This window comes from Melanostigma gelatinosum (genome assembly GCF_949748355.1).
Source record: "Melanostigma gelatinosum genome assembly, chromosome: 24".
Classification (NCBI taxonomy): domain Eukaryota; kingdom Metazoa; phylum Chordata; class Actinopteri; order Perciformes; family Zoarcidae; genus Melanostigma; species Melanostigma gelatinosum.
Genome location: NC_136657.1, coordinates 1,547,501 through 1,682,500, shown reverse-complemented (window position 1 = coordinate 1,682,500; position 135,000 = coordinate 1,547,501). Strand labels below are relative to the sequence as shown.

General features: G+C 43.9%; 3 protein-coding genes across 3 annotated transcripts in view; 1 reads left to right on the top strand and 2 right to left on the bottom strand.

Moving 5' to 3' along the window:
* The window catches only part of LOC306797113 (muscarinic acetylcholine receptor M4-like), a gene marked incomplete at both ends in the record, with an annotated part of 44,540 nt that extends 10,774 nt beyond the window's left edge, over positions 1-33,766 (top strand). Inside the window, 6 exons of the mRNA XM_079296295.1 lie at positions 15,428-16,026; positions 17,847-18,001; positions 25,292-25,475; positions 25,620-25,709; positions 26,165-26,434; positions 33,521-33,766. Coding sequence (XP_079152421.1) covers positions 15,428-16,026; positions 17,847-18,001; positions 25,292-25,475; positions 25,620-25,709; positions 26,165-26,434; positions 33,521-33,766 — 1,544 coding nt within the window. The remainder of the gene's footprint in view (positions 1-15,427; positions 16,027-17,846; positions 18,002-25,291; positions 25,476-25,619; positions 25,710-26,164; positions 26,435-33,520) is intronic.
* A 23,946-nt stretch (positions 33,767-57,712) lies between these two features.
* On the bottom strand, positions 57,713-72,666 carry LOC306797231 (midkine-A-like). The gene is made up of 6 exons (XM_079296479.1): positions 72,647-72,666; positions 66,778-66,878; positions 61,411-61,493; positions 60,082-60,249; positions 58,948-59,109; positions 57,713-58,294 (listed from the first exon to the last, which is right to left on the bottom strand). Exons 3-6 carry the CDS (start codon positions 61,490-61,492, stop codon positions 58,266-58,268), a joined length of 441 nt encoding a protein of 146 aa, XP_079152605.1. The 5' UTR covers position 61,493; positions 66,778-66,878; positions 72,647-72,666; the 3' UTR covers positions 57,713-58,265.
* Positions 72,667-77,120: 4,454 nt separating this feature from the next.
* LOC306797317 (diacylglycerol kinase zeta-like) lies at positions 77,121-124,819 on the bottom strand (the record flags this gene model as incomplete). Its single annotated transcript, XM_079296627.1, has 36 exons — positions 77,121-78,672; positions 80,348-80,447; positions 80,798-80,834; positions 81,741-81,861; positions 82,176-82,216; positions 85,252-85,301; positions 88,115-88,171; positions 88,728-88,817; positions 97,752-97,894; positions 98,540-98,580; positions 99,689-99,755; positions 104,689-104,733; positions 105,029-105,108; positions 110,764-110,864; positions 110,945-111,057; positions 111,169-111,255; positions 111,679-111,790; positions 112,381-112,454; positions 112,598-112,660; positions 113,301-113,356; positions 113,490-113,568; positions 113,811-113,948; positions 114,087-114,200; positions 114,647-114,707; positions 114,788-114,870; positions 115,257-115,355; positions 115,527-115,598; positions 118,598-118,714; positions 118,796-118,867; positions 118,957-119,025; positions 119,161-119,217; positions 120,519-120,581; positions 120,929-121,006; positions 121,444-121,539; positions 121,758-121,866; positions 123,933-124,819. The coding sequence occupies 36 exons, from the start codon at positions 124,817-124,819 to the stop codon at positions 78,556-78,558; spliced, it is 3,789 nt and encodes a 1,262-aa protein (XP_079152753.1). The 3' UTR covers positions 77,121-78,555.
* Positions 124,820-135,000: the final 10,181 nt, after the last annotated feature.

Genomic DNA, 135,000 nt, shown 5'->3' with positions numbered 1-135,000 from the left:
TCAAAGGAGTCAGTGTTGCTGTCAAAGTCGTCCGCATAGTCAGTAATAGGAAACAGGTCAAGTTGTTGGTCGTTAGTTGCCACACGACAATACATAGTCAGCTGTTTGGCGAAGAGCTGAGAGATCATGTTTCAAGTTTTTTTTTTTTTTACTGCGGTGCGTCTGGTACAGTTATGCGTCGTTGAGTTGTCATTGTCTGAGTCAAAAGTCGTGTTGTTGCGCTGGTCGTGGTTGCTCTTCATCTTTGTTGTGCGTTCTCCTTTTCTTGTGTTTGTTGGCATAAACACGTGTCGAGAGGGGCTCTTCTAGCCGTCTTTCTTGCGTGGCATCCACGTCCAGTTGTAGACAGTAAACACAGAACACGCACGTGTCTGTCGGCTAACTGCTCGTCGTGATCCCGTCCGTGAATCACTGCATCTCCTCTGTCGATGGCACCGTCGTCCGTCTCTCGTCCCTCGGTGGTGCCGGTTGGCTGACACTTGGTGTAGGCGCTCGCTCACCTGAAGCTTCTCCTGGGTCTGGAACCTTTTTGCAGTGTGACGCGTGAACCCAGGTTGCCCTCTCAGCTACTTTGACAGCCGTTTGAGTGACGAGGAGGACCTGGAATGGACTTCCTTCTGAAGTCTTTCACCACCACGAAATCACCAGGCTGCAGCTTATGGAGAGGTCCTTCAGCTGGTCTCTGGAGGGCAGCTGCTACCTGTTGTCTTATGTGAGATAGAGCAAACGACAATTGTGCACAATATGTTTACATTTTATGTTCGCATAAGGCGGTTTGAGGGAAATGGTGCTCTCGGTGCTTCCGTGCCCACATGGGGAGGAAAACCAAAAGCTTTTGTCCAAGACAGACCTGTGTGTGTCAGCACAACATTTTGCTAACTTGGTCTTAAGTGTTTCATTTAATGCTTAACATTTAACATCCCCCCTTTTGACACATGGTCTAACCCATGAGTCAACTCAGTGAGAAATAATGTTTAGGCAAACAAGGTTTACCGTCAGATTTTAGAAAACTGTCTGTGTTTCCATAATGCACCAAAATCATATCTGCAGTCAGTGTGAATAGTCACAGTGTTACCCTCTGCGAGTTTGCAGGCTTCCATGAGTACGATAAGCTCTGCTGTAACCTAATTTAGCGTAATAATGGAAGAGACCACATAGCAATCTATCTAAGCTAAGCCATACATAATTTTACAACAATCGAATATCCTAAGTGAGAAATATTTCCGTAGACACACCGAACCTAAAACAAAAACAAAAAAAAAATCGCCTTCACAACATCAGCTTCAGCATTTCCTGTAGAAATGGGATCAAAAGCGTTAGTGGGAGTGTCGGTGAGGTCAGGTCTCTGTATGCAGACCTGTTGAAGAGAAACTACATAGTTAATCAGCCTTCCATCTGCTGGAGGAGGAAAAAGAGTGTTAGGATTAAGGGTAGTATCGTTTCAAAGTAGTGTTAGGCAAATCTATTGTATTCATTTGCTCTAATCTGTAAAAAAAAAAAAAAAAGCATAAGGAAACGTGTCGCAATATCACGTGCAACAACATGCAGACAGAAGAGGTCCTGGTGCTGTGAGGTCTAACCTAGTAATGTAACCGTCTCTCAGGTCAACGTATTGTATGAACAGTGTGTCAAATTCAGATAGTCCAAGTGTCGGAGCTGATAGTAATGCGTCCTCTATGTCATTAAAAACAGCAGTCAAGTAATCAGTCTGGGTCAGTTCGTCTTGCGCATAAAGATATTACCATGAATCATGGAAGAGAGGAGTACCTCTCTTTCTGACTAGTTTGGGATCCACTTTCTATAATATGACGTCATTCCTAAGAAGCTCATCATTCGTTTCTTCGTTCATAATTTAGGCACAGTTTGAATTGCCTGTATTATTTTGGGAGGGAGGGTTTTTGTCCTCTGCTGTGATCACATGTCCCAGATATGAAACTTTATCGAGAGCAAATTGCAATTTGGACGGTTAGGCTTGAGCCAAAACCTAAATAGGACAACTGTAAGTCTAAATTATTCTAATTTACATGCTTCTTCTTCGGCCTGCAAATCATGATATCATCAACATATCGTAAAAAGGCTGAACCATTTGGTAAGTGTAAATCAACCAGATTGTTTCACAAGGCTTTGTTAAACACATCAGGGCTTTTGGGTGGCAAAAGTTTTTCCCCACTGGGGATTAATAAAGTTGTCCTAATCTAATCTAATCCTATCTTTCTGAATAACCCTAAGGACACCTGGGTCCAGGTAGAGACTCTTCCTTTATGAGAAAGCAAAAAATTGACTGTCCTTGTGCACAGGTACAGGAAAAATAAAAAAAATAAAATAAAATAAAATATGCATTGGCCAAGTCGACGACGAAATAAGTCTGGAGGGATGAGTGACATAATGGTGTGTGGATTAGAAATTTGAGGTGCTCGCGGCTGCACCAAACCTGCTTACAAATGTTCGCCAAATCGTCACTCAATTGGTTCCCTCAGACCATGAATTTTCTTTACCGGTAAATTTTAGTGCGCACACTGGTGAATCATCACACTCCATTATTATACAGCCTTCAATAAAAACTCAAAAACAGGTGTAATACTTTCAATAGCCTCTCATTTGAGACAGCTCAGCCATGTTGACAGATGTGTGTGTGTGTTTTATCAAACATAAGTTGAATGACTCTTTTTACTGATAAAATTGATTTGTGTAAGTCACCTTTGTTACTGTACATTACCAGGATCCTCTATATTGCTGAAGTCAGTGAATTGAGTCTGACTTGCTGCCAGTCAGACATGTCCTTCACACCAGTCCTGGGCTTGTACCATGTGGAAACATGTGGAAACATGTGGAAACATGTGGAAACATGTGGAATCCTCCCCCTTTACAAACTCAGATTGTGTGGGACACAGAGAAACAGACAGCAGCAGTACTTTTTGTCCAACAAACTCTTACTTCCTCTAACCTTGCATCTCGTTCACGTAACCCATGTGCTGTGCAGTGAAGTGAATCAGCCTGCATGTGACAGTCTAAACATTTTCTCTTTTTTTTTTCTTAACAGTTAACGTGACTTGCTGTGACTTTCTAAATCCTTCAATCTCATTCGAATACATATGTGGGTGTGAGTGGTGTTTGTCTAGTTCCTAATGTGTGTATTAAATGTACAAGTTTGTCATCTAAAGAATCTAAAGTTAACTCACCCTCTGTGTTGTATTTGTGTGCGCGTCGTTGGTCCAGCTCTGGTCTCACTCCGGTCCCTGCTGCACCCCCCCTGATGGCTGATTGTCGAGCCCTCCCACCACTCCTTGTTCATGGAGCGTGAGCATCTGTTCCTCAATGTTCAAGCTGCCACATTTATGGCACACAAAGTCTTCAGTTGGTGTGTGTCAAAAGTCTCTTTCAGCTTCCTCTCATGCCCTGATCAGCTGGGCATGCTTGCATCTGTGCTGACGAAACTTCTCTGTTGTCCGTTGTTGAACTGATCCTCATGTTCAGCATGCTGCATGTCACACAACTCTCTTGTGTGATGTTCTCCAGGCTTATGGATGGCGGAAAGCCTTCTTACAAAGTTCAGTCAGGGCTGTCACCGCATGTTGATACGCTACGGCCAGTTTTCACCATTGTCGTATGCACCCACTGCAGGTTTGAATGCCGCAGATATTTTCTGTAGTTGTGAGCATTGACATGGTACCTGTAGATTTTGACGAGTCTCGTTCGTCTTCTTTATCCTCGACGTGTTGAGTGGTGGGTGTCGTTCAAGTTGTTTGTGGCTGGGGAGCATACAGCAGGAAGCGGAATCCCCAGACCAGGACCAAGGACTAAAAATCAACAAAACAAACAAAACAAAACAGCTGCCGAAAGTTCAGCAGCAAATGTTAGACAACGTTGTCTCATGTAGAGATACAATGCTTAGATCTCTGTGTTTCTGTGTGTGCGTGCTTCTGTGTGTGTGTGTGTGTGTGTGTGTGTGTGTGTGTGTGTGTGTGTGTGTGTGTGTGTGTGTCTCACCCCTGCATTCCTCTCTCTCTCTGCTCATATGCCTCTCTGTCTATTTTAAACAGTTACACCTATTTTTGTTTCCTCTTGGACATCAACTTATTTGTATCTGCTTCACCTCTTTCTCTGCTCCAAGCACGTTTTGAGTTAATCAAATTTTAATCATAGGCTAAAAACTGCCTCTTTCAGGGAATCCCAATTTAGTTCATTTTTCCAATTGTTTGGCAGTCTGATTGTCCTTGTCCCACATTAATTTATTATCGGAGGTAAGACCTTGGCATCGGGCTGCTCAGACTCATTCTATGACTTTTATCATTCCCAAATGTTTCACTTTTATTTCTAAGTCTTTGACTCGGTCTTTCTTCATACATTTAATCTGTTTCAATTTACCTTCTAAATCCCCTCTTAACATTTTGAGCTTCGCGGCGCTCAATCAGCCGTTTTCAGGAAAACCAAACTCCTTTAACCAGTACGTGAGGCATTCTAAACACCAGTTTCCATCTTTCTGTCTCATCACATCCACTATCGGACCCGAGGGCTCCGCGCTCTTACTATCTTTACCACCCATCTTTCAGGCGTGGATACGTTAACGTTACCGTTACAATACGACCGTCGTCGTAAGGCTTAATTTCTTTACCAAGGAAAAATTTTGCAAAAACCTTATTTGAAGTTCACGTTTAATTATTTGTCACGGTCTTATTCTATCAGTATAGAATTCACGTATTGGCGCACGAATCTTATTCTATCAATTACTTTAGTAGAATTCACGTATTTAGCGCATAACAACGGTCTTACAACAAACCTATATCTGTAGTCAAGCGATCTGTGTTACGATCTCAAAATGTTTTTATTCTGAGTTAAATCATCACCGTATAACACAATCCTGTCTTCTACGTAAAAGCGTGCAAATAGTGATATGCCAGAAAATGAAAAAGGGAGTTTACATGAACCATATTCGTAAAACGAAAACACGAACGTCAAAAACAATTGTTTTACCCAAATAATAAAAATTAAAAAATGACTACTTGACCATTCATCTGTGTCTGTTAAATCATATGACCTTAGTCTAATTTTACCATTACTTTTACAATTGGAATTTTAACTTTCTTACCCGTTTGTAGAAATTAATTCTTTTTCGTTGGATTCGCGTGCCGTCAATCAGAAACTCCCTCGGGTCTGCCGGCTCTCTCTCTCTCTGCTAATGAGGTATGAGACAGGAACTTCAGTTGTGGATTCCTGGAGAGGCCTTCTCCTCCGGTCAGTCCCTCTGGAGCTCTGATAGACAGACAGCGAATCCTGCCGACAACGCCAAATTGTTGTGGAATATTTCTATGAAAAGTCGGGAGAAGAGTGTTAAAGTGTTAACAAATCAATGTCAAATGAAACAGAGTCTGGATGAACGATCAAAGTTGTAATAGTCAATTTATTTGCTTGCAAGCAAAGAGAACACGTCACACAGACACATCGCCGTCATCTGTGTAAGGTGCTCTGACAACATAGTCAGATACATGGACATTTATACTGCTTCCCTTGATTGGGTCAGTGACCCAATCAAAAGAGTTCAGATACAAGAAATACAGAGTCCGAATAAGCCTGTTTTACCATCAGACATCACATATACATACAGAGGGTCATGCTCTTCAGCTGATGCTGATCAGGAAGTACCGTAATCTAGACCTGTGTGTTGCCGTCTTTGAAGACAGAAACAATGCACAGGAAAACAGATAACAAGATAACAGATAACAAAAAACAAGACACCTGGATGCAAAACTGATAGAATCATCTACTCAAATAGGTTTTGTGCCTTCACTTTTAAAGACTTACATTCTTCAATCCTAAAGCATAAGACCATGACATATTTTCCCATCACAACACATACACATATACATACATATACACACACACACATATATATACATATACATACATATACATATATATACATACATATACATTTGTTTTGACATGTTGGGAACACTTATGTGTATATACATACATACAGACATACATACATACATACATACATACATACATACATACATACATACATACATACATACATACATATATACATACACATAAGTGTTCCCAACATGTCAAAACAAATCCGATCCAAGACCAAACTACATCTCCAACAATAACATGCAGTTAATCAGCCTGGCTGTTACGATGACAAGGTGGCACAGTGTTTATCACAGGATAAACACTGTGTTTATCCTGTGATAAACAGGATAAACACTGTGTCACCTTGTCATCGTAACAGCCAGGCTGTTTAATGTGGTCTTTGAATGCGTCACAGTGCTAATGGATTTCCATTTGAAACGTTCAGTTTGAGAGCAGGTCATTGTGTGTTAGTCAGCATACATTCAGACTTCTTAAGGTCTAAAGCTGCAGAAGGTAAATGAGGAATAAAACCGCTGAACGTCTGCAGTTGTAGAATTTAATATAATGTCTATTTTCGATGAATATTTCAGTAGAGGGCAGGCTGCTGGTTGTCTGTATGCCCATGTTAGAGAGGTATAAATGTTGCAACAGTGTGATGGCAAAGGCCTTGTTGCTGGCTCGCTGCTCATGTTCTGTATATATGCATATATGCATGTGCAAGATGCTGCTGATGAAATCAATAGTAATGTGCCTCTCGTCGGCCTGTGTTGTATATTTCATACAGACTCTAAGCCAAGTCTTCTGTGTGGATGAGTCTGTCCTTAGCTGTTAGCTGTTCAGCATCAGTTGCCATGGGGATCTACCCCTCTAAGAAGTGAAGACCCAGAGTTACCTCGCTAAGCCCAAATCCTGCTTCAAAGTACAGGGCCCTGATCTCATTGTGTCACAATTCTTTGTAGTGTTTGAAGTCTGAAAGCACTCTTCCATTGTTTGCCATTGTTCTTTTACTTTCATAAGGAGTTGTTTACCGTAACTTGTTGTTTAACTTGAACTACTGGGAGTCCTGCCCTGTCTTTGTTTTTAAAGGCTTTCTTTTTTTCTCTTTTGTAATTTAGGGTTCATTGTTAGGATAGATGATGACATGGTCGAGTTGGAAAGAGGCGGCTGTGACATATATATATATATATACATATATATACATACATACATATATATACATATATATACATACATATACATATATATACATATATATAGTAACATTGTATTCTGTAATGATACATTCATACATTACTTACCCTATATTAAATCTTACTTCCTTTATTTCTGATTTTATAACTATAACTGTGACTCGTGGTATGTGTCCTTCATGCTATCATGATAATATTTAAAGACAACCACAGTTGGCTAAATATACAGTATCATTGTTCAAGAGCGATGTGGCGTCATAGAGAGGCAGGTTATGCATACATGATCCAAACACTGCAGATATGTTACATTCATGTTTAAATACCTCATAGCTTGGTATTTCTGAACTAATACCAGGAGAGTGTCTGTGTATAAAACACGTGTCTCATGGTTATGTGCTGGTCAGCTACATACTGTATGTACGATGGAAATATGTATGTATTGATGTCACAGCATTTTGAATATGTATGTGAAGCATGCATGTATTCAAGCTGACATTAAAGAAAACTACTTCCATGCAGAATCTGTAATAATTCAAACATAATGTTGCATGTTAATTGTGTTAACTTCTTTCATATTTTACTGGATTAGTTTCCCCTCAAACATATTTGCAGCCATGACAAACATAAAATGGCAGTAGGCATTGATAGCTAAGCACGAATACTTTGAAATTGAGCTCACAGGTGCACATAGAATCCTTCCACTAAGCCATGTATTCATGGCCAGGATTTAGCTTTTCTCTCTTCACTTTACGTTGTTAAAATATATGATGTACATTTACTCAAGTACTGTACAAATGTGAGGCATCCACTTTACTTGCATGCAAGGTTATTGTTAAGCTCCTCTAATCAGACCCCTCTCTGGTTATTAGTGTTTCATTAACCACTGAGTAGCATCACAATCACAGCAGTCTGTTCTCTCCTTTTTGTACACTGGAATTGAATCAGCACATTATAACATGTGGTGAATTAGTGTCCATGACTGATTATCCAGATAATCATGCAGGACTTCTGAAAGCAATGGAGTAATTATTACAATGTGGTATTGGTACTTTGAGCTCGTCCAACGGCAGCGCTTGGTCAGTGGAACTCGGCGTCTGATACTGAAGCAGCGAAGCACCCTTTCGCGTCTGTATGAGGCGCACTGGGCATTCAACTAACTCAATGTAAAGCCATCCTCCTTAGTAGTAGACGTCTGAGCAGGGAGTGAGAACGTGTTGAAAAACCTGTTGGTGTGGGTCAGAGTGGATTGTTGGCCTCTGACCACTGTCGGTCAATGTTCAATTTATTTGAACCATGACCACAATCTTTCCCTATTCTCAAACAAACAGATCAAACCTTGAGCTCAAGCTTGGAGAGATTCACTGGAAATGACCAGTTCCTCATCCTTGAAAGCCAGCAGAGGGAAGGGAATGGAGTTGGTAACAGGGGGAAGTCACTCTGCAGAGCATTGGAGTCAGAGGGGTTGGCCTGCAAGAAATGGGTTGCGGACATCATCAGGTGGGAGGAGAAAGATTCCAGAAAGCTCTGTGAGCAATGGTGCAACCAGACAGGCAGAGGAGAGGGGCCCAGAGAAAGTAGGGTAGTTCCTTTACTAGACAGTTCGTTGGCCACTTCAGGAAAACCAGCCAGGAAAACCAGCAGTCAGCCCAACGTGCTGCAACTGCAGATAATGACTGATGTGCTGAACACTTTATGATTTGCAGCTTGAAGGTCGAATGCACCAGTAATGTCTGGTAGCAAGGTGGCTGCATGCTGAGGGGTTCTTCATCTCTTTCATTTGTTTGTACAACAAGAATTCACTTGTAAGTTGGTCAAGTAGCTAAGTTACCCTAACCATTCTTGAGGTAGTAAAGTCAAGTAAGTGTAGTTTGATATTGTACTCAAATGCAGAGTGAATATACTCAAACATCTTAGCAGTAGTGGGTGCAAATAAATAAATAACTCATCTGCATAGAAATGAAAGGACATTCTGCCCATGACAATTTATGTATAGAGTAAATAATAAAGGGCCCAGAACCAAACCTTGTGGTACCCCCTTGAGGCCTGGCAACTTTCAAAGTAGCACCCTCTTGTCACGGGGTGTGGTAGAGAACTCAAACGCAGACCAGGCAGAGTAGCGTGAAGCAGGTGTTTATTAAACACAATCGTTACCATAACACAAGAGGGAGTCCAAGCACAAGACAAGAGGGGGATAACCCAGCAGGAACGAGACAAGGCAGGCAGCCGGGGAACCCGGGAACAGGACGAGCCAAACAGGCAGGTAGAACACAATGATCTGGCAGTGAGTGACTGAGAGGCAGAGGTTTAAATAGTGGCTAGAACAGGTGAGGAGAGTTGTGCTGATGAGGGAGTGCTTGATTCGTGATCAGGGGCAGGTGAAGGGAGTTAGACTGGTGCTGAGGGAGTGGCTGACAGGTAGAGTGAGGAGGGAGGAGCTACAGAAAGACACAGAACACAGAAGGCAATGCCTGATTGTGACACCTCTAACTAATACGCCTGGGTTCTGTGTTTGAGATAATTGGCAGATCCCCCATGCATGTTCAGAAAAACAACAGCTTGAAAACGTCCAATTAAGTATTGTGGTCAACAAAGGCCTTAGAGAGGTCTACGAACAGAGTAAGACAGCCCTGCTCATTGTCTAGGGCAGGGGTCTTCAACGTTTTTCAGGCCAAGGACCCCCAAACTGATAGAGAGATGGAGCAGGGACCCCCGACTATATATATTGTATAAAATGAAATGGGCCTAGTAGCTCTTTATTGTGCATTCAATACTAAGCTATTCAAATAATACACAGGTTCATATATTCATGTTTTTATTTTAAACATGTGCAAAGTACAGTGAGTAGGGAGGCCGTGCCACTGCCTTTTATAAACACACCTTGTCAGCTGATACCAATGCCAATATCAACATTGTCTGTCAATTGCATGATAATCATGCATACAAGCTATTCACATTTATGTTTTTATTTTAAACATAATTGTGGAAACAAAGAATGAGTGATGGCCTATTCGTGCCACTGCCATGCATAAACATACCTGTTATCTTTCATACAATACTGAACTCTTAAAATATGGACAAATTCATGTTTAAAGAAAAAATGTTGTCTTACCAACCAAACATTTCGCGGACCCCCTGTTGAAGACCTCTGGTCTAGGGCTTTAGTTATATTCTTTATGACCTACATTGTAGCAGTGACAGTGCTATGTTTTTTTGTGAAATATTTTGACGTTTCCTCATTTCCTCCTTTGAAACATCCTACACACTGTTTTATAAATGAGACACCTGGCTCTGTGCAATTTCCTTTTATAAATCCCAAATCAACCTGTAAATGTGCACAGCTGGTTTAGCTTCTCATCCTGCCCTCTACACGTCCACATTCAACCAATGCAAAGTTCCTCATCAGTCTGGAGGTAAAGTTTGCAGGTAGGTCTGCACACTGCAGAGAAATACTGAAGACAGACAAGTTGTCCTAAAACAACCAGCAGCCCCTCAACCCAACTGATCACTTGGAGTGGTTCCCTGTTTCCTGTAGGCGGGGCCATCTGTGTGAGAGTGTGTGTGAATACGCATTCAGATTAGATTGTGATGGGCATTTTTTATTTCTTAATTTTTGTTATTGTCTGTTAATGACTTGATCACATGCATGTCAATTCACAAGATCCTTTCTTTGTTGATATTTTTGACAGCCAAAAAAAACCTAATATACGAAGCTTTTTTTATTTACAAGGTTCTTTTTTTTTAAACTAGGCTACAATAACCAGTATACAATGACGGTGACTCGGACAAACACAAAAAGGGAAAAAAATGAAGTGAAGGAAAAAAGATTTTAAAGATCTAGAAACATTGAACAGCTGTACCTGAAATCCCTGAACATAATGACCAGATGGAAAACAATACAATGTTCAGTTCAAATCAATTACATTTCATTTTATTTTCTATGGCACAAAATCACAAATTCTCCTCAGAGGGCTTTACAATCTGTACACATACGACATCCTCTGTCTCGGAGCCTCACATTGGAACAGGAAACACTCCCCCAAAAAAACATTTAATGGGGAGAAAAAAAGGAAGAAACCTCAGGTTCGATCAACAGAGGATCAGGATGGACAGAAGTGTGATAGATGTCATGTGTACAGAATGAACACAACAGACTGGAGGAGCCGTCACTCTTCTGATTGAAGGATGACCCACTCTACTCTACTTCTGAGCCAGAGCCGCCCTTTAAGCCACATTGGCTTAAAAGTGCAAATGTGTAATACCTGGCCACATGTTCCAAACAAATAGAGGGCAGTCTTTCACGTCTGTTACTGGGTCTACGACAAAATTAAGATTCATTGTATTGTAATGTATTGTAAAGTCATCAGTTATATTAAAAAGCAGTTTCTGCTACTTTGGATTCAATCCAATAAACAAACTATCAAAATGCACACAGACCCTGTATCTTCAATGTGATTGACGAGCCCTCGGGACAGCTGTACTTATTTGTCCTCTGGACTGAAGACAGGACACTACGGTGACTCATTATCGCCTGTCGAGGCACAAGAGGTATCACAAGACAAGATGGGTAGAGGATATTTCTGCAACACAATACATAGACGACATTGACGTTACATAAGCACTGTAAAATCTTCAATTAATGTTGGGTCATTTTCAAGTTCAAATCTACTTTGATCTTGTACACAAGTTTTGAACATCTTTAGATTGAAATTAAAACGTATATTTTGATGGCATATACCATCTACTGGGAAAATGGTGGACACAATTGAAATCTTTGCAATAGTTCACTATAAAGGAGCTGTATTTAACATTCAGTTCATTAATATTTCAACTAACAACTATAGTCTATGGAGGGAACTGTTGTCCGGTTCCCCCTCAGGTAAACTATGTAAACTCTGTCAGCACTCTCGCCATAATTTGCACCATTAGCGCTGTTTGCACCGTTAGCGCTGTTTGCCCCGTTAGCGCTGTTAGCACCGTTAGCTGTGAGCTGCCGGCTCAGCCGAAGACGTGGAGAGCGGCTGAGAGGCAACAGAAAAGCTCCCAATCTCAGATTTTGCACCTTTTAAAAGTAATGACATTTTCTTTCCTTTACATTGTGCATAGTCTACTTGGATTGTATCTGTTCTGGACAATGAGCCTACCAACCTGCTTGGACATAAGACAACACATACTAAGTAAACGAGGCAAAAACACCCTCTCTCCATGAAAACCTGTGAGTATGCTGGAAAAGGACTTCAGAATCTGCGAGGAACAGCTTCTCTGCCGAGTGAGAGGGTTAAGATGAAACTCATTTCAAGGTAGCAAAGCTAAAATGATCAGCACAAATACATGACTCATGTCTAGGAACTTCAGTCAGGCTTATCCAGTGGTATAAACCACACTTTATATATTCACATTCTTTTCTGAGTTGTAACCCAATTGTATCTCATTCAGTTTTATTTTCTGAGCGGCATGGTGCTGTACAGAGGTTGGATTATGATATTACCTTATGGTGAAAATGTGTCTGAAATCTAAAATAGGACCCTGGTATGTGGCTGTGCATGAAATGAGAGCACAAGCGTTAAGCACTTTTGTATTGAACCTGAATCTCTGTTTTGAGTTTGGCTCTTCTGTTCATGTACTTACTGTCATCTACCAGGTATAAGCATCACTGTTTATGGTGTGTTTTAGTTGTTCTGTTCTCCAAACCAGAGAAGGCCTTGCAGAGAGGCCTTGCCAGAGAAGGCCTTGCAGGCCCTGACGGCCCGCCACTGTACATAAGTATACTTTTGCATCTACTATGAACTTATCATCATAATTCTCCGAAAAGCAATATGACACTATGAAGGAGTTGTAACAGTGCGTTTATAAGTCTGCTCATTCCGACTAGAGGATGTAGAGGGCCAATGCATAATATTGTGTTCAGCAAAAAATATCCACTTGATGCATCAGGTCAGTGTTTAGAGAAAGGACGCCTGCCTTGTAAACTCCTATGGGCCTGATTTGAACACAATAGACAAAGGTTTTGCTCAAGCTGAATCTGCAATTGGGCGACTGCTACCATCATAACTCCATCTGATCATCCACAACATGACTCAAATATCAAAACATGATCAATACTAAAGCAGCACCGAAAGTAACAACCCAGTCATTACTTGAAACTGAAAAATGTCCTGTTCATCTTCAAAAGACAATTCTATGAGAATGTAAAGAAGTTACATTGTATTAGAATGTAACTTCTTTACATTGTATTAGAATGCAACTTCTTTACGTTCTATTTTAATGTAAAGAAGTTACATTGTATTAGAATGTAACTTCTTTACATTCTATTATAATGTAAAGAAGTTACATTGTATTAGAATGTAACTTCTTTACATTCTAATAGAACGTAAAGAAGCTACATTGTAATACAATGTAGCTTCTTTACGTTCTATTAGAATGTAAAGAAGTTACATTGTATTAGAATGTAACTTCTTTACTTTCTATTAGAATGTAAAGAAGTTACATTGTATTAGAATGTAACTTCTTTACGTTCTATTAGAATGTAAAGAAGTTACATTCTAATACAATGTAACTTCTTTACGTTCTATTAGAATGTAAAGAAGTTACATTGTATTAGAATGTAACTTCTTTACATTCTATTATAATGTAAAGAAGTTACATTGTATTAGAATGTAACTTCTTTACGTTCTATTAGAATGTAAAGAAGTTTCATTGTATTAGAATGTAACTTCTTTATGTTCTATTAGAACGTAAAGAAGTTACATTGTATTAGAATGTAACTTCTTTACATTCTATTATAATGTAAAGAAGTTACATTGTTTTAGAATGTAACTTCTTTACATTCTATTAGAATGCAAAGAAGTTACATTGTATTAGAATGTAACTTCTTTACATTCTATTAGAATGTAAAGAAGCTACAGTGTATAGAATGATTCTATTGAAGTTATTCCTTTTTTAAATGTTTTAGACGAGTCACAAATCACTTTAAAAGAGTGATTATAGCTGATTTAACTTATAGACATGAGATTGATCTTCTCATGTCACTCTCTTTATACAATGATATAAATTCATCCCCGTTTTATTGATATCTTACAAAAAGTTACTTCTCATTTTTCGTGAGTTTTTCCTGCAAAAGTCCAGCAACATGAGTCTGTTTTCGCTTGTTACATGCATTCTGTCTTTTCAAAATAAACTTCCATCTTCATAGGAAACAACGAAGGTTTAGGCGATGAAACTACTTCGTTAGGTTTAGGAAAAGATCGTGGTTTGCGTTCAAATATCTGGCGTTTATTGAAATAAAGTGGCGTTGCTTAAGTACGGAAGTCACGTCACAAATAAATCAACATTGGCTTCTTGTTTCACACACAGCACAAACTGCGGCCTCCTGGAGGAAACACCAGTGTTAGTTTGACCCATCCACCTCTCCTCATCCCACCCGTCCTGTGTGGAATTCTACTCATGTTGTCGCTCGCTAGCTATAGCATGTAGCATCCTGGGCATCACTGGGAATCAAAGCACCGCGGCTTTGAGAGCACTTGTTTGCAATTGTGCATTAACGTGATGAACCAATGATTTAACTTGCTGCTAGCACCACTGATTCAACAAACCTGCTTGCTTGCAGTCTGTGTTCCACCACAGTCCCCGACGCTGCTCTCATGATTCATTTTGTTTCTGAAGATAGATTTGATTTTGTAGCGAGTAACGAAGGTTTCAGGGGAAATGTATCGGAGTAAAAGTATCAGTTTTCTTTGCAAAATGTAGTGAAGTAAAAGTAAAATTCAACAGAAATATAAATAGTAAAGTAAAGTACAGATATCCAAAAAAACAACTTAAGTACAGTAAGGAAGTATTTCTACTTCGTTACTATACACCACTGACGACAAGCAAATACCTTTTATAATACTTGTTTTCTCAATGGAGCTCGGATCGATCGGTACTATTCTATGCTAGCAGCTCCATCAACACTCAACATAACGTCATATATGCGTACAAATCTTTTTCATTATTTGTACCATATGGATTACACACATACATTTATACACCTAGTTTTGTCCGGTCTAATATGAGGTATCGTAGAGCTCTGGGTGCCCACCTACAGCTACAATATTTTCTTCCTGATTTAACAATGGCAGGACATCACTGATGACAGCATCTCAACGCTAATAGGCAGTTGAAAAATTCCAATGCCCCTTCATTCGTCCTGCCCGGCGCAAATTCACATTTATTCACGTCTGTGCATTGACTTTGTATGTAATCTACTCACGCGGAAAATTTGCACTGTGTCTGGTGTGAACACGGCATTATAATTGAATTACAGGTCATCTGCCACTATGACGATGATGTACACCTCGTATTTTTATTTCTCCATGCTTTTATCTCTTTCTTTCTTCCTACAGGGTCATCGGTCAGCCAATCAGCTGACCTGTTTTCCAACACCTCATGCAACATGTCCTCTAATGATTCAACATTCTGCTCTCTTGTGGACGAAGAAGCGGGGGCTGGGAGTTCATATAAAGCCCTGGAGATGTTTTTTATTGCACTGGTTACTGGATCTTTGAGCTTTGTGACTGTCACAGGGAATATTTTAGTTATGCTTTCCATCAAAGTAAACCGCCACCTACAAACTGTCAATAACTATTTCTTATTTTCATTAGCATGCGCTGACTTAATCATTGGTGCTTTCAGCATGAACTTGTACACAGTCTACATCATTGTTGGCTACTGGCCACTTGGGCCGGTGGTCTGTGACCTGTGGCTAGCTTTAGATTATGTCGTCTCAAACGCCTCAGTGATGAATTTATTGATCATCAGCTTTGATCGCTATTTCTGCGTGACCAAACCCCTATCGTATCCGACAAGAAGGACAACTAAGATGGCAGGACTAATGATCGCAGCAGCATGGATCCTGTCGTTCGTCTTGTGGGCTCCTGCCATCTTGTTTTGGCAGTTCATCGTTGGACAGCGAACAGTGCCACCTGGAGAATGTTATATTCAGGTACAGTAATTAAAACTATAACCAATAAAACATACCAGAGTCGCAGCTACTCAAGGTCAGAAACTCCAGTGAAATACCAATCCAGTCTCACGGTAGTTGTTGAAATGATCATTCAAATTTATTGATTTGTTTTCATGGACAAATTCAACTTTTTCAAGTTGCTCATGTCGAAAACGTTTATTTTGTGCCTAAACCTCTACGTATTTATTTTAAGCCCAACTATGATGTTTTTCCCAATGTCCATTTTGTTGGGTAATGTCGTCCCAACTGACCCGAAAAAAAATGTGGTGCAGGAACGAAAACGACTTGCAATTAAAATACATTCGTTTGAAAGTCACGCAGAGTAATTGGAAGAAAACTGAACATTTTTGTCCATGTAAACTAATCAACAGATTCAACTTTTGTTACTCTTTCACAAACTGCCGTTGGACTATGTTGGAAAAATACTCTGGTTCACAGGAAAATACACTAGAGGCAGACTAAACCATTTGCCAAGATATACAACTGCCTGGGGCCCCCAACTAAAGGGGCACCAAAGAGTTATAGATTTATTATGATGTTTAGACGCAATGAACCCCGATATAACTTAGAAAAGGCCCCTCAATTGATTCAAATAAATACCAAATATAATGCTTTATTTTTTCAGTATACTACCCAGCACCATATTAGAATTGAAATCTCCTTCTTGTTATGTTAGTAAATGTAGGTACATTGTGCTGATAATGCATCACTTTATGTCACTAGGGATGTAACGATACGCGTATTCGTATTGAACCGTTCTTTACGAGGCTCACGGTTCGGTACGCATGATGAACCGAATACGTTTGAATAAAAAAACAAAAACAAAAAAAAACAGGTAGTCCCATTGAGATTAAAAATCTCTTTTGCAAGATGTAAGTAACAATACAAGATGTAAGCAAGATGTAAGTAACAATACTACATAACATTAAGGAGCAGTTTTTGTTTTTTATGCTTATGTGTTGCTAAGAAGACACCCCAGAAGATGGGTCACTCAGGTATAGTTCCATCATTGTTCAAAGTCAAAGAATAACTTCATGATGTTAGTTGTAATGAATAAATATATTTTAAAATCAAGTACATTTCTCTGGCATTTATAGTTTTCTACTGTACCGAAACGTACCGAACCGTGGCTCCACTGTATCGTACCGAACCGAACCGTGAATTTTGTGAACCGTTACACCCCTAGTAGTTACCCAGCATCCATGTGACATATCTGAGGGCGACTGTGGCAAAGTGGAGACCAGGGCCGTCCTTCAATCAGAGGATCGGAGGTTAGATCCCCGGCTCTGGTTCCGCTAGTCGCATGTCGATGTGGCCTTGAGCAAGGCACTTAACCCCTAATTTCTCCCGTAGCTGTGCCTATGGTGTGTAAGATCTGAATTGCTTTGGATAAAAGCGTCTGCTAAATGACTGTAATCCAGTAGCAAATGTAACTCTTTAAAGACCAGTCGACATCCTGGACTCGATGATGGAGCCCCACCCTCGATTTCTTGATCTGTGCTAGTATGTCTACTACTCTAATACCGCTAATGTATATGTATGGATATTCATAATAATATACTTTCAATGTGATGCAGTGCAATGCAACACCACCACTTACTGCAACCTTGACAATATACAGTTCAAGCAACACAGTGTGAACGAAAAATGAAGAAAGACAGGATTGATTTCAGGAGTATTGGATTGCATTAGACTGTATATATGTACCTAATATAGTAATACATCAATGTATGTATAACGTGCATATGTATGAACATTCCCTATGGATCATGTAAGGGTTTTTTTCTTTCTTTTTACAGTTCCTTTCGAACCCTGCAGTGACGTTTGGGACAGCTATAGCAGCATTCTATCTTCCTGTCATTATTATGACAGTCCTGTACATCCACATTTCCCTTGCCTCCAGGAGTAGGGTCTCCAAACACAAACCAGAGAAGAAAGAGAAGAAGGGAATAAAGTAAGGAATGAAATAAATTAATGGAAGTATACAAGTAACAACAAGTAATAACTTAATCTGAGAAAAAATGGATCAATTAGACCAAACAATGACCATCACCACGGACTTCACCTCGAGTTATGCCATCCTTCTTGGAACTTGGAACTTTGTATCAACATCATTGTGTGACAGACCTTACAAGACTTGGCTCGCCATCTATGAGAGCGTCCAGCCCGTTTTGAGTGACAAGAGATAGCAATGGTCATAGATCCATAGTTAGAATCATAACTTCTGATCTCTGTCAACCTCACTCACTTCACCAAGGTCTTCAGCTTGGTTTATTAGTACCATCAGTCGGGAGGAACTGAGTACTCCACGCTGCCCTTTCTCTGTCAAAAACCTGAGAGGACAGTAGAACCCAGTAGTGGAATATTGTCGACCACCCAGTGTGACAGACATTCTTTAGACAAAGGAATTCCCAATTCTATATTCACGATAACATATAAACAACTGTGAGTGTGAGCGTCTCGAGGACTAAGTGTGGGTGAAGTAAGCTCTTAATACCCTTAGTGGACACAATGTCTGTGGGTTTACTTCCCCTCTCAGTGTCCTACCTGGCTGTGATCGGCATGCGCCTTTAATGAATGTAGACACTCACAGCAAAAAATGGCAACTGCATACAGTCTGTGGTTCAGAAGGTAGAGCGGGTCGTCCCTCAATCAGAAGGTGGGCAGTTTGATCCCCGCCTCTTTGAGTCCATGTGTGAAGTGGTGTGAATGCTTAGATAGTCCTGATGGTAGACAAGAAAGGCACTACAAGTACAAGTCCATTCAGAAGTCCATTCACCATACACAGAAGCAACAGTGAAAACCCATGTGTACAGAGCATGTCGCTGGGTCTAGCTGCTTACTTCGAACACATATTTCCACCTGCTCTGGTTGTAGCTGGCATCTATGGAAGGCGCTCTAGCATTGCTTATGATCTGCAAAACAACCTTGTTCAACTCAATGAGGGTTTAGGTTGCCAAATCAAACTTCCTGCTTGCACGGATAATTTCCTTGACTGCCAAGGAACACAGTCGGCCATAGGTCAACTGTAGGAGCACTAGAACCCATTACCTAATAACAGCATATTGTAATGACTTATAGCAATCCTGTAGATACATGGATTACATTGTGAAACAGAACATCTGTGGGGCTCCCTAATCCCAAAAACCAGCTCTCGCAATGGTTTGCCAAGTCGGGACAGTTGAGTTACAGCCGCCAAATGAAGCCTCCATTTTCCTGGACTGGGGCCCACCTTATAGGAAAGGCCCACAGCAAGAGCTTCCTGGCCACCTGGAAACAGCTCAGGGATCTGGTGCCCCTCTGTTGATTTATGTGGTACAAAGTGGAGGAGTTATCTATTCCTATTAGGAAGATGATGGGGCCTACCAGGGACAGGTAGATTAGTCTCAACTTCAAAACATTGATGTGCTTGCCCTTCGACGTGGGCTTCCACACACTCCTCACCATCCTTCCTTTCTTGACTGCTCCCCAACCTGACAGGAAGGCATCTGTAGACACTAAAATCCATTGGGATGTTCACTAACAAGGACCACACCAATAACAGGATAAGTTTCGAGCATTTTTATTGGGTAATGATAGTTAGGTTTAGGAAGCAGAAGAGGTCGAGTGATGAAGGGATGTAGGGTAGGGGTAGAGGGATGAAGGGATGTAGGGTAAGGGTAGAGGTAGAGAGATGTAGGGTAGGGGTAGAGAGATGTAGGGATGTAGGGTAGAGGGATGAAGGGATGTCGGGTCGGGATCGAGGTAGAGAGATGAAAGGAGGTAGGGTAGGAATAGAGGTCGAGGGATGAAGGGAAGTGATGGAGGGCCATTGGTGTCCGGCGGCTGGTGGGAACGGAGACTGTTGAGTGGGGCCATCTCTGGGAAGCTCTAGCGGTGCAGAGTCCCCTGTCGTTCCTGTAATCCTGCAAGAGAGAAAAATAGGAAAACAAAAAATGGGGTTGGGTGGGAGGGATGAGAGAACGGAGTCGAAGAGGAAGTGAACAGGTGCGTTCGAGCTTAAATACGTGTGCAGGGGAAATGAGCCCTTTTCTGGGCGTGGTCCCGTTCCTGAACTAAGTTTATTAAACTAAATGAATGTTCCCCAGAGGAAGTCCTTGGGTTTAAAGGGACTTGTTTTTCCAAAGGTGCAGTGCAGTACAGGACTACATCTTCTGAAGCTTCACATGCGTGTCCTGTTTTGGATGGAAATTGAAGGCCTCCAACCACCAAGTCCTGAGAAGAGCCATAGGGATCAACCCCACTGCTGCTGAAAATATACCCAACAACCTTTGAGACTGCCATTTCCAACCACCTGCCTAATTTAAACTATTCTAACAAGGAGAAAGGTTTCATAACCTTCTGTAGGTTGAGGGAAGCTGAGGGTCATTAGTTGCCTGAAGTCGAAAAGTGCGAGTGGAAATCAACAAACAACATTCTGATATAGGTGTTGTTATTTTCCAGATGAGTGGAGAGCAGAGCCCCGTTCCACGTAAGTGGTTCAGCAAAGTCGATCAAATGTCCTATTAGCCAGCCTAAATTAACGAGATGATTGATGTCAGGCTATGTCGGTTTCTCCAAGGCTAATCCGCTCTCAAACTGTCTCGTTAATTTGAACCAGACGATCAGGATCAGGATAATAGAGCGTGCCCGTCCTACGTCAAAAGGGGGAAGCGTCAATCACCGAAACCATGATTTTCTAACAGTACAATGTCAAATAAACTCAAAGAAAGAGTCAATTTTTACTCCGCCGACGAGCAGGAGATCATCATGAACGCATATGAGGAATTCAAGACCGTAATCACGGCAAAATCTAACACTGCCACCGCTGCGAGGGCTAGACAGGAAGCACGGCAAAATATCACAGACAAGTTAAATGCGTAAGTGTTGGGAAAATGTATCAGCTAATTTTAATGCCTCATCACCCCAATCAATCAGATGATGTCTTTCAATGTGCCTGCTGGCAGTAGGCTTCATGGAATGCATCATCGAATGAGATCTTATCGCGAAAATAATTATCTCAACTCTTTCAGAATAAGTAGATAAAAACAAGCCCAAAGAGGATCTAACTGATACTCATTAATATGAGAATATATGTACTGGATGCCCTTATGTATCATGTAGCCTACTATATATGTGTATATACATGTATGTGTAGATTACCATATCGAACTAGTTTGAATATGTGTGTGTGAGAATCTGTTTATGGGCGGATCAGTATGTGTATTATTCATAATCAGACAGTCAATCAATTGAAGCAGTGAAAAGAAATAGTGTATGATTCTCTCTATTCTTATCATGAGTCCACCTTCATCATGTTCTACAATAATGATGTGCTGGTGTACTAATAACACTGTCATATCATTATGAGTGCTTTAACCCCATGTATGCAACCAGCCATCAAGAGGACATGGGAGCAAGTAAACACTAAGCACACACATTATTCAGAATGGTGAGTCAATACAATATGTGCCATGGTAATGTATTGAACACATCCATACGTTTATTAAGCGTTTATTGTCACATCCGAGGGGCAGATCAGAGACTCAAGTGCAGACACAGGAGACGAGGTTAGGTAGAATCTAAGGTTATTTACTGGGCATAAAGCAGTCAAAAACAGGAATTCAAAACAACTCCAACCAGGAGTTGCAGGCAGGTGAGTTGAATGAGTGCAGTGTGGGGTTGGCAGAGGAAAGAGCCAGGGGCAGGTGATTTAGCACAGGTGAAGTGAATGAAAGCAATCAGGAGACACTCAGACACAGAGACGCAGGAGGGAGCCGGGAGGAGACCAGGGGCGGAGCCACACAGACACAGGAACACGGGGCAAAGCCTAAACCGTGACATGGTTACTGTCTTGAAACAGAAGGGAACTCTCTCCTGTGACAGTGATATGTTGAAAATGTTAGTAATGACATCAGTTGGTACATGTTCTTAGTACACGACCAGGGATGTTATTAGGCCTAGCCGCTTTACTTATATTCACTCTCGTCAGGGTTTTTCTCACATCGTCTGTGGATACCGACAGTGTTGGGGTCTGACCATATGGCTGCAACATGTGCTGTGAACAAAGAGAATCAGGCCTTCCCTTTTGCAAGCAAAGGTTTCATCCTGATTGTGGTTTGATGAGAGCAAACCTCCTCTGAAGGAATTTCACACTAGGGTGTGAATTCCCCCCCCCCCAAAAAACTATGGTTCCTGAAGTCACCTGAATGCACCACTGCAATCTCATTGGCCGAGAGCCAAGACAGCACCAGGACCCCTGTGGTTCAACCACTGTCCTACAAAACTGCCTGCAGCTCACACCTCATTGCTTTTTCCACCAATCCCTCCGGGGTAGAAGGAGGCACGCAAACGCTCTCTTCCCTCTGGACTTCGTCCTGGAACAAAAGATGCATCGGGCTCGTCTCTCCCCCCCCCCAGCACCACACTCACGACAGAAGGCCCATGAGGACCACAGGCCTCATCAAACCCTCCGGCAGGAAGACAAGGACGAACCTCCTCTCTCCGCCGATGATTTCCGGGAGAAACGAAACGACATTACCTCACCCGACGTTAACCCACAGGACTCATCAATTCCTCCGGCAGGAAGACTAGGACGAACCCCCTTCGTCAGCCGATGATTATCGGGGGGTACGAATGACGTACCCCACCGACGTTAACCCACAGGCCTCCCCTCTGCAGCGAGGAGGCCTGCATCCGCGCCAGCTCAAATGGCGCGCCGATGCCAGCCGAGACCTGCATCCGCGCCAGCTCAACGCCGCGCCGGTGCCCACCCGAGCCTGCATCCGCGCCAGCTCAACGCCGCGCCGATGTCCGCCGAGCCTGCGTCCACTCCAGAGAGCGAGCCACGCTACAGGGTGCGACCGACTCCTGAGGTCCGAGCTACTCACAGTCTGCGCCCGCTCCGAGAGCCGCGCTCCCGAGTCAACAGTCAAGGACTGATCGATTCCCATCACGGGAACGAGCCCCATCGAACGAAGCTTCTCACAGTAAGATTCATTGCATCTGGGCTTAGCTTAGCATAGCTTAGCATAGCTTAGCATAGCGTATTCATTTATGTGTTATTACTCCCGCATCCTGTTGTGTTAAATCACTGTCTTGTTACACCGCGCCATCGCGCAAACAACGCGGACCACGGACCCCCGCTATATTGTGTATTGCTTGCTGTAACTGCCTGCATTTAGATCCGTCACTGCTAGTGAATGGGAGTTTGTGTATTATCACTGAAAGACTGAACCTATGGTGGCCAGACCTTCGTCTCGCCGACCGAGTTTCGGGGTGATAGGAAACAATGCTCTCATCTCACCGCAGTGATGAAGATCTGTTTTATTTGGGATTTATTTTCATTTGTTTTATCACACTCCGTGTGATATTCTCTCCTCATTAAATCAGCTCTGTGAGTGAAATGTGCAATCTCGGCTGTCGTACATAACTGCCGGCAGTTCTACCGACAGCGGCACTTTGTGTACGATACGGCCAGCGCTCTCCATTCTCACTACAACGCGGACCGCACACAGTTTGATCCATGACCCCCCTCCTCTCTCTCTCTCTCTTCGCTCCCTCTCTCTCACTAACCTGCACACACATAGTCAGCAGCCCTTGGGTAACCCTGTGCCCTCGGGTGCCTCACACACACATATAGCTTTGAGCTAATCTAGCTACGTGCTGAACAGCCACCACATGTAGACGCCGGGTCCCCTGTTGGCTCTCCGCCATTTTGGGTCTCACGCATGAGAGATGCTCACCCACACACACACACACACACATACTTGTATACAGACATCCTCATCCATTTTATTCATTCTTTAGGTATTAGGCATATAAGATTGTGTGATAACGTTTGTTGGGTGCAATATTAATTGATTTGATCATTTTCTATTTTGATTTAATAAACTCTGTTACACTTTAAGGAGCAGTCGTCTGTGATTACTTGTGCATATGTGCGTAATGAAACTGTACGTAGTAGCCTTGTGTATTCCGTGTGCGGCAGTGTATGGTTGATTGCGTGCAGCGTAATGTCTCAGGGAGACATTGATTATTGTTTCAATGTATGTTTTAAATCTCCTTTACTTTTGCCTTTATGCTTTTAATGGTTTCATGTGAAGCACTTTGAATTACCTTGTTGTTGAAATGTTCTGCTTTTAATCGTTTTAAAAGGACTGCACAATATATCGCCATTTCCTCCGGGGCCGAGTTCGTGCAAGGCGTACACTATAAAACGCAGATCGGCAGAGATCTTTTCCAGACGTGGTTTGTGTGCGAGTAATTGCAGAATTGCGGCAGTGTATGGTTGATTGCGTGCAGCGTAATGTCTCAGGGAGACATCAATTATTGTTTCAATGTATGTTTTAAATATCCTTTACTTTTGCCTTTATGCTTTTAATGGTTTCATGTGAAGCACTTTGAATTACCTTGTTGTTGAAATGTGCTATACAAATAAACTTGCCTTGCCTTGCCTTGCCTTGTGTACGAACTTAACCCTTCACTGTCACTGAATCTGTAGTCGCACCCCACTATCGACATTATGAGTGACCACTAATTATGAGACTTCATTTTATCGTTTGGTTATTGGTCCCTGTTTGCAGGGTGGTGCCCCGTTGTTATTAATAATCATTAATTATTTTTACATACATTAATAATTCTATTGATGTCAAGAATTCAGTTTCTTAAATGCTCTTCGCTCCCTCTCTTTAGGGACAAACACGCTCCTTTAGATTCCCAACAACAGTGATCGGTCCTCTGTGGATACCGACAGTGGCCAGTCCTCTGGAGGCGGGGCAGACATGACAGCTGACTCTGTCAGTACTCTTTGTCCTAACATAGTAACTAGACTTTGCAGGTTCTTAGGAGCAGGTTACCATGAACCCTGTCCCTGTTCACAATCAAGGGATTCAAATGATGACCCATTATCAGAGCAGAAGAAAGTACCATATGTCCTGTGTATTCCAAACAAACAGTTTACCCGAAAAAAGGACTAAATACACAATACAAGTGACTGTCACCTGTCACGAAGCTCCAAAGCTCAGTGATGCATGAAAATAGTTAACAAAGGAATCAATAAATCTAAAATTGGAACCAGTTGCGTGTCACTCACGCTATTAACTTTAGTTAGTATATACTCCATTTAGTTGCAAAACAAATGATGTGCACAATTAATGATTCATATTTATCTTTGGATGTATATACTGTGCACACCTGATAGGCAGAGATTTTCTAATGGTGTATGCTTTCTGAAAAAGAAATGGTCACGTTTATTTTTTTTCAGAACACCCAGCTTGATGAAGAGTCACCTGTTAAAGCAGAACAATAACAATGAGACCAGTCCTCAGGCCAGTCCCAAACTCAGTCTAGATTCAACTACCACTGCACTGGAGGCTGTGAAGAATGGCAGAGTGGAGGAACTAAAACCTGTTCAGGGTCCAGTACAACCCAGTCCAGGACTCACACAGGTGCTAACTCGCACACCAGTAACATCTCCATTAACATTTATTGAGTGTTAACTGTTACTAATCTGAAGCTTCATAGTTGGTGTTCTTTCTATCTGTCTATCAACCTACCACCCTACCTACCTATCTACCTATTTGCCTACCTAGGAGGAAAAAGAGAGCTCCAACGATTCGTCCACAGCTTTTATTCCCCCCACCGAACTAAAGGACAACACCAACAACGAGGTTATATCTGAGGTTGGTATGCAACAGTAAATAACTTCTTTTGTTCAATAAGGATACAAATGATATCTAGAGATGACTACTTGGACAGCAAAGCTGGACAACTTTGTCCAAAGCCAAGAGCCGTCAACGTTTCTTTTTTAACTCCAGTATTTCGAAATAAAACTACTGATGAATTCATGAAGAACACATTGAAGAAGAAAACCCAAGTAGCAGGGCCCGATATGACACAGGTAAAATGACCTGTAAGTGACGGCTTTTTGCAGGACAATAATGGTTGGGCTGCTCAGTATAAAATGGCGATTGCTTAAAACTGCAAATAAGCAACTTATAAAAACTTGAATACCAGATGGTTTGTACACTCTCTGGCACTTTTGCTGAGGTATACAATAACATCATACACTTTCATGCACCCTACAGATCACCATGACTATAACAAATTCCTAACAAAACTCTTTGTTTTGTTACAGGCTGCAGCAAATCCCATTCCAGTTGCCACGACAACTGCCAATCCTGCAGTGTCCAAGATCAACTGCACCTCAAGGTGGTCCAAGATAAAGATTGTAACGAAGCAGGCCGGGGACGAATGCATCACAGCTATAGAGATCGTCCCCCCTGTAGAGGGAGCCGAGAGGCATTCAATCCCAATCAGCCGTCCTCGGACTGTGGCAAGAAAGTTTGCAAGCATTGCTAGAAGCCAAGTGAAGAGGAAAAGACAGATGGCTGCCAGAGAAAAGAAAGTATGTTAAAGTGACACTGCACGGACATGAAGCAAAAATGGATGAACAATACACGGTGTGCTGACTTACAGATGTGCATTACATGAAACAGCTGCTTGTTTGAATGATAGTGGAAGAACACAAAGGCAGATATGTGTTTACAGCAACAGTAAAATCATCTTAGATTATTTGTACAGTTAAATGTTTATAGTTTGCATTGCAATGAAGTCAATTCATTGGTTGGTTATCAGACAAAGGAACAAAAATATCCAAAGGACAACATGTTAGTATAACGATGTCTAGTTTCCCTGAAATGTGTGAAAAAGCACAGTACGAGCAAACTGTTTCATAATACAAGTTACATACTCAATAATCATCCAGACACAGAAGAGACCAGTGTCATTTATTATGACAACAAACAAAGCTGAAACTGGGGTTTTGCATGGCATCATACAATATTTAGCTGGTTGACATGCGGGACTACCCAGTTTACATGTAAATGGTACGAAGCAGCTGTTGATGAGTTGCTGTTGAGTCTGTCACTTTGCTTCATTAGTGATCAGAATGACAGATGGCATTTGGAAACGTTCCCCTGAGCTTTTAAAATGAGCATTATCTTAAACCACATTTTTCTGATTTTGGTCCAGCATCCATCTAAATCACCGCAAGTCACGATTGAAGCAGTGAGGTAGGCATTTTGGGAGATTTATTGTATACATGATCAAACATTATCGTTAAGAAAATCCCACAGCAGTGTTACTAATGGAAGCATTCGTTTTAAACTTCATTAATTCATTAGAAATCAGTTATTTATTGTGAATGCCTCAAATTGTTAGAAATTAGAAATTACATTTTTTTGCGGAATGCGGTCCGTTGCATATAGCAGAAACCAGTGGTGGAACCATCTACAAAATTCACAAATTTCACATTGCCTGCTTCGAGTGCCTCTTTGTAAACCAATCAGAGAGTGTTAGGGTTAACCCTAACCAGCCTGCCCGGCCTGCTGATCACTGCCCTGATTTGACATCAATTCCGATGCTGTAATGAGAGTGAGCTCGAGATTGACGACATCGTTGAGTTTAGTTTATTAGGTTTATTTACATCTGGGACCATGTACAACAATACATTTATCTCAAAAAAGAGAACACGTGTTTTGTACCAGAAATAGCTATCAGCTCATTTCTGCAGTCCCTGGGCAGGTGAGAGGAATCAGTACAACACAGAGCAAAGCCCATCATGTCTACTACAATCGGACCAGCAACCTATTGATACACACACAATTTATAGGAATAAACATAAAACAGAATAGGCCCCCTGCCACAGCCACCAACGCTGCGACGCTGCTATGGACACTATTGAAAAAAAAGCCCTGGTTGCAGGTTTGGTGGATTTTCTCAGGTTGCAGCGTCACATTTGACCTCGGGGCACCTTAAAGCTTCCATAGTCAGTCTGCTGTTCAAAGAGCAGGAACCGCTGCTGCATTACAAATATTTCGTATAATATTTCAACTGTGGGTACAGCTAGTTGCATCTATGAATCGATGTCTCAAGGCAAGGCACGTTTATTTGTATAGCACATATCAACAACAAGGTAATTCAAAGTGCTTCACATGAAACCATTAAAAGCATAAAGGCAAAAGTAAAGGAGAATTAAAACATACATTGAAACAATAATCGATGTCTCCCTGAGACATTACGCTGCACGCAATCAACCATACACTGCCGCAATTCTGCAATTACTCGGACACAAACCATGTCTGGAAAAGATCTCTGCCGATCTGCGTTTTTATAGTGTACGCCTTGCACGAACTCGGTCCCGGAGGAAATGGCGATATATTGTGCACTTTCTAAATTTGAATCGATGTCTCCCTGAGACATTACGCTGCACACAATCAACCTTTAACTTTTGCCTTTATGCTTTTAATGGTTTCATGTGAAGCTCTTTGAATTGCCTTGTTGTTGAAATGTGCTATACAAATAAACTTGCCTTGCCTTGCCTTGCTAACCGTTTGGGTGTGTTGGCAGTTTCGCTGGCCTCTTCCCAGCCTATTGTCTCTGCTCCACCTTCTCATACTGACAATTTGAAGCGCAGGGAGTTGCAACAGCTGCCGGTCATGTTATGTCTCTAGCCACTGGAGGTTCTTGCCATGTGTGGCTGTTAGCAACCACATCGACATGGCCAAGTCCAGAGAATGGATTAAGTTCAGACACCAACCTTTTTTTGCATATAGGAGAGGAAAAACTCCTGATGGCATTCAATTTTTTTCAGATTTGAAAAGCATCCCTACAGTCTATGACAACTTGAATTCTCCTTCTTACTCATATGCTCAACAATACAACCTGTTCGAAAGAGTTCAGAAATACCCATTCAGCACAGAGCTTAAATATAAAGGGAAAAATTACATGTGCCACCGGAGGGGCGGTCTTTTAGTCAAAGTATTCATGATGTATGTATGTGGAAAAGGGTGGTAATCTGGATTCATTGCCACTGAAATGGAAGCATTTTGGATACATAAACTAAACACACTATCACCACATGGACTAGAAGAGAAGAAAGAAGAGCTAGACTTGCCTTGTTTCCTTGTATGTTGACGTGCGTGGGGAGACATTTGGTGGTGTGTGGACAGCCATATATGGAGTTTGGTGCGTTGCCCTGTTGGGAGGGGAAAGAGCCTGAGGTTGCGGGCCTCAGAGCACCTGTTGTCTCTGAAGGCTCACCACATTCTGGGACTGGAGAACAGTGATGATCTCAAGTCAAGAGGCGTACCCCTACCGGACGAGTGGAGGCTTCACCCCGAGGTAGTGAAGCAGATTTGGACCCGGTTCGGCAACAAGGAAGTGGATCTGCTCATCACCCACTTCCCGCTATGGTTCTCCCTTGCACATCAGGACAATTCACTTGTGTGGGTGGATGCACTTGCCCAAGAAAGTTGCTTTGCGCACCTTTGCCTATCCGCCTCATCCCTTGTCCAGTAGATGACGGACTCTCTGGGATGTTGGAACAAAGGTTACGATATTAGTACCCTAGTTCAAGTTCTGTAAGCATAGGCAGAGCTCTCCACTGAGGGGAACCTGTGACTCCTACGTTGCTAGCTGAAGTGGGTGTATGTTGACAGACAGAGATATGAGCTGCCTGATATACTGTGGGGTCCGCACGTATTTGCCTAAGCAGATCCTGATTTGCCAGCTAAGCTTATGCAAATGTTCAGTGGGCAAATGTGTGCTCTTGTTTGGAGGACAATATTGCCCATACAGCCAAGTAGTGGCCTCTGCCTGTGCTTGGCATGCCGTGAATCTGCAGTGGGAGGCTACTTGAACTTTGTGGGGAGACGGGCTCGCCATCCACTTTTGGTTTGTCTCGTGCCGCTAATTGACACATTTGGTTGATGCCTTCATATCATATCTTACAAACAGTTCGTCAGTATCAACAACTGCACCTCCTCCACTGCTCCTCTGTCTCAAGGCATCCCCCAGGGTTCGGTGCTTGGTCCTCTTCTGTTCATCCTCTACTTGCTCCCTCTTGGTAACATCATACGTCAACATTCGCTCCACTTCCCCTGATACGCTGATGATGTCCAGCTCTACAGCTCCACAAAGGCCATTACCACTGCTACTCACTCCACTCTCACCAACTGCCTCACTGACATTAAATCATGGAAACCAACTTCCTCAAACTCAATCTGACATGATCATCATCGGTCCCAAATCCCTCACTAAAACTAGTCACAACTTCTGCCTCACCATCGACAACTCCACTCTGTCTCGCTCCCCACACATCTGCAACCTCGGAGTCATGTTCGACACCAACCTCTCCTTAGAACACCATGTCAACCAAATCTCAAGAACTGCCTTTTTTCACTTAAAAAATACCGCCCGTCTCCGCCGATCACTCTCCTTATCTGCTGCTGAAACTTTGATCCACGACTTCATCACCTCCAGAATCGAATACTGCAACAGTATTCTTCATTGCACGCACATCATCCAAAATCCTAAATAAACTCCAGTACATCCAGAAGTCTGCCGCTCGCCTGCTCACCCACTCCTGCTCCCATAATCACATCACCCCTGTTCTCCAGAATCTCCACTGGCCCACAACATTTCGAATATAAAGTCCTTCTCCTCACTCATAAAGCCCTCCATAATCAGGTCCCCTCCTACCTCACCGACCTGCTTCACCACCACACTCCATCCCGTCGGCTTCGCTCCTCTGGTGCCAACCTCCTCTCTCTTCCACTCAGGACCAAGCACCGGACATGGGGTGACAGAGCCTTCTCCATATCTGCCCCCTCCCTCTGGAACTCTCTCCCCAAACACATCCGAGACTGCACTGACCTTTCCATATTCAAATCACAAGTCAAAACCCACCTTTACAGAACTGCTTTTAATGTGTGACCAATGTGTGTTCTATGTTTTTAGTGTTTAGCTTTTTTACGATGATTTTAATGTTTGTAAAGTGTCTTTGAGAATTTTGAAAAGCGCTATATAAATAAAATGTAAATTTATTATTATTATTAATAAATACTTGAAGTGTATCCACAGATAAACCCCATGTCAGTCGAATAATTAGCTTACAGTTTGACACAGGAAGCCAATTATTGGCTTACTAACTCAATGGGTTAGTCGAACCCATTGAGTTTGACGAACCAGGCTTAGCTGACTAGCATGCTACAGATTTAGCTTCATCCTCAGCTCCATCACAGTGCTGTACACTCATCAATGTGATCCTTTCTTTCTAGATGATAGCAGCCTCAAATGGGAACAGGAGGGAGAGGATGATGATGGTGACACAAACCGTCAGATGTAAATCAGTCAGTTGATATACAATAGACAGCCAGTCTGAAGCAAATTAATAATTTGCTAATGAGTTTATTGTGTGTGATTGGTTCGGCCTATTTTACAATTTAAACACCCTCAATCATTTAACATCAAACACCAGTCACAGTAAAGATAAGAGTGTAGATTTGAAGATTCAAATAAATAACAAAAGCTATAGAAACATCTAGTGAAACATGTAGTTTGGTATTCCTCTTGCAGGCTTTGGTGCTTCTAAAGAAACTAAAGATCACGTAGATGTGTGACGTAGATGTGTGTCAGAATCAGTGTAGATATGAGTTCAAAGCATTCCTACAATATGTTCTGATAGCATTGATTGCTAATGAATCAATCATGGTCAAAAATCAATAGGGACTGAGGATCAAACCCCCAACCCTGCTGACAGCACCCTCCTGAGACGCCCTGTCCTCTGGAAGGCCCTGCATTGGCAAAATAAATAACATTACCAGCAGATTACTTTGTGGAACAGTGGAACAGAGGAACAGTGTATTTCTATTTTTTACCTCACAATCGTTGCAACAATATGTCTGCTGCCATGATTACTTGGCAAAATTGTATCTTAAGATTCTATTGTAAACCTCTGTGCAGTTTTTTGGCATCTGATAAGCTTGTAGATCTTCTTTCCTGATTTCTACTTCATTGTCTCATCAGTAACTGAAACAATATGCCCACTCCAACAAATGTCATTGTGTTAACGCAGGATTGGTTTTGCCTGAAAGTCAGCTTAGAGAGTAGGAGGTACAATCATGTCCAACCATAGAAACTAAAGAAAGGGAAATGATACAGGAGCTGATTTGACTGATCTGGATTTTCTGAATAATACACCTTTTAACCAGAGATAGTCTTCAAGCAACATCAGCTTCAAGTCTGATTGACCTGTTGGACAATAAACAATGTTGATGATCTCAGGCTACATCCACACTAATACAAAAACCATCTCCGTCCACACGGCTGTTTCAGCATCGTTTGCAAGTAGATTTCCGTCCATACTAGCAAGCCTGAAAACGAATATCACGTGACTATTCACGTACACTGAGCATGCGGGTGCAGGTTTAAACAGAAAGTAGATTGGTTGCTTAGTGACAGAAAATATGACAGAGTAATATTAGGGTATAATATTATAGATATATAGTCTTTAATAGTCAAAGGTCGTGCTTTATACTTAAGATCTTCCTCTAAAATCTTCCTCGATAAACTCAAACAGACAAGTTTTAGAAGTTTTATTTTTCAGACTTAGTTAAGTCTTGCTCTCTCTCTCTCTCGCTCTCTCTCTCTCACACATCAAATTCTCTTTAAAATCAACACTTACAAATCAAAGTTTACTAGATTATGGGTCAATAAATGTGGTCAACACACGTGTCTCACTCGTGTCCTTGGTTTCAGTGTTGTCTGTTCTTACCTTCGTAGCTCTGCTGGTGGCTGAAGTCTCTGCTTTTGTTCCTTTGCAGTTTATCTGTGGACTTCACAATAGTTGTGCAGAACAAAATAAGCATTAATAAGAAAAGGAAAGTCCTCCATTTTGTGTCCATCACCCTCCCCAAAGCCACTAACTGTGACTTTAAACATCCGTGATAACGTAGGTCTGATCACGCGGTGGACACGCCGCTCACTAATCGCTCCAATAACAGCTGCTTCTTCTGCATGTCAGCAGCAGCAGGGTATCTACGTATGCGTCCAAACCCGTCCACACGGAGCGTTTTTGAACTCCTCCGTTTTCGGTGCTCTAAAACTCCGACCTAGTGTGGACACTCAGTGTAAACGTAGCAAAAGATATGCGTTTTCAAACGGAGGCGTAGTGGTGTGGACATGGCCTTAGAGACTGATGTTATATGCTTCTATGTCAATGTTAGAGAAAAAGTCAGTACGTTTAGAAGAAAAGGTTTGTAATGAAGTGCACTTTTTTGGTTCACATAGTACTCTCTAAATGATACACTTATATTTTCTCTCCACAATTTCAGTTTATTTTAGACATCAACCTGCAGAGTGTTAAAGAGACTTGAGGTAATCAATCTTTCAGAGCGAACAGCTACATCATTCCTGTGTTATAATGAAGTGCTTACTTTTCAAACCAGTAGACACTTACAGCCTTTTGACTACAAAACAAGAGAGAAAATGTTCACTCTCATGGAATAACTACTTCAAACAAGTTTGAATTCTCAACAAATTGATTTTATACCACAGTGAAATGAATAAAAGCAAACAGCTGCCTGGAGATAAGAAAAGATCATCAGTGTTCTCATATTCCTTCTCTCTCTTTTCTTCCTCTTCGCTATAGGTGACCAAGACTATCTTTGCCATCCTGCTGGCGTTCATCATCACATGGACACCGTATAACGTCATGGTGTTGATCTCAACCTTCTGCCAGTCTTGTGTCCCTGACACTGTGTGGGCTATTGGCTACTGGCTGTGTTATGTCAACTCTACGATCAACCCAGCTTGCTACGCACTGTGCAATGCCACATTCAAAAAGACATTCAAGAACCTGCTTATGTGCCAGTATAAAAATATAGGTACAAGATGAGATGGAAGGAGAGGACTGAGGATGGGATGGATGGGGAAGGGGTAAACCACTGCAAGAGCATGGGACAGAGGAGGAGCGAGAGGAAATATTGTTGAAAGGTGAGTGGAGGAGAGCTGAAGGAGCTGGAGAAGAGAAATGGATGACAGAACTTAAAGGGGTCCATCTAAAGAGAAGGGGCATCTTCAGGGGGTGAGCAACTCTGGTGTATTCTGTAAATGGTTGCCAGTCATCCCTAAGGTATGAATAGATTCTGAGTGGAATGTGAGTGTAAACCAGTGATTCTTTAACCTGCCCTGATCCCTGATGGAAATAATCACCATGCTGTTATTTGATCTATCTATGACAGATGTGTTTCCAGTCTACACTGTGTCACTGTCCTGGTTATTATAACAGGCTTTCTGCTGGCTATCTTAAATAAGCTGCAATGATTCAGACTTGCACTCACACTCAATTGTAACGAAACATAATTCACAATATTATGCCATATAATAATGTATCAATGCTGTATGCATGTTAGTCTCCTCTATGGATCACATGGAATGCATGAAGTATTGCAAGGTAACTCAAAACGTATTGCCATTGAATGCAAAAAACAACAGCCTGTGGCCTTTTGGTGGTCATTGTTATTCAAGTGTAGGGCAGCTGTCTTAGAAAGAATTAAACTGGTGGTGCTGTTTATCGAAATGTATAATTTTAGAACTGCGATTCTGATTGACACCCCAAATTGTGTGATTGGTTTTATACCATAGACAAAAAAATAGAAATCGATGAGCTGTACACTGAGAGGAGTGGAGGGATGACTGGGAGACTTTGACTGCGACTGAAGACCAGGCAATGGGGAGGAGAGTAAGGAACAGTTGATATGGTGGAGGACAGAGGTTTGCAATAGCACACTGTGGCAGCCATGTTGGAAGGCATCAATAGCAGCTTATTGTAGACAAGCTAATTGTGCTTCTTAAACTCTCTCAGAGCATATTAGTGCTTTTCCCTATGACATCATGTGATCAGTTTGTGTTTAGGTCATTCCAGTTCATAAACCGTCAAATAACAATCTGGTATGACAACTATCAACGTCTTGCTTTGAATGAATTTGATTTGCATACTTGCATGTTGTAGAACGATAGAGGTTAGAAACAGTAGTGGCTAAGCTCTTGTGTCCTCAAACAGGCTACTTGCCTGTCGTCGCCTGCAGTTTCATAGCTAAAGATGTTAAGTTCTAAATTCAGAGTAAAATTATGATTGAGGGATTTCCTAACAGCGCTAACAGCGCTAACAGAGCTAACAGAGCTAACAGTGTTTACCTGAGGGGCAACCAGAGGGTGGATGCTACGTTTATCAGCTGTAACCGCCGTATGAGAGCAGTGCAGAGTGACCGCCCTGAGCTAGCCAGTAGAGCACGCTCACGTGCACTAACATGCACTAGCATGCACTAAAAGCATGCGACTGGCCGTCTTTGTGAACAAAAAGAGGAGAAGCTGTGATCTCAACACACACAGGGAGAGAGACGTCTTTCTCTGCTCATGTAGACCTTACTCCTCTATATCTTTACATCTTTATATAGTTGTTCGATGAGATATTAATACTCTGAATTTCTAATTTAAAACTAGGAGCACATATTGTGTTTTAAAATCAGTCCAGAAGTACGTGGATTTCTTTGGGGTTTTTCTTTAATGAGATTATTGGGACAATGATCTTAATGTGGCGTATTTTGAGAAAAACTAAAGAAAATGTTTTTGAGGCAGACAGAAGAAAAATTAATGAAATGTATTCCTGCTGTTCTCCACCGCCGCTGACCGTTAGTGAAGCATCATGCTACTGCAGTTTTTGGGTGTGTTCAGGTCCTCCCTGTTTTAGATCGACTTTACTAATTCTGTGGTCACATCAGATGGTTGGTTCAGATTAGGACCGACATACTGGATCTCTGAATGTCCTCTACTGTTTTATAATATTAGAGAATTTATTGTACAGCCATAAGCTTTTACTGTCACTGAGTTGGTTTGTTTCGCACTGAGCAATGAGTTTCTCTTCCAATGAAATTCACTTTCTAGCTTCGAAACTGTGAATACACGATTTGTATTGTATAGTCTATTGTATTTGTGTCACCAAATCCATCTAAACACACATTCTTTAACACTTTTATGTATCTCTCCTCCTGTATAGAGGTAGGGAAGGAACCAAAGACAAAGTAAGAGGATGGGAGAGAACATGGGGAGAGATGCTAAAGAGAAAACATCTGGATGAGAGGAAATGACTGAGGGAGAGGGTAGAGGGGATGGGGAATAGATATTGAGGAAAAAGGAATGATGAGCTTGTGGAAGAAAATGAGGCCACAATGGGATGCATTGTTTCATGCTTTCTACGACATTGTGCACAGATATTACATTTTCTGTAGTTCTAATCACAGCTTTCGTACAGACATGTATTGCATCACATTGTTCCTAAACACTGATCATTTACAATATGGGTATCATTGTATGACTGAAGTAGAAGAAGTGGAAACATCGCCCTTTATTGTCAGTAGTTGTTCTCAGTGAGACACTGGAGACTAGCAGCAACATTTCACAAGCGTTTGGTGATTCATTCTGCTCTGTGCCCTAGTTTAGTCAGATCATTTTCACTTGCTTTCTCTCTCTTGTTGGATTTCTATTTTTTGTTCAGCAACATTATTGTGGAGCATTCATAGACAAATACAACATGCAATTAGACTGAAATTATAACATTTTAAGAAAAATAATTCTCAGAAAATAACAGGACATTTCCGGATAATAAAGACTGAACTTGTGTTCTTAATGTCAGCTGTCCAAGTTGTAATAAATGCATAGTGATAGTCCTACTCCACAGTGCAACACTGGCTCTGTTAGCCTTTATCTCCATGGAGCCATGTCTGTGTTCATCCAGTGTTCACAGATACAAACACATTTACTCTCCTGTATGATCGGAACCCCCGTCTTCTTCTTCACCAGTTTCTGTTTTCTGCGCCTTAAACTTTTTTCTTCAAGTTCTACCACCATTTCAACTTCAGATTTCATCATAAAAAAACGTTTTATTTGTCTTCTCACAATGAGAATAAAGCCTGAATGGACTTGAGAATGGCTGCTCAGTGTAAAATGAAGATAGAGGAGAAAGAGAGCAAGTGGAAAGAAAAGTAAAGCCTGCAGGAAGTGAACAAAGGCAATCACCAACAGACTGCAGAAAGGATCATTAGCTGACATACTAAATGGACACGATTTCAGAACAAAAGGATGACAGCAGAGTTTAGGGAGATTAGACTGACTGGAAGAATGAAAGCTTCGGCACAGTTTTCATGAAGAGGTCCATCCATCTTAAACTGGGCTGTAACAGAGAAGAATGCCACACATTTATCAAAATCTTGTACTCTATGAAACTACTGGTGAACTGATATCCTCAATCTTATATTCAGAGCAGAGCCCCTTCAACTCAACTAAGCGTTTCTCATTTCCTTGATAATATGACACACCAATCAGCAGGATGGCATTGTTCCATCAGTGCACTCTAAAAGCATGCCAAATTAATTTTGAATAGGATTGATATGTCCACTACAGTTATGAGTAGCTTGGGTTAGGGAACGATTAAGGAATCTTCATCATCAGGGTTAGAAGACCAACTATCTTAAGGTTGGAGAATCACCATTGTCCTTGTTCAGAACAACAACGTTAGGTGGTCCTGATGGTCTAGGGTTTGAAGACACCTACCATCTACTGACCACACCCCCCTGTTTGAGTCTGTGCCCTCCTGTCCTGTCAGCTCCTACCGTCTGTGAGCTAGTGCTGCGCTCAGAAGCCTTCTATCGCCACAGTATTTCAGGGTAGAGGTGTCTTCAGCTCCATGACTGCTTATCCCTCTGAGCCCAGCAGAGAGAGCAGAGGTGGTGGAGTGGTGAAGACCCAGGGAGCATGGAGAGCTTTGATGCTGTGGGCGTACATTAGCTCTGACAAGTATGATTGAGGTTCCCTCACCTCCTATCACATTGGAACTCATTGCCTCCCACCTCCAAAGACTTTACGTGATTGGTTTTCCATCGTACACCTCTACCAGGAGTTCTTGCTCATAACTGGACCCTCAATACTTTACATCAACTAAATTGCTTTCACTGCACCTGTCTACCTTTACCTTACCAGTTCATCCAGGCACAGTTAGAAAGTAGCAAACAATAGCTCAGCTCTGTGGCACCGGGGGGAGAACATGATTGGAGAAGCAGCCACCTTTGGTAGGAGGAGAAACCATTGGTAGAAATGTCCATACAAAGATGACCTTGTTTTCTACAGCATGAAGGAAACCCAGGAAAAGTAAGCAATGACTTTGCTGAGAACAGTATTATGATAGCTGTTCTCAGCCCAGCCCGTCACATACTGATGCTTTGTTTGACCCATCACATTCTCTCTGAGCGTCTAATACAGACATGGATGGGTTACACTGTAGAGTGTCTCTTACAGACACTAAGGATGGCGTGTTCAGACGCAGAGGGGCGGGACAAAGCTTCAGTATTTGATGGCCTCGGAATGAGGATGGGCTGGATACAACCAATGACCAAAGGGCCACAATAAAAACAAAGTTGTTCAAATCAAAGGGTGATTGTGGAGGCTTTTAAAAAATATATAGGTACATTTTTCAACTTTCCTCCTAACTTTTAATATTGCTGCAGAAAGGACTCTCTACAGTAATAATTATAAATCCGACAAGGCCGCCACAGACCCCCCCCCCCCCCCCTACTTCCTCCCGCTGCAGGGAGAACAACTGCAAGTAAGGATCGCCACAGGCAAATTAACAAGCCTCTCTCTCCCATCCGTCCTGGGGTTAAAACAATGCAGCAGCCCCACAGGAAGCTCACTGTCCGTGGTGCTGCATATGCCTGAGCCCCACATGGTAGCACACACTGTGTGTGTACATGCAGCTTGTTCTGCTTGTACTAGCAAGACTATTTTTGAGGCCACCACCTCAGAGAACCCCTGACATTATAAAATGATTGAAAATCCTTTCAAATCAGCAGGTGGAGAATCACCAATGCTTTATCAAAGGTGCCACATGGCTCGGTGTAGTGCCCCTGCTGTCTCCATGGTCAGCAGGTCTGAAGAACCACTGGATCCACACTCTTGTTCAGTAGATGTTTTATCTGATGATACTTGATGACGTAAAGATTTAAAAAATAAAACAGAATATACGTTTGATTTAAAATCACATGATCTGTATTATAATTGGGGATGAACTGTACTGAAATACCAAACTGAAGCAAGCGCCTACAGAAACCTTCATTAGACACTTTGTTTCATTTGGTAGTTCAGTGTGAAACACTGTCCACGTGTTAAAGATCTGTATGTTAAAGTCAATGTCATGTATATTCAGAGGTAGTAACTAGTCACTAGTGTAGAAAACATTACTGTATGTTCAAATGTCAATTCTAAGCTAATTTCTGTAAATACACAATAATTATGATTATGAATACTAATACTATATCACATACTGAATCATTCCAAAGAGAGGACATGTGGTCCTTGTGTTCTTTCAAAGTATATGAAATATATTTACCTCCCAATGTACAGAGCATGAATGTTGTAGTGATCTAAAGACATTGTGAATTGTAGTCGTATACTTTGTCAGAGTATTGCTTTTAAAACTTCAGCGCAATGCATCAGTTAAGTGACAACAACACATTTTCACTCTGTGGAGGATCAACTGATTCGTTCTTTTTTGTGTCATTAAGATGACATGTGTTTGATATTGAGAGCTGGAAATCTGTAGTATAAAAGTCAAAGTGAAGGAAACATGAGGTCTATGTAATGTTTCCTCTTTGTTGATAACATCTGTATATGTACTGTATATGCTTTAAACTGAACCTGCAACTCACCCAGAACTGGGTTCCCAGCAGCCCACGGGACTCGAACAGAATGACTCTTTAAAGGGTAAATCAACACTAAATACAGCAGGTGATTCTGCAATCAGGGGTGCACACAAAACTGAACATTTCTACCCTTGAGCTCAGATGAGGGTCTCTTTGTCAGGACACAAAAAAGCCTTCAGAGCTTCAGGACCTCAACAAGCCTGAACTTAAGGTGTAGCCAGGCTCTGCCTTTGTTTCCACTGTGAGAAGAACAAAGTGAGAAGTTGAACCCCTGAAGATCAACAAAAACACAAAACGACTTTCAGCTACAGTTAGGTTGCTCTGTGAGATGAATAATGACTCTGTAACTCAGGATTCATGTAGTGGAGTAAATAGTAAAGCAGTATGAAAGTAGGTTTTACTTACTAAGTAGTATCTTATTTAACTGTGTATAAAACTCTTTGTTTGGTCGTGTTGGGAGGAAGAAAGTAGTCCAGTAAAGTAACGGCACCTTAAACATGTACTTAAGTACATGAAAATGATTTGTTGTCTCCTACATGGGCAGATAGCAGAGTAGCAGCATTCTTCTGCTCTTTATGAATCACGGTTGATTTACTCTTTAACACATTGAGTGCCACTACAGTCAGGACCTTTTCTTGGCTTCCAGTGGTGGCTATTGGGAAACCCGTCAGGTGATTCTTTCTGTCTGTATATTGCTTAATGGCTCTTTGTACTTTCTCTTATACGTTTTCATGTGAAACAGTATTGGAATATACACATCATTTTCACAGCAGCATAGAGCCGCACCATGCACAGCACACAGCTATTACTTTTGAAATGAAATGTATTGAAGATATATTAGAAGCAACTTGTGTTGATACAAAACTGTAATGCTAATAAACACCTACTGTTGAAAGGTTGGATAATGTGTGTTGTCTCTAACTACATTCAATGAACTGATGTGAAGATGGCACAGCCTCTACATCAGGGGTGTCCAAACTTTTTTCACTGAGGGCCACATACAGAAAAATATACCAAGGCTGGGCCACTCAGGTCCGATCGCCTCACCCCTAGTGTGTTAAAGTGAGCAAAATCAATCAAATTTGGTTCTCAATGTGCTTTTGTTCAGATTTAACAGAGATGTTTGCTCACGTATGTTGAGCCGAACAGACTCATTCAAATAGAAGGAGTTGAGAACAGCTCGATGTCTCTCTCAATGAGAGAAACATATTGAAAGCCATGGCAGCTGGTGGACCATGTTCTAGGTAGGGCTGTGCCACATCCAATCAATTTCAGCAAACATCCCAGAATGATTTAATGCTAAATAAATTAAGGTGTCAACCACGTATTGCTACTTTGCAGTTAAATATTTAACATTTATTCCAACATGAAAAAAAGCAGAAAATAACACTTTGACAAACATGTCAGGACATCTTATTTACAGCTGGTAGCTTCGCATGTACTGCTTCCCTTTCCTGCTAGTCTGCTGTCTGATTGTGAGGTCAGGCTGATCTGATATCAGCGCTGCAGTTTCTCCTCAAATAGATTCAGCTTGGGGCATTCTGCCCCAAGCTGAATCTATTTGAGGGCGCTGATTGGCTAAATTGTATGTCACTCATTTATATCTTGAATCAGCAATTGGCAAAACTGCGTCACTGCTCTTTTGGGCAGTTTCTCCAGCGCCACAGAGCTGCTGAGACGTGCACACGCAGAGAGGACATGCAGGAAAAGCATATATTTACCGCAGATATCATATTTTACACATATTACTGGGTGATTCCATATTTCAAAAACACAAATATTGACAATTTGTACAGTTTATTATTGTTGTTATTATTCATTTTATTTTATTTGTTGTGGCTCAAGGGTGGCCCTATCGCCCTCTATTGACCAGCCGCCACTCAGCACTGACTGAGTTCTGTCATGAGAGACGTTATCATGGACACGTATTTCCCCCTTTTAGCAGAAAGGTTGGCCTTTGGAAAAGCACATTTGACTTCGGACTGCGTGGGGAAGTGCGCAACATTGAAGTTGCGTAGCGTGCCCTCGTGCTCGAATTATGTTGACAGTTTTCACAACCGTGTTCATCACATCGCCACGCTGGACTGTGTTAGCACAGAGGGCTTCTTGGTGGGTGATACGCTGCATTTTAACAGCCTCACCTCCGCTCTCTTGCGCTCGCCTTTCATAGCTGGAGCCCTATCTGTTATAACTCCACACAGCTTGTCCCATCTTGTCAATTGCATCTGACACAGCTTCAAACACGTCCTTACCTGTTGTTGTGCTCTTTAGACTCCTAAAATCAAGCAGCTCCTAAAGCAGAAATGATCGTCAACTCCCCGCAAACAAATGAACAGCTGTGCGGTGTCTGTGGCATCTGTGCTCTCATCATATGCAATGGAGTAAAACGCAAAAGCACGAGCTTTATCTGACACTTGATGGTTTAGGTTAGCTGACAAGTCTTCGATTCGTCGCACAACTGTGTTTCTGGACACGCTAACGTTGTTGAATTCCTGCATTTATTCCGGGCACTTGCGACTTTAGTGAGGCACTGTTTTATGAAGTCACCATCTGAGAAAGGTTTCCCGTGGCGGGCAATGAGTTGAGCTACCTCGTGGCTGCTATTGTGACTTTTTCTTGTGTTTTGTTTGCACGGAAAAAAACACTCTTATTGAGCTAACTGCCATTTAACTTTCTGTTCTCGCTCGGCACCAGTGTAGGACGTGTCATCACCCGGGGCTAAACGTTTCTTTGATTGCTCTTATTTTGTGGAAAAGCTGCCTTGTTCAACACAGTATCTCCACCTAGTGGTGAAACTAAGAAGTACAATACAGTCAAGCGCAAGTTTCAAGTGTGGGCCATATTACATTATATTTTTAGAAGTTGCTGCGGGCCAATTAAAAATGGACCGCGGGCCGTACTTGGCCCGCGGGCCGTAGTTTGGACACCCCTGCTCTACACTGTATACAAACCGTATCATTCAGTGGCAATGTTCTCATTGTAATGAACCCTTCCAGAAGTGTGTGAAGAGAAAAAATGAATTGTCGAAAAATCATATATATATATATATATATATATATATATATATATTTACACAAAAAGGTCAATCTCCTTTTTAAAAATCTTAAAAGAACATCACCCCTTCACCCAGACTCTATTAATATGCACATGTTGTTCCTTTCTAATGACTAATTGACAATGAATTGAACACTTCACATCATTCTCATCGATGAGAATGTGAAACAGTTTCCACACCAGATGTGTTGAGCAGCTTTAATCAGATGTTTCTATTTCCCTTTAAAGCTCCTGAAAGCAGTCGTTATGTCCTCTGGTAGGACGTTCCACTGAGACAGCCGACTGTCCCACTGCAGGGGGACAACAGAGTACCACAGTCTCTAATAAATGCATGTTTCTGGACATGTAACGGAGGAGGGGCCAATTAGTCATTTCAAATTTTGGACACAAATTTAAAAATAATCAAAAATTGTCAGAGTTCAGAAGATGATGTTTCTTCAGTGTCCTGCAGTGATGATATTGAGAACTGTATGCAATGTAAAGCAAACATGTTTGAGTTGATATTGAGTTAAGAAAAGTCATCAGCTGTAGTGACAGAGCAATGACAGCTCACTCAGCAACCTCCTTTCTTTCAAGTTATTCATAGTCATAATATGTATATAAATGTATAAATACATATACAGAGGTGTGAACAGGTAGTGAACCAGTGAGGAAAAGTATAAAAAGCTAAAGTGACAGTGTCAGATCTTGGATGTCCTGAGGGATGAAGCTGTCCCTGAGCCTGCTGGTGCAGGACCGGATGCTCTGCTACCATCTTCCAGTGGCAGCTGAACACTTTGTACCTGAGGTGATTGTGGTCTCTGCTGATCCTGTTGGCCTTCTTACTGCACCGCTGGGTGTAGAGGTCCTCCATGGCAGCTCCGTCCTGATGTGCTGAGCAGTTTTCACCCCCCTCTGTAGAGCCTTAGCTTTAAGGGCGGCCTCGACACTCTCAATGGTCCTCCTGTTGCAGAGTATCCCGGAGTCCATGTTGAACCTCCTCAGCCTGTGGAGGCAGACTGGCTGTCCTTGTGATGGAGTCTGTGTGGTGAGTCCAGGTCAGGTCCTCCTCCTGACTCCCTCCACCATAGTCCGACTGATGGAGATAAGGGCATGTCCTTCTCCCGGTCTCTTCCTGTAGTCACCAGTCAGCTCTTCATTTTTTGTCAACGTTGAGACGGAGGTTGTTGTCATGGTGCCAACGTGACAGGGATCTAATCTGCTCTCTGCAAACCTAATGATGGTTGTGGAGCTGTGGGTGGAGGATGTGGTGGTCTCGGCTCTTGTTAGAAAAATTCACTCGAGACTGGTGTAAAAATCATTCATCATTGGACATTTATTCTTTGCAAAGAAGGAGACAGGGTTGATTCACATACAGAATGTACATCAAGACCGCTCGAAGATCTGTCTCCGAGTCGCTGGTATTTATACGAAGTAAACATGCAGTGGGCTGGCACAGGGTAACACACACATTTTGTGTTTCACACATGAGTCTACGTATCTGGACACTTTAACAATTCGTTCTAGTACAAAGGTCACTTTCTCATAAATCATGGTCGCAAATCAGCCCTGCGCAAGTATTGGCGCTTTCTACAAGTTTATTATCATTCTTATTCAGGACAAACAGCTGAAGTGTTCTTTCAGCAATCAACTGCTTCTTAATAGACTAAACATCTGCTGAATATGCCTGGTGTCCCAGATAGTTCACACAAGGACACAGGCCTTAAACACTACAGAGGACATGAGCCTCTGTTAAATGTACAACATTCACTAATTATTAAACGCATACCAATGAGTCATTTCGATTTTTCCCAACAGCTCTGTACTGCTATACCTATTTCTCTTTAGTTATTGCCCTCCACATTTAAATAGAGCAGAGACAGTGTGTCCAGTCGTTAGGGAAAGTACTGTTTAAGTGACAAGTTAATCAAAAGAGCAATTTGGGAAGTTAAAATATCTGAAAATTATTTTATGAAGCGTGGTATCAAGTTGGAAAGTATCTGCAGCAAAAGGTATTTAAGCCACTTAAAAGGCTCACTTAAAAAACATATATATACCAGTTCAAGTGTACGCTATATTTAGAATATTTCCAGCACTTTTCCTTGCCGTCAGACAGCCCTCTCTGATGGGGAACTCAACTGAAAGTCAAACTTCTATGTTCTCTTTAAAGCCATCAGAGTTTATACAATATTATAAATATAGCGTACACTATAGATTTATCAGGTGCCTTTAAAATGTTTTGCTGCTGTCCGTTCTCAGCAGTACATTGATTTCCTCCGTGCTGGTACTACTGTCTATTTCTACAAACTCCATCTATTGTAGTAACACACTGACTATGGAGAGGTACTAATACAATCCTTGTTTGGCCTTTTATTAACTAATGTAAGCAATGTTTGTCTGGATTTTTTCATTCTTGTATAGATGTATAGATAGATATATACTTCATTCATCACGGGGGAAATTTGTAATATAGTAAACAATCAAAGTGACGGAGTAAAAAAAAAGGTCAAATATCAAGTATAAAAAATGCACAGTGCAATAGAATAGTATTAATTTAACTAACTAGCTAAACTAAACAGTGTAGCAAATGTTGTAGTCAAGTGAATGATGATCTGGCCAGAGGTGATTTATCATACAGTGATATGGCAGTGGGCAGGAATGTTCTCCTGTATCGGTCCTTGTGACAGTGGAGCTGGATATGTCTGTTGGAGAAAGTGCTCCGCTGTCCCTACAGGAGGTGGTGGAGAGGGTGGTCCGGGTTATCCAATATGGATAATAGTTTCTTCAGTGTCCTCTCCACCACCTCTTCCAGATAGTCTTGTTTGCAGCCAATGATGGAGCCGGCCTTCTTACCCAGTTTGTTAAGTCTGTTGGTGTCTCCGGCTCCAATGCTGCTCCTCCAGCAGACTACGGAGAAGTACAGTGCACTGACCACAACAGACTAGTGGAACATCTCCAACATCCTGCTGCACACATTGAAGGATCGAAGTTTCCTCAAGAAAAAGAGTAGACTCATCCCCTTCTTATACACAGCGTTGATGTTGGTCTTCCAGTTCAGTCTGCTGTCGATGGAGTACTCCTCCACCATGTCCACATCCTCTCCCAGAACTCTCAGAGGCTGTGGAGTCGTCGTCTTCCTCCTGAAGTCCACCACCATCTCTCTGGTCTTGGCCATGTTCAGAAGCAGGTGATTTCTACCGGCCCACTCCACAAAGTCACCCACCACTGCCCTGTACTCCTCCTCCCGTCCGTCCCTTACACACCCGACCACTGCAGAGTCGTCAGAGAACTTCTGCAGATGGCATGACACAGAGTTGTACTGGAAGTCAGTGGTGTACAAGGTGAACAGGAAGGGAGACAGAACAGTTCCCTGTGGGGCTCCAATATCACCGACCACCACATCAGACAGCACACGGCCCAGTCGGACAAACTGTGGTCTGCCTGTGAGGTAGTCAGTGATCCAGGAGACAGTGGACGCGTTAACTCCCACCACCCGCAGCTTCTCACTCAGTAGCACTGGTTGGATGGTGTTGACTGCACTGGAGAAATCAAAGAAAGTGATTCACACAGAGCCACCGGTCCCATCCTGAGCTCGTTGCAGCAGGTAGATGAAGGCGTAGTCCACTCCCACATGAGGCTGGTATGCAAATTGCAGAGGGTCCAGTGAGGATTTCACCTGCGGCCGGAGGTGGGCCAAGACCAGCCTCTCCAGCACCTTCATCACATGTGATGTGAGGGCAACTGGTCGGTAGTCATTGAGGCCAGATGGAGTAGTCTTCTTTGGTACAGAACCAGGCACGACGTCTTCCACAGCACCGGGACTTCCTCCTGCTTGTTGGCCCTCTCCAGGGAGCCCCCTGGTTGTCTCCCTCCAACCTTGAATCCAGTTATGAAGCCAGAACAACGTGAGGGAGGTGTGGACCCCCTCCCTCACGTTGTTCTGCTGGAGTTTGACCTGCAGCTTCCTCCTGTAGGAGTCCTTGCACTCCCTGATCTTCACCTTCGGGTCACACTGGACTCTCCTGAGCACATTCCTGTCCCCAGACCTGAAAGCTGCTTTCTTCTTATTAAGAAGAGCTTTCAGGTCACTGGTGATCCAAGGCTTGTTGTTGGGGAAGCAGTCCGGGATGGAATGGTGGTTTGTTCACACAATTGAATGTATTCTGTGATGCAGTCCGTCATGCTGTTGATGTCCTCCCCATGTGGTCCACACAGCACATCCCAGTTCGTTGACTCAAAGCAGTCCTGTAGGGCATCATTACCCTCTTGAGACCACCTCCTCACAGTCCTGGTGGTCACAGGCAGCCTCTGCACCAGGGGAACATACTTTGGTGTTAACAGGATCAGGTTGTGATCAGACTGTTATGGGGTAGTGTAGTTGGTGGACCCAAACGCACGCACACAGCCAAGACTTTATTTTAATGTGCAGGAGGAGTCAAAGAATGAACAAACAAAAAACAAAGACTAACTGTCCAGCAAATTAAAGTCACTCCTCTTTCTCCACCGGAGTCGGGAGGGAAGCTCAACCGAGGCCGGGACAGATAGCCTCCGGAGTCGGGAGGGAAACTCGACCACACTCAATACTGAAGGAACAGAAAACAAACCGATAACGATCTTCACTGAATCGGTGTTCAGACTTACGTGACCAGACTGGTAACCGGACGGACTGTATGCATGTATTGCATTAGCATACAGAAGGTCTAGAGTTTTATTGTTCCTTGTGGGGCAGTCAACATACTGGTGAAAAGTTGGCAGAGCTTTATCCAGAGTGGTGTGGTTAAAGTCTCCAGTAACAGCCAAAAATGCACCAGGGTGTTGACTCTGTATTGTAGACACAATGGAGTGGATGGTGTCCACTGCTGCCTCAGCGCTAGCTGATGGAGGGACGTTCATCTTTTTCACTTTAACTTCACTTGAATCACCCATAATAATTCTTAATTTCTGGATTTTTGTGAGTGGATCATACAATGTGTCATTTGCTGAAGTGGGTCTGTTTAAGAGAATGAAGGACATTTGTTTACTGCTTTGAACACAACACATTTAATGCCATTTTTCACATACATCAGCAGTGGAGTGAGACAAAAAATGAATAAACTGATCACATCCTTCTGATGTGAACGTGTCCACCAGACAGTCCTCTCGGTTTCACCTCAGTGAAACAGTTTAAAGGTTCCGAGTGTGAGCTTCATTCAGGATGCCACTTGTTGTGATGTCACAAATCCTGCAGGCCTGTCCATGTGTTAAACTGAGATTTAATGTGAGCACAGATGATGAATGTGAAACACTCATTCTGCTCAGTGTGAAGCTCAAACATCACATAAAGACAGTGAAGACTTTAGGATCAACAAACAAGTTAAGATCAATGAATTGTATCTGCTCAATTTGTGAAATGTTGTGTAAGTATTATTGTTCAATACATTTTTTTGCCTTTTTTCTAAGAAAGCATGTGTTGGAAACCGCAGATAGCCCCTCCCACTGGCACTGTAACCATGGCAACACAGATAGAAACTACACACATCAGTTATTCCAGCGTCGATTCCCATGAAATGGAACACGGAGATCAGAACATCCGAGCTGACCTAGATTGGGAGGGGCAGGTTGTTGAGAGTCAGAATCAAATGAATGTATCAAACAAAACAAATACAATATTCACAAACGATCACTTCAGAAAGTGTTTCAGCATTCGCCATTTAAATTGCATGGATCGTCGTACTGGACAGAATGTTTTGTAACCTGATGGAGCACAATGAGAGAAACATTACACCTATTTACTGGCACACAAAGCAAACAAACAAAGTCTCTGGTATTTAGCAGTCACTCACGGAGACAGAGGAGGAGAGGCGGTGTGTTGCCATGGTGAGAATGTGATCATTATCATCGTCAGTTGAGCAACTCTGTGTCTTGTTATGAGGATGAATAATCATGCGAAATGGTAACTCGAAACTGTGCGTGTGAGGCAACGCTCTCTCTCACACACACACACACACACACACACACACACACACACACACACACACACACACACACACACAGACAGTTTATTCAATAAAATATTGTACCAACAATACCATACGTGAGTGTGTGAATCAGAAGCTGTAATTTTCCACCAGTTTGTCAGTGTGATACACACACTGTGTCTGTTTACTCTGGTAAATATCAGATTGGCTCGTAATCTGCATTTCTTAATATAATGTAGCTTTTTCCAGCTCCTCATTGATTATTATAGATGTAAGTTAACGTATTCTAAATGTATTGATGAGGCAGGTTATGCTAATGAACTGAAAGCAGCAGGTGCTTACACACAAAAGTAATTATTTATGCAGAATGTATGTCCAATTTTAAATGAATTACTATTGGGGTGTCGTAATACAGAAGTCCAATAATTGCTTATTACAGGAATCATGTAGGAATCTATATTAGACTGACAGGATTGATTTTTCACAAACAACGGAAGTGCAATCAGAGTCAGATTCAGAAACAGTTTATTTCCAATGTATGTTGCACATGGTGGTGCATAACATTAAACAATCAACAACAATCAACACAGTGCAAGAAATAGACACATATTCAAATTTACAATAGAATATTAAAGAATATAAAATAAAGTGCACAACAAACAGACTAACAGGACGATAAACAAGTATGAGTGTTGAGTGTATTTAAATATGAAGGAACAGGGAAGGGATGTGCAGGGGAGTGAGCGGTAGGACATTGTCCTGGGGATGTCAGAGTCAGTGGGGGTCCCGGGCTTTAATGATGAACCCGACTGTGGAAGAAAGTGTTCATGTGCCGTGAGGTCTTGGTCCTGATGTACCGCAGCCTCCTGCCTCAATGCGGCTGATTGAAATCCTCTGCATGAAGTTTCCATTGCATGTACAGTAAATGTATCAGCAAATCACACTTGTACTTGCTGCAAGAGAATGCTTGGCCACAAATGTTGCCACAGCAATCTTTTTTCAGACAGATACCAGCAAATTACAGCAAATTACCGTTCCAAAAAATTGCCTGTAATTGCCTGTAATGCTGTAAATATACAGAGCAGGTTTTACAGCCAAACTGAACTAAATTACAAGATATTAATGATAATTAATAATTATGAATTCATTAATAATTAAAAGGGGAAAACAGACATACTGTGTTAAAATACTTTAAAACAAGAACCTTCTGGTTCATGTCTGTAAATTTAGGGCATTTATTTTTACTTTATGAAAGAACCCAGTCTTTCTACAGTCATTTCCCATTCAAATATTGTTTTTTCATGTACTATAATGAAGAAATAAACAACAACAAAAAACGATGGCACAATATATACACACAATAATTATTTTAGAGAGGAGCCATGGATCACGCAGGTTCATGAGACGTTGCCATTTCTTCCCTGCCATGGTTAGGGTAAAAACAATATAAAGAACATTTGGATTTTAATGATACTTTGTGGGGTTTTTTTTCCTCAACGTGGCAACGTTCCCGTCCATGAGCTGACGGAACTTCAGTCTATACAGGCTGGAAGAAGGCTAACCGGCATCTTAGCGTTTTTAACAAGCTAACTCACGTTAGCGGATGTGTCAACTCTGATCCACGAGTCTGTAGCCTCCCTTTTCAAGTCACATATTACATAAGTCACAATTGTGGGTTTTTGTTTTTCGTTTTTACTCCCTGATTTGAACAAAGTAACACTAAGATGGCGCCACGTACGGCTGCCTCGGTGTGTTGGTGCTCATTGTTTTGTGTTGTTTTTGTTGTAAATACTGTTTTCTGCTGTGATACCCGGAGCTCTTTCACCAGAGATGAGCTCGTAAACATCAGGGGAACAGCTCCAGCGGACTTACTTCCAACTTTTCTTTTAACTTCAGTGGAATTACTGGACATTCTCGTCAAAGGTGCGCTCACCTTAACGCATGCAGTGAAACGCCGTAGGAGAGGGAAACGGGCCAGTGCGCTAGTGCGTCTCCGCTCACGTGGATTTCACACACCGCTGCCGGGCATATTTCTCTCAAACGTCCGCTCACTGTGCAACAAACTGGATGAACTTCAGCTACTGGTGGGGAAAGACAGAGACTTTTCTTCATCTTCCGTTTTGTGCTTCACTGAGACCTGGCTCTGTGGATCCATACCCGACTCTGCGCTCCAGCTCGCTGGCTTCCGGCTGTTCAGAGCGGGCCGCGACACAGAGCTCTCCGGCAAATCGAAGGGTGGAGGAATCTGTTTCTACTCCAACAGTGGCTGGTGCAACGATGTGACAGTGATTCTACAGCACTGTTCTCCTGATCTGGAATCCTTCACTATGAACTGTAAACCATTTTACTCCCCCGTGAGTTTGCGTCATTCATTCTGATCGGTGTTTACATGCCGCCGCAGTGCAACGTGCAGGAAGCACAGCGGACACTTGCCGACCAGATACTGTGTGTGGAGCGGACCAACCTGGACTCTCTAGTTTTTGTCCTTGGTGACTTTAACAAAGGAAACCTCAGCCATGAACTCCCTAAATACCGTCAGTTTATTAAATGCCCTACCAGAGAGGAGAACATTCTGGACCACTGCTACACCACAATCAGCGGGGCCTATCACGCCGTCCCTCGTGCTGCACTGGGACACTCTGACCACGTCATGGTCCATCTGATTCCTGCTTACAGGCAGAAATTAAAGCGCTGTACACCTGTGGTGAGAAAACTCAAGAAGTGGACCAGTGAAGCTCTGGATGATCTTAGGGCGTGTTTGGACTGTACAGACTGGGATGTATTCAGGACTGCTACCAACAGCCTGGATGAGTACACAGAGGCTGTGACTTCATATATCAGCTTCTGTGAGGACAAATGTGTTCCATCAAGCACCAGGGTGACTTACAACAATGACAAGCCCTGGTTTACAGCAAAACTCAGAAAGCTAAGGCTGCAAAAAGATCAGGCATTTAGGAGTGGGGACAAGGACTTGTACAAAGAGTCAAAGTACAGGTTTAGTAAGGCGGTGAGAGACGCTAAACGACTGTCCTCTGAGAAACTGCAACACCAGCTCTCAGCAAGTGACTCTGCTTCTGTCTGGAGAGGCCTCAGACAGATCACCAATTACAAGCCTAAAACCCCCCCACTCCAGGAAGAAGAAGAAGAAACCATTTTCATTGTCATATACATTTTTTACACATACACGAAATTTGACTACTACATTTGACCCATCCCTGTATATAGGGAGCAGTGGGCTGCCATTGATCGGCACCCAGGGAGCCTGGGGTTCAGTGTACACTTCGACACGTCCCAGTCGGGGATTGAACCATTGACCTTGCGGTTCCCAGACTACCCTCTTAACCCAGTGAGCCACGGTCGCCCCAATGAATGACAGACCTCCGCCTGGCAGACGAGCTGAATGAGTTCTACTGTAGATTCGAAAGACAATGGGACAGTCCTGACTCCATCCCCCACAGCTCCATCAACCAGTCCCAGACCACCAGCCCCCCCTCCCCCAGCCCAGCAGGGGCCCATGCCTCTGTATCACCCAGAGGCATGACAACACCCTCATTGTACTCATCTCTGGTGGGGATGAGTCCGCCTACAGGTGGGAGACTGACCATCTGGTGACCTGGTGCGGTCTGAACAACTTAGAGCTCAACGCTCTAAAGACAGTGGAGATGGTTGTGGATTTCAGGAAGAACGTAGCCCCACCAGCCCCAATCACTGTGTGTGACTCCCCCGTTGACTCGGTGGAGTCCTTCCGCTTCCTGGGCTCCATCATATCCCAGGACCTCAAGTGGGAGCTGAACATCAGCTCCATCACCAAGAAGGCTCAGCAGAGGATGTACTCAGAGTTCAGAGTTAGTCAACTCAGGGTTAGTCAACTCAGAGTTCAGGGTTAGTCAACTCAGAGTTCAGGCTTAGTCAACTCAGAGTTCAGGGTTAGTCAACTCAGAGCTTAGGGTTAGTCAACTGAGAGTTCAGAGTTAGTCAACTGAGAGTTCAGGGTTAGTCAACAGAGTTCAGGGTTAGTCAACAGAGTTCAGGGTTAGTCAACTGAGAGTTCAGGGTTAGTCAACTGAGAGTTCAGAGTTGGTCAACTCAGAGTTCAATGTTAGTCAACTCAGAGTTTAGGGTTAGGCTCTGTTTAAGGAATCATTCAAGTCCAGTTCAGAAGTAGCTGTGGTGTTGTGAGGTTATTAAAGCATGCCGGCAAACTGGTGACCTCACAGACATAGAGCAGATCTGAGCCGGTGAGTTGACAGAACAAGTAAAAAAGAAGCATTTTATACAGGGAGCGACAGCTGTGTTCAGACTGTATGTAAATACTAGGAAACAGCAGGGGGGGGGGGGTGGCTGAAGTAGTTGGTTCGGAAGTCTGGCCACAATATGTATTCTTCATCAGCTCAAAGTTGGTTAGACCTGCTTTCTGAAACAGAGCCCTGATTTCCATACAACTAATGTGTTTGATATACACTGAAGCACACACAGTGCTTTTCTTCTAGTTACTCTCATTTGCTCTGATCTAAAGTCATTTGTGTGGAATCTACAACAAAAGCTTTTTTAAATCATTGACAAGGTCCTGCTCGTTAGTAAATGAGATGAATTGTCCTTTGGGTTTCTTTCCTGAAATAGTGTGTAAACCCTGCCAGGCTTTCTCTGTGTCACTCTGTGAGTGTGACTCTGTCTCATCCCTGTGGGCTGCCTCGCTGATTTTGGTTTTGATCTTCCTTTGTACTCTTCCCATTTCCTTCTTAATTCCTACGGCCTTTTCTTTCCTTCCCTTCATCAGTGCAGTAAGCTCTGTTTTACAGTTCTCACACAGTTATTTTAGGAATGAACATTTGGTCTTATGGAGATTGAACCTACTTATCTCTGCAGTATCTCAGTGATCGGACATACTTTTCTTTTCACCACTAAAATATACTTTTACATCAAATATGATATTTTCCTTACATTAAACATACTTTTGTTTAATCATTGAACAATCACATGGGAGCTTTGGAGCTTGGGTAATTGTGTGTAACTTTCTTGATGTTGCCCAACAGTCCACTTACAGTCTTCATGGTGGTTTCATACAAAGCACATCATCTTGCCTCACCTGGTCAACTTTCAAACTGAGGCCATAGAAAAGTTAGTCAACTCCTATCATCCTGTAACAACCAAACCTTTTGAAAAATGAATAAATAATTATTAATACAACAAAAAGACACCGGAAAATCTGTAGTGTACCAATGGGTCCGATAAACACGGGACCGGTGTTCAACACTTGGTATCCGAAAGCATCGATGTGAAGTGGCGCGTTTCTGGCGGTTTTCCTAAACTGAGTGGTTTCGGTTCCTAAACCTACGTTTTGTTTTGTAGCGTAATGACGTCCTGAAAAACAAGTAATGCCTAGCAATGCAAAAGAAATGGACTGGCTCAGCACAAAACCAATAGGTTGCATTTTGTGACTATTTCATGAACTGCTGTGAGACTGTGTTGAGTGTACTTGTATTGACCAGTTAAAATGAAAGGTATATAATTCATACATGCTATAATTCATACATGCATGAAAGACAAATGCGAACATTAGAAGTTCAGGACCAAATAGTAACAAATCAAAAGTAGAATCAAGAAAAGAACAGTGAGACAGGCAGCATGCAGAAAGAGGATCAAACATCAATGACTGATCTTTTATGAATGAGTTGGATGGTACGTCATACAAAATCTAAAGAAATGAAAGAGAATGTGTGAAACAATACAAAGTTCAGCAGACTTCACAAACATCAGGATAAACTACATGTGTGGAAGCTGTGGATGAAATAAAGACGGCAGCAATAAATCATTGCTGCAGGGAGCTGTTTATTTATTGATGAAGGCTTTGTTCTCTAACCTACATCAAAGACAGAGTGACACAGGATGTACTGTGCTCATATGCTCTGGATGCTTTTTTTTTTTTTTTGTGGTTTTTTTTCTGTGTATGTAATTTATTGACCCTAGGGTCACATTGTGTTTTTTATGCTTTTAAATGTCTGCTCTGTTAAGCACTTTGTGATGTTATGTCTGTGAAAAGCGCTCTATAAATAAAATTCATTCATTCATATCTGATCTGCCTGTTCCGACCCTGCCTGCCTGTTTTTTCGACTTGGATTCTCTGCCTGCCTCTTGTTGGATTTGTTTGCCTTATTGACTGACCTCCAGGTTTTGACCCTCCCCTGAACACAAGTGAATCAAACTACACTTGTATTCTGTCTCTGTGTGGTGCTTTTGGGTTCCCGTGCGCAAGTACATGTACCGTACTTTCTGGACTATAGAGCGCACCGGTATATAGGCCGTACCAGCCGATTTTTAAAAGAAAAGAGAATTTGTACATAGATAAGCCACACTGGTCTATAGCCGCAGGTGTCCCCGTTGAACAGCAAGATGCTTTCAACAGTACTAAAGTTGTCTTCTATGAACATCATAACATGTCGCTAGCTTCTAAGCTAATTTTAACATTACGGCCAATGGGGAAATGCTAACCGCGATTAGCATTAGCGAATATATAATATATCTTTATACATCTTTTCATGCAGACATACTTGCATTACAGACTAAGGTCTCTCACGGCTACCAAACGAAAAACAATGAGGCAATAACTGTTGTTGCTCATAGCTCTGAATAGCTGTTGTGCTAGCAGCAACTGGCCAAGCCAGTTAGCCGTAAATGCTATTCAGAGGTATGAGCAGAGAAGATCAGCTTTTTCTCAAGTCTGCCAGTGGATCCTAACAGCCCGGAACAGTGTGAAAGAATCCATCATCACCAACGGGTTCTGAAAGGCTGGGATACTATGAGATTAAGGGGACAGCGCAATGAGGAGGACAACACAAGCTCAAGGGCGGATTTGCCCCGGTTCATGATGTGGTGTGTTCAAGGACCCAAATGCAGACTCGTTTTTTGTTGATGTTTTTTTTACAGTTCTACAAAACTTGTTCTACAAAACATTTATTTCTCTCACTCAAAAACACGCACACAAAAAAACTCTTGAACACGTTTTGTAGAACAAGTTTTGTAGAACTGGGGAAAAAACCTGGGAAAAAAACCCTGGAAAAAACGAGTTATTATCGCGTTAACGCATTTATTAATTAACGCCGACAATTATTTTACAGCGCGTTAACGCATTTTTCTATTGTTTTTTATTTTGAAAGTCCGTTGCTCACTGGCAGCAGTGGAGGAATGGAGACCACTGGACATCGCTGCGGTGTCAGCAGACACTCAGATCTCCGTGGTCAACTCAGCAGACACTTACACTTTAGTGCACCTATATGCTGAAATTCACGGTAAACGCATTTAAACGGCACAGATCGGGAGCGAGCGAAGGACTTTGAAAGTTAGCGGAAAGATTAACGTGAGACAACATCCGGTTTCTTCAGACGAACATCCGGTTTTCAGAATAAGATGCCAACAAAGTATGAATTATATTCACATTAAGTATAAAACATGCTGTATCTCGTGAGTTAAAGGGAAAATACACCTAAATTGTGGGTAAAGTGTCTTTATTCTTTGATCGCTGGGTCACCATCATCACCTCGGAGTTACAGCATTATATTGATGAACAGTAGAGCTGCATTCACATGCTCTGACTGTCATGAAGACAGACATTTTTGCTGAAACGTGCTGAAACATGTTATTCATGTTGCACAGCAGTGGAACGTTTCACATACAGTCACACACTGAGCACAGATAGTGAAGAGCTAGAACTGCTGTTGTGTAAAGGGAATACTGCTGTTAACAACAACCTTATTTGTTTAAAGTGTTACCAAACCAAATGTTATTGACCTTTTGTTCATATAGCAGTACTTTTAAAATAAAAGTGCGCAATACACTACTTTTGAATTCATTGTTGAACTTTGCCAGAACAATGCAATTAATCGTGATTAATCGCAAAAAAATGCATGCGATTAATCGCGATTAAAAATTGTAATCGTTGCCCAGCACTAGTATATATATATATTTTCGGACCAATAAAGTGAAATCGGATATTTCCTACGGCACAGTGGTTGAAAATTCACCGTCCTAGACGACTACTCACCGTCACGCTACCTTCCTCAAACCCAGCACACGGTCTAAACACTCGGCTTTCCTCCACCAGAAAATAAATAAATAGAATTAATAGAATAAACAAAAAAATCCTCCTTGCCACACATCCTGTTAGTCGCCACCTCTGTTACAAACCTCCATGACCACGACACACTTGACGAAGCACGCAAAACAGAGCTTAACTACTGGCCTAATATCCCAAATGTTGAGTTGAATCTAATATTGAACTTATTCACATTATTCTTATATTTTTACTTATATCAATGCAGATATGGTTCATTCATTTGTTCTCAACCAAAATACAACAGTGGTAAACATCTGAGCTCACTTGCGAACTACTTTTCATGTAAAATATATCACAAAAAGCTGACTCAGCATGTCAGCATTGTAATATGTTATTGTGACATTATATACACTGAAGATCAGCCTCTTGTTTAATGTCCTTCTGAACCCAACAGTGTGATGAATATCTAACTATAACGTCGATTATTTTAGAGACTCTGCTCACAAACCTAATTCATATCAAGGTCAGAAGGTCATGGCACACTTGAACCAAACAGCACAGACCTTCTTACCCTCCACCTGACGAGACCCAGCATGAGATTAGTCCACGCGATACATAAAGACCTCCAAATCCAAGTCTTTAGTTTAGTCTTGTTAACTACAATATGTGTATCAACTCTGGGACCTCAACCCTCTGTCAGTGTTAACACCAGTGATGCAGGTACCTCTTTAAGAAAGGATCTCACAGTCACTATGTGGAACATTTCAAGTCTGTGTGTCAAGTGCAAAAGGAGATTTCAATGCTTACTGAGGGTCTGCGATCTTAAAGTTGGTATTGGGCCCCTATGGCCCATGGCTCTAGTTATTTATAAGAAGTAAGGGGTGCATTGGGCCAGTCAGAGTACTGGGATCCATAATGTATAAAACATGTTCAGAAGATAGATACATTGTGCTTACAGGTCAAGAAAAGTATGTAACAATACAAAAAAAGACACACTGTCACACCATGTTGTGAAACTTTAATAAACAAAAGAAAAGTGGAAATAAATGGATAAATAAATGGATAAATGGAAAGGCTATTCTTTAGTGGGAAGAACAAGGGAAAGAAATGTATAACAGTGGGCTTGTATGTCCTAAGGCAAATTTATAAACTGATATTCCAAATGCACTTTTATTAGGACACAATGAAACACAAAGTAGACAGTTTGTGCGGATAATACTGACGCGTGCAAGAATAACTAAAGAATTGAGTCCGGCTGAGACTACTGGGAGTTTAAATAGCTCCCATTCCCAGTGAAGGTTTGGAAGCAGTGACAGTCACATAGAGACGGGGAACATTTTATACAATATTTCAAAGTTAAAGAAATTGATAACATGGTGGTTTAAAAAAAGTATAATATGAATATTCCAAACTTACACTTAGATTTGGAAGCAGCTGGTTAGAATGCTCCAGGCCATGCTTACTTTATTAGTCCTATGGAGATTCAGTGGTTGAAGAAACCTGTATTCAAAACAGTGTCTAGGCAACAATTCTAAGTGTTGGGGTCACTGTGCAGCTGTCAGCTGGTTCAGACCAGTACTCTTCTTAGACTCTTTACCACAGCTAGTTGACCTGGCCTTTTATCTTCTTTCCTGGAAAAAAGACAAACATAGGCACAAACATTACACCATTGATTCACAAAACACTGGTCTGTAATTGCAGAAGAACATGACAGAAGTGACAAACTGCACAAATGGTCCTCAGGAGAGGCCCCAAAGTTAAGACATCAAAAGCTGCGACAGAACACGCTGAAGATTGCTCAACGGTTCTCAGGGTTCATCTGCAGGATTTAGCTCAATGAGTTGCAGTGAAGAGCCATGTTGAAATATTTCTTATTTATAAGTGCTTCAGCTGTAAAAGTGCTTTAATACCTGCAGAGCTGATGACATTACTGTCGGCCTCAGCAGCACTTTACTGTGATGAGTAAGCAAATGTCAGCATGCAAAGACATTAATTGAATTAAGATGGTAAACATGATAACCATTATACCAGCATGTTACTGTTAGAATGTTGCTGTTTGACTCAGAGCACAACTGTACCTCAGTACAGCCTCACAGAGCTGCTAGCATGGCTGTAGACTCACCGTAGAAACAAATCATTCATGCATGATCCACAGAGGTGGAGATGGCTGAATGTTGCCAAGACAAGAAAAGCTCAAACATGGCTGCTAAGGAGCAACATCACATCAGTTTGTTCTTCTTCACAGAGGTAAAGAAACAACCTGCCGTCAACTCGCCAGTCGAACCTTTGCTTTTTGTCTTGGTTTTTCCACTGCAAGGTTTGGAGACAGAAATAGTCTGTTGACACTCTGCATTATACAGAGCCTTCTTCAATGTCCCCATTCTGGTCCGCGAGCCAGAGCTTGGATCACACTCTCCCCAACTACCAAACCGATACTTGCAGTCAGCTGGAAGAGACGAGTCACACAGAAGATACCTGAGCACATGTAGCTTTCATACATACATAGTCCAGTAAAGCAGACACATCACTTAGTGTTCCTGTGTGTGTGTGTGTGTGTGTGTGTTTCCCCTGACTGCACTCATTCTTCTCACCTGCCCAGTCCACCCAGCTGCCTTCAATCTCCTCATCACCCCGCACATATGTACTCCCCTGCTTTCCCTGTTCCGGTTGTCAGATCGTCCTGGTCCGTGCCCCTGTCTGTTCCAGTCTTGTGTCGCCCTCGTGTTTGCGCGACGCTCCAGCGTTCGCTCCTGGTTTGTTTCTATGCCTTTTTGTGACTTTGGATTTTTTTGTATTCTGTTTGGATTTTTGCCCGCTCCCTGTTGGAGTCGCTTTGAGTTTTTGTTTGACTTTTTAAGTAAAGCACTTTAAATTTAAACTCCACCTCGTCTCCAGTGTCTGCCCCTCGGACGTGACAAGTTCAGCTAGTTTCATTCTTATTCCTCAAACACAACTCTGTGTGTATTAAAACCCACTGGTCTGACCTTTCCACAGTACAGTGTACTGTCAGTCTCTTCATTACATCCCTACATGTAAATGTTCCTGACTCGACTACCATAACGTCCCTGTCTCTGGTCTAGCACAGCTATCTATCAAAAGTCCTTTGATCATTTTGATAATTGCATTCATATAGCGCCACATCAGTTATCTCATGGCACGTTTCCAATAGAGCAGCACTAATTCAGGCCTAAAGTAGTCAGTGTTACTGTACTGCAGAAGTGAGGTGAGACAAATACGACCTTACATAACAGTGCACATAACAGTGCAGGTCTCCTTAAAAAACACTTCCTGTCTTCAGAGTACAAGCTTCAGGCATCTCACCACAAAGTATGTCATAAACATTTGTTTCTAGTAGAATCTTCGCTGACACACTATCAACACAATGGTATCATTATAGCTACGTGCGTGGGTGGGTTACCTCCAAATTCTTTTTTCCAGTTGCACGGTACTCTACATTTCATCCTGTTGTTCTGCTGGTCACATGACCCGTCTCTAAACCCTGCTCCACAGTCCCCGTTGCTAGGGAGACAGTTGCCATAGCGCCAGTCAGTGCATTCTGACCCGGACTGGGAGGGTTTGTTTTTCCCTGAGAATAGAATAATCAGACATGCATGGTGCAAGGTTCAATATTATTTCATCATGCAATCCACAAATTCAATGACTACTCCAGCTGGTTCAACCAGTCTGCTGACTCAAGGAGTCCAGAGACATTTGCCACCACACTTGTGACTCCTATTGACCGGTGGTGTGATCGATGGTGTAAGTGTAAGAACTGTACGCATCAACCTCCACTGTGCAATGTCACATATGCTTTGAAATGATTGAACACGTTTTAACCCAAAAGCTTGATTCATTTACACTTTTAGTCTCTTAACTTTTCATAGACGAAAGGTCTCATTTTGTTGAATGAATCAGGTACTAATAAAATACTATGATTCCTACTGGCTCCCAGTAAAACCCAGAATATCATTTAGAATCCTTCGCCGCACAGGCTCCTTCATATCTTAAAGAGATCATAGTTCTATATTACCCCACTAGAGAGCTGTAGAACGGGAACCACAGCCTTCCACTACTGAGCTCCTCTCCTGTGGAACCAGCGTCCAGCTTTGATATTCATCTTATTATCTCACAGTCAAAAACAAAGCAAGTAAGCGTATTGTTGAAATATTCCTTCAAATGGTGCTATGCTTCGACTTGCTGTTTGAGGCAGAAGTGAACCAATCCTCTGTGAAGAGCATAGTTGAAAGTGTGAGCAGTTAGAAAGCGTTGCTCAGTGACAACACCTCATTATTCTGATCTGCCTGCTGAATGTGATTCCTGTGGCAGCTGGGGTTAGTTAGCACTAGTATTACTGTAGCTGCTTTCAACAGCGGCCTTATTCACAGGGAGGGAGCCAAAGTTGCATAATTACACGTTTGGGATACTATATCTTGAATGTTTAGCACATTTTGGCACATGCCATATCTTCTCATCTCTTCTCTTTGGGAATGATGGAATGTTGTACCAATGGACCCAAAGGTAGCAATATGCAGTACAACATGCATGCCCTCAGCTCCACTGTGTATAGCTGTAAATCCCAAATTCATGCGACAATAAAATAGAAATGTGGGGCTATTGTCAGCTGTGGACAGACATTCAATGAGATTTGGGCTCCAGCAATCAACATTTGCAGGAACATATAGTGTCTTGTAACATGACACATATGAAAGAGATAGAGAGCAGGCAGGACAGGGAGAGAGAAGCCTACCTTTCTTGTTTTTCCCTCCAGCTACACTTTTGACCGTGATGAGAGTGACTAGCAGCAGCAGCAGCAGCAGCGCAGCCCTCATCCTGAACACACAGCAGAGGGAAAGTGAACATTCAAGTGTTGACCCTCACCTCGGGGTTATTTCATGCTCCTCTCAGCACACCATCACAGCTCAGAACAAGCCGACACTGGCTGTCTTATTACCAGAAATAAGCACATCAATTATTTTATAAGACCTAAATTTGAAGTGAAAATGTCACACACATCACTCATCAGCTGCTGGTTATGTTCATATACAGCAGGCTTATATTGCCAGTTACAACCCAGTCACCAGAATAAAATGTTGGTATGGTACATTGGGGTATGTTGATGTCGATACAAAAATATAGGTCATATCATCATATATTATACAGTGATATACAGTGATATACAGGGATTATCTGCTTAGCGGTATAAACTCGCACAACACGTTTCAAATGAAAATACAATTCCAAACAACACGTGTCCTCAGAAATCTCAGGTCTTCCTCTTTTTAATTCAGTAATACAAAGTCCAAGCAAAGCTGGAGCATGAGGGAGTTTCACAAACCAGCCAGACTGCAATTCTGCACTGCTGCTCTAATAACCTGTCCACTGTAGCTGAACAGCAGCGCAGCAGTATCCCATGAGGATACCATTCCTGGATTAATGGAATAGCACCAGCGGGAATAAAAACATATTCATGGAAATAAAGACCTTGGTCAACCACAGCCTCATTTATGTGCAATCAGATGCTGAAGAGAAGGGTTTTTAAATGATGTTGCTGATACCATAAGACAACTGTGATAAGATAAGACGAAATGAGGCCAAGCATTTAATTTGTGTATTTTGCTTTTTTAAAACTGCATCTTTAAAACATTTTTGTCAATGACAGAAAAAAACATATGAAAGAAGAATGATCAATCTTCTGCTATCATTACCTCAAACAACAGAAGCCTGTTAAGGCTCACACTGAAGGTCAGAGGTCATTGTGAGTGTCTAGTCAGTATTGAGGAATGACCAACATTCCTTGTTTCAGGTTAGAGGTTAAAGGTGCATAACATCAGATTGGGAATATTTCCATTGCCTCTCAACATCTCTCAACATGTCGACAGCTCGCAGCTAACAGTGCAAACAGCGCAGTGCAAACAGCGCAGTACAAACAGCACAGTTTGTAACAGCGCAGTGCTAACAGCGCAATACAAACAGCACAGTGCTAACAGCGCAATACAAACAGCACAGTGCTAACAGTGCAGTGCAAACGGCACAGTTTCGAACAACGCAGTGCTAACAACTGAAACTGTGGATCGATACCGGACTCCGTATTCCAGAGCGGACCGCGACTCTGAGCTTTCCGGCAAATCAAAGGGTGGAGGAATCTGTTTCTACTCCAACAGTGGCTGGTGTAACGATGTGACAGTGATTCTACAGCACTGTTCTCCTGATCTGGAGTCTTTTATCATAAACTGTAAACCCTTTTACTCCCCCGTGAGTTCGCTTCATTCATTCTGATCGGTGTTTACATGCCGCCGCAGGGCAACGTGCAGGAGGCACAGCGGACACTTGCCGAACAGATACTGTGTGTGGAGCGGACCAACCCGGACTCTTTAGTTATTGTCCTTGGTGACTTTAACAAAAGAAACCTCAGCCATGAACTCCCCAAATACAGACAGTTCATCTGAGAACTGCAACACCAGCTCTCAGCAAGTGACTCTGCTTCTGTCTGGAGAGGTCTCAGACAGATAAACTACAAATCTAAACCCCCCCACTCCATGAATGACCAATGCCTGGCAGACAAGCTGAATGAGTTCTACTGTACACCCGTGGCCAAAGGTTTTGAGAATGACACAAATGTAAATTTTCACAAAGTCTGCTGCCTCAGTTTTTATGATGGCAATTTGCATATACTCCAGAATGTTATGAAGAGTGATCAGATGAATTGCTAATAACATTGCGCCTAAATCAACCATTTATCGGATCATCAAGAACTTCAAGGAGAGAGGTTCAATTGTTGTGAAGAAGGCTTCAGGGTGCCCAGCAAGCGCCAGGACGTCTCATAAAGTTGATTCAGCTGCAGGATCGAGGTACCACCAGTGCAGAGCTTGCTCAGGAATGGCAGCAGGCAGGTGTGAGTGCATCTAGTGAGATGCAAGTGTGGTGTGAAAGTGTCGAGTGTAATAGAAGGGATACAGGGGAGTGACTGGTGGGAATTTGTCCTGGGGATGACAGAGTCAGTGGGGGTCCCGGGCTCTGTTAATAGCCCGACTGCTGTTTTTGTGGCGTGAGGTCTTGGTCCTGATGGACCTCAGCCTCCTGCCAGATGGAAGGGGCACGAACAGTTTGTGTCCAGGGTGAGAGGGGTCGGCTACAATCTTTCTTGCTCGCTTCAGGGTCCTTAAAGCGAACATGTCCTGGAGGGACGGCAGATTGCAGCCAATAACCCTCTCGGCAGAGTGAATGATGCGCTGCAGTCTGCCCTTGTCCTTGGCCGTGGCTGCAGCGTACCAGACCGTGATGGAGGAGCAGAGGATGGACTCAATGATGGCTGTGTAGAAATGCGCCATCATTGTCTTTGGCAGGTTGAATTTCTTCAGCTGCCTCAGGAAGTACATCCTCTGCTGAGCCTTCTTGGTGATGGAGCTGATGTTCAGCTTCCACTTGAGGTCCTGGGATATGATGGAGCCCAAGAAGCGGAAGGACTCCACCACGTCGACGGGGGAGTCACACAGGGTGATAGGGGCATGTGGGGCTACGTTCTACCTGAAATCCACAACCATCTCCACTGTCTTTCGAGCGTTGAGCTCCAAGTTGTTCAGACCGCACCAGGTCACCAGATGGTCAGTCTCCCACCTGTAGGCGGAGTCATCCCCACCAGAGATGAGTCCAATGAGGGTGGTGTCATCCACGAACTTCAGGAGCTTGACAGACTGGTGACTGGAGGTGCAGCTGTTTGTGTACAGGGAGAAGAGAAGAGGGGAAAGAATGCAGCCTTGGGGGGAACCGGTGCTGATGGACCTGGAGGCTGAGACGTGCTTTCCCAGCTTTACATGCTGCTTCCTGTCAGACAGGAAGTCTGTGATCCGCTTGCAGGTGGAGTCGGGCACCTCCAGCTGGGAGAGCTTGTCCTGCAGCAGAGACGGTATGTTTGTATTGAAGGCAGAGCTGAAGTCCACACACAGGGTCCTGGCGTAGGTTCCTGGGGAGTCCAGATGCTGGAGGATGAAATGAAGGGCCAAGTTGACTGCGTCGTCTACAGACCTGTTGGCTCTGTAGGCGAACTGCAGGGGGTCCAGGAGTGGGTCGGTGAGGGTTTTAAGGTGAGAACTCAAAAGACTTCATGACCACAGAGGTCAGGGCGATGGGCCTGTAGTCATTAAGTCCCGTGATCCTTGGTTTTTTGGGGACGGGGATGATGGTGGAGACCTTAAAGCAGGCTGGTACGTGGCATGTCTCCAGGGAGGTGTTGAAGATGTCTGTGAACACCGGAGACAGCTGATCAGCACAATGCTTCAGGGTGGAGGGGGAGACAGAGTCTGGGCCGGCTGCTTTGCGGGGGTTCTGTTTTTTAAAGAGCCAGTTGACGTCTCTCTCCAGGATAGAGCGAGTCGTCACTGGGGAGGGGGGTGGGGGGGGACACTGTGATGGGTGATACAGAGGCATGGGCCCCTGCTGAGATGGGGGAGGGGGACCTGGTGGGGAGGGGGACCTGGTGGACTGGGGCTGGTTGATGGAGCTGTGGGGGATGGAGTCAGGGCTGTCCCATTGTCCATCAAAGCGACAGTAGAACTCGTTCAGCTCGTCTGCCAGGCGGAGGTCGTTCATGGAGTAGGGTGGTTTTTGGCTTGTAACCTCACTGGTCCACTTCTTGAATTTCCTCACCACAGATTTACAGAGCGTGAGTTTCTCCCTGTATGAAGGAATCAAATGGACCATGGCGTGGTCAGAGAGACCCAGTGCAGCACGGGGGACGGCGTGATAGGCCCTGCTGATTGTGGTGTAACAGTGGTCCAGAATGTTCTCCTCTCTGGTAGGGCATTTTATAAACTGTCTGTATTTAGGGAGTTCATGGCTGAGGTTTCCTTTGTCACCAAGGACAATAACTAGAGAGTCCGGGTTGGTCCGCTCCACACACAGTATCTGGTCGGCGAGCGCGCGCTGTGCCGCCTGCACGTTGCCCTGCGGCGGAATGTAAACACCGATCAGAATGAATGAAGCGAACTCACGGGGGGAGTAGAAGGGTTTGCAGTTAATGATAAAAGATTCCAGATCAGGAGAACAGTGCTGGTGAATCACTGTAAATCGTTGCACCAGCCACTGTTGGAGTAGAAACAGATTCCTCCACCCTTCGATTTGCCGGAGAGATCCGTATCGCGATCCGCTCTGAACAGCTGGAAGCCAGCGAGCTGGAGCACATGGATCCACAGAGCCAGGTCTCAGTGAAGCACAAAACGGAAGATGAAGAAAAGTCTCTGTCTTTCCTCACCAGTAGCTGAAGTTCGTCCAGTTTGTTGCACAGTGAGCGGACATTTGAGAGAAATATGCCCGGCAGCGGTGTGTGAAATCCACGTGTGCGAAGACGCACGAGCGCGCCGGCCCGTTTCCCTCTCCTATGGCGTCTCACTGCATGGGCTAAGGTGAGAGCACCTTTGACTAGAATGTCCAGTAATTCCACAGAAGTTAGTTGAAAAGTTGGGGCTAAAGCTGCGTTCACACCAAACGCGTTGAAAATTTGACGCGCGTCTAGATTACATACAAAGTCTATGCACAGACGCGATGTGACTGGCGCGGCGCGAATCTGCGATGGCGCGTCGCGATGGACGCAAATTTGCGGCGCGATGGACGCGAATTCTAGTCAAAGGTGCTCTCACCTTAGCCCATGCATTGAGACCAGGAGAGGGAAACGGGCCGGCCTCGTCGGCTGGAGTCTTGTACTCCATGTAGGGAAACTCTGAGCAGGTCAGACAAAGGTTGTTCCCCTGGTCCTCCTGGTTGGGGGGTGGGCTGAGGGCCGATAACCCTCCCCCTATGAGCCACGAGGCACGAAGGAGATAGTGAAACAGGTAAAACACTTCAGAGACAGTGGAAGTGACACAGCAGATTAAAAGATCACCTGGGTCAGAAGATGTGATGTCACAGCACAATTCTCTTATGAGCCACGACAGAATCGGATATTTTATGATAACTGTAAAAACAAATCTCAGAGCCTGAATTGAACTAATTGGCAGAATAATAACCTGCTACTTTGTTTGACAAGCCTGCGTCAAAACACCCACGAGACTGAGGCGAGCTCAGGAGAACGGAGAACACAAGAAGAGACCAGAGAGAAGAAGACAGTGAGAGAAATCACTACCTATGACCTGTCCTCTCTGCTGTGGATGCTGCTGATGACTGCCATGAACCACAGAGAGTAGAAGTTAGGGAGGTGGTCTTTAGAAGTCATTCAAGTGGATTCTGTGAGGAAAAATGAATGTAGAAAAAGCCTTTCAATCCATTATACACAGTCTGATTGTTAGTGAAGCCAGTGACCATGAACACACACACACAGTGTGTGTGTGTGTGTGTGTGTGGTGTGTGTGTGTGTGTGTGTGTGTGTGTGTGTGTGTGTGTGTGTGTGTGTGTGTGTGTGTGTGTGTGTGTGTGTGTGTGTTTCTGCAACATAAAAACAATCAGACAGAAGGTCTTATCTCATTTCTGGAGGATTTGATTGTGCTCATTCTGCACATTTCACTTATTAGACCATAAATATTGCAGTGAACCAGATAATAAAGCAGACTGAATATCTGTGGTAAAGATATTAAACCACACCATGGTTTGATATTTGGGCCATGCATCCTTTTCACATCATCTTCTGTGTCACGGTTTAGGCTTTGCCCCCTGTGTTCCTGTGTCTCTGTGTCTGTCTGTGTGTGTTTCCCTTGATTGCACTCATCCTACTCACCTGCCCAGTCCACCCAGCTGCCTTCAATCTTCTCATCACCCCACACATATATATACTCTCCTGCTTTCCCTGTTCTGGTTGTCACATCGTCCTTGTTCGTGCCCCTGTCTATTCCAGTCTTGTGTCTCCCTCGTCTTTGCTCGATGCTCCAGAGTTTGCTCCTGGTTTGTTCCTTTGCCTTTTTTGTGTGATTGTGCATATTTTTGCCCACTCCGTTGGAGTCGTTTTCAGTTTTTGTTTTATGACCTTTTTTATGAACAGTAAAGATTCCTACGTTTAAACTTCACCTTGTGTCTGTGTCTGCGCTCGAGTCTCTGACCTGCCCCTCGGGCGTGACATTCTGAATGCTTTAAATAAACGGATATGACTTTTATGACCCTGGTATCTACAAGCACAGTGATTTTCAATGACTGGGCTTCAGCTGCCTCTGCAGAGGACCATCTGCAGGATTAGTTTGCTTATTAATGTATATTATATATCATGTACTGGCTTAGTTTATATTAAGTTATCACAACCACGCCCATGTGGTTTGACTTAATTGAATACAAATAATTCTTTGATTTTTGCATATTTAGCAATGAATATTGAATGACTCAGTGAAATACTTGAGGTTTGAAAGGGTCATAGAGCCATTTTGCTCCCACAGAAAAAGAAATTAACTGAGTGATTGATTTTAAAGGCGTGAATATTCTATGAATGAATATACTGTGTGAATGTGTTACACTAACACAGAGACAAATCAAGAGAAAAACTCTAAAGCTCCTCCAGGGACCGTCTTCTCTGCTCTGATTCTCTCTGTCAGTGCCTAGAGGTCCATAAGACAGGACAGAAAAACATAGTACGTCAGTCCTGAAACCGCTTTCTGACTTCCTTATGAACATGAAAGTAGACAAAGAAAATGTTTCTTCAGGGTCATGATGGAATGAGCAGTTATATCTGGTGGAATGAAGAGATGCTTTCCTTCAGTTTTGTGGCGCTTTGTCCTCCTGCAGGACTCAGATTCAATCGTGGTAATTTTATGTTCTTTCACTCTGTCAGTGAAATCAGACATGTACACAGTGTGAACCATCTGCTGTTTGACATCAGTCAATGAAAGGATGCAAACAGTCAGTAATGAGCAGTGGTGAGGGGGGCAGCAAGGCCTTCTCTGCTGGCCTAAACAGAATCACAAAGTTATAGCTATTTTATAATTTTTCTTAAATACACTACATGTATTATAATTTATAAAAATATGTTTCCCATTATCTTATTTTCTCAATGCACAGCTACTGTCTTCCTCAGTTGCTCCGCTTCCAGTGCAACTTGTTTTAAGTAGAGCTTTTATCAGATTTCACCTCTGTGTCTCTCGGTAAGAAGAGAGGCCCGAGGCCTGCAGACTCACAAGTGAATCCCTTTGCCGTTTAAGTGAATGGGGACGATATTGTTGATTGTCATAGTCTTCAACCAATCAGATCTTTAGTTTGACATGTTTGGCGTATTCTTTGACGTGTCAGAGCCTGCTAGCTGGCCTACAACTACGTCAGCATTACGTGTAGCTCAGTTTTCATGTGCAGCTCTGCAGTGAGGTGCGCTGTGATTGGTCAGTGGGCGAGCACGTGACTATCGTGAAACGAAACTTAAGGAAGCTGCGTTTGTTTTTTACATCTAATATCTGAATGGCCCTTGAGTGTGCAGCAGAATGCGTGTTCCGCTGTTGTTTTCCCGTTAAGCTAGTTTAGCATAGCCTCCCAGAACACATGTGGTGCCTCAGCTGTTTTTTTGTTTGTTTATTTTTGTTTCCGGGTCACAGCCCGGTGTCTCCTACATGAGCACAGAAAACGTAATATTTCCTACAATTTAAGCTTCTGCATTTTCCAAATGCACTGGTATTATTCAAACGTATTGTTCGGTTCGTAAGCCTCGTACCGAACCGTTTAATACGAGTACGTGCGTTCAGCTGTAGGACAGCAGTGAAGGCCCAGGTATAAAATGCACGGCCCGCCACTGGTAATGAGTTACTCGGTATGAAACACATGACTGACTTTAGAAACGTACCAGGTCAGCACTGATACAAGCTGCCTCCAGGAAACAGCCGTGTGCTCGCACTCTAAAGTCCGACATGACAAAAGTCGCTGCGTTTCCCGCCTACTCGGCTTTTAAGTTTCCAAACTAACTGGCTGTGTGACAAGGGTTTGGAAGTTTAGCTCAAAGCATGGTGGGTGAACCATGATTCATGACTGAATCATGGTTTCCCCTCGGGGCTTGCCATAACTGTACCTTCTCACTGCTGAGACATCAGTACTACAAACCCATATCCAGCTGCTGGTGGTCCCACCTCTCAGACTTGCTGCCCTCAACACTTCCCTTACGCCGAAAAATACAAAGGAGACCACGGAGGGGCTTTGAGGATCGCCACATGTGTTGGTTAGTAAACTCAGTGCTTGTTAGCTTTTATTCTTGCTGACTTGTCCTGGATTCACTGCTGCAGATTGTCAACAGAAGATGTGTTTAGTATGAGGGATTTAAGTTTTAAAGCTCCTAATTATGGATATAATGTGACACAGTATATTTACTTGTCGGAGTCTGGTCATTTCATGGCATTAAGTGTCTGTGAGACACTTTGACTCCCGACTCCCGTCTCTCTGGTCACCCTGGCATCCGGCGGACTATAGGCTCGCTCCGCCGCACCTTTTGGTGGCCGTCCTTCGAAGAGGAGACTCGTACATATGTGAGGGCCTGCACTACGTGCGCCCGGAACAAGACCTCGCACCGACCCCAATGGGGTTACTACGACCACTCCCTGTCCCACAACGTCTGTGGTCCCACATCGCAGTGGATTTCGTAACTTTATGATTATTCTTATTTTTTTTTTTTTGTGTGGCTCATGGTGGGGCCATGCCCCATGGCCCTCTATTGACCAGCCGCCACTGGCTGACAGTATACATTTCTGTGGGATGTTCACTTTTTAATCTGAAAAGCCATTTGTGCTGTGAAAAAGACACATTTTCCTACCCAAGTTGGATTCTGACCAAATTATTAGAAGTGAGGGAGGTTGGACATAAGGGGTGTGTATGTGTGTGTGTGTGTGTGTGTGTGTACTCTGTAATTAGGGATTCTGAAAAGCAGCCAGGCGGAAATTACATTTCCTACTAACTACAGCAGAGAATGGAGACAGGGAGACAGTGAACAGCCTTTTGTATCTTTCTTTTGTCCGTCTCGCGTCCGTCTGAGTTGAATCAATTTTAATTAGTAAGCTGTCTTTAACGGCTGCTACACTCACAAATTTATTCGCGTAACTGTATCTTCTGACTTATGTTCACAACAACAAACACTTTTACGACGGCCGTCGTCACACTCTTGGTATTCCAACACATGTTTTCTGCTGAGATGATAGTAAGTTGCTCGTGTTACCACCAGCGGCAACAACAGTGGCTCGACAAACTCGCAAAACGTCAGATTTTTATAAAAACAAAACAGCAGACCCAGCTCCTCTCTTGGGCACAGACTATCGGTGCATCTCCGGTCTGTCTTTGTGCATCGCTCTGTTCTGTTCTTTAATGTAATGTTACTGGAGCGCCGGAGCCTCTCCCAGATGTTAGCAGACTGTTGTGCTAGCGGGCTAGCTAGCGAGCTGTACCCAGCATGCCGTTCGGCGGTGTAATTTTATAAATGTACAATTATTAGTGTTACAAATTGTTTATGTGTCACAAACTGTTGTGTCATGGTGTTTTGCCCTGTTAAAGAGCGTTAGTTGTGGGTTATTAATTGTTGTGTTATAAAGTTATAACCATGATTAGAGGTCCCTCTCAATACACGTAAGACAACTAGCTCCGACTGTTGCCTTCATAGTGGCGAATAATACATTCTGCTGCCTGGTGAAGAGTTCCAGCAGTTGTTTCAGATATGAAATTAAAACCGGTATACCGGTTCAACCGGTATTTGGTTGGTATACCGCCCAGCACCAGGATGATGCCCTTTGATCCTCTGGAAGGCTTTTAATGTGAAAAGAGATGTAGAACTGACTGGAATGAGTGAATAAAGACTTTACTTCCATCTTTGCAGAGAGTCTGCATCAGGTCTACTGTGTGACATCAGTATCATTGTGTCTGTGAATATGGATAAGGTCCTCAAGTTGGGTCCTATTTTATTACCTGATCTGAAGACACAGTGTCAAAGTCTTGTTGTTTTGTTTTCATTATTTTAGTTCATATTGTTATTACCTATCAATTAATTAATATACATGTTCATAATATTACACAGCAGACCTAGGAGGGCACATTATGCTCCAGGGATCCGCATGCTTGTCCATAAATGCTGAATTTATCAAGAGAACAGGTCAATATAAATGTTTTCATATTTTCATATCAACCATATTTAAAACGAGGTGCTACTCTCAGAGGAGAGGATTTAAGGCCGTACACATTCATGTCTGACTGCTCAAAAGTATTCACCTTGTAGGTAATAATGCTTTTATTGAGCTGCATGTGTGTGTCTCTCTAACCACCTGCTGGTTGCTGCTCACCAGTCAGTTCTGTTAAAGCCAAGTTAATCAACCCTGCTCCCATCTGCTTGCTCTCTCTCTCACTCTCACTCTCACTCTCACTCTCTCTCTCTCTCTCTCTCTCTCTCTCACACACACACTGTAAATGTGCCACATACAGCACAACACAGCTAAGCTACTTGTATCAGCAGGAAGCAAAAACATGCATTTCTAACATTTTTAATCAAACCCTAAAATATGCTACAATAGCTTAACTGCTGCACTTGCGCACACACACACACACACACACACACACATTCCCCACATGTCCCTGCCTCTCTCCTGCAGTGTGAGCACACACACACAGAGCACATAAAGTGTGTATGGAAGAGCTTTTCTTGCACTATTGTAAAGTTGAGATGTGGGGAAAGTGGCGGGATCTGGCACAGAAATGGGACGATTACATAAAGACGAATAAAAACCCAGCGTCAGATGAAAAGCACTTTACAGAAATAGTTGGAGAAGTGGAGTACAGTACAACGTCAGACATAAATACAATGTGTGTGTTTTTAAAAATGTATGTTCATGTTTAAAACCGTATTTTGCACCAACACAGAAAGCACAAGTTAAAAGCATGAAACAAAATGTATATAATGTAACAACTTTAAGAGCTATTAGCAAAACTAGTGTTTCATGTGGTTTTCTCAGGGTGAACTCCCCAGAGTAGAACAATCTCTCTGTGCGTTGATATAAGTCATTAAAAAGTTATTACAGTTTACAAAACGTAAAGTGAAGATGAGCTGAAATGTAGAGCTCACTTACTTGTTAACAGGCAGTCGGAGGAAGACTCAGGGACTCAGTCTGGACTCCTTTTACTCATGCACCTCCCTTAGCCCCTGCTTTGTCTCTCAAACCAGTTCATTCTGGTTGCATTAGCCCCATTCACCCCACACTCACACACACACACACACACACACTGAGATAGAAATGCACAGATGTGTTGTCATGAGACGACCCTCTGCAGGTCATTAGGTCAGACACTTTTAAATTTGCCCAACCAAATCTTTCTCTAGTTGGTATTTGTTGATTGGACAGATCGACATCAGCCCCACAGCTGCAGCGAGGAGAATCTCTTCTTGAGCTTGTGTTGTTTCTTTGATCATTGTGTTTCTTATCTTATCATGTCTCTGCTTTCATCTTATACCCATAATGTGGAGTTGATCTTGATGAAGAGAGACCTAAATAACCCTTGAGCCATGAGGTTGTTATTCCTGTAGATGCGCCATGCTGCACACAGGATAATCGAGTTTGATTAAGCTTTGTAAATGAGAATAAGAGCAGTTGGCAGTGTGTCATGGCCCTGATCAAAGACACCAATATAAGATCAGAACTAAAGCTTTCATTATTCATAAGGAATTAGCTCGCAGTTGTCAATGAGAAAATGAATAGAGGTTTGACAGGAATGAATGGAGCGGCATACGTTCTATTGCTACTCCTCACTGAACCTGAATCTCAAACCAAGGCATGTAAGTTATTCATATCATCACTAATATCTACGTTCAAAACTCTGTCACAGTCCAAGTTAGAATACGCTGTATTTCTCTACATATTTATTGAAAAACAAAGACACACTTATATTCTAGGTCTTCTCTACTTAATACATAATTACTGCAGTGATTATGTGACATCAGGAAGCAGCATCAAAGGTCAAAGGGCCTTGAAGAGCAGACGTATAGATCATATAAAACCCAAAGCGTGAACGGGTGCAGCTTTGGTTGGATTTTTGGATGGAAAAACATTTGAATTGTATTGTCTATTGTCATGATTTATGTTTTGATTTCGTTATTTATTCTGTTTCATTGAGATGTTCTGTGTCTTGCACTTTATTTCCTGCCTTTGTCTGTGTCGTAGCCCTGTGATGGTCTGCTCTTCCCTTAATTATACACTGCTGCCTGCAATCACCTGCACCTCCTCAGTCTGCTTCACTTCACTTTCTGCCCCTGTCTGTTCCTCTCGTGATCGGCTGCCCCGCCCTTAATTGAAACCTGCTGTGTCTAATCACCTGCACCCTCCCTGTGTATCCCTTGGCTCAGGGCTCGTCTTTGGTGTTACCTAGTCCGTCCGTCTGTCTGCCAGTTCTCGTTTTCGTCTTCGTACGTTTCGTATCTGCCCCCCTCTGCCGTGTTCCATGTTTTATATTCATGGACTTTTTGTGATTTATTCTTTGGACTTTTGATTCACATGTTTTTGTGTTGAATACTCTTTTGTTACCATTAAACCCACATTTATCCAACCCTCCGTTTCCCTGTACTTGGGCCCAGCCCTTTATTTTCTGCAAAACCTTTACAGTCTACGACATTTCTGAGAATATAAAAATATTGACACTATTGTTAAGTTTAATGTATTAGTTCATCTGAGAGTTAGTGATCATTTCACAGCTATAATACATTTGAGTGGACTCATTCATCAGAGCATCAATTGAAGTTAAGTTCATGTTGTTGTCTGATGATTACAAGATAGTAGTAGTTAGCACACAAACACAGGGCCCAGGTGGACAGTTACTGTCAGCAGATATTGATATTAGAAAGTGTCGTAGCGAAAAATGACGAGGACAGAGAGTCAACCGGAGTTGCCACCAGCGGGTTGTGTTTTAATAAGAACAAGCCAACATCAACAAGTTCAGCATATTGAAACGACTCCCAATGTACTGCTTTTTACAGATCACTCTTATAGTCAAAATTCACGCCTTCTTTTAGCTGTGTCAAACCTGTTTGACACAGGTCTGTTTGACCTGTGTCAAACCTGTCTGTTCAATCAAAACAGGACACATCTGGATGGGTGGTTTCTATTTGTTCTCACAGAAAACAACTCCATGTAAGGGGTTGTTTTGGTCACTCTTTATCTGTCCGAGAGAATCATTTCCCGAAAACTAACAGAGAATAACACGTTACGTAACTTGCTTTTCAGTTCAGTTCAGTTCTAATGTTGATTTTCCTCTACAAAAGATGAATCCAAGGATGTTCAGTTGGATTCATTTCTCCAATCAAACTATCAAGTGACCACAACCAGCCTGAGACTACTCATCTCATATAAACCCTCATATAACCCTGGCTAACGCAGCAATATTAGCTCAAAAGCTAACCCTAGCTAACATTAGCATAGGCTAACCCTGTGGCACAAAGCAGCCTGATTTAAACTGAAGTAACAGAAGGTTGTGTTTATATGATCGTGACATGTAACAGAGTTAGAAGACCAGTGACGTATTTCTCAGGGACAGTTACAAGAAAGATTTAAATGAAAGCCTTCACATTTGATTGGACGGCTAAAAAGTGGGCGGGCTTATAGTTTAGCAAGATACAGAGCTGAAGAGTGCTGCTGGTGGTGTGTGAATCCTACATCAGATGAACGGTGCTGGCCTTCCACGAAGCTCCACGCTCACCCATTGGCCCAATGTCCAGTCTACATGCAATCTGTATGTACTAACAAGCGTTGTATTATCTATTTGGGCTCCCATCTATTTGTTGTACCTAGTTTTTTTTCACTGTCTGCTTCATACTTTGTATGCAGACACTCAGTCTGAGAGTCGTAACATTAGAGCGAGGAGGACAATCCATCATAGGCAACATTTACGGTGATAAAAGCACAACATTCCACAGTTCAGAGATTTTCTACTTGAAGTGCTCGGAGCGGCCACACCAGAAAGGCGGAGCTCTCAGAAGAAGATGCTGTGTGGACACAGGCCCTTCATTTAAATTGATGAATTTAAAGTCTTGGATTATCTTTGCACACTCCCCTGTAAGTGCAGGATGAGACACCAAACATTTACACCTTGGTGCATCAGTGGTAAAAAAAAAAACCCCACCTCAAACAAAAGAATTCATGCTGGTAATAAATATCAGTTTTAATGTTCACCAGATATTTTGAGTTGAAACTGCCACAAGTACAAACAGCTGCTGTTACCATTCAGAAATCCACAATAGTCTGCCATCTACTCAGTTTGTAACATTGTCTTTAAATGTACACAACATGATGGTTTAGATGTTTCACACTATCAAGACTCTGCTGCCTCGGGGCGATTGGTCGCTCAGAGGTCCCTGCGGCCGATCGACCCGGTCGCGGCTGTTGTCTGTCCTGGCCCCCACAGTGGTGAAATGAACTCCCCACTGACGTCAGGACCTCAGAGTCACTGCCCATCAGGCTGAAAACTCACCTCTTCAAGAAGTACTACCCTGAGACTTCCACTTAGCAATTATTGTATTCATATTAGTTTGTCTCTGTACGTTTGCTCTGGTTTATGCTCTCAGATGCTCGTTTAAAGGAGATGCACTTGTGACGAGTAGTTCTCTTGAATACCTATGTTGAATACACTTATTGTAAGTCGCTTTGGATAAAAGCATCTGCTAAATGACTAATGTAAGTATACTAACAAGACCAGGATCAATGCATTCGATCTGGACTTATTATCCTGATTGGGAGTGTCGTGTGGACCCCATCCTGGATAAGTTCAATAGGAAGTCGATTGCTTTTCTTGGCAAGTGGTATTTAGTTCTTCTCACAGTGAGTTGTCCACAGTAGTGACGCGTGGGCCTGGAGGCCATTTTGTTTTTATGAGGATTAATGCACATACATCGTGGTAGATAGTAAACATCAAGAAATGGACCTCAGTATGGCATAAATAAACAAAGAATAAATAGAAAAAATAGAGGTATAAACAAATAACGGAAAGCTTCACTAATTAGACTCCGTGTCGTCTTCACCAGCAGATTGTGATGAAGACTCACCTGTCATCACCTGAGAGTGGAACAGCACTTCTTACTGTAACTTCTTCTGCAGCATGAATGCACATTACCGCCAACAGGTTACGGACGCACAGGAATTTACAATCATCAATATGAATTAGGAATGACCGTGTACTGTATGAAACGTATCCTCTAGAACGGCTTGTATGATATCCTCCCAATGAAAGCCGCTCGTTACATCCATGCAGGCTTCACAGGAAGCTTCTTAGTTAGGTTTAGGAAAAGACGGTGGTTTGGGTTAAAATAACTATAGATATATAATATAATATATAATAAAAGATACTGAAATGTAAAATGTGTCCATCCATAATGATTTTCACACAAGTGTGACCATCTGAATCTTAGGAGCTTTGTGATCTGAAACATGTTAATGCGTTTCAAAACGGAAATCATGAAATGCTGAATTGGCTTGATCCCATATCTAAAAACAGACAAGAGACACAAATACACTTTCTTCTTTTATTGTCTTCATATTAATCTCAAAAACAAATTGTACAAATGCCAAAGAATTGAATCCACAAAAGCAGGAATAGAAAGACAGAAAAGACAGTTGCAGAGCCATGTGTTCACCAGACAACAGTCATGAACATGACAGAATAAAGACTGGACTGGCCACAGGTGTAGATGTACACTTTTCTTTCCATCTGCCTTTAAAAGCACTCACAGCTCTGAAGGTTCAGAGGACTTAATGAGATCGAAATGGAGGTTTGAGTTTGACATTTCATTTTGCTGTAGCGTCCAAAAGTGAGCCGAACACAAAAGTTCCTCACAGTGTTGTTGACCTCACAGTTCACAATGTGTACTGTAACGTTTGGCACAACAAACTACAATAATCCATAATTCATGATTTGAGACTGGATTTTACTGAAACAATCTGAACAAAATATGAACATTTCATTTTCTCTAAAGCACACACCCACCCATTTGATCCAACTTGACACAAAAAGTCAAAAAGAAAGATTGAAGTCGAGTCTAAAGTCCAATCCTTCAGCGCAGGCACCAGAAATACATCACTTTGATTATTATTATTACTAGAACTTATGAATAATAATTATCTCTAGAATATGTTGATGTAGGTCAACGAAGCACATACAGTATGTTGATGCATTGTATGGCAGGGTTAGCAGGTTCATAATCATTCATTCATTGAACAAACCCCCATTTGTTTCCGGTCTAAGCGTCAGTCTAGACTACATCGCTCTACAACTACTGGATTACCATGAACCCCCCCCCCAACACCAGCAGGCCAACATGTCAAACACTTTGCTCCGTGACAAGCTATTACAAAAGCTAACAGTCGGGTTTCCATGAAGTTAACCCTAAATATTCAAATACCAACACCGCAAACGGAACATATTCTTTAAAGTCAAGGAAACAAAAAGTCAGCGCATTACATTCTGGTAAGGTGTGTAATGCACTTTGTAGCCACAGTAACTGGGCCTTAGACTCCATGGTTGTACGACATTAATTACATTTCCTGAGTATGTTCAACCATGACTTTAGCATTGACTTTGTGATACCGAGTGAGCGAGTCCGACCCCACAACACATGGCGTGATCACTTTTAGTCCTTTAAATTTGTTTGATACAAAAAATGTTTTGGAGAACGAAGTCTTCACAAGTGGACTTCGCCCTTAAATTGCGATTCAAAGTCCGACACAAGACTCTGATCATCCTGAAACAGTTTTCACAACAACACGTTTTTACTGGGCCACTCAAAATGAAAAGGGATGACTTCATAAGTCCTGTTTATCTTCCCCTCATTAACCCTCGGTGTAACTCTCAACACCATCATTGTGTCATTTATAACAATGATTCTCAACCATCATCATAGTCACAGCCTCGATCATTATTAAATGCACTGGTGTTTGTGCAGCAGGCCTTCTGTGAGTATCATGAGGATGAGGAAGGAGACGTGAAGAGTTCACCAGCTTCAGACAGCCGTCTCCTGGTCCTCTCTTTGGATCATCTGGTAATGCTGTCTGTTCTCCAGATAGGCCGCCAGTTCAGCGTCATGAGCCTTCTCAGCCCTGTTCTTGGGAGTCTCACCCTGATGAAGACAAACAAAGATTTGCACGTTTCGATCACTTCAACTGTTCTTTTATTCTGCCAGCAGCCCAACATTTACAGCCGACATTCAAATGTCTCAAATATTTAATCTCTCATATCTTTGACAATGAAATTGCTTTGAAAACGTTTTAATTCAAGGTCAAAAGCCAGCAGAACGCAAACTCATCTGTACAGAACAGTTTGCTGAATGCAAAAATACAAGAATTCAACAGCTGATTCCCATTTGGGCTTCCATGCTGGAAGGTCTTTTTCCACAGCAGTTGTTACCTTGATGTTTCTTTGCACAGCCGGACCGCTGGTACCGTAAGACTAACAATAGACAGAATGAACTACATACAGTACTAACATGTTTGCACTGTGAGCTGTGATGAAAGCTTTAGAGTCTTATTCCCTCTCTCCTCTGAGCATTGTGCTGGTTCATTAAGCTCCTCCATGACTGAAAAGTGCTGTTGTTTAAGTGGCATTGTCTCCAACTAATTCAAATGAGGTAATGACAAACAACTGAATTCAAAATGAAACGAACAGCTTGTGTCCTTGAGGACACACACACAAACACTGCTGAAGTGTGTGTGTGTGTGTGTGTGCATTTGTCTTCAGGCGGGAGGGAGAGAGACAGACAGAGACCTTTAGTGTTGAGTGCAGAGATGTAAAGATAAAACAGTACTTTAGAGATGTCCAAACCATCGTCTTCTCTTTTCAAGTCATTTGTCTCTCTTTCCCTTCATTGCTCTCTCTCCCTCCCTCTCTCTCTCCCCCCCTCTCTGTATCTAGGTCATTGCTGAGTCCAGCCAGTTAGGAGCTTTGTCTGCACTGTTGAATCCTCCACGGAAAAAAATGAACAATGAACACGAATGAAAGAAGATGCATATTTGAGACAAACACACACTTTCTGGCTCAAAGTCAGTGACCTGGCCATCACACATATATGAGCATGTTTGACAGTCAATTCTAAATCCATTGACATTAAGATGGAGTTGCACCCCCGCCTTTTTGGCTAGGACAGCCACTACTCTTCTGGGAAGGCGTTCCATAAGATTCTGAAATGTGTCGGTGGGAATTTATTTCAAATCAGCCAAAAGAGCATTTGAAAGGTCAGACAACCTGCATTCTAATTCTTCCCATTTCTTCATGGCCCTTGCTTTGTGCACAGGGCACAGTCATGCTGGAACTGTTAACTTGCACATACTGGGGGAAGTTGTAATTGCCCAATTGACTAAAACGTCTTGGTATCCTGTAGCGTTAAGAGGACCTTTCACTGGATCAGCCCAGACCTCCTCCACCAATCTTTACAGTAGGCAGGTAACGTTCTCCTAGCATCTGCCAAACCCAGCTTCGTCTATCAGACTTGTGAAACATGATTCAACATGATTCATAATGGCACTTACAGTTAACCAGAGTTGATCTGTTTGACCAGCGGTTCCCAAACTTTTTAGGCCGCGCACCCCCTTCTACATCCCGACCGGGTTCGCGCACCCCCCCCTTAATAAAAAAAAAAAAAAAAAAAACAACCAACAGATTTACTGCTAAACCATATACTTTTGGGTTCAACCAACGAACATTAGGTCTCTGACTTGTCGTCCTTTTAAAAAGGGAATGATTATTTTGGCTCGTAAACATTGGACTCCACACACATACACAGTGTGATGGGAACCTACCTGTAGGTCTGTTTTCATCAGTGAGGCTCCTGCTTCTACCAGATAATGACAGATGGTCCTGTGACACAGCGATGCAGCTCGATGAAGAACCGTCTCTCCACTGGTGGTCGGAGACAGAGAGAGCGAGCATGAGATATCAGCAACTCTCGTGGCCTTCTGAGAGCATTGGCGATCAGGTGCTCTACGGCTTTAGTCTTGTGTCTTGTGTTTATTCTCTTTGACATTTGGTACACACAGCACATACAGACAGACCAGGGCCCAGTGGAACCACATCAAAGCTGGTGCTGCAGTAAGAGGACAAGGTTTTTCTCAGCCTACGGTGTGTCCATTCAAACTAAATGAACTATGGTCCAACCAAAACAACCTCAAGATCACCATTTGACTCATTTGTTGAAATCATCCTTAAAGTGTTGAACGCTTGGGGATAAAGGTATCCATGACTGTACTTACTGTAGTTTTTCGGTGACATCGAGCAGGTCACTAGGAGCTGGAAAACAGACCGATGCAATTACTGTACAGAGACGTCCAACCGGACCATTGCTGCTTACTGTCAGTGGTACACTACAAAGGCAATCAATGTATTCCTCTATGAATTGAATGCATTCATTCTCCTTACCACGGTGGCAACTGATGGTGATGAGATGTCGATTAATAAAACTTGAACGAAACAAAATATCACCACGCTGAAATCATTCATTCCTACTGTGTAACAACATATTGTACAAAGTCTGTGCATAGTTATATTTTCCAAATGTATACATGTTCATGGCATTTGGAAAGTATAATAAATATCTGATCATTAACAATTGATTGATCTGGTATTACTTTCCTATCAGTCGAGTTCTGTAACCGCTGTATGAGAGCAGAGCGTAGATTTATTTGACACATCAGCAGCTTACTGTAGTTACAGCACCCTGTGGTTATTTTAACCCAAACTACCAACTTCTCTGACTTTCATAGGGAGGAAAATGCATTAAAAAAAAAACGAGGAGCAACTTTTCATATCAGAACGGGCAGAACTGGACCGATATTTGAACAAAGGAGAGGAGAAGCTGATACCAGCACACACAGAGGGAGCGCTACTTCATTCTCTGCAGAGGTAGACATTACTCCTCTGTATCTTTATTCAATAGTTGTTTGATGAGATAATGATGATCTGAATTCCGTACACTGAACCTTTTACCGTGACTTTAAATGCCAAACACATTTTAAAACCAATAGAAACTTGATTTACAGTCGTTGAATTTTGTCCTAATCTAGAGTGTACGGTAAGTAAATATGTGATGTGCATCAAGAAACTGTAATCAACACCATGTTTTACTCTGACATCTCTCATGGAGGTTCAGAAGCCTGGTGTATTAGAATTACACATTTGGTTGTATGCTACAGTTACCATGGTCCAGGATGTAGCGGACCATCTCTTTGCTCCCTGTAGCAGCAGCATGGTGCAGCAAACTGCAGCCGGATGAGTCTAGCACTGTGAGCTCCGCCCCCTTCAGGTGCAGCTCCTGCAGCTGTTGGTGAAATAGGAGTTAAATAGGCTTTATACAGGTGAAGAAGATGTAATATGGAGCAACATTTCAATTGATTGAGGCAGCCATCTGTGGTCTGCAGTTTCTGGATTCCACCTTCATTTGGGAGAAGATAACGTCCAGAAACAAAAATGTACATGTACCCAGATGTTTCCATACGTGACAGCAGACTGCATGCTTACACTTGAACTCTTTACTCTCCTCAAATTACAGTGTTTGCAATTAATGGTAATCAACGGTACTCATCAAATAAAACAATTATACGATTTCTTCTGTTGATTGATTGGTTGGCTCACCTTCTTGCCATCCTTGTTCTTCACACACTCAATCAACATCTCTGGCATCATGAGGGAGACAGATAGAGAGAGAGAGAGAGAGTAAGCCAGTCATGTCATTTACTTTACAGTATGTCAGTGTGCAGTTACTCTTTTAAGTCTTATACTAGATATGGGGGGTTTTTTCGGTCATAGTATCCATTCTGATGAAACAGATGCAAACAGAAGCAGGGATTTAGGCATAGTGCATTACCATCATGGATATTATCGCCTTTTTTTACAGGAAACTGTGGCTCATGGTCATTTAGTGCAGTCCTACAAGTCTCCTAAATCCGACCTTTAATGCTCAGTTTATTATTTTGTGGACTCACCAGAAGTGCATATTGTGATGTACAATATTCAATACAAAACTAAAATAGTAAATACAGTAGCAGCTAGTGAAAGACAATGAAAGTGTCCTCATCAAACAGACACACGGCATGTTAATGTCATGAGTTACTGTCTACTGCTGAAGCCAGGCTGACATATTAAATGAATGTTTATCAGGTTGACCTCAATACTCGCTCTCACTCCTCTCTCTCTGAATAGCTGAGTCCTAATCCAGTTATGTTAGGCTTAGTGTGAGGGTGTGTGTGTGGGGGGGGGGGGGGGGGGGGAGAGCAGACTTCAAACTTCTCGAAGAGCTTTTGCTGCTGCAAGACAAATCAAAAACAACACACAGACCACAAAACCCAACACACACTCTGAATGTAGGAATTAAATGAATTCAGCCCACGGAAAGAATTAAGTAAACCAGAGAAAATGAGAGCCAGTGTTAAGACATGAGAGGAGAGGAAGAGGGGGAGGGAGAGGAGAGGAGAGCAGAGGAAGAGGAAGAGGGAGAGGAGAGGAGGAGAGCAGAGGAGAGGAAGAGGGGGAGGGAGAGGAGAGGAGGAGAGCAGAGGAGAGGAAGGGAGCAGAGGAAAGGAAGAGGACGGAAAGAGAAAAAAGGAAGAGGAGAAGAGAAAAGAGGAAGAGGAGAAGAGAAAAGAGGAGAAGAGAAAAGAGGAAGAGGAGAAGAAGCGAAAAGAGGAAGCGAGGAGCTTTATGAAAATGTAAGAAACATAGAGCCCTCTGTGGTCCTAGAACCTTCTGTGGTCCTAGACCTTCTGTAGTCATAGAGCCTTCTGTGGTCCTAGAACCTGCTGTAGTCATAGAACCTTCTGTGGTCCTAGAACCTTCTGTGGTCCTAGCCCCTGCTGTGGTCCTAGAACCTGCTGTGGTCCTAGAACCTGCTGTGGTCCTAGAACCTTCTGTAGTCCTAGAACCTTCTGTGGTCATAGAACCGTCTGGTCATAGAACCTTCTGTGGTCCTAGAACCTTCTGTGGTCATAGAACCTTCTGTAGTCCTAGAACCTTCTGTGGTCATTGAACCTTCTGTGGTCATAGAACCTGCTGTAGTCCTAGAACCTTCTGTAGTCCTAGAACCTGCTGTAGTCCTAGAACCTTCTGTGGTCCTAGAACCTTCTGTAGTCAGCGTCTTCTGTAGTCCTAGAACCTTCTGTAGTCCTAGAACCTTCTGTAGTCCTAGAACCTGCTGTAGTCCTAGAACCTTCTGTGGTCCTAGAACCTTCTGTAGTCAGCGTCTTCTGTAGTCCTAGCACCTTCTGTAGTCCTAGAACCTTCTGTGGTCCTAGAACCTTCTGTAGTCCTAGAACCTTCTGTAGTCAGAGCCTTCTGTAGTCAGAGCCTTCTGTGGTCTTAGAGCCTTCTGTGGTCCTAGAGCCTTCTGTAGTCATAGTCTTCTGTAGTTCTAGCTAGCTTTGTGTCTGAAGAACATGGCTCTTCATCTCCATTCAGTACTGAGGTAATGTGTCGTTACAGTCAGGTAGGTTTGTGTAGTCCGTGACGTCCGGCAGTCTGTTGTCAGAGGAACAGCGGAAGCTTCGGACATTTGATTCTCTGTCGACACGGTGGAGTCCTTCCGCTTCCTGGGCTCCACCATAACCCAGGACCTCAAGTGTGAGCTGAACATCAGCTCCATCACTAAGAAGGCTCAGCAGAGGATGTACTTCCTGAGGCAGCTGAAGAAATTCAACCAGCCAAAGACAATGATGGTGCATTTCTACACAGCCATCATTGAGTCCATCATCTGCTCCTCCATCACCGTCTAGTACGCTGCAGCCACTGCCAAGGACAAGTGCAGACTGCAGCGCATCATTCACTCTGCTGAGAGGGTGATTGGCTGCAATCTGCTGTCCCTCCAGGACTTGTTTGATTCAAGGACCCTGAAGCGAGCACGAAAGATTGGAGCTGACCCCTCCCACCCTGGACATGATCCGTTTGTGCCCCTCCCATCTGGCAGGAGGCTGCGGTCCATCAGAACCAAGACCTCACGCCACACAAACAGTTTCTTCCCGTCCGCAGTCGGGCTAATTAACAAAGGCCGGGTCCCCCACTGACTCTGTCATCCCCAGGACATCCCTGTTTCTTCATTTAAACACACTCATCACTTTTAACTTTCCACTTACACTTCACTTGTTTTACAGTCCTGATATCTGTTTAGTGGTGCACTTTATTCTATGTTTTACAGTCATTTTAATATGTTTCTTTCTTGCACTGTGCCGCCACGACACATTCCTTGTAGGTGCAAACTTGCTTGGCAATAAACGGTTCTGATTCAGATTTTTTGTCTCTTTTAGAAACTACAGCACTACTGGACAATTTGCTGTTATATAACTGATTTCCACTGACAGGAAGAACTGGGTTGTGTTCAGCCCCAAATGTAAAACGCCAAGACAGGAATCTAATTCAAAGCTGCTCCAAACACAGCCAAAGCAAAAAAACAAAGTGAACCAGATCATGAAGTGAAAACATGCAAGTTCCCAAAGAGAATAAAACAGCTCAGGCTCCCACAGACCCAACACCCAGCATGCAAAGTGAGCGCAAGGAGATACAGGCTGAGAAAATATGTGTCAGAGACAACAACAGTCTGTCTGCTTCTCTCTCTTACCCACAACACACATCCCTGAGTCCTATAGGTAGTTTGTCAGACCTGATGTTACGGCTCAGATTGTGTGTGTGTGTGTGTGTGTGTGTGTGTGTGTGTGTGTGCTACCTTTTTCTCTCTCCCTCTCCGTCTCGCTCGTCTTTTGGCCCGTTTCCTGTCTGGACAAAGGGACCAACACAGACAGTTACTCTTTCAGTTCACTCTACGTTAACAGCATTTAGAATTCTCACTTTGAAATACACACAATCATGCACAACCACAAACACACTTGCACACCCCGTCTTTTAGCTACTAAGTTCATCATAATGATATAATAACCATTATCAACATGTTTATTGGTGTGCATTAAAACACCAAGGCCCCTTCCATTGAATGACCAGACTGTTTCCTCTACGCTGTGTGTATTGAAGCATGTTGAGTGTTTCAGAGTGGACTAAAACGTAAACTGTGGCAATGCGGCATTGTGTGACCCCCATCAGCAGCAGATGGAATAGTAAAGGACACACAGTCAACATGTTTCATACAGCCAACAGGAGTAGACCAACATCAACAGTAACATGTATCACCTGTCATTAACAACCAGAAACATGTCTATTGATCCGTTTGTCTGGCAACCTGTTTAGGAGGCCTATAATTTACTGATAATTATTTGACTTTAACTGTAAATAATTTCATGATTATATTTAGCTATTATAACATGGTTAATATCTATAATATCTTCTTATAATTCTGTAAAGATTCAAATCATTTCAGATTTGATCATTTTGAATAATTCCGTGTTCTTAGAACAACTGATACTCAGTGTGTGACGGGGGAACCACCCAGAGACACACACACACACACACACACACACACACACACACACACACACACACACACACACACACACACACACACACACACACACACACACACACACACACACACACACACACACACACACACACACACACACACACACACACACACACACACACACACACACACCAGAAAAAAAGAGCATGTACTCTTGTCAGTCCATCAAGCTTTAATGAGCAGAGTACCAGTATGTTTTAATGAGCAGAAGAATGTGACGGACCATATCACAAGAACTAACAAGGGGTTGTTAATGAAGGGGAAGTTGGAGTAGAACACACTCAAACCAACTACAGACCATGCTGACATCACATCACCCCTCTTTGGTCACCACCTCGTTACATTAAGCTGCCTGGTAGTGGTCCTTACTGCGAAAGCTGCTTCTTGGAGTTACCGTTGATCAGGATTTGTCTTTCAACTCTCAGATAAAACTTATTTCTAGGACTGCCTTTTTTCACCGACGTAATATTTCAAAAATCTGGCACATCCTATCTCAAAGCGATGCAGAGAAATGAGTTCATGCATTTGTTACCTCTAGACTAGATTACTGCAATTCCTTATTTTCAGGCTGCTCTAATAAGTCTCTTAAATCTCTCCAGTTGATCCAGAATGCTGCAGCTCGTGTACAAACAAGAAAAGAGGAGAGATCATATTACTCCTGTATTAGCTTCTCTGCACTGGCTCCCTGTAAAATCTCGAATAGAATTTAAAATCCTTTTACTTACCTACAAAGCCCGAATTGGTCAGGCTCCATCATATCTTAAAGAGCTTATAGTACCATACTGCCCTACTAGAGAGCTGCGATCCAGTGATTCAGGGTTACTTGTGGTTCCTAGAGTCTTAAGAAGTAGGATGGGAGCCAGAGCCTTCAGTTATCAAGCTCCTCTTCTGTGGAACCAGCTTCCCGTTTCAGTCCGGGGGGCAGACACACTCACCACATTTAAGAGTAGGCTTAAGGCTTTCCTCTTTGATGGTGCTTATAGTTAGGGCTGGCTCTGGCTTGCCTTGGACCGGCCCATGGACAAACTGGTAGAGGCAAAAACTACAGGGGGACTTCCAACACTGAGCACCTCTCTCCTCCTCTTCTTCACCTCCGTCTGTATGCATTGATGTCCCATTAATGCTCATTACTAACTTTACTTCTTCCCCGGAGTATTTGTGCTTTCTCGCCTCACAGGATGACCGCAGTTTTTTCCGGACACTGGTTCTTCAACCAGCCATGGCCCTGCTGACACCTACTACGATCTTCATTGTTAACATTATTAATCCTATCACCGATACCATCAATGCACAGTACTGATTTTGTCTCTTCCCCGGAGTCCTTGTGCTTCCTCTCCTCACAGGTTTCCATAGAGCATGGTTTCATCTGGACCCTGGTCCTTCCTCCTACCATGGCCCTGCTGACTCCAACTGCTAATATCACTTTTATTATTACTCACATTACTATTTCATATTACCGATACCATTAATGCACATTATTGACCTGCTTCTTCACCAGAGTCTCTGTGCTTTCTGGCCTCACAGGTTCCTGTGTATCCGGGTTTACCTGGACCAGGTGTTGCCTCCTGTCGTGGTTGTGTCATACATTGAATGTGCTGTAATTACATTGAATGTGTTGTAATTCACTATCCTGTTCTACACATGACATCATTGCACTTCTGTCCATCCTGGGAGAGGGATCCCTCCTCTCTTGCTCTTCCACAGGTTTCTTCCTCTTTCCTCCCCGTTAAAGGGGTTTTTGGGGAGTTTTTCCTGTTCCGATGTGAGGGTCCCGGGACAAGAGGATGTCAAACGTGTACATATTGTAAAGCCCTCTGAGGCAAATTTGTAATTTGTGATTTTGGGCTACACAAAAATAAATTGAATTGAATTCTTGTATCGTTAGTGAAAATTTCACAAGCACAGACTGATACACTGTGTGGGATCATGTGTGTCAACTTTTGTTCAGGACTCATTCTACTCACAGCGGTTTGTACCCCATTCACATAAAAGAGAGATGTACACAGAATTATCATTTCTAAATGTGATTTCATTCTTTAGAACATTGTGTTGTTTCATTCCTGTCATGTGTTGACAATTCATTGATTTAAATAACAGTGCAAATACATGTACTGACCTCTGTCCTGGTTTAAAATCAGCAGCAGTGGTGTTGGAGCGATGGATGCAGCCCGCCCTGCAGCACACAAAGCAGAGACCGCTCAGTGACAGCGAACATAAAATACACATTTCGAGAGGAAGGAATTTGACATGAAGGGCTCCCTATTGTTCCTCCTACACTCAAAATGACATGTTGAAGAAAATCATCATATAACTTAGGATTGAACTGAACACATTTGGTCTTGTAAGAACATTCATCGAAAATGATTAAGGCGCGCCAGACAAATTGTAATATATCATTCCAATTTGTATCCAAACATGTCCCGTACACGAATCGTGTGTTCTGCCAAAAGGTTATCTTGACCCAGACGAAGACATGAGAGCCTGACATGATGAGGAGGACCAGATGTGCTTTGTTTGTGGCTCAACCGACTGGTTTGATTGGTGGAAAGTCTGTATCTAAGCTGGTCTCTGCAGTGCTATAAGACATATGCCTCAGTGTCTGTTTGCCTGTTTGTTCTGTCATAACAACTTGTGAAATCCCCCATTGTGTTAGTGTGTTTTACACTAAAGATACAGCCATCATCCCTCTGCGGGTGTGTGTGTGTGTGTGTGTCAAACAGTGTACTAACCTGCTGAGTTTGCTGGCCACAGGTGTTGTGTCGTGTGTTAAAGCTTCACCAGCAGAGCTGTCACTGTTCACTCGCTGCCTCTGGGAAGAACTACAGCAGAACACAGGAAACAAATTCACTGAACAAACTCCACGTCAACACTGAGTCTTTCCTGTACAGAGGTCAGAACATCCACTGAGGTCTTCAGCCTCCAGACAGCCCCAGGCCCGTTCATAGAGGAGACGGGATACTTTCCTTGTCATTCAATGTCTGCAGTACCATGCAGAGAATGTTCTACCATGCTGAGGATGTTCTACCACGCTGAGGATGTTCTACCACGCTCAGGATGTTCTACCACGCTCAGGATGTTCTACCACGCTCAGGATGTTCTACCACGCTCAGGATGTTCTACCACGCTCAGGATGTTCTACCACGCTGAGGATGTTCTACCACGCTGAGGATGTTCTACCACGCTGAGGATGTTCTACCACGCAGAGGATGTTCTACCACGCTGAGGATGTTCTACCACGCTGAGGATGTTCTACCACGCTGAGGATGTTCTACCACGCTCAGGATGTTCTACCACGCTCAGGATGTTCTACCACGCTCAGGATGTTCTACCACGCTCAGGATGTTCTACCACGCTGAGGATGTTCTACCACGCTGAGGATGTTCTACCACGCTCAGGATGTTCTACCAAGCTGAGGATGTTCTACCACGCTCAGGATGTTCTACCACGCTCAGGATGTTCTACCACGCTCAGGATGTTCTACCACGCTCAGGATGTTCTACCACGCTCAGGATGTTCTACCACGCTCAGGATGTTCTACCACGCTCAGGATGTTCTACCACGCTCAGGATGTTCTACCACGCTCAGGATGTTCTACCACGCTGAGGATGTTCTACCACGCTCAGGATGTTCTACCACGCTCAGGATGTTCTACCATGCTCAGGATGTTCTACCATGCTCAGGATGTTCTACCACGCTCAGGATGTTCTACCATGCTCAGGATGTTCTACCATGCTGAGGATGTTCTACCATCGCTAGTGCTATTTCCTTTGCTGTCGTGAACCAATAAGCTCAACAGGCTCTGTCCTGGGGACGGAGATGATTCTTTGGTAGTGGTGTTAGCCAAGAGGATGCTGTGCAAAGGGATGAGTGTCAGCGATCGGGGATGCAGCCTTCCACTTTTGCACAGTTCCGATCCGATATCTAAATCTGTATATCGGCAGATACTGATAGAATTTGATATCAGAGCTGTTTTTGCATTAACTTAGCATTGCCACTTTTGCATTACATTTAAATGTATTGCAAAGCAAAGTTTTATTTAAACTGTCAAGTATGAGTCACATGCAAACAGGTGCAGGATCTATGGTAACCTTTATTGTTTTCAAGAAATGTGAAAAATGACTGAGTTCAAAAGTAATACGATAATTGCAAAGAGGAGTATAGTGGCTAATTGAAAACTCCTCCATGAAGTTTTCAGAGTGAATATTTGAAATAAAAGTCCAAGAACTGTGTAGAGAAATAAACAAGTTGAAACCAACCACTATTCTGGCTTGTTCTTTTGACTGATCACATGGTGAGTTTGCTCAGTTGACTTTGAAGTGCAGATGTCCAAATGTTCCACGATTCTGAGCCTCTCTGGGATCTCTCATCCATGTTGACATGAAGCTTAGATTGACAGGAGTTGACAAAACAATCTAATCTCAAGCTCCTCTTCCTATTATGTGATCTCTGTTGTTATTTAGGGATACTCATTAGTCCTGTAGTTGGACCTCCATAAACACATGTCCTGTGCCCTGACATGCAGTATGATAAAGACGTTCAGTTGTTCAGTCTGGGTTTACGTTAAACACACTAAATGTAAGAACCAATATGAAAATGCATTGGGGAAACATTTCTGTCACAGACTGCAACATCTCCTAGGAATAGTCCAATTCACAAAGTTTTCCTGTCCTGAAATAAACCTCCAACATTTCAGAGCTTCCCGGAGCTGAGAGCCTGATTGTGTCTGCTTTAACAGGTTTCCACCTGATGCTGCAGTGTAAACTGAAGCCATCAGCTCAAAAATCATTTGAGAAAACAAAATGTTTGGTGTGTAGGTGTGTTTCGGTGTGTTTGTCAGAGAGACAGAGGGATAGAGAGCAGAGGAGAGAGGAAATTATAGTGGGAGGAATAACGTTCACCTCTGGCCCTGCGTGGGCAAAGCGCTCACACTGTTGTGTGTGTCGGAGTTCGGTGGATCACTGTGACTCCCGGTGCTCTCGCATGCATTTCTCTCTACATCCACTGTTTTTCCGACTCCAAACCCATCTCTCCCTCACTCTACCCCTGCCTCTCGGTCTCATCTCTCCTCCTCATCCTCCCACTCAGTGCACTCAGCATTGCAAATCAGCCCGCCAACACTCACTCACTCACAAACGTGCGTGCACACTCGCAAAACGCTAAAGGGAAGTGTTGTTAGGATCAGCGGGTTGTGTTGCTCTGCCTGTACCAGTTCCTATATTCTATTCTGTATGCTAATCTCTATATGTTCACATTTTATACCCACAGAGCAGCTGAAATACCAGGAGAAATAAGATGTTCCGGTAAATGTTTATTTTACCACATTGCAATATTGTCTGCATTGTTGTTTTAAAAGTTTGGAGACATCAGACAATTAAAGTCAGATGACAGTTCCAGGCTTCACACCAAACGGCCTCTTACACTCAGCTGTTCGCAAGAGTCAATTAACTTTAGTGATGCAACGTGCCCGGCCACATTAAATGCAATTGAAGTGCTGACTTTCTGCTTTAATTCAAGTGGTTGAACAAAACTATCGTAGTATGGTAACTGTTTGATACACAGTCACATGTTCATCATGCTTTGGGTGATGCAAACGTAAGGAAGCCATTACAGAACCTGGTCGTTCTACACTGTTTGCCACGTTATATTTGGCCAGAGGACAGAAGTGCAAACAGACTATGATAGCGGTGGGAGGAGTCTGCGAAAACATCCGTGGCCTTGGTCCGGCAGCGTGTGTGTTAAAAGTCCCGAATGGATGGGAGTGAAGTCCCGATGTCCTTCTCGGCTGTCCTCACCACTCTTTGCAGGGTCTTCCTGTCTGAGGCATTGCCGTTTCCATATCAGATAGAGATGCAACCAGTCACAACACTCTTTATGATGCCTCTGTAGAATGTGGTGAGGATGGGAGGGGGAGGTGTGCTCTCTTCATCCCTCGCAGGAAGTGCATGAGGTGCTGAGCTCTCTTGGCTGGAGATGAGGAGTTTAGAGTCTCGGTCAGGTTGTCCCTTAAGGTTGGTTTATACTTGCCATAGTGAAGCCTCTTGAAGTCAGCAATGATCTGTTTGGTTTAGTTGACATTCAGGGACAGGTTGTTGGTGTTGCAGAAGTTCACTAGCTGTTCCACCTTCTCCCTGTGAGACAGCTCCTTGTGGACCCTGATCAGGATTACTACTGTTGTGTCACTTTATGATGTGGTTTGTTCTGAACTTGACCCAACATTGGTGGGTGATCAGACTAAACATTGGTAGACTCAGGACACAGCCCTGAGGGGAACCAGTGTTCACTGAGATGATGATGGAAAAGTTGTTTCCAACCCGTACTGGCAGGGGTCTGTCTGTGAGGAAGTCCATAGGCCAGTTACAGTGGGGGCTGCTCAGGCCCAATGGGCCAGTTTCACACAGCCTGGTACATTTTTAGGACTTGCAGCCTTCCGTGCGTTGACTATGATGAGTGATCATCCTGATGAGGGGTGGCTTTCCTCGCAGGTGTGTTGCTGAGTGCCTCGAACCATCCAAAAAAACATATTAAAGCTCATTTATGAAGTCAATATTATCATCACAGGGTGGAGGAGCAGTCTCATAGTCTGTGATAGTTTGTATTCTATGCCACATGTGACTTGTGCCCCTGTGGTCATGGAAGTGCCTTTAGATGAGCTGGCTTCGTTATCATGATGGCTCGGTTCAGGTTCTTGTTGATCTGCGGGCCACCATGCCGCTCTGTGGTCATCCAAGGTTCTTGGTGACACAGACGTCATCTGTTGTACACTTGGCATCCTGCTGGACAATGTGCGTCCGTTGAATGATGGACTGCCGCAGTATGACATACGTGCCCGGAACAGTTTTCCAGGGGATATCAGGACCTGTAATGTCTGTGAAACTTGGCTTAATCCTGGAATACCCCACTGTGCCATTCAACCAGGACTCTTGTTCGATACACTTATCTGATAAACAGAGGACTCTGGAAGAAGAAACGAGCAGCCGTGTGCTTTATGATGAATAACCTTAATGTTTATGCACAAACTGAAGGAGCTGACAGGATAGCATTTCATTGGAGTTGTAACCTTAACTTGAACGATTGCATGTGACAAATCAACTGATTGATTGATGGAAGAAGTCAGAACTTTTTTCAGTGAGTGAAGTTCTGACGTTAGTATTATTACTAACCGGGAGGAATTCGACTACAGAGTTAATGTTAGCCGGCTGTCAACACAGAGTAGCACGTCACATAGCTTTTTACTAGCTTGTTAGTCTTCGCTAGCATGGTAGTTTCAATTGGCCCGACTTAGCTCCAGCCACGTTCCACATCTTTGCCCATTTTGGAATAGGCTGTGTCATCACTGGCCAGATGGCAACGGCTGGAGTCGCCCACTTTGAGCTTTGTTTGGCTCAAACCTACAGCTGAAATCAGTGAGGTCTGCGGCCTAAATGCACACAACACCTTGTGATTTAGCACATGAACGGTGTCGTTCAGCCATCTCTGTAAAGAGCGCAGCACTATCTTCATCTCCACTTGGTTTTTAAATCCAGTCTTAGGTGTTTTTTAAGGAGTGAAGGTTAGCAAGCAGGCTAAAAGGTTAGCCTTTAGCCTAGCTCTGTTCCCTTGCGAGTAGCGCACTTCTGCAGATTTAAATGCACCTGCACAACAATACAGACAAGTTTCTCAGCCTGTCACTTTGCTACTGAGGCTTAACTCACTTCTGTTTGATAGCTCGTCATTCAGTCCATCAGCTATTTACTGACTCAGTATCTTGAGTTCTTAAAGTGACTATAGTGATAAATCACAAAGGGCCGTTGTTTAAAGGATAAGAATATTCCACATGTTTCTGAACACCAAATCAGATCATTGTGGTTTGACTCTCACAGAACAATGAATGTTCATTCACTTATTTCTCAACACATTAATGAGCCTCTCTATTGCACTGGCTGACATGTTCCTTCCTCACCACTTTATTTTGACTCAAGCCCACATTCACCTTCCACACTCACTAGAGCACCAAGTGTGGATGAATCGGACTCTGAAAATAGTCCCCAACAAATGCCATGTGTCCTCCAAGTAACGTTTGCTGAAAACTACAGTGGCCATTTCAGGAAAAGACTTTCCTAAAATCAAACTGTATATTTGTGAAGAGCCTTTAAAGATGCATGTCTTTAGTGGGAACCAATGGACTTGTGAGCCACACACACATTGTTGGAATGGATCTTGTCATGGGATTTGTTGATAATAAACATGAGTAAGTCAATCTGTTTTCAGAGAGCGTCAGCAGACACCTGCTCTAACAGGTTCCTGTAGGTGAGGATTGAATCTGTGTGAGTGTGCGTATCAATGAGGTTTATTAAAGGATTTCATATGGAGGCAGAGCAGAGCACACACGCACACACACACACACACACAAAGCAAATAGTAACGCTTGGCTGTTTGTTCAAGGAAAAGAAACTGTGGAAAAATTAAGATAGAAATTATTATTAATGTATTTATACACCTACACACATGAACTTATGCATACAAACACACACTCGCCTCAGAATGATGCAGTTCTACTTCATGCAGGCTTTTCCCTCTAACAGGCTCGACAACTCAAACTGTGAAGCAGCACAACCACATTTGCATTCACTCAACCAATGAGTGACCGAGCCCCTCCCACAGTACCATTTACTGAACATGGACATGAAACTGCTTTAAGAACCTGCCATCCTATTGCTTTCTGAATGTTATGCTTCTGCATAGCTGCTTTATGTAAAACATAAACCTCAGAGCAAAAATAATTAAATAAATAAAGAGAGATCACCACAGTGCCATGCAATTTGCATTTACATAGCACCTTTAGTCAATGCATTTTACAGCACACACACTGAAGATCAGACTACCAACCAGGAAGTTCGATTCCAAGACACGACATGAGGCGGTTTGTACTTCTTTGAGGCAGGATTGTACACCTCTGGAAACGTATCCCAGTAGCAGTTATGTTCTCCTCCAAGATATTCATTCTTCCTGCTCTTTGTTTTATCACAGAATGCTGCACTGGGCCATTACAAAAGCAATCAGGAGCACATTTTGTGCTGCACTACTGCGATGTTTTTCTTGCTGCAGGCTTTTGTAGAATAAACCCCTGCGGCGGGGGTTCATTTCAATGAGTCATCTCATTGAAATGAATGAGGAACCCTTCATGTCGGCCCCAGGGTCGCAGACTGATGCTGACATCCCCATCGACCGCCCCCCCACCCCCCACCGGCACTGAGGATCTGTGAAGAGGATGTGAGTGGGCTCTTCCACAGACAGAAGATCAGGAAGGCTCTGGGCCCAAACGGTGTGTCACCCTCCTGCGTGAAAGTCTGTGCTGACCAGCTGGCCCCCATCTTCACACAGATCTTCAACCGATCACTGGAGCTGTGTGAAGTCCCCTCCTGCTTCAACAGGAGGACTACAGTCCCGTCGCCCTGACGTCTGTTGCCATGAAATCCTTTGAGAGACTGGTGTTGACCCAGCTGAAGAACATCACAGGACCCCTGCTGGACCCCCTGCAGTTTGCCTACCGTGCAAACAGGTCGGTGGATGATGCAGTCAACATGGGACTGCACTACATGCTGCAACACCTCGACTCCCCAGGGTCATATGCAAGGGTTCTGTTTGTGGACTTCAGCTCCGCGTTCAACACCATGATCCCATCAATACTCCAACCCAAACTCTCCCAGCTCACTGTGCCAACCTCCACCTGTCAGTGGATCACTAACTTCCTGACTGACAGGACGCAGCAGTTGAGGCTGGGAAAAATCACATCCAGCAGCCGGACTATCAACACTGGCGCCCCCCAGGGATGTGTGCTCTCCCCACTGCTCTTCTCCCTCTACACCAACGACTGCACCTCAGAGGACCCGTCTGTCAAACTCCTGAAGTTCGCAGACGACACGACGGTCATCGGCCTCATCAGAGACGGTGATGAGTCTGCGTACAGACGGGAGGTTGAACAGCTGGTCCTCTGGTGTGGTCAGAACAACCTGGAGCTGAACAAGCTCAACACTGTGGAGATGACAGTGGACTTCAGGAGGAGCCCCCCAAAACTACCCCCCCCCCCCACCATACTCAACAACACTGTGGCCGCTGTGGAGACCTTCAAGTTTCTGGGATCCACAATCTCCCAGGATCTGAAGTGGGCTCCAAACATCAACACCATCAGGAAAAAGGCCCAGCAGAGGTTGTACTTCCTGCGCCAGCTCAAGTAGTTCAACCTGCCTCAGGAGCTGCTGAATCTGTTATACTCCACCATCATCCAGTCTGTTCTCTGCTCCTCCATCACTGTGTGGTTTGGATCGGCCACCAAACAAGACAGAAACAGACTACAACGGACTTTCAGGTCTGCAGAGAGGATCATTGGTTCCAGCCTGCCCTCCACCCTGGACTTGTACACCTCCAGAGTCAGGAAGCGGGTTGGAAAGATAACTGCAGACCATCACACCCTGGACACAAGCTGTTCCACCTCCTCCCCTCTGGTAGATGCCATCTGTAGCGTACAGAGCTCTGGCTTACCAAACAATCAACAGTGTGCCGGTGTTACAGAGCTCCCTTTGACAACAGGCTCTTGGTGATACTGGTATTTGCCGTCACTCTGGTGAACAATAAATAAGTAACATTGCACTACTACCTCTGTTTGCACTATTGTATCATATATATATATATATATATATATATATATATATATACACACACACACACACACACACACAGTGGGTACGGAAAGTATTCAGACCCCTTTAAATTTTTCACTCTTTGTTTCATAGCAGCAATTTGCTCAAATCAAAAAAGTTAATTTTATTTCTCATTAATACACTCAGCACCCCATCTCGACAGAAAAAAACAGAAATGTAGAAATATATTAAAAAAGAATAACTGAAATATCACATGGTCATAAGTATTCAGACCCTTTGCTCAGTATTGAGTAGAAGCACCCTTTTGAGCTCGTACAGCCATGAGTCTTCTTGGGAATGATGCAACAAGCCTTTCACATGTCTTGCACTGAGGAGAGGCTTCCGTCGGGCCACTCTGCCATAAAGCCCCGACTGGTGGAGGGCTGCAGTGATAGTTGACTTTGTGGAACTTTCTCCCATCTCCCTACTGCATCTCTGGAGCTCAGCCACAGTGATCTTTGGGTTCTTCTTTACCTCTCTCACCAAGGCTCTTCTCCCACGATTGCTCAGTTTGGCTGGACGGCCAGGTCTAGGAAGAGTTCTGGTCGTCCCAAACGTCTTCCATTTAAGGATTATGGAGGCCACTGTGCTCTTAGGAACCTTGAGTGCTGCAGAAATTCTTTTGTAACCTTGGCCAGATCTGTGCCTTGCCACAATTCTGTCTCTGAGCTCCTTGGGCAGTTCCTTCGACCTCATGATTCTCATTTGCTCTGACATGCACTGTGAGCTGTAAGGTCTTATATAGACAGGTGTGTGCCTTTCCAAATCAAGTCCAAACAGTTTCATGAAACTTACATTGTATATAGCTGTTAAATGTCCTTGTTTTTCTTATATTTCTCTTGTTTATTGTATATATTTCATATATGTGTGTATGTACGATGAGAGTAATGTGTAACCGGAGTCAAATTCCATGTATGCGCATGCATACATGGCCAATAAAGCTGATTCTGATTCTGACATCCACACTAAAAGGGTCTATTGTGCTGCTCTAAGGCTTTTGGCTCTGATTAGTGAGCTTAGGTTGAGGTTCAACCACTGGTGACACTGACAGCACCACTGTGGTGGTGACTGACCTACCTGCTGTTTACCAGGCTGGAGGCGGGGTTAACCAGGTCAGGCATGGCTGAGGGGGAGGTGCCTACTGTCATCATGACAACCAGTTCAGGGTCCAGGATGAAGATCTCTTCTTGGGAGATTTCTGATACGTAGTTGAGATGTTCCTGAAAAACATGAAGTTTGAGTGAGTTCATGCCGGTATCACCAAGAGCCTGTTGTCAAAGGGAGCTCTGTAACACCGGCACACTGTTGATTGTTTGGTAAACCTTTGCACCATTGTTTAGTTCGTTCATTTAATATTATTCTATTTTGATATTTACTCTGCTATTTGTATTGTATGTATTTCTCTACATAGCACATGATTCCTTAAACAAAAACATATCCATTTAAAGTACGTGACTATGTGATTAACTAACCCGAACACCAACACAAGAACCAGTTGTGTTGCTTATTTATCTTTATTTATAGAAGACAGGCAAAACATATTGATACAATGCTTTTTCTCATGGATATCATTTTTTCTTTTTTGTGGTTTCACTCAGTGACATGATGCATATTTCAATGAGTGGACAGTGAGGTGGAGCACCTGCTCCCACAGCCACAGTGAAGCGAGAGGACTGTGGATCAGAGGAGGACACTGCCTATCCTCTGGGAGGAAGGTTGCTCTGACCCCATGCTGCCTGTGGAAACCACTAATCCAGTAAATACGTCCTTCCATCTGTTCATATGTGCTGATCATTCTCCCCAGAGGAAGCGAGAATGCAGACATAGGCGGTGCACTGTGTGGTAAAGAGACATGATGGACTAACCTGTGCTCTGTCTATCCTGTAGAAACGATCGGCCGTTGTAGCTGAAGAGACAAACAGAAATGCAGCATGAACTACTTTCTGTGGCGATGCTCTTTAGATTCAGCTGCTTGAAGTCAGATCGTCACTAAAGGATGTAGCCAAAAAGCAAATAGCATTCATCATCGTTCAATGTACATGGTTGCCTCCTCACTGCTGAACAGCTGTATGTGACAGCCTGGAGGCAAGCAGAAGCCCATTCAGTCCATCTTTGTCTGACAGCATAACATGCAGGGATTTCACACAGTATAGAGCAGACTCAATGCCTTCCATCCTAAGTATGCATTTCATCACTGTTGTTGGAGAGACTTCGGGTAAGAAGACAAGTTAGTAATGTGCATTAATGGGACATGAATGCACACAGATGGAGAGAGCGAGGACGAGGGGAGGAGCTCAGTGTGTCATCGGAAGTCCCCCGCCAGTCTTGGTCTGGAGCAGCATATCTAGGGGCTGGTCCAAGGCAAACCTGAGCCAGCCCTACAAAGCTCGAACTGGTCAGGCCCTCTATAGAACGCTACACTCCCAGAATGCAGTGTTCTAGTGGTTCCTATAGGGCTGGCTCAGGTTTGAACAGCCCCCAGATATGCTGCTATAGGCCCAGACTGCCGGAGGACTTCCTATTTTCTTGACATTATTGCTCTTCTGTCCGTTCTGAGAGGGATCCTTCCTCCGTTGCTCTCCCTATGGTTTCTGCCTTTTCCACCTATATTTATGAACATTTTCTCCACATTCTGTGTGAGACTCTCACACAGTCTGGTGGAGTCTGGTGTGGGGTGGGGGTGATGCTGCACATGCACAATAAAGATTCTCAAGCATAAGCAGAGGCCATCTACAAATATCAAACTACATATATCATTTCCATATAATGAACAGTTTGATATGAAAGCCATTTTTCAATGTGTCAGTGGGAATAAACGGTATATTCTGTCTCTTCAGTGTAGTACAGAGAGCAGCACAGTACAAACCGAGCGCTCTCATTATGTGCAGTGAGAAAATGATGCTATTGCTGTCGGTAATGTATGCACAGGTGGAAAATTCATGATACAAGTAGTGAGTCCAGGTGGTGGAAAAACTGATCAAGGAGAAAGTAGATAATTAAGAAAGTGTACTTACAGTCTAGGAAACACCACTTTGGAGATAATCTTTGTGAGGAAAGACTCTTTGGCTTGGCTGCCTCCTCCTGAAGGACAAACAGACAGAAGAGTTCGATTCCAGAGCAGGAGAAGACCGTCTCACAGCGCTTTTGTTAAAAGTCATGCATCCATCTGTTGAACAGAGGAGCCAGAGCAGCTGACAGAGCAGCTCCAAGAGGACACGGTGGATGAACCCCAAGGTTTGGTTCAGTAGACCCACAAGTGTCTGAGTAGCAGTCAGGATGAAGCCTCATAATGTGATGCCTGTCTCACCACATAGCCATCATCTCTGAAAGCAGGATTGACCCACGTCTTTGACCCACGTCTCTGTACAGCAGAATCAACTATTATACTACTCTTATCCACATCTGGGACATTATCTCCTTATGCCAAAACATGTAGGAAATATAGTCGTTTATTCAGCACTGAAGTTTAACGAACCGATATATCAGATGTATAATGTTTGACAGCACAAGAGAATTGGAGAAAGTTGTTCCAGAAACTTTTTGCACATTGGTATCACTCAACTTCTTTTTCATCCAGTCTCCAATTAGCACAGAATGTTGCAGCGAGATTTTTAACTAGCTCAAAAAACAGAGAGCATATCTCTGAGGTTCCTGGCTCCCTGTTACTGTAGCCTGAAGCTTCAAACCGTGTTCTTTGTTTACGCACCAATGAATGGTCGAAACCATATTTCTATCTGTGGACTCCTGCGCCTGTACCCAGTCAGACATCCTCCGACCAAAGACTCTGTCTGTCCACAGATCAAGGACGAAATGTTGTGCTGGTCCAGCTTTATAGATGTTTACTGTGTCCTGTGGTGTCTGCTGCATGTTCTTCTGATCTGTGAAACACTTTTGATCAGCAGAGCTGTTGGATGAAGTCGAATCCAACAGCTCTGCTGTACATCCTCCCTTCATAAATCACGAGGTGTTGATTCAGCGTTAGGCTTATTATGGAAGCTGTATGCCAGTACTTAAACTACTGATGGTGGAGAGAATGGAGCAGCTGGCCAGTTTGATGGCACGATGGACATTAAAATGAGCAAAGAGGCGAATCAACATTACGACCTTAATGAAGGTGCTGAAGGCTTTACTTTCACAATAAAACTATTTGGTTAGGTTTAGCAAAAGCAGAGCTCCGAGTGAGAAGTTATATTCTCAAATTGAAACACAGCGCTCTACTTACTGCACACAGCTGTGCCCTCTGTGCTTTTGCCCATCAGGAAAAAGGTTTCCAAACGACTGATCAGCCCGACCTCTTACTGGCAGCTCAAGCAAGTATAAGTTGGAGCAAGTACGGTAAATATCGATACCTGCAGAGCTTCGACAGCTGCTTCCTAACAAATCACAGCAAGCACAAACAGCAGCGACTCACCGGGGCAGCGAGTGCCTAATGGCTCACATGACTAGCAACTGACCCGTCAAAGTCGACTTCTTGCTTCACACAGGACACAAACAGCGGTTTGACCCATCCACCACCACTCAGACCAGTCTAGTGATGACGCGGGTTTGTTTACATTGCACTTAGTTTGTTTTAAATGTAAAGTCTGCTTGCCTTCACATTTGACAGTAAAAAAAGATTCTGGTCACGCAGTGAATTGATGTTCTAAATATATAGCACAATAAGTTAAACAGAAGTCAACCACATCCAGTCATTATCAGAACATGACTTCTCCTCATCAATCTCAACTGCAGCAGTGAGCATCATCAGTCACCAGAGAACAGGAGATCAAACGATGAAACGGGTTACATCGCCTGGTTGCTATGCAACACAAAGGCTGACTCAACTCAGCCGTCAACTCGTCAGCCGTCTCTTTAGTGTTCGCGATCTAACCTATACATCAAAATAACATTGACAGAGTTAGTGTTGCTCCTGAAGAGGAAGATGAAAAGCTCATTGTGAAATGAAGGATGTGGGTACATGACATCCACATGAGGAGAACCGAACACAGCGTCTCCCGTCATCCACAGCGATACAGACAGAAAGCGAGATCATTAGCTACTTTCACATTCACTGCATTTACATGCACTTCAGTACTGGCACGCCAAGCAGCTGATTGAGGTGAGGAACAAGGAGGTGAAGACACAAACCCCTGTCTGCATCAGTGGAGCAAGTTATCAGCTTTAAGTTAAGCTCTCAGAAAATAAGGAGACGCATTCGAATTCTTGTGACCGAGTCTTTATAAAGTTGTCGGATCGAATGACAATCAAACATTTTGGTGTCTTTTTCTGTTATTGTGATTTCAAAAAAAGATCTCGTCCTCTGTAACAATGATAAAGTCAAGCAGTGAGTGATTAGCATCTAGAAGTTACTTCAGCTTCCTTTGGTTAAGTGATTGTAAGTCTTCTACAGACCATAGAAATGGAGAGGACTGTGTTCACAGCAACCTCATGCCCTCCCCTCCATCAGGGGATAGAGCGTCACAGTAGAGCATCCCCAGCCACACAGAAGAAAGGAACGAAACAGACAGGAAGTCAAGACCAGGTGGGAACTTAGTATGTGTCTGCACCTTGTACCGTCAAACTAATAACAGGATCGTCAGCGGTGTCTATAATCTCAATTAATGGATATTAAATGTTGATTTAGTGGTCCCAGTAGTATTTGCTCTATTATTTATAATATCTACTGAAGTAACACATGACATGGTTAAATGTGCAGTCAATACAATGAAATGAACATAAACAATCTTTTATGCAGATGAGGTTGTGGACACGATGTTATTTAGTCGGATACATTATGAATGAAAAGAGAAAGTCTTGATAGTAAACAGATCAAAGTGATTCAGTAAAGTAACAATCTCCTTGATTTCATTCGTAACATTTATAATTAGATTGTCTGTGTGATCCTGTCTGACAGAACAAAACTGTGAAACGTGTTTTCTGAGTAATCCACTTATGAATAGAACAGTAAAGGACTTTCCAAAGATTAGAAGTGGAACATGAATCGTTGTGTTCTCAGCCTCTTCTGAGCAGATTTGGGCCTCAAACAGACGACCGAAATAAAGGAAGAATGCTAAATATGAATGCAAAACAAAAGGCTATTCTGAAGCAACAGAGTAAATCACATCCACATTCCAGGAGAAATTTAGCTCACCTTGACAACAGGTCACAATATAATAAACCTGGCTACAGACACAAACAGAATATGGATACCACAAGCACATTGGAACACAAAGCCAATCAATACAGGTTTGTAAAGTCACTAAACGTTCACAACAATATCCGTGCAGCATGCTGTAACATGCTGAGACACGTGAGGGAAACGAACCTCTGTGGAAACTCACATGTGTGTGTCTTTGTCTCCCAACACCGTCAGGCGGAGTGGACCAAGTAGCCAAATGTGACCTTGATTCTGGGCTATTAGAAGTGCTTAAATCTGACAACAGCATCAATTCAACATTGGCTAGAGACGTGGATTATCACTGGATGCATCATTTGAGTGAACCTGTTCATCGTAGGTCATCAGAGTGAAGAGGCCCCTGACCGAGTGTGGACCACATTATCAACAAGTGTGCTAAAAGCAGACACGGCTAGGTGTCTCCGTCAGCAGAGACTGAAGCATTTTGTGCTGCTTCATGAAACAGTTTGTGCCTCTCCTGCCACCTTTGCACGTGCTGGTCAGAAGAATATGAGCATGAACAAGAAATGTACATTTGATGATGAAGAAAAATTCAAAAAGCGCAAAAAATATTCACACCCAGCTGAGGAAATTGATTTTCTTACAGCTGATGTGCAATACGAGCTGTCACGTCAATACTGAAACAATACAGTACAGCATCGCTATAAAAAAGAAAAATGGTCTTCGCTCAGACCTTTTGAACCAAGAGGTGAAGTGAATGACCTGTACTACTCCAGTAGTGTCTCTTTTCATATTTTTATCCTAAGACATTGATGACCAAACACTTGTGGAATCATTTCTGTTGTATGAAGTACAAAAGACAAACTAACAGTTTTACTTTTGTCCCAGCCAGTGTCTGGACTGAGTTTGGCTGAATATCGTCATTTTTGGACGTGTAGTCTGGAACATTGCTGGCTTCATTCATCTGTTAAAGTAATGGCCTTTTGCCTTTCAAGCATAGGTCTCCATTAGGAAGATGTTCCATAATGACCGTGCGAACATGAAAGGACCGTAATGGATAGAGGTGCAATACTCATGTGATATTTAGCATCAGACACACAAGACAAAGGTCTAAAGCCCTCTTTCCTCCATGCCACAGTGGCAGAAGAGCTGGAGGGCATGGTGAACTGCAAATGAATGATATCATGAAAGGAAAGGATTCTCTCACATGATACATCCGTACCAGATGTTAAAACTTGTTCCAGTAAATAACTTCATCCAGGGCCACAGCTTTCACTGAGGACACATTGACAGCAATGAGGTCACGTCCTTTGACTGGGTTTTTCACATCCTCAAGCGTTTGTCTTTCCCGTGACCCAAGCACATGAAAGCAGGGCAACGATACGAGGAACCTATCTAAAAATCTAAAAAAATATATGTCCTTTATGACAGTGATTCTCAACTGGTGGGTTGCGACCCAAAAGTGGGCCGCAGACCCGTTTTCAGTGGTTCGGGGGCCTTTGCCTGAAAAAAAAAATCCTGTGCTTTTATTTTGAAGGGGTTTTTTTATGCAGCGGAGTTATTCACACTCCTTAACAGTATTTGGCGATTTTAAACAAGCCTGAAAGAAGTGCAGCAATATTAGCAGAGTAATGCGTTACATCTATTACATGATTATTAGCTATGTGATGACCAGGGGCTTTGGTAGTTGTGGTGTAAATCAGAACTTTGCCAGAGACAGAATCATCATTTTCTCCCATAAATATTACCATTTCCTCTGTGTGATAATATCATACTTCAGTAAGTGTTGCTTGTTTGTACTCATTGTCAATGCAAAATAAAAGGAAATGATTGATTGAAGCCGTTAGTTTCCCGTGTGCCTCTGAGCCAAACAAAAAAAACACACCACAAACTACCAACCTGCAGTCCCAAGCACCTGAAGGAGAGCTGGACAGAACAGAAGTCCTAGAGAGGAAGACGGGAGCTTAGAAAAGACAGGAGAGTGTCTACAGGCTTCACAACTCAAACTGGGAACCAGTGCAACAGAATTTGCATATACGTGCTCAACCAATCAGAGTGAGCCACTTCCTTCCTACAGCACCATGGATGGTAATGCAACATGACTGTAACACAACACTGCTTTCTGAATGCGTGCCTCTGCATATCTGCTTTAGGTGTAAAACATCAACTTTAACAATTCTACAAGAGGGACAGAAGCATGCCCTGTCCCTCTGTACCCCCGGCCCTCTCGCCTCCTTACCTCCTGTAAGCGCTGGATGTGTTCTCTGCAGGTTTCCAAGTCGCTGTCACCAGAAACCACAATCAGTCCCAGAGGAATGGCTGCAGATACAGAGGAACAAGACAATTATCCAACAGCACTTTGATATCTACTTATACAGTGGTTCTCAACTCCAGCCCTCAGGAGCCTGTAAATACTGCTGGTTTGAATTCTGGTCATGTAGAAGGGACTGATGTAGACCTGGGACTCCACATGAGTCGAATTACAGATATGGTGGTAAGGACAACCAGCAACACTGAGATTGCTGAGGACTCAAATTGTGAACCACCAACAACAACTTGCCAATGAATATTTAACCTGGCTAGGTGAAATGTTTTTGGGGTTCCAAAAACACAGATGCATTAGTATTGAGAGAATATATGCTGAAAATGACACTGGCATATACAGAAAGATCAGAACCAGAGCTGTTTAAAGAGGGATTTAAAGTTGTGTGCAACTGCAGAGACACCACTGGGAGAGTGCAAAGAACTGGGAGTGGTCAGTACGGGTCACTTGTGTCTTTGATGCCAGTGGATAGCGAACAATGAACAAGGAGCGAGGCACAGCAAGCTAACGCATATCAGACAAACACAGTTGTTGAAATGTTCTGTTCAACATCACTGTGAATAAAAACATCAAGGGCTGAAGTTACTTCAAAGTAACTGCTGTTCTATAAGTGTGTATTCAGCCCACCGGTGCTAGTGGAGTCAAATGAAAGCACGATACCGCCTCATGTGTGACACATTTGTCTAGCCCAGGACCTCAAAATGATGATTTATGTACAGCGCCAAGTTAACTTTGGAGTCTTTTATTTTCTTAAGTGAGCCTGACCAAGCCGGTCGTTGAAACAACAGACGGCTCCCTGAGGCGTCAGGCCGGCTGCTGGATGAACATCAGAGCTCCTGAACCCACACACAGCTCTCATTCATACCAAATATCTGTCTCAGGGTGGAAGACAAACACTGCTCTGGGAGTGTCCGATTATAAGAGAGATTCTAGAAAAGGGCCTGTTCACTTTGTGGTTCCATTCACTATTCTCCAAATATTCCTCAGAGACAACAGACAGGTTTATCACCACGTGTATTGTGAACCAATCAGCACACCAAACACGTCTGCATTCATTTCATGGACTCGCCTTGAGGAGGACCTTTATAGTGGCACACAAGTAGCAACTAATTGCTTGTTTGTCTATGCACTGTTGTGTGTGGAAAGAGAGCTTTTGTAACGAGACAGCAGATTGTAAAATGGGCTGAATCATTTCCAAAGACATTGTCCAATTAGAGGAGCAGCAGGAAATCAACGGGTAGACATTTTGACAAGTGGATCTCAAACTGTGGGGCGCGCCCCTCTAGTGGGGCGCGGTGGTATTACAGGTGGGGCGCAGTGGGGAATGCTGACTTTTTTTTTTTTTTAAGTAATTAATAAATACATGGCGAAATGTATGGAAGCCCGTTTCCGCCACTGTGAGGAAAAATACAGATCCTGTAAGTCATTATCATCTCATAACAATGACTTAGCATCTCATAATAATGTTATGTTTATTTTATTTGATATGGACATTGCATTGGAATTGGAACATACATTTATGCACAAAGCCCAGATGCACTGTGCTAAGTGTTTGAAGTGAAATGCTAATTTACAACACCTGTCCACAGGAGGCTTTTTGCCAAATTGTAGTTCCTTCTTGTACAGATATAACTTCATTTGCAAAAAGCAGAGAGTCACAAAATGTTATTTCAATAAAAGTTCAACATAGACCATTTTGTTGGGGCGGTGGGGCGTGAACATTTTTCTTCCTCCAAAGTGGGGCGCGACAGAAAACGTTTGAGAACCACTGAGTTGGATCATAATGCTGGACTTTCTCTGGTTCCAGCTTTTGACATTATTCGTAGAATGTGCAGTTGCCATACTTTTACTTTACACCATATAACCTACATTCAAAACAAAAGTTATTCCTCAAGCTTCATCGCTGGCTTCGTTACTGTAAATCTCTTCATTCGCTTGTTGGTCAGACAAACAAGTCATTTGACACCAGTGATGATTGGACTATTATAGTATAGAATGATAGTTCTTCTTCATACATCGAGATCTCTATTAAACCATCTCTCCACTGGATCCATGTTCAGGGTGGAATACAGAGCCACAGTGAGGTGATATAACCACTGTGCATATTTTCATCCATCTCCCCAAGTGGGATACATCCACAAGTTGAGAGCAGGGATTGATTTGCATAATAAGAAACAACTCAAACTTCAGATGGCGAGAACAAAGGATGAGGTATGAAATGATGGAAATGAAGAACATCATTTAATACCAATAGACATTTCACATTATATTGAAAAAGGGAATTGTGGATCATCAATATGAATTAGTATGAAATATTACATACGTTTTCATCAAGGAACTAGCGATTTAAAGCCTGTACAGTACATTTATATGATATGCAACACACAGAAACAAAAAGAACCATGACTACATTTACACCAACATATAGTCTACAGTGTTCTAAAGCGTTCTGGTTACAATGTTGTAAAGGGGAAGAGCGCCACCCGGTGTCAGAACTCTGAGCTGACATCAACTAACTGACTGCATGCGAGTGTAATTGTCTCTAATGACAGAGACAGAAGCTTACCCGCTCTACATTCCTGAGATGTCAGTGGCACACACGTGAGTGTTTGGTGGTGCACACGAGAGTGTTTGGTGGCGCACACGAGAGTGTTTGGTGGCGCACACGAGAGTGTTTGGTGGCGCACACGCGAGTGTTTGGTGGCGCACACGCGAGTGTTTGGTGGCGCACACGCGAGTGTTTGGTGGCGCACACGCGAGTGTTTGGTGGCGCACACGCGAGTGTTTGGTGGCGCACACGCGAGTGTTTGGTGGCGCACACGAGAGTGTTTGGTGGCGCACACGAGAGTGTTTGGTGGCGCACACGCGAGTGTTTGGTGGCGCACACGCGAGTGTTTGGTGGCGCACACGCGAGTGTTTGGTGGCGCACACGAGAGTGTTTGGTGGCGCACACGCGAGTGTTTGGTGGTGCACACGCGAGTGTTTGGTGGTGCACACGCGAGTGTTTGGTGGTGCACACGCGAGTGTTTGGTGGTGCACACGCGAGTGTTTGGTGGTGCACACGCCAGTGTTTGGTGGTGCACACGCCAGTGTTTGGTGGTGCATACCTGAGTGTTTGGTGGTGCATACGTGAGTGTTTGGTGGTGCATACGTGAGTGTTTGGTGGTGCATACGTGAGTGTTTGGTGGTGCATACGTGAGTGTTTGGTGGTGCATACGAGAGTGTTTGGTGGTGCACACGCGAGTGTTTGGTGGTGCACACGCGAGTGTTTGGTGGTGCACACGCGAGTGTTTGGTGGTGCACACGCGAGTGTTTGGTGGTGCACACGCGAGTGTTTGGTGGTGCACACGCGAGTGTTTGGTGGTGCACACGCGAGTGTTTGGTGGTGCACACGCGAGTGTTTGGTGGTGCACACGCGAGTGTTTGGTGGTGCACACGCGAGTGTTTGGTGGTGCACACGAGAGTGTTTGGTGGTGCACACGCGAGTGTTTGGTGGTGCACACGCCAGTGTTTGCTGGTGCATACATGAGTGTTTGGTGGTGCATACGTGAGTGTTTGGTGGTGCATACGAGAGTGTTTGGTGGTGCACACGAGAGTGTTTGGTGGTGCACACGCGAGTATTTGGTGGTGCATACGTGAGTGTTTGGTGGTGCACACGTGAGTGTTTGGTGGTGCACACGCCAGTGTTTGCTGGTGCATACATGAGTGTTTGGTGGTGCATACGTGAGTGTTTGGTGGTGCATACGAGTGTTTGGTGGTGCATACGAGAGTGTTTGGTGGTGCATACGAGAGTGTTTGGTGGTGCACACGAGAGTGTTTGGTGGTGCATACATGAGTGTTTGGTGGTGCATACGCGAGTGTTTGGTGGTGCACACGCCAGTGTTTGCTGGTGCATACATGAGTGTTTGGTGGTGCATACGTGAGTGTTTGGTGGTGCATACGTGAGTGTTTGGTGGTGCATACGTGAGTGTTTGGTGGTGCATACGTGAGTGTTTGGTGGTGCATACGTGAGTGTTTGGTGGTGCACACGCCAGTGTTTGCTGGTGCATACATGAGTGTTTGGTGGTGCATACGTGAGTGTTTGGTGGTGCATACGTGAGTGTTTGGTGGTGCATACGTGAGTGTTTGGTGGTGCATACGAGAGTGTTTGGTGGTGCATACGAGAGTGTTTGGTGGTGCACACGCGAGTGTTTGGTGGTGCACACGCGAGTGTTTGGTGGTGCACACGCGAGTGTTTGGTGGTGCACACGCGAGTGTTTGGTGGTGCACACGCGAGTGTTTGGTGGTGCACACGCGAGTGTTTGGTGGTGCACACGCGAGTGTTTGGTGGTGCACACGCGAGTGTTTGGTGGTGCACACGCGAGTGTTTGGTGGTGCACACGCGAGTGTTTGGTGGTGCACACGCGAGTGTTTGGTGGTGCACACGCGAGTGTTTGGTGGTGCACACGCGAGTGTTTGGTGGTGCACACGCGAGTGTTTGGTGGTGCACATGCGAGTGTTTGGTGGTGCACACGCGAGTGTTTGGTAGTGCACACGCGAGTGTTTGGTGGTGCACACGCGAGTGTTTGGTGGTGCACACGCGAGTGTTTGGTGGTGCACACGCGAGTGTTTGGTGGTGCACACGCGAGTGTTTGGTGGTGCACACGAGAGTGTTTGGTGGTGCACACGCGAGTGTTTGGTGGTGCACACGCCAGTGTTTGCTGGTGCATACATGAGTGTTTGGTGGTGCATACGTGAGTGTTTGGTGGTGCATACGAGAGTGTTTGGTGGTGCACACGAGAGTGTTTGGTGGTGCACACGCGAGTATTTGGTGGTGCATACGTGAGTGTTTGGTGGTGCACACGTGAGTGTTTGGTGGTGCACACGCCAGTGTTTGCTGGTGCATACATGAGTGTTTGGTGGTGCATACGTGAGTGTTTGGTGGTGCATACGAGAGTGTTTGGTGGTGCATACGAGAGTGTTTGGTGGTGCATACGAGAGTGTTTGGTGGTGCATACGAGAGTGTTTGGTGGTGCACACGAGAGTGTTTGGTGGTGCATACATGAGTGTTTGGTGGTGCATACATGAGTGTTTGGTGGTGCATACGAGAGTGTTTGGTGGTGCATACGAGAGTGTTTGGTGGTGCATACGAGAGTGTTTGGTGGTGCATACGAGAGTGTTTGGTGGTGCACACAAGAGTGTTTGGTGGTGCATACATGAGTGTTTGGTGGTGCATACGCGAGTGTTTGGTGGTGCACACGCCAGTGTTTGCTGGTGCATACATGAGTGTTTGGTGGTGCATACGTGAGTGTTTGGTGGTGCATACGTGAGTGTTTGGTGGTGCATACGTGAGTGTTTGGTGGTGCACACGCCAGTGTTTGCTGGTGCATACATGAGTGTTTGGTGGTGCATACGTGAGTGTTTGGTGGTGCATACGTGAGTGTTTGGTGGCGCACACGCCAGTGTTTGCTGGTGCACACGCCAGTGTTTGCTGGTGCATACATGAGTGTTTGGTGGTGCATACGTGAGTGTTTGGTGGTGCATACGAGAGTGTTTGGTGGTGCACACGAGAGTGTTTGGTGGTGCACACGAGAGTGTTTGGTGGTGCACACGAGAGTGTTTGGTGGTGCATACGCGAGTGTTTGCTGGTGCATACATGAGTGTTTGCTTACATGCTTGTCGTAGTTTGTCCTTGTCATAGTGCAGAGCGTCATAGTCTGTCATACTGATCCTGCTGACTCTGATCCTCAGCCTCTCTGGGACCGGCTGCTGACTGACACAAACACACACACACAGAGTCATCATTAGAAGCTGAACATCAGGGTCTCCGGTGGTTGTCAGTGTGTGACTTACTCGTTGAGGTGTGGTAGTGATGTCTGTCGTTTGGTTTTCTGCACCATGTTGGCCTGGTTTCTGAGGCTGATGTGGATAACAGAGGGAGCAAGTCTGCACGGTTCACCATCCACCTAACAAGTATATCAATCAATCATACCCACATTGCTTCAGTATTCAGTCATCATTACTGGGCAGATGTTACACACTGTGGTTGTACAGATGTGCGTATGGATGGTATGTACCTGTACTGGGAGAGGTTTAGTCGTGGTGAGGGTGACTTCTCTGCACTGGTTCAACCTCTCGCCATGACCTCCAACCTGGAGAGTAGCCTACAAACACACACACACAGTTTAACTTCACACGCGGTCCTTACTCCAGCTACGACTCAATGAAATACTGTTTTTTTCTGGTGGCAGACTGATCATTGTGGCTTTGAACTCATGATAATAGAGCTTTGACATCAATGTAGCCAACTCGGATGATGCTAAAACTTTTGAATTCTTGGTTCTCAGTTCTTAAAACACTTAAAAGCTTTTTACTTTTTCTTTGAAGGTTGTGGAAATACAGTTCAAATACGAGCACGTGCTGTTGAAATCGGGAAATTCCTTGTATGTGAATCTATAGCTTTCCAATCAAGGTGATTGTGAGATGTGCTGGAAGGAGAAGATGTGAGGAATGAACTGGGGGCTACTACCTGTGTTAATTTGTCTGTTAGTTACTATATTACCCCGGGTACACAGTGAGCTACGTACCAGTGAAGTCATAGTGAAGCCAATGACCTCGATGTATCCATCATCATGGCGTTGCGGTTCAAAGTCGTGATGTTCACTGGGGTTTCCCCAAGGTGTAGTACCTGCACAGTATCTGAAGAACACAACACATCATCAGAGACACTTCGTCATGAAGTTAACTATTTAATGCTTATACAGACAGATTAGGCAGAAAAGGCTCGTATGAGAGAATCAAAGAATCTAAAATTCATAACTATGTTTTCATTAGTGTATGAATCACCCAAATCTACATGGGGAGCAGGTCCTCCACGCCATGTTTCTTCAGCAGCCCTGAATGGACAAACTAAACACTGGTTCTAGAGAAAGCCTTTTATTGTGTTGTCAGCTGAAGGCCACCATAGTTCTCTGCACACATGGAAAGCGAGGACTGATCGGAGGTCACCACTAGATGACGCTAGATCCTACACACTGCTCCTTTAAAAACAAATAGTCCATCTTTGCAACCCCTCGGATTTGTTGATAGTGCTTTTATCAGTGCGACTAACTATTTCGTTAACTATTAACGTTCGAAAAACTCAGATGACCCACAGTGGGTGCCTCGTCACAAAAATGCTGACCAAAGCAGAGCCGTGATAACGACACGCCAAATATATATATATATATATATTTTTTTTTTAATTTATATATATATAAATATAAATATAATAGTGAGAGCAGCATTACCTGGGGATGTTGAGGAAGACCAGACACTGAAGCTTCAAGTCCTGAACCTTCGATGTTAAATCTGTCCCGTCACACTGGAGAGAGACAGAGAGACAGAGAGACAGAGATGGAGAGACAGAGAGAGAGAGACAGAGAGACAGAGATGGAGAGACAGAGATGGAGAGAGTGAGTTTTTATCTAAATGACCAAATGAAACCGTTGATGGACAGATACTCACCACCACTTTGAGGTGCTTGGACAGGTCTTTGGAGCTTCCCATCAGGAAATCTGAGAATGCTGTCTGTTTGAGAGAGAGAGAGACACACACACACACACACACACACACACACACACACACACACACACACAGACAGACAGACAGACAGGTAAGCAGGACTGTCTCAGAGGAGTGCACCATGAAAGCTACAGTAGGCTGGAGTCTCAGGTAAAGTCAGAGCCAGTCTCCAATCTGCATCACTTCATTATTATTCAGTTGTATTAATCATGTATTAGAAGCAGGTCATAAGAATAATTTATATTCTACAAGGCTGTAAAAACAGCTCCTTCAAACAACTGGATTTATTCAAGTTTGTAACTATCTCTTTGATTTGTCGTTCACAATGTTGCCTCATCAGGGTCCAACAGGATGCACGAGAGTGTCCAACCACAGCTGTGTGTCACTCGTTTGCACATGTGCAGTAGCGATCTGGCCGGATGTACAGATCGGGTAGAGCGGGACACGTGTTGTGTTGAGGCTGTCCACGGCCGCTCTAAACCAGAGCCACCCTTTCAGGTTTTTGTCCCAGTTGAGGAGAATAGACAAGTGTTCAGACTCAGCCCAAACTTTAGTGCTTGTGCCATTCGCTTCCCAGTCCTGTATCATTAAAAGTGGAGAGTATCCAACAGAAGCACAGTGACCTTTAACATGGAGATGCACTCACCCCAGCATAGAACATCTTATTCCTAAAACGACTGTTAAACTTCTCTGGGTTGGCTTCTGAAACGACAGAGACAGCAGATAAACAAAACATCTCATGGATATTACAACAAATTCAATGGAAAAGCAATCAACGTGTCAACAACAACAGTCAGTACATTGAGTAGTAGCACGTGTATGAAAATGGATGTACCTCTTGACTCGTGGAACTCAAGAGTCACATGGGCATCAAATCCAAGACTGAAGTAATTGTTGAAAACATCTAGAGGAAGCTGAGAGCATTCACACAAATATCAGGTCAACAGTCACACCTGGGTTCAGATGTAGCTCCTTTTCATGTGCATTGATGAATGTTTTGTCAGTAAATTCATTCAGAAACAGGATCAAAGAGGACGACTCCGAACAGCGGACGAGAGGAGTTGTAGACACTGTGTTCTGAATCAAGGTGTGGGATGGACTCTGATCAGCTGTGGAGCAGCTCGGCACCATTACATTCAGTCAGAATGTTTCAAACCTTATCAGCTTGCTGTTCGTCCGGTTCAGCCCCTGCACCGTGGTTCGGTTCAACCTGTAGATTCCATCTGTCGAGCTGGACAACCGTTCCATCCTCAACATGGGAGAGGATCTTAGACAGAGGTTCGTCTGTATAGCCCTGGAGTCCATGCAGAGTGACATCAAACACAAAGACATGTTCATGAATAGAAAACAGGATGTGCAGCGACTGCCCACAGCATGTAATTGGACTGTCTGTATTCACTCCTACAGTTTAGTTGTGTGTGTTTGTACCCACCGCCCCCCAGTTGAGGGTCCTGGCGAGGTCATTTCCTGTCCCAAGTGGTAACACGGCAACAGGAGGTTGAGGATTTAATGCGAGTTCATCAAGACAGGACAGGATCCAGCCCACCTGGTTCCACACACACACAGACATGCAGTTACATCCACCTCTCTTTCACAGGAACAGCTTCTCAGCTCCATCAGCTGAACACGCACTTTATAGGTATTCATTCTGGTGTCCATGGATACGGTGCCACTGGCTCTTTTAGATCCTTTCATGCCCAACACATGGGCATGCACTACTCCCCGACTCCAGACAATATCAGGAGATTATTTGTTTTACAAAATTGCCCTCTTGCCATCAAACCTCCTTTCATAAATATCCATCAGATATTGTGATCACTGTCATTCCACAGGCTGACAGACAATATAGTGTCTGTAAAGTAGCAAGTTAAAATGTATTTTAATTCTTGTTTGCGTTTCTATCGGCCCATCCCTGAACTAGTTTCGTCCTGTTTCTTCAGAAATATATCTTGGATGGTGTGTGTGTGCGCATGTGTGTGTGTTTCTACTCACAGTGCCGTCTCCTCCACAGGCCATGATCCTCAGGTTATGGACTTTACGATACAGCTCCAGGCTACAATATCGACACACATGGGACATCACAAGTACATGTTCACTGGTGTGTGTGTGTGTGTGTCAGACAGATAGACCTACCCCTCCTTTGGTCCTCCTTGGCTCAGGTCAAATACCTGTCTGGGGTTCAGATACCACATGAAGGACTGCAGGATCTTAGTACCCTGTGAGACAGAAACCAGCAGGACGTTGGAAGATTAGAAAGTAACTGAATGTAAATTAAAGGGGTCTCCTCATCTCGAAGGCTGAGTCTAGACTCCCTAGGAAGGAAGCTCATTCTTTTGGTCACTACCAAAAGGTCATGACCACAGCTGATGGTCTGAACGTTGATGGACTGGTAAATTAAGGACTTCATCACTGCTGACGCTGCACCAAACTACCCGTCCATCTCACGCTCCATTTGACCCTCACTGGAGAACAAGACCCCGAGATTATTGACCTGACCAACTACCTGGCTTCCAGACTTGAGGGCTGGTTTAGTGGCACCATAACTGCTCAGCATGTAGCTTGACTGAACTGTTTCAGTGACCAGCTCACTGAATATGAATACCTGGTTTCCTCCGCTCTTGGGGTTGACAAACACCAGCAGTGGTTTCATCAGTGGAGCAGGGATGGGTCGGATTAAAAACGGCCTCCATTGTCGTCCTTCCTGTGAGAGAAGAAGATGATCTGCTCAGAGCTTGTTCATTCTGTCTGAATATTTTCTTTGATAAAAAACTAATTATGCCGATAATAAATAGTTCTAAGTGTGTCACACACACACACAATGCAAAGAACCAAACCCACTGTTAGGAGAATATGTGTACAGTGCAGGACTGACCTCTGCTCCTTTCTTGCTGCTTTTCCTCTTGAATGACGTTCTCTTCTTCTTCTTACTGGACTTCATAGAGGACTGTTAGAGACACAAACACAGACAGCAGCTGCACATCACTGAGGTTGATTCCATGGAGAGCAGACAGGAAGATCTCATAAAGAAGGAAAACGGTGTGTGGCATATTATCAACACATCCATGATGAACATAACACGTCTCTTTATTACACCACCCTGAGGAGTTATTTTCATTGCTACTGTTGAGAAATGTTTCAAAATACTCAATCACAACTTCAAAGATGGGTCAAGGACAAGACATGCTGAATAGGATTCTTGTTTTGTATGGGGAATATGAATATCGGTATTTATAAGAATATCTATTGTCTGTGCGACTGTACTATAGTATGGCCATGAACAGAAGTTGTTTTTAAAATGTTATAGTTGCCATCAGCTCTGTTCTGTTGTCTTCACACCCCCCTTGGCTGTGTTGGAAATTGCCTACTACTGCACACTGCACGCTCAACCAGTACGTACTGCACACTGCACGCTCAACCAGTACGTACTGCACACTCAACCAGTACGTACTGCACACTCAACCAGTACGTACTGCACACTCAACCAGTACGTACTGCACACTGCACGCTCAACCAGTACGTACTGCACACTCAACCAGTACGTACTGCACGCTCAACCAGTACGTACTGCACACTGCACGCTCAACCAGTACGTACTGCACACTGCACGCTCAACCAGTACGTACTGCACACTGCACGCTCAACCAGTACGTACTGCACACTGCACGCTCAACCAGTACGTACTGCACACTGCACACTCAACCAGTACGTACTGCACACTGCACGCTCAACCAGTACGTACTGCACACTCAACCAGTACGTACTGCACACTGCACACTCAACCAGTACGTACTGCACACTGCACACTCAACCAGTACATACTGCACACTGCACACTCAACCAGTACGTACTGCACACTGCACGCTCAACCAGTACGTACTGCACACTCAACCAGTACGTACTGCACACTCAACCAGTACGTACTGCACACTCAACCAGTACGTACTGCACACTCAACCAGTACGTACTGCACACTCAACCAGTACGTACTGCACACTCAACCAGTACGTACTGCACACTGCACACTCAACCAGTACGTACTGCACACTGCACACTCAACCAGTACGTACTGCACACTGCACACTCAACCAGTACGTACTGCACACTGCACGCTCAACCAGTACGTACTGCACACTCAACCAGTACGTACTGCACACTGCACGCTCAACCAGTACGTACTGCACACTGCACGCTCAACCAGTACGTACTGCACACTGCACACTCAACCAGTACGTACTGCACACTGCACACTCAACCAGTACGTACTGCACACTGCACACTCAACCAGTACGTACTGCACACTCAACCAGTACGTACTGCACACTGCACACTCAACCAGTACGTACTGCACACTGCACACTCAACCAGTACGTACTGCACACTGCACACTCAACCAGTACGTACTGCACACTGCACACTCAACCAGTACGTACTGCACACTGCACACTCAACCAGTACGTACTGCACACTCAACCAGTACGTACTGCACACTGAACCAGTACGTACTGCACACTGCACACTCAACCAGTACGTACTGCACACTGCACGCTCAACCAGTACGTACTGCACACTCAACCAGTACGTACTGCACACTGCACGCTCAACCAGTACGTACTGCACACTCAACCAGTACGTACTGCACACTGCACGCTCAACCAGTACGTACTGCACACTGCACACTCAACCAGTACGTACTGCACACTGCACACTCAACCAGTACGTACTGCACACTGCACACTCAACCAGTACGTACTGCACACTGCACACTCAACCAGTACGTACTGCACACTGCACGCTCAACCAGTACGTACTGCACACTGCACACTCAACCAGTACGTACTGCACACTGCACACTCAACCAGTACGTACTGCACACTCAACCAGTACGTACTGCACACTGCACACTCAACCAGTACGTACTGCACACTGCACGCTCAACCAGTACGTACTGCACACTGCACACTCAACCAGTACGTACTGCACACTGCACACTCAACCAGTACGTACTGCACACTGCACACTCAACCAGTACGTACTGCACACTCAACCAGTACGTACTGCACACTGCACGCTCAACCAGTACGTACTGCACACTGCACGCTCAACCAGTACGTACTGCACACTAGATGCTCAACCAGTACGTACTGCACACTAGATGCTCAACCAGTACGTACTGCACACTCAACCAGTATGTACTGCACACTCAACCAGTACGTACTGCACACTCAACCAGTACGTACTGCACACTGCACACTCAACCAGTACGTACTGCACACTCAACCAGTACGTACTGCACACTCAACCAGTACGTACTGCACACTCAACCAGTACGTACTGCACACTGCACACTCAACCAGTACGTACTGCACACTGCACACTCAACCAGTACGTACTGCACACTCAACCAGTACGTACTGCACACTCAACCAGTACGTACTGCACACTCAACCAGTACGTACTGCACACTGCACACTCAACCAGTACGTACTGCACACTCAACCAGTACGTACTGCACACTCAACCAGTACGTACTGCGTAGTCCCAGCTAAAGGAAGGATTCTGTTTGATTTTACCAGAGGACTGGTCTCACCATGGGCCGGGTCAGTTTCAAGGCTAACTTTTTACTTCAACCGATTGAATTCACAGTTCAAAAATCATAACAGTGGTGATTATAGGTGAAGATGATCGTGCTGAACAAGACGTAAAAGTATCAAAAACGGCGTTTGGTCGAGGGAACAAGTGCGACGCGCTTAGACACGCTCCCCGACACCACTGGGAGACAACGGGCACACACCAAGTTATAATCAATATTATTTTCAATGTAGCCCCGAGGACTGTTTAGGGAGGGTGGGGTGATGTTGGCTGTGAAAAGGAGATGTGGATTAACTCATCGAACAAAAACAAAAATGTCATTGGGGAACAAAGAAAGTGAGAATCAACAGTTACCTGATGGCGCCGGACTCGAATGATCCATGTGGGTGGAACTATAAGAGCAGCATGAGCTCCTATTGGACAAGCTTCCTCAATTTGCTGCAGCATGAAGCAGGACACCTTGTTGTGGTACTAAAGAAAGACATTCAGTTGAATAGATGTATAGATTGAGATGGGAAGAATAGAACGAATATGATTGTTAAACCCACTCACAGCCTGTTTGCACCAGGAGCAGCTGATGGCCACGATCTCTTTGCTGTGGAAAGCAAACTTCTGCTGGAAGCCCTGCTCAGACAGACGGGAACAAGAAGGAGTGAGTGCCTCTGTGCTGCTGAAAGAAGAAGTGAATTATTATCATCACAATTCACACTCACCTTCCCACATTGTTTACATTTGCCTTCTTGCCGTCTCCGATGCACCCAGTGATGACGCACCACAACGGGCTGAAAACGCAGAAATCACACTGATCATCATTTTAAAAATACTTACTTTGTAGAACATTGAACCAATGACCAATGTTAATCTATTCCCTGATGGTTCCTGATCCTAAAACGGCTCCAGCAGCAGCTCAGACTCACCTCTCGGATGTTCCTAGAGCCGGATTCTCTGAAAGACGGTTTACACCTGAAATTAATCTGGAAAAGAGCAGAGGAAGAGTAGAGAGGACAGATGAACTGAGGCTTCTTCTGGGAGCGCCAGAACAGAAGCATCTCCAACGAGCAGGAAAACATGGTTTCGGAGAAAGAAGCACGAATGGCAAAGAGGTTCACACATGTGTGACTTTGCTGCAGTGAAAGTGGGACGGCACCACGATTCCCCATCATGAAGTGAGCTCAGAAAAGAAAACCCAGAGCAGGGAGGGAACCAGCAGACTCTGTGGTTGCCAGGCTGAACATCATGAATTAGTCGGCTTCATTCCTGGTTCAGCCTTGCATATCACAGACCTTCTCATAATGAAAAATAGATCCGTTGGTCAATAGTGTCACATGATTAGTGCTCTACTATTGATATCAAGACAAAGGTGACAGCTTGAAGAAATACAAGGTGATGACACCAAGAGGTGTGGCTGAGATAAGATGATGTCTCTGTTTGTTGAAGCATTGATGGCTCCATCATTCACAGACTCACATTGTTGCTGCTCTGCTGCTAAAGATGAGCCCAGAAGCACCAGAACCAGCAGCGATTCATCACATCACAGACATGGTCTACCAATGCGCTGCTGTTATCACAGCTGGACTCTGGTGATGGGTCACTCATGCAGCTGTAGAGAGACGGCACTGTGATCCGTCTCTCGTCTATCAATCCACTGTCCTTGGTACTGTGCAGACTCTTCTCACATTTGGTCGAATATAGTTTGTTGTGAGGATGACAATGTGCCATGTGTCACAGTCTACGGATGTGATTATTACAGTGATGATGATTCATAAATAAAGAGAGATACTGATGGCATGTGACTGATGTCTGCTGATGAAGACAGTGGATGTGTTTGACAGGGGCTAGTAGAGGGACCTGGACTTTGTCTCAGTGACCAGTCCTGGTCCCTCTGTGCTGTTAGGCCTTCAGAAAGAGGCCTTAGTATCATATCCCTTTGAAATCAACTCATTTATCAATGCATCCGAATCAACAGGTAGAGGAGATGGAGAGAAAAGAAAGTGACCCCTTTCATCATGCCAGAACCAAAGTGGAAGTTCCCAAAGGGCGTGTGTCTGATCTGGATTACATTGCAATCCATTCGCTCTTTGCACAGACCTGAAGACATGCTATATCTGTAGCAGCGGTATCTGGTTATGTGGCAGCCCCTCAGACATGTGCCCCACCTATAAAGACTCATATCATGCTGTGACATGGCTTCACTAAGAATGGCTGAAGGGAGGTCCAGACACCACAGACGAGGAGAGAGGAGAGAGGAGAGACGGAGGAGGTTTGTGTGTCTCACTCTAAAGTGTGGCTCATTGAGCGGCAGGGTGGCGTCCAACAGTATGGCTCTAGAGCTGGGAAACTGCAGGTTAGACGGGAGCAAGAGTTAAAGACAAGCTGTCCTCTGACGACATCAACAAAGAGAAGCTTAGATTTCCATCATGTCTGAGGGGTTCCTCCTTTTCACTTCTCTCCGATCTTAAACTCTTAGTGAGGACTAAAAGTTAAATCCTTCTTTAATCTCGCCTCCGTCACCTTTTGTCCCTCGTGAAAGACGGTTTAAACATCAGTCTTTAATCTTGAACTGTCTGTGATGACAGCTGTGTCTTTATGTTTCTTGTCTCCATGAAGTAGATTCATACGGTGAACTCATTCCATTTCCTGGATCAATCCGTTAAGTGCGTTGAATGCATGAGACAGAGAAATTACCTTCTCCAGTTGTTCTATACAGATGGTGTGGGCCACTATCTTACACGCAGCACACTTCCTTCGACTGACAGACTTTTGCTGGAAAGAGAAAGAAAGAGAAGGAGAAAATGAAAATCACAGAAATAAGCTTCAGCGAGGACCGAAAGGTGAAACCATCGGCCCTTTGACCAACAGTAATGTACACAGCCACATATGAGGCAGTAACCATCTCTGACCACTGGGGAGCAGTCCTGTGCTGGTCTAAGTGGTGAGACGTGGATGATGTGGACATACGAGAGAGAACTGCTACATGTTGCTGTTGTTCATGTGACCATCACTAGTGCATTTACCGCCATCTGATTGGTTTGTAACTTGGATGAAGTAGTTCCATGAGTGCAGACACTGAAGGAGTATCTAGTGAGACGTGTATAGATTCAGTGTGATAAACTAAAGGGAAACACACTTGGCTCCATCTGATGAATGGATGGAAGTTGTAGTCGTGGTATTGAGAACACAAAGAGGGAGGAGCTACTCACCAGTGCTCTGGCAATGCAGTGCTGCTCTCCCACATAACAGCAGTCTCCAGACACATTATTCTCAAACCAGATGTGCTCTCCATACACAGCCGACTCCTAGAGGGACAAACAAAGGACACCAGCTGGCTCACTACATCCGTAAGTCACTGATGCTGTTTGAGGCCATTGACTGCCATTGCCACATTGACTGAACACCCTGGGTGCGCTTATCCACAAAGATCCTGGCACATTATGCTCCAGATAGACTCGATAGGGTTAGATAGAAGAACCCACTAGGGAGGGTTGTCCTGTGAGCGATCACAGCCCAGACTCACAGTCCAGTCCAGAGTGCTGCGGATATCTGCCTCTGGATCACTCCTGTTCAGGGACGATGTGCTGGGCTGACAGGGCAGATGGTGCAGGCCGGACTTAGCTATTGCTTTCCTGGAAACACAAGGAGAGACAACGAGAAAAGGTAAAACCTGTCAACGTCACACAGTTTTCAAACCGTCTGAAAGCTGAAAACATGTTTGAAATGTTCCTGATCGGGCATCACGAACATATCAGCATATCAAACACTGGGGACACAATTTCAACACCAAGTCCTTTTGTGGAGCTCATTCATGTCTCTAATGTCAACGGATTCAAATTCTAAAGATTTGAATTCATATTCTAATGTGTAGCACCTCATGTGGAATATCACATGTCACATTCATCAAGCGGGAGGGAGAGAGAGAGCAGAGGTGGTGGAGCGAGCTATAGAGTGAATGAAGAGAGAGAGACAGAGACAGAGACGGAGAGAGAGAGAGCGAGACGGAGAGAGAGAGAGAGCGAGAGCGCGAGAGAGAGCGCGAGAGAGAGCGCGAGAGAGAGCACGAGAGAGAGCGCGAGAGAGAGCACGAGAGAGAGCGAGAGCGCGAGAGAGAGAGCGCGAGAGAGAGCGAGAGCGCGAGCGAGAGAGAGCGAGAGCGCGAGCGAGGGAGCGCGAGCGCGAGAGAAGAGGTGGTGGAGCGAGCTATAGAGTGAATGAAGAGAGAGAGAGACAGAGACAGCGACAGAAACGGAGAGAGAGACGGAGAGAGAGAGCGAAGTAATATGACTTTATATCAGCATGCTGCACCAGCACACAGTGGGTGAAAGGGGGGGGGGGCACACCTGGACAGGTCACCATGCTGACACACATTAACACAAACATGAGCGACCTGGCATGGACTGTGGAGGTCCACCCAGTCACCCTCTGGGTGAAGCTATATTTTTGGTTGCTTGATTGTTTTATAACTTCACATTTTTGAATCAACAACTAAATGTCAACACTGGACAAATGTTTCCAATGATTCAACGGCTGAATCTCAAAGATGCATCTGAAGCAGCAACGAGTCGATCAGGAAGAGGGAAGGAAACTGATCCCACACCAGTGAAACGGACACTGTGAGAACTAGAAAGATAACGCAGCTTCCTTTAGACAGATGAAGACCAGCTCATGATGAATAAATGAAGACGAGATGAAGCAGCATTTCACTTTTTACGACTGCTGTCAACCTGAATATGACAGCATAACGGAAACATGTTATGATATCACAAGCGCTTGTCGCAGTTAAAAAGCTTCTCATCAATCATTTGGATGTCCTCCATTTAGACATGCAGAATGTAATTCGATCATTTTTATTCTGTGATCAAACATTGTTAAACAGGCGAGAGGAATGAAAGAGCCAATCATGAAGCTCTAAAACGTTCATCCCCTTGGGAGCTCGACCTTCCGAACCAATCATAACCCAGCTCTGTGTGTTACAGTGACATGTTTGTCTGACGGGGACGCTAAGGGAGAGGTCAGAGGGGCGCCGCAAATAGAACGTCCCAAACAGATATGACAGTTCGTTTTCAGAATAACCGTCATCCTGTGACTTATATGAAAGTCAGCACCAACGGCTGCTGATGAGAGTTCCAGCTCGACTAAAAACTAGCACAGCGTGTCAAATCACAGCTGTCTTATAGCCTTTTCCCACCAAACTTAGCATGTATATGCTGCTTTTTAAACACGGGAAAACGTTGTGCTAGACGGTGTGCCAGCCGGCAGCGGAAAACAGGGTTAGTAAAGTGAAAATGTTGACATTAATAAATTATACTTGTCCAAATCCCTGTTGATTTTATGTATTCAACATTAACTTCAACACACGTCACAGCATCGCTCTGGAAGAGAGGTGATAATCATCGTGTGCAGCCAGGTGTCATGTTTCCAGCTCTACTGCAGAGTCATTGGTCCCTGTCCCACTGAGGACAGAGACACGTGTTAGTGGGTGTTTGTCCACAAAGGGTCTTTAAATGGCTGGACTGTCAGAGCATCTAGACATGGTTCTCCTAGAGGCCGTACGTGTTGCAGGAACATTCCTCGACACACTAGAAGTAGTAGGCAGTAAATCTGTGGAAGCATAGAAGCAAGAAGTCTGCAGATACAAAACCAATACACTTTGTTGTTGTTCATGGGTGTGTGTGTGTGTGTGTGTGTTACATACGACAGGAAGTTCTCCCATGTTTCCAGATAAGGATCATAGTATATGGTTTCCTCTGGTCCCCCCAGTGGTGACGAACAGCTCTTATGGAGTGTCGACTCAGAGGAGGACACGTGTGGCTCAGAGCTCAGACCTGCTGAGGCCAGCTGACCCAAACTGGAGCTGGTCCTTGCAGTCTGGATCTGCTGATGTAAAGTCCGGTGAACTTGACTTGCGCTTCGGCGATCATAAACTCCACAACCTGATTCACCACATCGAAGCTCAGAGTCGGCTGGAAGTAGGTGGGAGGACTTTCGTCTCAGACAGCGAGGAGGGCGGAGCAAGGGGCGGGGTGTGATGTTTTTCACATCGACTGCCTGAGTTAAGTGCATCCGAGTTGTCGGGCTGAAGCTTACAGGTGTGTTCTCCACTTCTTCATCACTCCCTTCCTCTCCATCGGACTCCAAACAGGAACATGGAGGGGATTCTTCTACTCCTCTGCCCATCTGGACGACACTCGCAAGTAACATCGAGGATCCAAGTAAATGAGGTTCAATCGATTTGACTTTAGGATGTCGATGTCGCATCGCCATCCCTCGATGTACGTAGGGCGCTGAGCCAGAGGCTTTATACTGAAATCCTCCTCTTCCAGAGTCTTCACTTGCGTTTGTTAATCCTACCCGTCTCCTCTGTCCACTGGCCACCAGTAAGCCAACACTGGGGCGCCTGCGCAGGTCAGTACAAACTGGAGGTAAGCCAACAGAGGAGCGTCTGGACTGCACTAATGCTGCAGAGGGCAGCCCGACACTAGAGCGCCTCCTGGCTTTACTGGTCTGAAGAGCAGGACCAGCCTGATGCTTCTGTCCTTTCTGCCGACGGCGGAAACGACGATGGAAGAAGAAATCCATCATGTCAGGAAGGGCGGTGCAGGATGGAAGGTACTGAAAGGATATGTGGTGTCTGATGGGTAAAGAACCCGGATTCTCTGATAGCAAGCTAAAGGTTAAAGGTGAGCTCTCTGTTGGATGGTATCCATGATGATTGATGATACTGCAGCTCCTCTCCTTCTCTTCAGTCTTCCTTTAGAAATGCTCTGTTTATTAAATGTGTTCCCTAAATGACATGAACAGAGAGAAGAGTTTCCACAAACCTTACTGGTACAACAAGTCCTTCCTGCCAAGTTATGACTACCACTTAATTACTACAAATACCCAAAACAAAATGCATATTTCCATCCAAACTAATTGAATAGATCAGGCGTTGCCATGCTGAATCAGCTGTTTAACTCAATCAATGGATCCCTGATGCAGTGCTGCTTAGTTCAAAGTCACTCAGTCCCCCAGCAGCCCTTCACTGGTTCCCTCTTCCTGTGACCAACGCACAACTCTTACATGTAAAGGAGACCCCGTGGCCACCGTGGGACCACGTGGGACACAATTCTTACTAGCTGTTCTTCAGACCACTTGTTAATGTCGACCAGAAGCTTCCAATCACTCATTTTATTGACTCATCTCATGTACAAGTCATATAAAGCACTGTGTGATGCTCACTCACTCTCATCAGCATCATTTAGCTCACGGTTTTGATTTGCTGCCACACAGTGGTTGATACACAGCGGAGTCTTTCGTAATCTATTGATATATTTCATTGGACTGTATCTTCTGGATGCTACTGTGTTGTACTGTAGTGTTTGCTAAAGCATTGCATTAGTGACATTCGGCCTCTCTTCATGGAGTCTCTGCCCAGAGGCTCCATGGAGATGAGCTCACGTTTAGACCGAGCTGTTGATTAATGCGTTCCGTTAAGTGCCTGAAAACTAAACGAATACAGCTTTAATCATCTAATATTAATCAGCTTAGTGACATTCGTTTACATGCTCCACATGAAGTAGAGCGCCGGCTGCTTCATGAGACACATGTGTCCCAGAACCCTTTAACTGCAGACCAGACAGCACTACAGACCACTGCTCCGAACCAACACAGAGCACGGTCTGAATAAACAGTTGTTACTTTCGGATTTGGCTCGAGGGTTTAAAAAACAGCCCAGCAGGCCACTGGTTCAGCCAGAGTCATGCTCCGATGTCCCCAGGCTTGATGGGACTTTTCTTCTTCTTGTATAGAAAAGTAGAAATGTGTCTTGCTCAAGGACACATGGACCAGCGGAGCCGAGGATCAAACCTCTGCCTCACGCCGTCAGACAATGTGAACCATGAAGCCGTGGGAGCTAACACTGACCCATGCAGAAGTACTCAGAGTGAGATCAGCAGTAGCGCCGTCACAGTTTAAAGTAAAACTAGGAAAGAAGAAGCAGCTCTGCGGGTAGAAGAGGAGCTACATGTGTTTCTAGTTTTACCACAGAGCTTACAGCACCACACCGGAACAGACTCACTGAGCTCTGTGGTGTGAGACTGACAGCATCATCTCAGAGGGTCTGACTAACACCGGCACACAGAGCTCTGTCACAGAGGTCAGGGCTGGCCTCAGTGCCGGCTGCCTTTAGCTCCAAACATCACTGGTGGAGGTGCTGATGAACTAAAGGGAGCAGTGGTCCTACGGCAGCTTTCAACACTTGTTAGGGTGAGGCTTTTCTTCAAATACAGCCATTTTTATTGTTATTATGACTTTATTACTTTGAGGATTTGAGGCCAGCTCACCTCTGAAGACACATTCACGTTACACTTTGATTTCCGACTGACTTATTTCTGCTTCGCCACGGTTTCAGTCACAGCCACACACGGGTCTAGAGCATGCATTCACTACTCTGCTGCTGTACCGAGGGCGGGGCTTAGCCTCCACACACACGCACGTTATGTGACATTAAATCAACACGGACTCGTCGTTTCACACCTTTGTGTGGTTTATCGCCGAGTTACTGTGAACACATCTGATCTGTATGACTATCAGGAGGAAGTAAAAGTCCTGACCAGGTTTCTGTAGGTGGACGTGCAGAAGGATCATTACTGCGAGACGGTCAAAATACACCATCAAGCATTGCCCTCAGCGTATTTGGTAGAACGGTTACTGTTATAATAAACGTCAAATAAAGAGAAATATGTGGTTCAAACTCCTACTTCAGGACATCACTCATACAGTTGCCAACACACCAGTCACTTCTTCAGCAAGGTAGGATGAAGAACACTAGGACCCGTCTGTGACTGCAGCCTCAGGACCTCCCGGTCAGAAGAATGGCTCGTGTAGTAGCACTGTACTTTTCCCCGGGCGCCTGTCATTGCCAGCCCACTGCTCCCTATATATACACAGGGATGGGTCAAATGGAGAGAATCATTTCCCCACTGTGAGACTAATAAAGGAATGTTTCTTCTTCTTCTACAAGAACTGCTGGCTAGATTAACATTCAGGCAGCTCTCAGTCTGGATAGTGGGACTGATCAACGATCAGTGAACCGTTCCCACAGGGTGCTATGACTTCTGGGAGATGTGTTGAAGTAGCTCAGACCTTCCCACAGACCACTGGCTGACTTTGGAGGAGGGAACATTTCGGATGCGTTACATCTTTCACACATGTCTCAGTGACTGCACTGTAGCCAGCCCATAATGCCCATAATGAATTCAAACAGAAAAAAGCCCTTTCACATGCTGCAGCAAGCCACAGAAAAGTGTCAAAGCTGTGATGTCTCCTCAGACAGGGCCTTGAAGGTTCTGGTGTTGTTATGTTGTTGCGATTCCTCTCGTCTCTCGTCCTTTGCAGGAAGTGAAACAGGTCAGAGGGGACTCGTGTTACTCGATTTGCCCTAAATGTGAGCATTGCTGCTGCGGCCCTTCTCTCGACAGCCTGTCATGATGGCCATCAATCCCAGAAGCTTTCAGTTCATGTCATTATGAGACCGAAAGGAAGCGTGTGCTCAGTGTGGCCGCCGTTAACAGGATATCCGGCTCATTTGCAGCAGTGCTGCTCATCTGTTCTCATCTTAGCTTCAACAACTAGCTTTTCTGAACACGTTTGTCATCTTGCTGCTGACTAGCTTCCAGTGACAGTAGTTCAGCAAAAGACTTGTGCCGTTTGTGGGTCATGAAAACACAAAGGGTGGTCCTTCATAAACTACAGCCCCAGTGATTCATCAGCAAGATAATGGTCATATCTTGTATTGGCCAACATGTCGTCCAATAAGGCTGATACACAGCATCATGATCAGATTTTCATTAACTCTCAAATATCAATGTCCGCCTCAGAAAACTGGTCAATGTCAGGCTGTAAATAGTTAATAATGTAAAGAGTTTCCTTTCCTCTGATCCTTCCCTCTCCATCCCTCCTCCCCCCTCAGCCTCTAAACAACTAGACGATGACTGTGTGTGTGTGTGTGTGTGTGTTGCTGTTATGCAAGAGCTGCTTTCTACAGTGATAATCCTCTACCATAATGGGGCAGAGGGAGGAAGAGATGAGAGTACTCAGTATAAAACATGACCCACCTGAGTGTGTATTTGCATATCAACACTTAAGGCTCTTTGTCAGAGATGTTCTATCTCTAGAAATAGACCTCGTACTGAAGAGAGCAGGACTCCTTTTAAAGACAGACGGGGGGGGGGGGGGGTCTCAGGAGTCCACCACTCATTTACTAACACTTTCACTGGAGAAGGACTCCTTGAATGTATAGTGTTGTTCACCAACACGTCCCAACAGGAAATACAACCAGGATGTTGACTCACAAGGGTTTGTCCCCTTGAGAGTGAGAGAGTACGCAGCAGATGTTGTTCCAAATGTCTTTCTTAGGAAACGGAAGCTTCTTTTGAATGAAGTCTGGCTGTTATATTTGAATATTCTCGTGTACAAGTGGCAGGATGGTGGTCATCCTCTGGAGACCATGAATACTCAGGTTTGTCCATCCCTCTCCACACATAGAAGTGCTTTTCATCAGCAGGAAGACAACATCTGTTTGAACCTTGTAAACTCACAACGTGTCACATCACTGATGACGTACGGTCACCACTATGGTTCAGGTTCAGGAGAGGTAGAGTGAGTTTAGAGCGGCTGGGTTAAGATTAGGAGACCTTCGTGGTCATAGCGACAACAATCAGTCACGCTTCGAAGAAAACAGATCGACTGGTGGTCGGAAACAGGAAACAGTTTCATGTTTAGTTGTGCAACAACGTCACCTGACCTACTTTCATTTAGCTTTCAGTAGTCAGGATAGTCCAGACCTTTCTTCTATCACACCAAAATACATGCCAAGTTCAGAGTTCACCATGAATCCATCAGACACAACCAACCTGCTGGATCAACAATAAGATCTGTGTTCCATCAATGACTGCAGGCCAGGGTTGCAGCCTCTGTGATGCTAGCTGAGTGCTAGCAAGCTAAAGGGAAAACTAAAGCGGGTAAACTACTGTTGAATGAGTAACCTGGGGGAAGAATATAGAGCTGTGCGTGCGCGTGTGTGTGCGTGTGTGTGTGTGTGAGACACTATCCAGAGCTCTGTGCTGTTGGGTTAAATATTTACATGAGAAAGAGTGGAGTGCTATGCAAATACGCAGAGGTAGGAGCAACGTGGTCCTCCTCTATGGGGTGAGACCAAACAAAGCATCGTCTCTGTATGGAGGGAGGCTGTATACGTGATCGAGAGCCTCTCTCCCTAACTGATCCCTAACCTATTCTTATATAGCTGCTTCTTCTTCTTCTACAGTGATTTGGTTTCCCACAATGCCTCTGAACATCCTCCGTGGATCTGTACTTTGGCTGACTAGAATCTGGTATTATTTTCAGGAACAATATTTATTTTACTGTGTAAAAAATAAATTGTGAGCCTGCACGGTGGCCTTCAGACTCACAAGTGAATCCCTTTGCAGTTTAAGTAAATGGAGACGATATTGTTGATTGTCATAGTCTTCAACCAATCAGATCTTTAGTTTGACATGATGGGCGTATTCTTTGACGTGTCAGAGCCTGCTAGCTGGCCTACAACTACGTCAGCATTAACATGCGGCTTGATTGGTCAGTGGGCTAACATGACTGGTGTGAAACTAGCGAGCAGAACTTTGTAATAGTAAGAGTTAAAGTTAAAAAATATGTAAGACGTTTATACGTGACATTACATCTTTTGCGTTTTTGCCATGTTTGGCGGTGACAATCCCAATATCTGCTGCCTCTGTCGAGCGGACATTTTTAGCCTCAAACGCATTAAAACCTATTCAAGAAATACAACTGGGGAGGCGCGACTGTCTTCACTGGCGTCCATGAATCGAGAAGGACTTCTTCCTGGAACTGAACTGCATCGATGTTCTGTACAACCGTGAGATTAAACTCTTTATCAACAAAGAAAGGAGGAAGGACTTTGTCTTTAAATAGTGAACAGCAGCTTTAGTAAGTGAACTGCTTTCGTTTTTTTTTTTTACATCTGCAGTAGCGTTACTACGGTGTTCATTTTTTCATTTACACAGGAGCCAACTCTCTCTCCCTCTCTGTTGTCAGTCGACCTGCTGACATGTTTTCAGTCTAAACAGTAGCTAATGACTGGAACCACACACACACACACACACACACACAATGTTTACAGGCTGTTACAACAACAGAGCCAGCAGGAGGGTGTATGAGGACAGTGTGAACAGTTGTGCTACCATGTATAATGAGGTATTGTCTCATAATGGTAGTACTACTGCTTCCTATTGTTTCAATTACCATCAGGGTCCAAGTCCTGAAGGGACTGGAAACATTCTGTCACATGCATTGAATGTGTTGTAACTCTGTTATGTTGTTCATTCTCTACACATGACATCTATCACACGTCTGTCCATCCTGATAGAGGATCCTCCTCTGTTGCTCTCTGAGGTTTCTCCCTCTTTTCTCCCCGTTAAAGGCTTTTTTTGGGGATTAACATGATTGATCATCATGCGCATCAAACGTTGCATAAAGCTTGTTGATGTCTGTTCGTGGATATTTTGAATCAAGCTGTTGTAAGCTGTCCCCAAATGTTTTGAAATTGACCAATCGGGGGCAAATGAAAGACAATGCTGCTTCTCAAAGGAAGGTTTGTTCAGGATCATTACACACAGCTGGTAGTTGCAATGTTTCAGTACTCACTGTAGCAGGGAATATGGATATTAGTTTCATCTCAGTACATAGACAGGTCCAGGGCATGTTTAGCTTTGCTCAAATAATGATTAACTTGACTTGACTTATTCAAACCATCCATTAAGGAATGTGCTTTAAACCTAGAACCCTCTTACTGTGACCCAACACTTCACAAAGTTGCTCAGCTTTTCACATAAAGTCCTTAAAAGTTTGAAATGTCAGCAGGTATCGTTCCGTATTCAGAAGCAGTCATGCATTTTAGTACAAATGCCATAACAAACAAGTGACTTTGTATTAGACAGTACTAAAAGCTCAAAGCTAAGCTGTGGGGAACATCTGATTCATATTCACACAGTGTAAATAGAAAACATACATATAGCCTTATTTATGATGGAGGTTCCTCATCAGCTGGTTCTGTCCCCTGATATCTGAGTAGACTGAACACAGCACTGCATCAACAACCTGACCGACTTCACTTTCACTTGCTTTAGTTTCCTTGTTAAAATCCACATTTTAAAAATGTTAAATAAAGTCTACTTCATATTCTGTATCCTCATAAATAGTAAACAAAACAAAGAATAAAATAGGAGCCAACCTGAAAACCGTCACTCGTTTCTCTCTTCTGTCTTCAGAGCGAATACTAAACTGTGTTAAATGTGCAGCAGAGAGAGAGAGAGAGAGAGAGAGAGAGAGAGAGAGAGAGAGAGAGAGAGAGAGAGAGAGAGAGAGAGAGAGAGAGAGAGAGAGAGAGAGCGCGAGAGAGAGAGAGCGAGCGAGCGAGCGCGAGAGAGAGAGAGAGAGCGAGCGAGCGCGAGAGAAGTCAGCACCCGGTCAGACAGACAGACAGATGGAGAGAGACAGACGGAGAGAGAGAGAGACAGACAGACAGACAGACAGACAGACAGAGACAGACAGACAGACAGACAGACAGAGAGAGACAGAGAGAGACAGGCAGACAGACAGAGAGACAGAGAGAGACAGACAGAGACAGACAGAGACAGACAGACAGACAGAGACAGAGAGAGCAGCTAGCAGCTAACGTTAGCTCTGTTGTGTGAAGCAGTGAAGCTAATGTAATGACAACCGCTGAGTCCCAAACCGAATACCACAAACATAAAAACCTTGTTGCTTCAGTGAGAAATGTTTTTCTACAGAAACATTAGGGTGTGTGGCTGAGAGGACAACCAGCGATTCTTTATGGGAAGAGACACGTTTAACAGCACAGGCCTGAACTTCATGCTATTTCAATCCTAATCACCTTTATAAGAGCCTCCTCTGACCGTTTCACCAGGTTTATACAGCATGCTCATCTCCTGCCCTGCAAACAGGCTCCAGACCAGCCAAGCTTGCTGTTTACTGGAGTCATTTTCCAGTAAGGTATCTTTACTTTTACTCAAGTATGGCTTTTGGGTACTTTATACACCACTGCTGCTGCCCGAATGTGACCACACATCTGTCGTGGCTCTACATCGGTGGCTCCACCTGCTGGTCAGTAGCAGGTGTTACACGTGGTCCACTGTCATTCTGAAACATCTCACATTCAGGGTGTAGTTCTCCCTCTCTTTCACACTCAGTCTTACCTCCTGGTGAACAGCTTGAGTCCGGTGAAAGACTTGGAGCAGCCGGTCAGCATCTCGCTCTCGTCTTCCACACAGGTTGGGGGAGGTGAGGAGAAGAATGTCGGGAGGTTGGAGGAGGAGGGCAGAGAGGAATTAGAGGATGCAGAGCTGAACTCGCCATCACCTCCTTTCACTTTGAGTGACGCTCCTTCTCTTTCCGTCTCTTCCCATGGTCGTTCAGGAGCACCACCACAGGCCTCCAGTCCAGCCCCGTGTCCCAGATCAGTGTCTGCTCCAGGGTCACAATCCATGACAGCAAGCTGGTTCACTTCCTGTGGTCTCACCCTGACCCTGGTCCCATTTTGGCTGGATAAGATATAACTTCTTTCGTCTTTAAATGTCCTTATATGACCCCAAGTCCTGAATTCCCCCCGTGATGTCCAAGCTAGACTCCAAACGGTACTCTAAGTGTTCCAAAGGTTCCCCAAGGAATCCTTGGTGTTTAAAGGAGTGGCATGAAGAAGAGCAATCGATCCCCGACTGCAGCTTCTTCAGGCTTTCAAGCTGCAGATGAATCTTCTCTAACAATGTGATGTAGGTCGATAACGGACGCCAGCTGATTCACGAAAGTTCTCCTCGGAGGAAGTATGAGCATCAACCACCAGACAGAGACTGACTGAAGCACTACAACCACTCCATTTACAGAAGTGTAACATTAACAGGACTGCTCTGTGTTTCTAAGGTAAACTCCAGCTTCTCAAACAGGAAGCCGCCTCAAAGGACTACAGACATCAGTATGAAGTGCTTACAGCCGTGACAGGTTTAAACTCAGTGGTATGATGAAGGTACTCCACTCAGACTGACATTCTTAGTGTTACACTCAGTGATTTTACTACTAGGACTTGGCTGCCCTGCAGAGGCTACAAAGTCAATAATCCACATGCCAAAGGTCTTTTACAAGACAAACAAGGTGTGTGTGTGTGTGTGTGTGTGTGTGTGTGTGTGTGGAGAGAGATTAGTGTTGAGTCCTGAGGCAGACTTAATCCGTCCCTGCATTTCTCTCCATGTGTCCACTCAGCAGTAGAAGTCCAGTCTGTCACTCACTGCTCCCTCTCTTCTTTGTTTCTTCGTCAGCGCTTCCCTCCTCTGTCTTCTTCCTCCTCCTCCTCCTTCTCTTCTTCTTCTTCTTCTTGTCCCTTCTTCACTAACTTGACACTGTTTCCTCTCCTCGGCCTCCTCTCTTTCCCCCCCCCGGCTCTTCTTTCGTTGAACTACACTCTATGTGACACACACGCACAACTGAGTTGCACGCTGCACACACACGCCTTGGTAAACACACACTGATCCTGAAGTACCCGTCCGGCTGAAACCAGGAAGTGGATAATGACTACAATCAGGGCCTCACTGTTAGCTGCCCTGTCACATGCCTGACTGAAACTCTCTCCCTGACTGACTAACTGTTCACATTATGTTCTTAATGTGGCCATTCACACACTGCTCTTAATAGGGACCCTAGTGTGTGTGGCTTTCTGACAGTTTACACAACAGAAGTTATTGCTGTCCAATCAGTAAAACATACAATTCTTACAGAAATGTCCAAAAGACAAACGTTGTAGATATGGAATCGCAGCATGGCGTTTTCTACGGTGTTCCTCGAGGAACAGGGGTTATTTTTGATTCATTCTCGAGTGGTCAAAAACCATTACATCGTGCACCAAATCATCAACCCAAAAATCCGAATGTTCTATGCCCTTTTAGACATAGCACATGTGAAGTAACACAGACTATCCATGCTCAGTGAACACACCGACACTCCACATGAGGGCATTCAGTCTCCAGCCACAGGGCTTCCTGGCTGCTAGTCCATCTTATTCCACACGGGGGCAGTGGTGTGCTGCAGCTGGTATACAAACACATTCATTTGAACCTGACCATCTCTAATGTTGACACATTAAAGCCGCTCTATTGTCACGAAATACAGTCGGACTTCATATGTTTCCACAGCAATCTATGTTCTTTATATTCACACATCAAAAGGCCTTCAGTGGTCACCTGACTGGATCTATGTGCTACCTGTCCGTAGAGGTGACCGGCATGCTGATGTCATCGACACTGACACTCAGTGACGATCGGGTCGGTACCAGGTGACTTCATCAAAGACCTCCTTCAGGACTGTGGGGTTTATTGTGATTATGGTGTCAGCGTGACTGAACTATGCTGTCCTGACTGTTATAGAGAGGCAGTATATCGAGACACTGTGTAGGAGAGAGAACACACACCTGTTTTCTGTCGTCGCTGTTCCCTCTCATCCTTCGCCCACTCAGTATTTCCATGACAAATAAAATGCCTCTCGACAGCGTGACACACAATCCTTTTAACTTCCAAACACCCAGTGCTGGTCATGATCATGAAAGCAGACATTAATCCAACCTGAGCCCAAATGCAAGCCACTGTCCTAATGAGCTGTACGTCCACCTTATCATCTGATAACACAGTAGAAGTACTGATGAA

What these genes read in the sequence shown, in the direction of transcription:
- LOC306797231 (XM_079296479.1), bottom strand. Translation starts at nt 61,492, where the DNA reads ATGAGGGCTGCGCTGCTGCTGCTGCTGCTGCTAGTCACTCTCATCACG. An exon ending in TGGAGGGAAAAACAAGAAAG is followed by an intron (nt 60,250 to 61,410) that starts GTAGGCTTCTCT and finishes TTCTATTCTCAG; the next exon opens with GGAAAAACAAACCCTCCCAG. An exon ending in AACCAAGACAAAAAGCAAAG is followed by an intron (nt 58,295 to 58,947) that starts GTTCGACTGGCG and finishes TCTTTTTTCCAG; the next exon opens with GAAAGAAGATAAAAGGCCAG.